This window comes from Brachyhypopomus gauderio, chromosome 17 (assembly GCF_052324685.1).
Source record: "Brachyhypopomus gauderio isolate BG-103 chromosome 17, BGAUD_0.2, whole genome shotgun sequence".
Classification (NCBI taxonomy): Eukaryota; Metazoa; Chordata; class Actinopteri; order Gymnotiformes; family Hypopomidae; genus Brachyhypopomus; species Brachyhypopomus gauderio.
Genome location: NC_135227.1, coordinates 17,831,594 through 17,949,422, shown reverse-complemented (window position 1 = coordinate 17,949,422; position 117,829 = coordinate 17,831,594). Strand labels below are relative to the sequence as shown.

At 44.4% G+C, this 117,829-nt stretch overlaps 8 protein-coding genes across 11 annotated transcripts; 2 read left to right on the top strand and 6 right to left on the bottom strand.

The window, feature by feature from the left end:
- Positions 1–18,796: 18,796 nt before the first annotated feature.
- On the bottom strand, positions 18,797–39,989 carry galnt16 (UDP-N-acetyl-alpha-D-galactosamine:polypeptide N-acetylgalactosaminyltransferase 16). Its single transcript, XM_076978467.1, has 15 exons — positions 39,594–39,989; positions 35,100–35,281; positions 34,762–34,860; positions 34,484–34,551; positions 31,243–31,308; positions 30,422–30,543; positions 27,926–28,013; positions 27,650–27,734; positions 27,339–27,442; positions 23,755–23,881; positions 23,486–23,578; positions 23,257–23,340; positions 22,978–23,101; positions 22,740–22,856; positions 18,797–20,903 (listed from the first exon to the last, which is right to left on the bottom strand). Exons 1-15 carry the CDS (start codon positions 39,798–39,800, stop codon positions 20,760–20,762), a joined length of 1,710 nt encoding a protein of 569 aa, XP_076834582.1. The 5' UTR covers positions 39,801–39,989; the 3' UTR covers positions 18,797–20,759.
- A 3,872-nt stretch (positions 39,990–43,861) lies between these two features.
- On the bottom strand, positions 43,862–58,816 carry vps39 (VPS39 subunit of HOPS complex). Its single transcript, XM_076977505.1, is given in 25 exon segments — positions 43,862–45,353; positions 45,526–45,617; positions 45,790–45,924; positions 46,843–46,992; positions 47,400–47,445; positions 47,570–47,672; positions 47,770–47,898; positions 48,219–48,435; positions 48,746–48,819; positions 49,273–49,324; positions 49,326–49,360; positions 50,458–50,599; positions 50,703–50,843; positions 50,968–51,110; positions 51,499–51,628; positions 52,479–52,599; positions 52,731–52,851; positions 56,181–56,364; positions 56,481–56,573; positions 56,666–56,764; positions 57,386–57,480; positions 57,626–57,668; positions 57,853–57,917; positions 58,016–58,081; positions 58,360–58,816. Coding segments are annotated over 25 exon segments (2,631 nt in total). The 5' UTR covers positions 58,433–58,816; the 3' UTR covers positions 43,862–45,271.
- A 169-nt stretch (positions 58,817–58,985) lies between these two features.
- Positions 58,986–70,508, bottom strand: LOC143480063 (transmembrane protein 87A-like). Its single transcript, XM_076977506.1, has 21 exons — positions 70,350–70,508; positions 68,373–68,430; positions 67,899–67,999; positions 67,109–67,225; positions 66,225–66,269; positions 66,019–66,072; positions 65,222–65,278; positions 64,856–65,003; positions 64,639–64,700; positions 64,299–64,482; positions 64,106–64,205; positions 62,210–62,303; positions 62,027–62,098; positions 61,425–61,533; positions 61,269–61,327; positions 61,058–61,161; positions 60,810–60,889; positions 60,472–60,536; positions 59,930–59,991; positions 59,760–59,790; positions 58,986–59,635 (listed from the first exon to the last, which is right to left on the bottom strand). Exons 1-21 carry the CDS (start codon positions 70,446–70,448, stop codon positions 59,594–59,596), a joined length of 1,743 nt encoding a protein of 580 aa, XP_076833621.1. The 5' UTR covers positions 70,449–70,508; the 3' UTR covers positions 58,986–59,593.
- A 614-nt stretch (positions 70,509–71,122) lies between these two features.
- On the top strand, positions 71,123–91,338 carry filip1a (filamin A interacting protein 1a). 2 transcript variants are annotated; one of them, XM_076978424.1, is made up of 7 exons: positions 71,123–71,292; positions 74,567–74,864; positions 81,237–81,567; positions 83,564–83,737; positions 83,937–84,115; positions 87,284–90,071; positions 90,575–91,338. In XM_076978424.1, exons 3-7 carry the CDS (start codon positions 81,244–81,246, stop codon positions 90,782–90,784), a joined length of 3,675 nt encoding a protein of 1,224 aa, XP_076834539.1. In that variant the 5' UTR covers positions 71,123–71,292; positions 74,567–74,864; positions 81,237–81,243; the 3' UTR covers positions 90,785–91,338. The 2 variants fall into 2 exon arrangements, with proteins under 2 accessions (XP_076834539.1, XP_076834538.1); XM_076978423.1 differs by lacking the exon at positions 71,123–71,292 and having other exon boundaries at positions 73,580–74,864.
- Positions 91,339–93,695: 2,357 nt separating this feature from the next.
- On the bottom strand, positions 93,696–97,788 carry LOC143481083 (putative G-protein coupled receptor 132). 2 transcript variants are annotated; one of them, XM_076979025.1, is made up of 2 exons: positions 97,724–97,788; positions 93,696–96,702 (listed from the first exon to the last, which is right to left on the bottom strand). In XM_076979025.1, exon 2 carries the CDS (start codon positions 96,695–96,697, stop codon positions 95,705–95,707), a length of 993 nt encoding a protein of 330 aa, XP_076835140.1. In that variant the 5' UTR covers positions 96,698–96,702; positions 97,724–97,788; the 3' UTR covers positions 93,696–95,704. The 2 variants fall into 2 exon arrangements, with proteins under 2 accessions (XP_076835140.1, XP_076835139.1); XM_076979024.1 differs by having other exon boundaries at positions 97,693–97,768.
- Positions 97,789–101,684: 3,896 nt separating this feature from the next.
- On the bottom strand, positions 101,685–106,742 carry amy2al1 (amylase alpha 2A-like 1). Of its 2 annotated transcripts, XM_076978462.1 has the most exons (12): positions 106,609–106,742; positions 106,423–106,475; positions 104,280–104,537; positions 103,941–104,087; positions 103,587–103,784; positions 103,261–103,491; positions 103,041–103,174; positions 102,833–102,955; positions 102,620–102,719; positions 102,296–102,417; positions 102,095–102,220; positions 101,685–101,996 (listed from the first exon to the last, which is right to left on the bottom strand). In XM_076978462.1, the coding sequence occupies exons 3-12, from the start codon at positions 104,445–104,447 to the stop codon at positions 101,807–101,809; spliced, it is 1,539 nt and encodes a 512-aa protein (XP_076834577.1). In that variant the 5' UTR covers positions 104,448–104,537; positions 106,423–106,475; positions 106,609–106,742; the 3' UTR covers positions 101,685–101,806. The 2 variants fall into 2 exon arrangements, with proteins under 2 accessions (XP_076834577.1, XP_076834578.1); XM_076978463.1 differs by lacking the exon at positions 106,609–106,742 and having other exon boundaries at positions 106,423–106,495.
- On the top strand, positions 106,718–110,692 carry ahsa1b (AHA1, activator of heat shock protein ATPase homolog 1b). Its single transcript, XM_076978464.1, has 9 exons — positions 106,718–106,857; positions 107,695–107,885; positions 108,519–108,601; positions 108,801–108,918; positions 109,128–109,216; positions 109,346–109,471; positions 109,571–109,672; positions 109,789–109,840; positions 109,959–110,692. Exons 1-9 carry the CDS (start codon positions 106,778–106,780, stop codon positions 110,129–110,131), a joined length of 1,014 nt encoding a protein of 337 aa, XP_076834579.1. The 5' UTR covers positions 106,718–106,777; the 3' UTR covers positions 110,132–110,692.
- Positions 110,693–111,121: 429 nt separating this feature from the next.
- On the bottom strand, positions 111,122–113,328 carry LOC143480675 (dr1-associated corepressor). Its single transcript, XM_076978465.1, has 7 exons — positions 113,151–113,328; positions 112,973–113,045; positions 112,761–112,854; positions 112,512–112,628; positions 112,259–112,358; positions 111,995–112,054; positions 111,122–111,836 (listed from the first exon to the last, which is right to left on the bottom strand). The coding sequence occupies exons 1-6, from the start codon at positions 113,190–113,192 to the stop codon at positions 112,010–112,012; spliced, it is 471 nt and encodes a 156-aa protein (XP_076834580.1). The 5' UTR covers positions 113,193–113,328; the 3' UTR covers positions 111,122–111,836; positions 111,995–112,009.
- Positions 113,329–117,829: the final 4,501 nt, after the last annotated feature.

Below are 117,829 nucleotides of genomic sequence, written 5' to 3'. Positions count from 1 at the left end.
ATCTCCTCTCAACAACAACAACGGAGGAGGAGGAAAAGAGAGAGATATCTCTCTCAACAACAACAACGGGAGGAGGAGGAAAAGAGAGAGATGGTGGGGTGTGTGTGATGGTGGGTGGGTGGGTGTGTGTGATGGTGGGGTGGGTGGGTGTGTGTGATGGTGGGTGGGTGGGTGTGTGTGATGGTGGGTGTGTGTGTGTGATGGTGGGTGTGTGTGTGTGTGTGATGGTGGGTGTGTGTGTGTGTGTGATGGTGGGTGTGTGTGTGTGTGTGTGATGGTGGGTGTGTGTGTGTGTGTGTGATGGTGGGTGTGTGTGTGTGTGTGTGATGGTGGGTGTGTGTGTGTGATGGTGGGTGTGATGGTGGGTGTGTGATGGTGGGTGTGATGGTGGGTGTGTGATGGTGGGTGTGATGGTGGGTGTGTGTGTGTGTGATGGTGGGTGTGTGTGTGTGTGATGGTGGGTGTGTGTGTGTGTGATGGTGGGTGTGTGTGTGTGTGATGGTGGGAGAGGGTTCTGGCTCTAGGAGTATTGAGGGTTCTGGCTCTAGGAGTATTTGGGACAGAGTTAACCGGGTCAAGCAGAATTTAGCACGGCGGGACCCTCTTCAATCCAGCCCTCCCGCCTCACAAAACACCCCGCTCTCACCCTCACTCCCTCTCTCCTGCCATCTCTCTTCTTCTCCCTCTCTCTCTCTCTCTCTCTCTTCCTCTCTGCACGGTCTGTCTCTGTCCAAACGGAGGCTGTTTAATACCTCCTTAGTCATTGGTCTCCTTCCCCTCCTCATTTATTTGTCCATCCACAGACTATTCATGAAGACTTATTCAAATGAAAGAGTGCGGACAGTACAATGAGAATGTAGAAGCAGGAACAGGCGAGCGCACGGGGCCAAGGGAGGAGTGTGAGGAGGAGGTGTAGGGGGCAGAGGGAGGAGTGTGAGGAGGGAGGACAGTGTGGAGGGGGCCGCACATGAGGGGGAGGAGTGTGTGGAGGGAGCCGCTCTGGGCTGCAGATATGAGGGGCAGCGTCTGAATGATCTCTGCAGGGATGGAAAACTGATTAATCCCTACAGAATGACCTGGAGAAGAGCACAAAACCCCTTTGAGGAGATGAGGGAGGAGACGGAGAAAAGATACAGGTCCGTTTTTTCTTCTCCAAAATGCCAGAATACAGGCCTTATTCTCTCTCTCTCTCTCTCACACACACACACACACACACACACACACACACACACACACACGGTGATGGCTTCTTTCTGCGTGACACACTGCCAAGATTGAAAAGGGGGGGGGGGGGGGGGGGGGGGGGACACACGCTGCTAAGTGTAGCAATCCAGTATTTCGTGCCGGTGTAAATCGAAATGGAAGAACTCAAATGGCACGTAATGTAGAGCGAGGGCTCTCTGCCCCCAGCTCCAATCAGGCAGGCCTTCTCAGCAGGCCAACAGCCAATCACGGAGCCTTAATGCAGCGGATCGGTCTCGTTTCCAGCCCCATCTCGGATAGCCGATAAAACCGGGAGGTCCGCTTAGCCCGGTCCACGCAGCTAATCGGTAGGTGGACAATTTATCATCACAATAATTTAAAGCCAGTTCAGACGATGACCTCTGACCTTCAGGTCACAGTGTGCATGGAGACATCAGAGCAGGTGGAGCTGGGTTTGAGACGTCCGCATTTCTCCTCACAGCGCTGTGCTACGGAACAGGAAACGTTCCCCCCACTCCCGCCGCACCATCGCTCGTATCAAGCTTTACGAATGTCTAGTCATCCAGGGCAAAGGAGCGTCCCAACCTACAAGACACCGACGCTACTGCAACTGTCAGAGTGGCTGCAGTGTTCTGCACGTCAAGATGCAAACCTCTATAAGCATGTGGCTCAGGACCATCACAGTAGAGGTGAAGACCACCACAGAAACACCAGGATCCATCTGTAGAGAAGACAGCAGAGCGAGTTGGGGTTATGAACACCAGACTGGCCAGCCAGTCGCCTTGGCAAGAGACGTTCACCCAGTATGGCCATTCAGAACCGACACCATAATGGATCTGGACAGGGCTGCAAGAACTGGTCCATCTTATTGCTACATAACTTTAAATGAATGTATATCAGTATGTGTAAGTGGAGAGGAGGAATAATAGATAATACTGGATAACACTGCATGAACATAACAGCTAGAGGATTAAAAACTTAATCGTTTATGATAAAGACTTAATGGCACTAGAAATCGTCAACGGATGGGTTGTCAAAAGTGTTGGTTCTAGAAGTTTAGAAGTTCTTGCCACTTCAAGGGCACTTCCTGTTCAGGTAAGGTTCTCCCTCCCTCTAGAGGAGCACCGCCGCGTGTGAGAGGAAGAGAGGGACACAGCGAGAGAGTCGCTCCCTGGTGCTTTCACGGCGAGAACACTCAGCGTGAGCAGAGAGCTTTTATTGCGAGGAACTGTTCCTGACAGCCATAAGCATTAAATTCAGGACACAGCAACAAGGAAGTCTGAAAAGGTGAGCAAACAGGTGGAACTTTGTAATATATATATTACACAATCATCATTATCTTATCCATGCATTTTGGTGGTCAACTGAGAGTACACCGTTTTGCTTGTTTCAATGTTTTTTGTGTTTGATAGTGATTATTTAGCCCTAGTCATCAAAGTTTGATGACCACGCTGAGTCCTCCCAATATGTTTATTCATACGCGTTTGTCTGCGTCTGCGTGCACTCGTCAGTGTGGTCCGTTTCACCTGTGTCCCATCTCGTTAATGTCGTCCGACTCTGTCCTGTAGCTCTGTTCCATATTCTCTTTGTTAAACGTTTTTAGAAAAATGTGCTCAGAACATCTACATCACAAAACAAATTGTGATACCTGAATTGAAATGAAATAGAATCTAAACAAGATCAAATTAAATCAGTAACATTCATAACAGAATTGCAGGAGGTGTGTGTGTGTGTGTGTGTGTGTGTGTCCCTCAATGATGGATCTTCAGCAGATCTTCTCCTCTACCTCACATCCTTCATTGCTCCACCCATTGTGGACAACAGGGAGACGCCAAATCCATGGCTTCCCTTCTTGTCCACGATGGTGTTGACGGGTTCTGGTCAGCGTGGCCGGTGTCCACAGAGAGAGGGGCCGGTGTCCACAGAGAGAAGGGCCGGTGTCCACAGAGAGAAGGGCCGGTGTCCACAGAGAGAAGGGCCGGTGTCCACAGAGAGAAGGGCCGGTGTCCACAGAGAGAAGGGCCGGTGTCCACAGAGAGAAGGGCCGGTGTCCACAGAGAGAAGGGCCGGTGTCCACAGAGAGAAGGGCCGGTGTCCACAGAGAGAAGGGCCGGTGTCCACAGAGAGAGGGGGCCGGTGTCCACAGAGAGAGGGGGCCGGTGTCCACAGAGAGAGGGGGCCGGTGTCCACAGAGAGAGGGGGCCGGTGTCCACAGAGAGAAGGGCCGGTGTCCACAGAGAGAAGGGCCGGTGTCCACAGAGAGAAGGGCCAGGGGCCCAGGGACAGAAGCAGAAGTCTGGTATGGAAGCATTTAAAAAACACCTGCCTGTTCTCAAAAGCCACGGTGAACCACTGCACCTGCCGTTTGATTGCTTACTGGTGTTTGCACAACTAGGCACGAAGCCGAACACGAGGACCAGAGTTTGGAACACGCTCCACACTAGGGCCTATTAAAACGGCCTCATACGGCTCGCCATTACGACCACACAGAGCTATCGTCAGGCCTAACTGCTCCCACTGGATTGCTGCCGGTATCATTATGGAATGACCCTCATGCTTAATAGCTGGCAACGGATACGGCTGAAAGCATCTGTTAACTTCCTCCAAAGCCCAACATGCACGGCTGTAGGAATGTGACTGACCAGGTTCCTGTCGTAAACGTGAGATAGCATACCAGCACCTCGGCCATGACCTTAACGCAGCGTGAACTCGCTTTGTTTACATTCTTGGCTGTCACTTGGTCACATATAAAGGCTGCATTTGATTACCAGCCTTCAACGGATGGACACCATCTATCGATGGAAGAGAAGAAGTGTGCGAGCTGCCAGGTATACTGGGATCTGCCCCTCCCCCTTCTGTTAAAGCTCCACCCCATCTGCTCAGCACACGGGGAGGTCCAACCTCCCCTCTGCAGTGCTCACCAGGGCGGGACGTTACTGCAGCAGGAGAGTGGACCAGGACGCCACGTCCCCAGTTAGCGAGCTGGGTGAAATACGCCCCTCGGCAACCTCACTGTGAGCCAGCGTGATCTAGACAGTTGAAGCAGACAAGCTAGTAGTCAAATCAAGATCATATTACATGATTCAAGTACATTTCAAACTATTTGGTTACTTAGTCATTATTATTAAATACTGCTTGATGTCTCAATACACACAATATCTATCCAATTAAATGCATCTTTAAGCTTATGAATGCGGCTGGAGGTTTTCTTGCAGTGCAGTGTAACTGGATAGTGGTTACTGTTGGAGTCTGGAGAGCTCACCACACTCCACTTCACGTGAGCATGAGATGCTGATTCACACGTGCACTGTTGCCATGCAGGGAAGGACCTGGGAAGGACCTGCACTTCAGTTTCTTCAGGTTCATTGCAAGTTTAAGGTGTCACACACACACACACACACACACACACACACACACGATAATGGGAGGACATGTGCAAAGGATGTGGAAACTACGAATGCTTTGACACCCAGGTACAACATGAGCTATGATGACAGGTCAGAGGGGAGATGATACTCTTCATCATCATCATCCTCTTCCTCCCCAGACCACAACATTGGGAACCAAGACCCACTGAAGCCATGTACTAAGCTCAGCACCAGAGCTGCTGGCCCGAGACACAACAATGCCAAGCAACCTCCCTGAACAGGATCCAGTAACCATCACGCTAGCAGACAAGAAAGCATCTCTGGTATGAAGAGATGGACAACTTCAGGCCCTGAAATGGTCCACACCTAGAGCTGCAGACCCCGACACGGTCCACACTTACTGACTGCAGAAGTAAACTGAAGACCAGACAGTTCTGATTCTGGAGGACCACTGGAACAGTAGCAGCTCCATCCAGCTACCGGCCCGAAAGCACGTCTATGCACCACATGTAAGCTCGTCAGGCATCGCTAGGACGAAGATAAGCAGGCATGACGCAAAACATGAGCGGGGCCCCCACAAAGACACTAACAAGAACACAAGAGGAGCCAAGAACCAGCCACTGCGCACTGCTTGGATTGACTACAAGGAAGAGCGTGATTCAACACACACGTGGATCCGGGAACGCTTGAGGCTGCAGAACATCAAAAGGACTCCAAGCACCTTCATCAAGGTGCATGTAAAAAAAAACGAAAGAGACACCGATTCACCAATTCATCTCCCCAGGATCTACAGCAACCACACTGGAATGTCACTCAGACAGATTACAAACAGAGATTCAGAGTAGACAAAGATGTGGCCAAGCCTACCATAAACAGAAGAATATACCAGAAAATCAGAGCGAGTAACCACAAAGAAACCACTGGAAAACCAAAAAAAAAAAAACCTACTGGGTGAACACTGGGCGAATTAGACGAGCGTTAACTAGTACCAGATTGATGGAATTTTTAATATGCTTGTGGTTATTCTTTTATTTTATACACAACTTGCCAGGGCCCACATGCCAAAAACGGTCAAATTACGTTACAGTACATGTTATTATCCAGCTGTTAGTGGACAAAGTGAAGTAAATAAGTGTAAATAAGCACGCATGTTTTATAGTGACTGTGGTGAAGACGTCTGATCTCTGATACATGTTCCGTATGAAGTGCAAAACTGTCAACATTAAGGGTAAAAAGCTATTTGGGGAAAAACACTGATCATTATTAGATCTCAAGTAGAGGCTCCGCTTGTTTTGTTGTTGCCCCTGCAGACATACAAAGATGTTTCAGACAGGAAGCGAGAGGAACCATTACAGCGCTAATAGAGAGCTATTAATTAAAGGCTGAATGTGCGGTCTGTGCTCTGATGGCTACTTTGTCCCTGCCCTGACATTCATCCAAACACGTGTGTTACACAGTGGTCCTGAAGACCATTTCTTCAGGTTCCCCCGTTTCCAGGGGGAGATGCTCGTAATGCTCGACAACACTGGGATTAACCGCTTGGATCTCTGAACAGCAGTCTAAATAATAAAATAATTTTTTTAATGATTTTAAAAAGGCAGATGCTATTTGCACCCGGGTATATGCAGCAGTATGTGTTATTTGCACCCGAGTATATGCAGCAGTGTGTGCTATTTGCACCCGGGTGTACATAGCAGTGTGTGCTATTTGCACCCGGGTATATGCAGCAGTGTGTGCTATTTGCACCCGGGTGTACATAGCAGTGTGTGCTATTTGCACCCGGGTATATGCAGCAGTGTGTGCTATTTGCACCCGGCTATACGTAGCAGTGTGTACTATTTGCACCCAACATTTTGATTTATCAAAGATTAGTACTATTCTTTTGTGTTCCATTTTACTTACAAATTATTTTACAAGAAGTGAAGATACTTTTATTTGGGGTTATGGGGTAGACCTGTTTGAATTTTGTTTTTCACTTGTGAGTCTTTTTCTTTACCATGCTTAGAATTTAAATAGCAATTTAATTATCCTAAGTCGCTTACCGCTAATGGCAGTAATCACATGGTAAATACTACATGTAATATACACTGCCAGTGATAAATAATGTTAAAACAAAATGTAACACAAGTTAATATCTGTCTGTAGCACCCTGATATGTACAGCACATTGTATGTGTCACGTTATGGTCCCCGACCCCTCCCTTTGGGCGTGTGTTTACGTCGTCTGCGTCAGTGGATCTCCGTGGGTGCGGTTGCGTCCTGTGATAATTCGTTTTACCTGTGGCTCGTCTCGTCATCATGTGGGGTTTATGTAGTTTGTCTATTTAATGTGCGTTCACGCAGTGTCTTGTGCTCGTCGTTGTTTGAGTCTACGTGTCTCTATATGAGTGTTAAACGTGCGCTGTCTGCGCTATATGTGTAAAGACAAATAAAGTAACGTCTGTAGCGAACAGGATTCTGTGTCTCGTCCTTCACCCAGTCGCCAGCGTTACAGTATGATGTATACAAATATTCTTCCTGCCAGTACATTATCAGCCTCTTTAATTTTATTTAATTTCACAGAATGCAGAAGACAGATTCTATGACTAATTCATTTTTTCTGGATGGTTTGTACATTTTTTAAAGAAATAAATTGGGGTTTTTATTATTTACATCATGTTTAAATAAATTTTAATTTTGTGCATTGGATGGTAGCCCTCTTCACTCCATAATCTCAGTGCTCTCTGGAATTCCTCACAACTGTCGAAGGAGTATCCTTCACAAATGTTCTTTAGCTTTTCTTCCTTCTTGGGAGAAAACACAAATATTAGCTTATATAAAATAGTCATTACATTATAAGTCTGGCATATTGACTCTGTCATGCAAAAACCTTAATTCAAAAGGACTGTACATCTTTTGTTATACACATTCATGTCCTTTGTGTGTACTGAAACAACACAAAAATAGAGAACAAAAAGACAAAGTTATATAATTTTACACAAAACTCAAAAAATAGACTGGACAAAATTGTTTTTGTAAGATAGCAATGCGACTGTCACGTAGGGCTACACCCCCCTCTCTGTCACTTCGGGTTCCTGTCCTTGTGTCTGTGTTGTTCCCTGCGTGTCTGTCTCCATGGTTTCCCCTCGTCTGACACGCCCGTGTCATCAGTGTCTTCACCTGTGTGTCTAGTTTAGTTCTGTGTATTTATAGTCCCAGTGTTTCACTTATCGGTTATTGGTTGTTTTGTTCTATTTGGTTAGTTTGTGCTCTTGTTATTCATGCTCTTTGGTCGTGTTGTGCTCTTGTTATTCATGCTCTTTGGTCGTGTTGTGCTCTTGTTATTCATGCTCTTTGGTCGTGTTGTGCTCTTGTTATTCATGCTCTTTGGTCGTGTTGTGCTCTTGTTATTCATGCTCTTTGTTCAGTGTTCTACGCTTCCTGGTCTGTGAGTTCTACTCATTTCGTTGCTCAGTCGTCTGTGTTTTCTGTAGCCTGATTTTCTAGTTTGTATGCGTTTACCCCGTGTTTGGTTTAAGTGTTCGTTCGGTGTCTTAGTTTAATTCTTAGTATCGTCATGCCTGTTTATTTGTCAAACCTGGATGGCTCGCCCGTTATGACCCCTGCCTGTTTGAACGACTTTGATCATGATCATTCCTCTTAATAAATCTCGCTCTCCTCAGCGTTTGTGTCTGCCTCCAAGCTCTGTAGCGCCAGTTAAGCCTGCTTTATACCTCCGGACACGGACGAATTTCGTCCGTCCGTACCAAACGTAGCCTCCGTAGGGGGCCACTATACCTCTTTCCGTTTCCAACGTTGTTATGATTTTTTTTAATACATCCTCTAGAGGGCAGTATAGTCAAATTTCCGGCACCAGCGCACCAGCAATCTCCTCCCAGCTGTTTTTGCATCGCTGTTTATCGCGATGACCTGGCACCGTAGCAGAATGTAGCCTCTAACCAACTCGCAAAGTTTCTCTTCTAACTCGAGCGTCATTTTTTAAAGTCCAGTACTCTTCTTCATTGATTTTCCCGAATTGGTGTACGCCCGATGCTTCTGACTCTCTACTGCCCCCTGATTTGCGGTTTATATTGCTCCGTTACTACGGATTCGTAAGCGCTCTGGCAACGGACCCACTGACGGATGAAACGACCTCCGGAACCGGACGAAAGGGTCCGTATCCGTAATTACCGTAGGGTGTGAATGTGTTGCCACCTGTCCCGGTTTTCACGTCGCTGTCCCGGTTTGTCCCGGTTTTCCTTCTTTTTAATATTCGGTCCCGGCAAAAAATAAAAATCATTTAATGTCCCGGTTTTCACTAGGTTAGTTCAAACGACTATTTAGACTGTTTCTGCACACTTGAAATCTGTCTTTTTTTTCTCGCTGTGTCCATTTTACACCCCCCACCCGGTAACACTTTACGTTCGCCACTATTATGCTCCTATTAGCTCAAAAATATATCAGTGTTCGTTGGATAATAATTCTCACACTATTTCTTAAATATATATCTTAAAATGTAAAGTTAAATTGAGTGATGGACCTTTTATACATAACTATTAACCAAATTCTGCTTACCGTTTCCTACTGTCTCCGTTTCGGTTCCTTTGAATTTGCGCCTTTTCGCTCCCGCGCATTCATTGGTAGACATGCGCAGATGGGTTCGCTTTTTTTTTTTTTTAATTAAGGGGTGAAAATAGCCTCGCTGTGTGGCAAATGCTACTTGTACCCGGGTGCAAATAGACACTCCGTTTTAAAAAAAGGAAGCCTTACCTCTCAATCTATCAAACAGAATCCAGATTTCTAAAATGGAAACTTATGAAATGTATTCTTTATTTAGGCTACTTTTTTAATGTTTGTAGAAATACATGCAATAGATATCCTAGTCATGGGCGTAGCGTTTAAGGCCAAGCCGTAATGCAAATGTTATAGGTATAGGAATTCCTGGGTCATGCTAAGTGAAAGAGTGAAAGTATGTCATAGGTAACTCACTGTTGTCTTACAAGGCTTTCAGCAATACCGTTAATATGTGATTTATTAACAGGTTCGAAGGTCACTTAAACTGTCTTACCTCGACTGAAACCTGTAAAACATGATTGAGAATATGTTAAATACTGAAAGGAAAAGTGAAGGAATGGGGAGGGGGAGATCGAGGGGGGGCTGTTTGTAAAACATGTCTGGAGTATCCTTCCCCAAGGGCAGGCTGACTGACTCCGCTGTCTTCCATTACAGCAGATGAGACACGCATGCTCATCCTCCGCGTTTCATCTCTCTCTGCTTACCAGTGCACAACACTTATATGCCCCACTACACACTCATTGGGCTGTATTAAAAAAATCTAATATTACAAAATATTACTTTACAAGTAATGTCTAAAATATTACAGATTATGTAATACACAGCAATTCAGTACACCACAACACATTTTTAAATGTTCAGTGCATATTCCATGTAGTGCTCAACAACGATTTCTCTGTGTGCAGAAGTGTGGTACAGCCAACCCTACAATGTTACTGCGCAAAGAGGCGCTTAAACATTTAGCTGCAGTACATTTGGACGATGATGTAAATATAGACAGATGATTGTCTCCAGAACAAGAGTAATTAAAGCGTCATCACGGTGCTCGTGCTGTTCTGAGGTGCCTTGCGTGGCGAGTTAGCAGACCGCCACCGTTTGCGGGTCACGTGTGCCAGAGCGCGGGGGTCATGTGCTTGAACCCCAGCATTCTTTGCCAAATCTGTTAGAATCTTATCAAGTGGCGTGTTGAAAAAAATGCGTATGGGTGGTGGAGACATGCTAATATATATTCACTGGACATTCACTGGAAAAGGGACTAAACAGAGACACATTAAACGCATTAAAATACATTTAAAAAGCTGAAGGAAAAAAAAACAGATGCTCAGAAATCAGTAGAGCTTTGAAACAAAAAGAACAACAGAGAAGAAGAATAAAAGTTAGTTAGACACTTCAGTGTCATTTAACAGGACTGCATGTATAAGGATGTGCAAAGACTGAGATTTAAAACATACTGGCTTTTTTCATGACCCTGCAAAATTCTGTTTTAGCAGCATGACATCTTGCACAATTCTCACAGCGCGAGCATGAAAGTCTCCGAACAACAGAGTAAGATCTCCGTGTCAACACGGTAGCCCCAATGCGAGGTGTCTTCTGCAGGTTTAAAATGCTGCAGTAAGAACTCCGAAGACCAAAAGGTTCAGGGCAACATCTAAACTTGGCACATTCCAATTTACTTGGAATGCCAGCAGTGCAATCTGCTGTCACTGAGCACCATAACAGAGCGTATTATTGGGAAATAGGCGGGAGAACTGGGTCAAGAGCTGCGACAGGGAGGGGTGGGAAAGAATGTCACTCCTCCACCTGTCAAGAGTCAGCAAGTGTAGCTCATACTTCCTGCCGCACACCAGACCTTAAGGAGGACACTCCAGGTCCAGGTGTCCTCTGTGCAGTACTATAACAGTGCCACATGGCCTTCTGCGCCACCAAGACACGCTCGTGTCCTGCAGTGTCTCCGCCCCCCGCTGCAAAGCCTTCCTGGCGTGCCTTGCAGGAATCCACCTCCCCGTTTCGCCATGACGCTCAGCGCAGCTGTTTCGGTGCACGAGACCAGGGGATATGAATTCATCACCACGCCCTCGTGAACACGCTCGACTTCACCGCAAGCTTCCTGCACATGGTTTGGAAGGATGCGCCAGCGTGTGGGGAAAAAGGGCGTTCGCCTCTTGGAATACACGCCGGTGTTCAAGCAACGGAGCGGTGATTAGCAGCAGCTCCTGGAGAAGAAGGCCGAGCTGGATGAAGTATTAGGTGGAAGGACTGAGCAATGACTCAGAGGGACAAAGAGAAGCAACACAACAACCCACGTGCTGTGTTCAAATATGACTGGTGAAAGGAGTGAAAAGTAGATTTGCATATTAACATGAGTGTAATCATTTGAAATTATGGGCACACAAAAGTAAGAAAAAAAAGTCATCAAAACTGTACTTATGTAAATGTATGTGACCGAGATGCAGCCAGTAATCATCATCGGTCTCTGGCTGTGAGTAAATTCGTCCCTGTTGGTAACTGCCTAAGCTGCAGTGCGGCACAAAACAATCTTCTTGTGCAAAAGAGAAACTTCCAATTTCACACTCCTTATTTCTTCAGCACACACACTTCCATGGAAATCTGCACAACATTAATCAAAGCTTGCATACTCCGCATGCCAAACCAACTTAGTCACTGTCTGACACACTCAGAAGAAATGAATATTAGAGGTGTGTGTGGGTGTGTGGGTGTGTGTGGACAACAGCATACTTTTTTAAGGCACAGAGCATTTGTTGATTATTACTACATCCACTTTCTCATGTTCTTATAAAATGCATTTTACACCATCCCCCAGGTTTGCCATCTGACCAAAATCATTATTTTCTTCAACACATACACGTATAACTCACGACTCCTCTCTCAGAAGAAATACTCTGTAGTACACCAGGAAGGCAAAAGTGTACACGAAGTGAATTAGCATCAGTCAGCTCAAGGCCCCCCAGCACACGGCCAATCAGTGTTTCAGCCTCTTTCCTAGCGCAATACTGCAAAGTCTCAGGCCCTTCACCCTTAATGGCTCAGACACTGTTTAACCTCGGCAAGAGGAAAACATACCCAAACATCACGATCAAATACTGAAACCGATACTCGCACACACAACTAGCCTATAGCTGAGGCAAACACCACGCAATAACGTTGTTCTTACGAATTTGCTTGTGATGTCTATTGGCAGCGTTTATTCTATGCTGGGGTCGGAGTGCACGTGAAACAGGAGACTGCTAGAACGGCTGGGCTGAGCTCATGTTTTATTCAGAAACTGCCGGTCACTGCATTCAACAGGACACACGGACCAAAAGACTAGATGTGTGCTCACAATATGAGGGCAATTTAAACAAATTAAAATTGTATATATAGACAAAGGGGGTTTTCAAATTTGGCTGGCTGGATGTTAGGCGATACATATGATCAGACCTTTATACTAACAAAAACACTATCGTATAGTGAGGCAAACATCCTGAGGTAAAATCTGTCATTAAGGGGCTGGTAAAACAGAGAGCTAATGCTAACTAAAACCACAGAGGCATCACCTATCCACACTTCCTGAAACCAGCCACCAGCTAGTAACCGACTCTGATCCATTTACAGAACAATGACTCCTTGTCGAGATAAGAATGCCTATTTTCTCCTCATTAAACTTAAGGGAGATATTCTTAGAAATGGCATTGAGACATTAAGTATTAACAGTGAACAGGTACTAATCTAGTGCTAGCCAAAGCAGCTATTAAATCTAAGTTTAGCCACATGTACCAGAAAGGCTCACTTGCTGTGTGCAGCGTAGGACTAAAGTAATATTTCAACCTTCCTGTTAACCAATGACTGGGTCTGATCTGTATCCGAGCCAATATTTGAAATTTATAATGTATTCAAGCTCCCCCAGCAGAAACTCCAGAATAAAGCGGTAACATTGATATTATAATCACTTCCCCATGAAAGAGGATAGGAGTTAACAGGTAATAAGAGCCCATATAACTCAAGCAGATTTCATCACACCCCATCAGACCAGACCAGTCTTACCACTCGAGGAGGCCCAACAAGGTCTGTGGCATTCAGCACTCAGGTGATTCTCCTGTGACTGACCTACACGCAAAGAACCAATCTATCCATCTTTCACATCCACCCTCAATCATACCTCAATTCAACCGTGCTAGCTGTGTGAAATCACTGTATGCCTCACAAGACAATGAATCTGCTACAGCTCGGTGAGTCAGAGGTAGCACTCCAAACACGAGTGTCTCCAGAGGAGCAAGACGAGGAAAATAATGCCAAATTACCCCAGACCACAAAGTGCAGCCCTTCAACTGGGTGCACGAAACTCTTAATTATACCAGGCTAAGTGGTAGCCCCTTGGCCCAGGGAGCAGGAACCCCGGGGCTGGGGGCGGGGCAAGAGGCCCTGTGGACCATAATGCTGTCGGGTCTGATGGCTGGTTCTACGTTGCCTGATCAACACTTGGCACAGGCGAGGGATCGCTGGGTCAGCACAGCTAGCGTATTGTTTCCCGCTGTTGACTCAGCAGAACAGCGCAGTCACGAGGCCCGTGCCAGTCGCACTGGATCTACAGAGCCAGCGAACCTTCAACTGAAGCAATATGCACAGATCCAGACTGCGTGACACACACACACACACACACACACGCTCACCTCACCGGCTACAACTCTGACAAAAGACTGAATGACTGGAGGCAGCCCTGACAGGCTCCTGACGCAATCCACAGGAAATGCACACCTCACTCGACTACAGCTGCCTCTTCAGTAACAAAAAGAACGGCACACTCATCCTCACAGCGCTGACATCTGAGGGAGGGCCCACTACAAAGGCATGTGTGGAAGTCTCCTCGTTTGGTCTGCAGTGACATCATTTGTACAGATAAGGACAAAAATCTGGATAAATCTGGACAATGTGCGTTCCATAATGAGAAATCTTCATGACACTGGATTATGTGCTGAAATAATGTGTGGTTTTCACTCTGTATACAGTAAGCACCATAACAGGACAAACAACATTTCATGAGTGTAACTTCGTATGACCATATTTCCTTTTTCAGTTTTTTATTTTTACCTTCAGGAATCCACATGGCAAACATTTATCTAAACTCACAGCTGTAGTCTTTTATTCAAAACATATTTTTCCATAATGAAGCCTCAAAATAGAAGCTAATCTTTTATTGGGACTCAACCCAATAAGATGTCTTTTAAAACGATATTGTCTAAGGAGAGGTGATAAAAAAAAAAAAACAAAGAAAAATCGGATGCATTACACTTTACCCAGAATGCTATTTAACCATAATAGTGCCCATTAAAAGTAATGAGGAATTTTGCAAGAATCTCTCTTACGAAGACAACAGACACACCTTTTCCACTTCTGAAACATGAGGTTCCGTTTGTGACACTAAAATTGCCGCAATTTTCTGACAGCACAACGGCACACGGTAGCAAAAGCGGAACACAACCACAGAAATCTGTGCAGCCCGTCCCTCCGTTACACAACATGGTGTGTTGTTCCGAGCCAACATGCCAGGATGAAGGTCCATGCAAAGCATGACTCAGCATAAAGAACAGATTTCATGACAGCGAGGGGTAGAGGAATGGGCCTTCTGTTTGGCTTCTCTACTTATCCCAAAACAAACCTGCTGACAGACGACGAGCCAAGCCGAAGACGGCGTGTTAGCGTGAACTTCCAGAGAACTAAGCGGTCAGAGAAAAGATTTGCGTCTCCCCTGGGAGCCCTGCTGAGACACACGAGACTCTCCCTTATATTCAGCTACGCCTGGTGATGGCTGGGAACCAGGAGGAGGTCAGCGTGCACACGTGTGTGCTGCAGGCCGGGGCTTTGCAGTGGTACATACAGGCAACCCTTTAACTCACCATGTGACTGACTGCTTATCGTTTCTGTCCTTCAGCAGAAAAATGGCAACAACTTTGGAGCATTGATCAAATGCTGTCAGGGGACACTCTCAGATTCCTTTATAGGACAGCACAAACAGAAATAACTTGAAATGCCTGTAACCTATGAGACGTTGTAATATGCAACCAGATTACCCCAGTGCTCAACTTCCACAATTACCTCCTGCTACTGGAAAACCTTGGTTAAAGACTAAAAAGCGGTTGGAGATTTTAAAAAGGGTGCAGACTTGCTTGATTAACAGTTAACAGAGAGACAAACATATATATAGAGAGAGAGAGAGAGATAATGTGTGTGGTGGGAGGGGCCATACAGACAAACAGACACTGCAATCAGAGTAGTAGGCCTAACTGCATGTGTAGAAATGCCTGTGGTTAGATGAACTCTTAAGAATGAAGAGTCCACCAGAGATTAAAGTACTGGCGGCTGTGATCAAATGATAATCACAAACAATAAACTTGACAAACAAGCAACAGATTCTAGGTGTCCATGTAGTGGCATACTATTAACTGTTTAGTTCACATAACAGGATTTTGTTTATAAAAGCACTGGAGTTTATGCTTAATGTTGTAATCAAGTTTAGATAAATTGGTTTCACTGCTGCTGGTCATTCATGTCCAAGAGCTTTACAGGGCATCACAGTGTAACGGGCTTCATCACGTCACGCCCGCTGGATGGCTAATTGTTTCTATTGCAACATAAGCTCCTCGTGAGTGTTGGAGCATGTGCTGATATTAGGGGAGTGTTTGTCTCTGCCACTATGTTTAACTAGACAAGTCTCAACACTGCTCTGGTCAAGAGCTCTTGGCATCGTCAAAGCTCACATCCAGAAGAAACAAAGTTGCCCAAGTGCTGCAGAGTGCACATGCTTGCACAACCTCTGACATATATGTCTCTATTAACATATGCACTAACGATACTTCCTAATTATGGAACACTATTCTGCAAAAAGTGCAAAAAAAGCCCCCTACAAAGTCTCTTGTGATACCTTCTCTTCTCCAAAGGGAGAGTGGAGTCTCACCATCAATTCTATTGACCAAGCTAAAATACTCACCACCAGGAATTTGTCAATGCCAATGGCAAATGTCTGGCCAGACTTAAAGGTGCTAAATGTTTAACTATACAAGATATACACTGAAAACTGGCAGAGACTGAAATAATCTTCTGCAACATTAAGCAAAAGAGGACCAAAAAAAAAAAAAAGTCTTAAACAACATTTCAAAGTACCCATCACATCCACATTTCATGACATGAATGCACAGTCATTGTGCACCAGAGTTAGAATGACTCCCAGTGCTGGAGAGCAGCCAGACAGGGTCCTTGAGGCTGGCGTGGTGGGCACTGGGATGGCCTTAGCGCCTCCCGGTCTCCTTCACAGCCTTACCACAGCCTACATGGCTCTTCTGCACTCTGGGGCCTTTCAAGCAATTCTTGGGACTGGACATTCGTGTTTCTGCTGACAATTATGTATCATTGAGAGGGGTACACTAAAAAATTCGTACTTGGCAAAGATAACAAGGACGATGCCGATTCTTTTTGAACATGCAGCCTAATAATAAAAGAGGCAAAGACAGACTAAACCACCATGAAGAGATAGGCCGACATGAAGCTACCACCCTGAGGTCCCTGCCACGGAAACAGTTACACGGTTATATCGGTATTAGCCATGTTCAGCAACACGTGAACTCTTCCTCACGATGATTATGTTTCTAGTGCATATAACCGTGTATATGTGTAGACCTTAGTGCATTATCAGTGGTATTTTACCGAAGTATCCCATGGGGCCATTCATTAGGTAGCTGGCCATTTCAGTGATCCGAAAATAGTAGTTAATGAAATAATTGAGCTTGTTGCATACATGCTATGATTCATGACTCAAATCAACATTATTATAGCAGCTCTTTTGCCAGCAACATGACAGTATAAGTAACGCAGTGTGGATGTGTGTGGGGTTCAAACTAGCTGGTGAGGGGGCACCTACACACGCACCAGGTGGGCCAAGTTCATCCAGCTGGCCGGCTGCCTCGAGAACACCGTGGACTCGAGCCGCACAACACACTTAACGCTTATTAACTTAAGCGGGTTAGTTTGGACTAGTTAGTCATCTTCCTTCTGAGTTGGAAAAACAAGAACCCCACAAATGTACCTGGTTTAAAGGAAGACCAGGTAGCTGGCCAGATAATTACACGACCTACATAGACTGACAGCCGCGGTTATACCGGCCAACTATAGTTAGACACCCAAGTACGTTAATAGTTACCGCACTTCACATACAAATTGATTTATTTCCCCCTTTTTCCGACATACAGTAGGATTATAGCCAACAAATTTAGTCACAGTTCAACTTTAGGCGACAGCTAGACTCTTAGCCCGCCGGCTAACAGCTATGGCGTAATTCACGGCGCACGTTAGCTCGTCGGCTAGTTAGTTAGCCCACACGGCTACGGCGTTATCCGGCTCGCCAAACCGCCGCGGTCGCTTCAACCGAGCTGTCACCGACGGACGTAAGTCCGCCAAACTAGCCGGAGTCGGTGTTACAGGCGAGACACGTTAGCCCCGGCCGCCCAGCCCGGCTGAGCGGCGTCGACCCGTCCCCCGTCAGGCGGCTAGCTGGCCAGCGCTAGCCGACAACAAGCGGCTTCGAAGTTAACGGCGGAACTCTGGCGGTTACCTTGGAAATGCGCGAGCTAGCCCGGGGTTGGCTCGCGCGCGTAGCCCCCCGCTCGCTCGCGCCGTCGATTCGATGTAGGTGGCGAGTTTAAAAACAAAAAACAAGTCTTAAATGAGTCACCTTTACCTGTTCCGACTTTTAAAAAAGCAGAGGGTTCCGGCGTATCCGAATGCGCGGCCAGAAGGGGGTCGACGCGGGTTCGGGGTCCAAGTGTGCGAGAAATGTTCAAACTAGAACCGTAACGTTGCCTCGAAGTACAGCAGCCCGGACTACAGCAGCCGCCTCACCTGCCTCTCTCGGTGCACTAGCGCGGCTCGACCAAACCTCGCCCTTCCTTAGCGACGGACCGCCCTACATACTGGGCGGCGTCTACCGCTCCCACGGTGAATGCCGCTTTTGAATAATCCGCAAATAAAAAATAAAAAATACGTGACAGTCTGGAAAATCATGCATTTGGGTTTTTTCTTCCCCAGTCGTGCATGCTACAGTCTCTCGGCTCGTGCGTTTATGGATCCTGCTGCGGACCGTGCGTCGTCCAACCGTCTATCAACGTCACTGGATTATTTGACTCGTTAAGCAAAATGCATCTGGAGCAACGCAGGGGGCGTGCGAATGCGGACGAGTCGTGAAATACGAGGCGACTCGGATACGTTTGTTGTTAATTAAAACTGGGGGAAACAGGGGTCGCTCCGTTCGTCCGGGCTGCTGACTGCAGCGGCGGGGGCTGCGGAACGTAGTGGCACGCGCCGCATGCCAATGGGACGTGAATGGAGCGGGGCGCGTGCACTCGCACGCGCTGCCGGGCCTGTTGCGTGCGAATAATTTTTTGACGCGCATCCGTCGCTGTAATCCAGGCGTCCGATCCACATGGCGCCGTTTGCCTTTCGTCTGATGTTGCTAAAGTGTTGTTATTACTGGGAGTTCATTTAACTTTTTTTAGGCTACAGGAAGCGCTCGTAAGAAAAACCCGTAATAGCCCGTGTGGAAAATAAAACACGTTTAATTCAATGTTAAGGTGACCATGAAAGCAAAATGATTTTATTAAATATGTGTAGTGTTTCTGGTCTATGAAGTTATACGTACTCGTACAGACAGCTGGTCTTTGCCCACGTCCATTGGAACTAAAGGTCCCAGTGAGCTCAGAGTTCAACTGTAATTATCAAAGCATCGGCACTCCGACTAATAGCTGTGTGACGAGTTCTGGAACAGATGTTTACTGAAAATATTATCAAAATAACAGAGGAAGGTACAGCGGAGACCTGGGGCAGAGTTAAAAATGTCAGAATTGGCAACTTCTGATTTTAAAATGTACAGGTTTGTTAAATGTTCCATCTCCATTTAAAAATTATTTAACACAAAGTAAATTGTGGAAATCCTTTATGAAATTTGCTATGAAGTACAACAACCGTTTGCAAAGCTCTAGAGATTACAAATGATTTTATATGCTCGAAATTACATATTAAAAGACAAATGTTTCGCATCTAGTTGTAAACGTCTCAACATGAAATTCGAATCTGTTGATTTTCGTATCGGCCTTCCAATTTTTACAATATGTTTCCACCCAGTGGCCACACTCGGAACTGCAACCAGGACATGGTTTAATTGTAAACTGGGTAACTGCATAAAAATCGATTATGATTTAAAATGTTTTTTTTGTGTTTTGCCTTAAGAATTAAGCGCCTGAACATCGGCATCACTGCTTCCTTCTCTGTTTTACCAGTTTATGCATTGTAGATTATATCTGAGGAATTAGTAATTTAATTTCTTACACCGTTATTGATATTTTAACATGTTATCACATGCTGTGCCAGTGTTTGCGTCATAAGGATTCTTTTACTGGGCTCGAGACTCTTTATTTTTCACATGAATGCTCCTTTTGGTCATGATCAAAACATTTTGTTCAAGTATTTACAAAATTTAAGTTTGTCAACAAACAAAAACAAGAAAAACAGTCTTTGGACGTGACATGTCACAAAAAGCCTTTTTGTGGTGTTTCACAGTAACATGCAAAAAAAACATCAGGAGCCCATAAAAGTGCATCCGCTTCATCCAACAATAGAGAATAAAGATGTCAGCCCACATATGCACGTTTCATTTCTTATCAAATTCCACTTCGCTGTCTTCTCCATCTCACAACCTTGGAAAAAGTTACAGCTCAGCTGAGCTTCTTTGTTACTTTATGCTCCCCAAAGTGGTTCCATGATCAGGTATCAAAACCCTTCAACATGAGAACAGTGTTTACACCGATTGTGTTTCAGAGGTTGGAGGGAATGACGTCTCGGCTCCCAAGCCCGGCCAACCTTCGTGTCTGGCAAGCCCTCCGCAGTTCAGCTTTAAGAATTGTTGCAAGGGTAGATCTCAAATGAAAGCCTGTCTGGCACATTGAAAACACAGCGTGACTTTTTATAGTATGTACACATTAATCATCCCGCCAGTGATCTGCTCCCCGATGGGAATGGTTGAACATTTAATAAGAGCGAGCAAAGAGAAACACTGGCTCAGGTAAGAGATTGATGAAGACAGCTGCTTAATTTATGCCCAGCAACATTTGCAGGAATGATAGTGTAAAGGTGCGTGCACTGTGACTTCTCAAAGGTAGTAAAGGCATAAATATACATAACTAGTCTCTTCCTTTGAGTCACTAACCAATACAACAAAAAAATGTAAAATAAAATAAAATAAACAAATTAAAAATGCCACCACAGTCTCCAGCTACCTGCCGTTACACTGTAAACTTTGACCATGTCCAAATGTCTGACTGAATTAAACTAGCCGGAACAGAGGAAACTCTCAGCTCAACCTGCCTGCTATTTCTCCCTGTCCTGCTATTTGTGATCAGTCATGAGAGTACGAAGGAGAGGCTAGAGGTGCAGAAGACAGAGGTGGTTTTGGACATGGCCATGGTCTACTCTTCCGGAAGCAGCACCTTAATTAAAACTGTGCAGATGCATTCCTCTGGGCCTTAAAGGACCACAAGTGTCTGCAACCCTTCAAAACCCCTCCCCTCGCTCCCTCTTTCATCACACCCCCTCAAAGTCAGGTGACCAGCTGAGGCTCCCAGGATTGGCTGGCCATCTGTGGGCGGCACTGCATAGTAATTGGCGGGCCTGCTGGGGGTTGGCTGTCCAGACACAGACCACTGATCATATGCTGAAGTGCAGGTCCTCTGGGCTTCCATTTCTGTTGGACAGGAAGAAAAGCACCAGGAGAAATGAGTCAGTGCTGCTGCACAAACCCAACGCTTGGCAAACACCACTGGAACATGTGCAGAGGGCATACTATGAAATACTGTTGTACGCTCACAGAAGACACCACATTACAAGCTCTTATGTGGGTTAATGCAATAAAACCAACTATACACTGCATGATGTAAACAGCCAAAAGCTTTAGCAGAGGCAGAGTAGGGGACGGTTTGGTGAGTTTGACCCGAGCTGCCGCTAGAATTGCTGTAGTGTTCTGGTGCTTACGGGAGGTTGGGAGTGTAAGCAAATCTCTTGGCTCAGTGGTGATACAGGTGGTGGTTCAGGGTGAGAATCAAACTTTGTACACAGTAACTCTAATCAGATGGCAAATGGGATGGGTGTTTGGAGTGTTTTGGAAAATCATTGCAAGCCAAGAAAAATTATAAACACCCTTATTTATCATTTGCAGCTATTGTTCAGCTGGTTCGGGTCAAATGCTTCATCTTGATTTCTGATGTTAATATTCAGGTTAAACATATTTATAGAACCAAGTGGATCTAACAAAGATCTGAACTTTGTTAAAGAACTTGGAAAAAAACATTAAGCCAAATGTTAGTAAGTGGAACCAGATGCACTTGGTTTAGAAGAAGTGTGTGTGTGTTATACGCTTGTGTGTGTGTGTGTGTGTGTGTGCCATATAGAAGTACACATTTCCAGAGAAACAGGACAGATGACCTTCACTAGCTATGCAACCAAAGTGCTTCACCTGCACAGCTGGTGAAGGAAATCTGTGCAAAATGTCCCGTTTCTCCTGTTTCAGTGGAAACTTTGTGCACTTTGAATATCAATATCTCTACGTATCTTACTACACTTTATGTATATATATGAATAATTATGTACATATACAAATAATTATAAGTATGCATTGTAGGTAAATACGAAAGTAAAATGATAGCTCTGTCACATCAACATAGTGAATATATGTTCACGGTGAACTGAAAGTAATATTACTGTGAGCGTTATAATATTAAAAAAATATCTGGTGGTAAACCACAAAGCCAAGATCCCAAAAGCAGCTATATGGCACCACAGCAGACTTCTAGGACACGCACAGTCCACCGGCATGTCAGGACGGTGATAGCGCTCATGAACTCAGACTAGTGCTCACACAGGTCTGTACACACATCCACACACTTGGAGACACATGGTCTCTGTTTAGCTCCGGCCTCCAGGTCGTAAATCAGGCTTGGGTGAGCTTCAGGCCCAGCTGAAGAGTGAGTGTGTTCCCCCGTGATCGATGGGGGGGGGAGATACGGAGGATTGCTGAGGCTTTACTTGAAGGTTTGGACCTTGAGACCAAGTTCTATGATAACATGCCTTCCATACCTCAGTGTTCACATTTTTTTTACATCAGCAGACACTCTGGGAGGACAAAAACAACCAAACCAAAAAAACATGCTTTAATCTTGAAGCTGAGCATTCTGGGAGTGCCGTAGTGAACGTGAGAAGGTCAGATGGCCAGTGTACACCAATACTAAAGAGAGATGGGAGCACTTGTATGACGTCTGGCCAGTTTCACAAGTTCAAGCGGATTTCCAAATGAAAAGCGAAGAATGGAAAAAGCAGAACTGCTGCTCACAAAACGTTTGCAGTAATCGAAATGTCGTCCAACAAAAAGAGGAGGTTGTTATGAGTACCCTCCAAGCTGTGAGAAGATTTCTCCTCTTTCGTTTAGGATATGATGGGGTTATTTGGTCAGCCGCCATGCCTGCGTGATGCCTGCGTGAAGCCTGCGTGAAGCCTGCCTGACCCAGACTGACGCCAGTGTGCTCACCTGTCTGGACTCTTTAGGGCTGCATGGCTCCAGCCTGACCTTTGACCCCGAGGAAAAGGCTGTGATGGCCAAACACAGGTCCTGCTGGCGGATCTGTGGCTCGATCAGAGTCCATTTCTGCGCAGAAATGAGATGATGAGACAGAGACGTTGAGCCCCACTGTAAAAACGGTTTATAGTAAATGCTGATTCAAAGAAAACGCAAACACACGGCGACCTGAGGAACACACACTTCTCACCTGTGAGGCAGGTATGGTTGAGCCACTCTTACACTCCGCCAGTCTCAGGCTGTCCGTGTTGTAGCTCTCCAAACAGAGGTTGCTCTGCTTCAACAGGCTGTACGTGGCCTTCTGCTCCGGGATCCTGCCAGAGACACCAGGACCCACTAAGGGCATGTGCACGCTCTCTACTCATCCAGTGGTGATCACACATCTCCTGGCCTGGGTTACACGTGCAGAAGGACCTGCAGGATGTGCAGGTCCTCCCTCTCCACAGCAGCTCCGGAGAGGCGGACTCACCTGAGCTCGGGGTAGATGTTCTCCAGATACCAGTGGAAGGAGTTACAGTTCAGCTTTCTCCTCAGTGCCAACCGATCAGCGATACTGCGGAGAGACGGGACGGGTGATGAAATGTTGGAATGGATGTAGTAAAAAGTTAAAAAGTGTGTGCAATCACGACGACACCAAGGGGCCTTGAGAAAGACAGAACGTTGCTTTGTGCGAAACAGGAAGAGAAAAGATGGCCGACCTTCCGTAGGACTTGCCCTGTGCAGAGGGTCTCGCAGCATAGTAGTACTGTTTATACTCATCCATCCACACTTCTGCAGCTCGCCGTGTGTTCCTAACACACACACACACACACACACACACACACACACACACACACACACACACACACATTACCACACAGAACCAATACCATACAATCATGGATGTTTAATAACTAAATATGGACCCAGAGCCCATAACAGGATCGCTGCATTGTGCTTTGTAATTTGAAGTTATCACACCACTCACTTGATGTAAGTGAGAGCATTGCCTTCTGGGAAGTCATACGGGTGGCGTTTCCGGAAAACGTGGCCCACACGACTACAGGGCAGAATCTCCAAACTGCCTCCACACATCCACACTCGAAATGACAGTTCTACACACAAGCCAAGGGACAAGAGAGAGCAACATAAATAATGAGAATTTAGGGTGTTTATTATAAATGTTTATGTATGAAGATACACTATATGGACAGAAATATGAGGACACCTACAGGAGCTTTTATGTCATTACACCATGACGTCCATTAGTGTGGAGTTAGTCCCCCCCATCCAGCTGTAAAACCCTCAGTCTTCTGGGCCCGTTAATTCACCACAGCATTCGTGAGGTCAGACACTGGTGATTGATGAGAGAACCTGGCTCACAATCTCCGCTCTAGAGACTGTAGTCTCATTACAGTGTTAGTTTAATCTCTGGTTTTTCATTACATATCTAGTTTGTTTTCATTTGAGCTCTAGTTTAATCTCTTTTATAGTTTTGTTTTGTTTGATTGTATCTATGTATGTAGTCTTGATAGCTTTTTATGATAGAGGAGGACTAGAAAAGAAAGAAATTCATTGCAGTGTTTTCTGATCATACGACAAAAACTCTTAAATCTTGAGTCTTATACGGGGTTGTGGGCCAGTTACGTTTTTCCACACCAAACTGACCCAACCATGCCTTTATGGACCTTGCTTTGGGAACTGGGACACAGTCATACTGCAACCAAACTGGTGACACAAACAATTGTCCAAAATGTCTTGGGATGACGACACTTCACTGGACACGAGCGCTCTAGGCCCCGCCCCTAGCGACCAAGTCCACAGTGTCATACCACCTCAACCAAACATGCTCTCTCAGCATTCGCCAGACCCAGACTCATCCATCACACTGCCAGATGGAGAAATGTGATTGGTCACCCCACAGGACATGTTCCCACAGCTCCAGAATGCAGTGGTGGTGTGTTCTACACCACCTACATCACCCAACGCTCTCCACTGTGCTGGGTGAGATAAATCTTACATGCAGCCATGCTGCCATGGAAACCAGAAGGTAAGATATTTGTTGCAGTTGTGGCATCCTATTACAGCACTAGATCCAGTGAGCTCTTCAGAGTGACCCATTCAAATCCAGTGAGCTCTTCAGAATGACCCATTCAAATCCAGTGAGCTCTTCAGAATGACCCATTCAGATCCAGTGAGCTCTTCAGAATGACTCATTCTTTCATAAATGTTTGTAGAGTACATAGTTAGTGCATGATTTTATATACCTGTGACAATGTAACTGAATTTAATGTTTAAGAGGTGTGTCCCAATACTTTTGTCTATATAGTGTACTTACCAGCTGGTCATTCCTGTTAGCCAATGTAATGTGCTCATTGTGTAGAATTACACTCTACACTTACGGTAATTCTGTTGAACACTCTACACCTTTAAGTCATCTTCCTGCATAGTGAGGATTGTAAAGTGTGAATTAAATTTTCAACCAGAAGAGGGCTCTATGCTCACACAAACACACACATGCACATACACACGTGAATAGCTGCACCATGTGTAAACACACAGAATCTAGCTTTAATCATGTTTACTCCACTCACACAGCTGCAGTTTTAGAAGACTAAGCATCAGCACTGGAGATTTAGTTCTTTCTGAAGTTCTAGGAAGTTTTAAACTGGGCAGATGGCAGATGGATTAAGATTAAATATCGTATCACTTTTGGGCAGTTGTTCATCCAAGCTGAAAGATTTAGTGCCACTCAACCAACATTTGGTCTTGCCAAAGGAATAAAAAACACACTTGAAAAAAAACTCCAAAAAAAAAAAAAAAAACAGCAAAAACTAGATTGAGCTGTTAAATTCCTCTAATAACAGTCACAGACCGATTTGTTACTATGTTCAAGTCACCACTATCACTTTATCATATTGCTACCATTATAAAGGGAATATGATTAATCAATTATTATTATATAGGTTATAAACACTGTAAAAGTAATTAATATGCCATTACAACACACAAAATAAAAGGATAACAGTGACCTGCTGCTTGCCAAATAGTGGACCCACATTTACCTCCACTATCTTAGGTCTGGTTATTCAACGCTCCTCCGTGACACACAGACCGACCCGGAAACACTGCCCACTCAGACACACTAATTCTGTTAGTTTGTTAATTATGTAATTAATAATCATTAATAAATTAATGCAACTAAATAAGCAACTAATAATAAAGTAATTTAAACAAAACCTTAAATAAGGGTAGTCTTAGAGCAACGTCGTACCCATTCCTTATAGGCTAGGCAACAAGTAGCAACCTGCTTTAAGGATATCACTGTTGGTGTTATATAACAGCACATCAACCACTAGTAAAGGAAACGTGGAAAACATGCAAAAAAAATGCAGTTTGAGAAGTAAACAACAGCAGTGAGTAGGTAGATAGTGGAGGACATGTCTGAAACTGCATCACACTTCACTGTCAGACAGAAAAAACAAAACGGCCCTAATCACTGTAGGGCACGCTCGAACGCCAGCCCAGCTCATACAAGTTCATTACATCCACCACAGATTTCCATTCTGCATTTAAGATTCAAAGATGTATTTGGAAACATCTCCCCACACGGATTGGCCCCGCCCGGCTGTCAATCACGCCCCCGTTTCATCCTCCACTCACGTTCCTCCCCTGTGTGCTCTGTCTACCTTTTGATCTCCGCCCCTGTTCAGCCCCCCCCCCCCCCCCCCCATCTCTAGTCATATTTATCACCTGCGTCTTGTTCGAGTCCTCGTTTGTCTGTATATTTAAACCCCTCATTTCACTCACGTCTTTGTCTGTCTTTGTTTTTGATGCTCCTGTGTTTTCTAAGTGCTTATGTATTCCCGAGAACCTGTTTTCAGTGTATGCAACTTGCAATGTGTCTCACTCCGAAGTTCTCTGGTGTTGCGGTATCGCGTTACTCGTGTTTGCCTAGGTTGTGCTGTCATGTGTTTAGGTTTTCGTTGTTTGAACCTCGTTTCAGGTTGGTTGTTTTCCCGTTTAAATCTAGCTTTGCTCGTATGTGTTTAAATCTATTTTTCTTTCTCGGTACGCCGTTTAGCTCTTGTTGTTTCTCATCCCCGGTGTATGTCGACGCTCTTCAACCTGCCTTCTGTTGGCTGTGTGTCTGTTTTGCTTCCCACTGCTCCGAGCCCTTGTGTCATATGTAAGATACACCGTGTGTATGCCGTTATGCCCCGTCGTTGGCGTAAACGCGTCTGGAGTCTACAGACTGGTTGTTTGTCTCTTTTCTCCTTTCCTGAGAAGATGGCCCTCTGAATGTTTAAATGAAACCCTGTTCTCACTTCATTTGTGTGTGCCCACGAGGCCCGACTGCTAGAAGTTATACTCATTAGCTGGTTAACTGGTGCTGTTCAATGTCCACATAGTGGCGATGTTTTTAGTGTTCTGTTTCATGGCAGCTTTGCTATTGGCTGTTATTTATTCTTCTCATACATTTTTTTTCCAGATAAAATACTGTTTTTATTTCGGCACTCAGAGTAGATGGATGTGTTATCTGGAGCAAAGGGACACGTGCGGTCAACTCACCAAAGTTCTCCCCTCCCCAGATATCCATCTGAGTATCGTACTGGCCCAGATGGTTGAACCAACTCTTGTCCATAACAAAGATCCCACCAGCAATTACTGGTGTCCTGAAGGAACATACGAGAGTGAGAGAGAGAGAGAGAGAGAGAGAGGGGGGGGGATAAGGGGAGGGGAAAAGAGAGCAGAGAACCAACAGAGAAATTAAGACACATGAGGTTATGATTTAGTTCTTAGTGAAGGACGGGTATGGAAAGGACAGGAAGTGGGAGTGCGTGGGGGAGACGGAGATCTGGGGAGACGCTGCATGTCTTCACCTGATTGGCTGAGTTGGGTCATTTCTGGCCATTTTCTGCTCTACAGGAATTTGCTCCCATTTAAAATGCAAGCTCCAGTCAAATCCTGCAGACGAAGAGGAAGAGAACGGACTGGGTTGATCTGGAGGTCACTCTTCCATCATGAAGAAATGTCCAATTAGAGGTCAAAGGTTCATGTGTTTGCTACTCTCCTCCATACTGCTGAGGTACCGACACTGAACGTCTTCCTTAATCCCATGTGTTTACACGTTTCGAGACTACAGATTAGGACCTTACCTCCTCTGAGGTCAGCGGATGCTGCCAGGTAGGCAAAGTTATCCAAGCTGATGACATCAATGATGGGGCTGACCACCCGAGTGTGGTCCTGCAGGGAAACACATAGAGAGGTGAGCGGGTCAGTCCTACCCGCAGGCATTACCTGACATCATGATCACTAACATGGAGTGGCCCATGTTCCAGCCATTTACCAGTGACCTTAAATTGGCTTCTTTACAAAACGGGCTCAGTCTGGAGCTTATTGGTGGGTTCAGGGTATAAATGACCCAGCAGGCACTGAACCTTCAGACTAATGAGAACGACACTGCAACCTATATTTGATTTGTACATTTACTTCTGAGATTGTGCATGTTTGCTGTAGAAAATAAGGTTTCACTCTGTAACATGTTTTACTCTTCCGATATCTTTGTTCAGTTCAGTTTCTCACAACATCCTGACACAATTCAATACTGACTTTGCTTTGATTTGGAAAAATCACTGTGGTTAATAGGAGAATCGTCCCTCACATTTGACATGCTGCCACCATACGTACTCATAACAGACTTCCTAGTGAGTGAGCTAGTGTCGACCTTAGTGAGCACTGACTATGAAAATGAATAATTAAAGAGAAGAGTTTAAATTAGAATGAGAATTAAATTAGACGAGTAAGAGAAACATTGTACTGGCAAATAAACACCTGCCCAGAGCCAGAGCATGACGCAGCTGAGTTCCGGTGCTCCTGGTGAGGGGCCATGAGCAAGCCCAACCCCCGAGGCCTCACACCACCGAAGCCTCACACCACTCAACCCCTCACACCACTGAAACCTCACACCACTGAACCCCTCACACCACTGAACCCCTCACACCACTGAAACCTCACACCACACAGCCCTCACTCCACTGAACCCCTCACACCACACAGCCCTCACACCACTCAAACCCTCACACCACTCAAACCCTCACCACTGAACCCTCACACCAGTCTTGGTCTCTGTGGCAGTTCACTGTGACCTTGTGTCAGCCCGTTCATTTATCTTCATTATGGAATTATGCTTTTCTCCCTCCTCACTTCTCTGGTTCTCTCTCTCCTTTTCTCTATCCCTCAACCCTCTCTCTCCTTCACTATTACTCCTCTTTCCTTTTCTCACTCCCTCTCTCCTTCACTATCTCCTTCACTATCTCTCTCTCTCTCTCCTTCTCTCTCTGTTTTGTATGTGCATCTCTCTCTACTTCAGTTTCAACACCATCCTGGGTTATTGAAAGGCTACAGAACACTCGTCACGTTGCCCCCTCAGAGTGTAAACGTGGAACACCCACGTGACTAATCATCGTTTGTCTCACGGCCTCTCTGTTTGTTTTTCACATCAACTCCTTTTCATCCGATTGTAATCAGCATCTCAGCTGGCCTACTCTGGGCCAGTGTGTATATGTATGTGGGAGGGGGTGTGTGCGCATATGAATGTGTGTATGTGTGTGTGCTTATGTGTGTGTGTCTACAGTATGTGTGTGTGGGAGTCAGGCAGAGGGCATGTCTTTCAGCATGGATCATTAACTTGCTTGTGGCCCAGGCCCCGTGACTAATTCCTGCTCCAGGACCGGCTTGGGGCGCATCTGCAGGCTCATAGTGATGGGATTAATGAGGACGAACAGGCAGACACACACACACACACACACACACACACACACACACACACACACACACACACACACACACACACATAGGTAAGATGTGATTGTGTCCTGTATCATATGCGTGTATTGGGAAGAGTCCCGTGTCTGTTCAGTGAGAGGCTGGTGCTTCACTCCCATGTCTATCATCCCGATGCCTTTGGAAACAGTCTCAGTGAAGTCTAGAGGTCTATAGTTGGTAAACGTGGGTCCAGGGTTAGGGCATGAGGCAAAGCCGAACGCCCCCCCCCTGGACACCCTCAGCTGCACAGCTGCACAGAGAGGATATTAGATGATAGATCAAACAAATGAAATTACTGCTGGCGTATACTGACAAAAAGAGATATACTGTTTTGGATTGCTCTCTTGGGGAACAAACATGTCTCTTGGCAAGTTAACTTCATCAATAGAGGGGAAAGGCAGAAGAGCAGCTTCCTCTCTCTCTCTCTTTACCTCTCCCTCCTTCCCTCTCTCTCTCCCTCCCCCTCTCTCCCTTACTCACTCTCTCCCTCCCTTCCTCTATCTCTCCCTCCCTATCTCTCTCCCTCTGTCTTTCTCACTTTCTTGCTTTCTCACAGGAAATACAGCTGAAAGCCATGCTGTACCGAGGCCAATACTGAGTTATAAATTATTCCCAACACACAAAATCTGCGTGCTATCATCTGTGACAGGGTTACACAAGTATGTGTGTGTGTGTTTGTTTATCAGCTAACACACACAACGCGATCTCAACCACAGCCCCGCACTTTCGGCAGTGTGGAGTGCGTGCGTGTGTGCGTGCGTGCGTGCGTGCGTGCGTGCGAGCGTGCGAGTGTGTGTGTGTGTGTGTAGTTGCAGCAGGCGACTGACCTCTTTGACCCGCTGGATCATGGGCTGCAGCCAGTCAGCGTTGACCTCACAGTGGCTGTCCAGGAAGGTCAGGATGGAGGCGGACGCCGCCCCAGCGCCCCTCACCCGGGACCGGATCAGCCCTACCCACAAACACAGGCATACCGCGTTGGCAACCGTTGCCACGCAGTCAGGTGTAACGTGGGTCGTGCGCACTTCATGCGCGGTGAGAACAACGGTTTCGACGGATCTCACACTGTTTGGGTTTTTTACGTTCCTCAACCAGACCTGCTTCAGGCGTACGGTGGAGAGACGTCAGCTTGGCAGACAGAACGATCCGGTTACATCGTTTCTGCTGATAATCGGGTAACAAAAGCACTATGGTCTAAATGAACACAGTTCTGGGGATGTGACGCGTGTAAGAGCGGATTTCATCTGCAGAGCGGATTTCACCGCTTCTCTGATAAAACACTCTGAAAGGTTTTGCTTTTCAGAGCTGCAGTGCAGGTGAGACAGAATGCTAGCTGTGGAAAACCAGACTCTACCTCCCCTTCCTGTTTTTATCAGCAACCAGTCTTATAAATTACTACTTCATTTTTAATATGTGATACAAATGCTGGCAAAGTGTGTAACATCTGACCTACTCTATCTGAAAGAACCCAACCCCCCCCCCCCCTGTGCAGAAAGCAGGCCAGTGTTACAGACTTACATCTGGAGGCAGAAAAACTCACTCTCTCTCCATGAATACTATTTTCCCCCAGCCCCGCCCACACACACCCCAGCCCCGCCCACATCAACGCCCCTCCCCCAGCCCAAGGCAGCTCCACCAGCGCACGACTCACCCTCCCGGCGATCATTCCTCAGACAGTGCACCTTCGGGATCAGAGAGAGCAGCTGGCAGTCCTCGGCTAATGAGAAAGGGGACATCGGATTACACGGAGAATCTGACACACACACACACACACACACATGCAGAAGCAACAGGCCAAACACACACACACACACACACACCCCGCAGCTGAGATGCAGGGCGTCTGCAATGTGTGTGGAAAAGGAAGAACAGGAAGAGAGAGTAGAACAGATACGGATATCCACGATATTTTCAGTGAATCCTATTCCGCAGATATTCTGTAAACGATCCTTGACAAAGCTGTGTTTACGTTTGGCCTGTGTTTTGAGCTGTGCTACGTGTTAGTTTCCAAACAGCTCAAACTGTAGGAGTCAGTTGTGGAATTACAAGTGGTTTTGGTTCTGTATCGACTGAGAGCGTTTTTACACCAGTAAACTTTGAAATTCCTTTATTTAGAATGAGGATGTAGAACGACTTAAATGAATGTATTTACTTTTATTTTACTAAAGCCTGCCTTTCTTTATGGCTGGCTACTTTAAAATAGGGGCAAAACAGCACAGAGTCATGCTGACATACAGAAAGTCATGTTTGAATTCTTATCATCCTATGATTTTTTTCCAGACAAACTTGACAATATTCTAGACAATACTTTACATTTCCCTTGAAATAGTAGCCAAGCATAACATGCATATGCACGTACGCACGCACGCACGCACGCACGCACACACTGAACCAGACACTCACAGTTAAATGACTGATAGCTATGGCAGGCCTTACAGAGTTACAGATTAATGGCTCCACAGATCAGGCAAATCAAGTCCCTGGAAAAGCCCTACGGAGAACTGAAACCACCATCACTGTCCTGTCTGGTCTCTCCCTCCCAGTCCACGTGTTTTCACATCAGTGTATGTATGTATATACGAGAGACAGACAGTTAGAGACAGACAGACTGCTGAAGCGGAGAGGAACACAGGTGGTAAGTGGACAGTACAAACTACAGGACCACAAGGGCAAAGCATTAAGACACCTGACGGGAGAGACAATATATGGAGTCCAGATTTCATACTGCATGCTTGTCTTTGTCTATGGCTAGTTGAGTCATATTTTCATGTTGGATACAAACAGAGTTGTATGTTACTGATGGAGAGAGAGATGGAGACAGAGAGCATGACAGAAACAGCCAATCATGTGCAAGAACCAGAACAACATAAAAGAGATGGAGACAGAGAGGGAGACAGGTCAAGAGATGGAGACAGAGAGGGAGACAGGTCAAGAGATGGAGACAGAGAGGGAGACAGGTCAAGAGATGGAGACAGAGAGGGAGACAGGTCAAGAGATGGAAACAGAGATGGAGACAGGCCAAGAGAGGGAGACAGGTCAAGAGAGGGAGACAGAGAGGGAGACAGGTCAAGAGAGAGAATCAGAAAGGGACCCAGAGGGAAAGTGAAAGTCAGCAGGTGTGTGTGTCTGAGCACATTTCTAGGTCCAGTGAGACATGACAGGGCCGAGACAGAGTTGTGTTCCACCTCCCTGTGTGTGCACAGCGCATGCTGCCTAATTAATACTGACGTCAGCAGGATGTCCGGGGGGCGTAGAACCCCTGGGCTCCCACTGGTGCACCCCACCTACCCCACACCAGTACGTACACCCCACCTACCCCACACCAGTATGTACACCCCACCTACCCCACACCAGTACGTACACCCCACCTACCCCACACCAGTATGTAGGCTCCACCTACCCTACACCAGTATGTATGCTCTACCTACCCCACACCAGTATGTACACCCCACCTACCCCACACCAGTACATACACCCCACCTACCCCACACCAGTATGTAGGCTCCACCTACCCCACACCAGTACGTACACCCCACCTACCCCACACCAGTAAGTACGCTCTACCTACCCCACACCAGTATGTACACCCCACCTACCCCACACCAGTATGTACACCCCACCTACCCCACACCAGTACGTGCACCCCACCTACCCCACACCAGTACATACACCCCACCTACCCCACACCAGTATGTATGCTCTACCTACCCCACACCAGTACATACACCCCACCTACCCCAAACCAGTATGTACACCCCACCTACCCCACACCAGTATGTATGCTCTACCTACCCCACACCAGTACATACACCCCACCTACCCCACACCAGTATGTATGCGCTACCTACCCCACACCAGTACATACACCCCACCTACCCCACACCAGTATGTAGGCTCCACCTACCCCACACCAGTACGTACACCCCACCTACCCCACACTAGTACGTATAATCCACCTACCCCACACCAGTATGTACGCTCTACCTACCCCACACCAGTACGTACACCCCACCTACCCCACACCAGTACGTACACCCCACCTACCCCACACTAGTACGTATAATCCACCTACCCCACACCAGTACATACACCCACCTACCCCACACCAGTAAGTACACTCCACCTACCCCACACCAGTATGTACACCCCAACTACCCCACACCAGTACGTATGCCCCACCTACCCCACACCAATACGTATCCTCCACCTACCCCACACCAGTAGGCACAACCCACCTACCCCACACCGGCTGACATAACTGCTGACTGAACAGTGACCACACGGTGGACAGTAACGGCAGATTTCTGGCGAATTTGCAAGCAGTAATGTAAAAGACCTGCACTGTTTCACACACACACACACACACACACACACACACACACACACACACACACACACACACACACACACACACACACACACACACACACACACACACACACATATGCACAAGCAAGTGTTTGCAATCAAAAACCATACAACCTTGCTATGGGCCAATGCTAAAATACTGTGTGTGTGTGTGTGTGTGTGTGTGTGTGTGTGTGTTAGTTACATGTGGTGGTAATTAGAGTGCTGAAAGTATTTTACTTTTTACTGTGCGAGGTCACTGTAGTCATTTCACTATAAGAGCAGGAGGTTGATTGCCAATCCCAAAATATCTCTACATTGTTAAGAGATGTTTCAATTCAAATTGCAAAGCTTACAGAGTTCTTCATGACTGTAGACTCCTACACACAAAGCTGTTTTGTGTGTGTGTGTGTGTGTGTGTGTGTGTGTGTGTGTGTGTGTGTGTGTGTGTGTGTGTGTGTGTGTGTGTGTGCGTGCGTGCGTGTGTGCGTGTGTGTCTTAATGACATGACCACAGGTGAATACGTGTACACAAGAGCTACTCACGGTCCGAGCTGAAGTCGTCCACCAGTATAATCTCTTGGATCAAATGGGGTGGGCTTCTGACCAGCACACTGAGACACAACGTCACACAGGGAGTGTCAGCGTGTCACCACACACTCTCTGGGATTGTAGCTGACGTAATGCCTGTCTAAGGAGTTGGTCTGCTCTGATACAATATTAATGGACCACTGACTGCAAGGACACCTGGTGTCACGTTACTGAAGCCTGACTGTAGCTACGGGACACAGTGAGCATGATGGTGACGGAGGCGGGACCGGTACCTCTTAATGGTGCGCAGGAGGGTGGAGCGAGCTTCGTTGTGGAAGGTGATGATGATGCTGGTAGGGGGCAGGTCGGGGTCAAAGGTCACCGAGGCACACCTGTAAAGCGGCAGATATAAGACGGGAAACGTGTTATTCTCTGTGGATGTAGTGCATGGGGGACTCGCCGTGCAAAGAGTAAAAGAAAGCTAAAAAGTTTCTCGTAGTCGTCTGGACTACGAGGCCCCATGGCAGCTCAAACTCATTTTATATCGGACTATTGCACCGGGGTGACGTGATATGTCATTGCGTGTGCAACGCTGGGCGTTCTAGCATGTAGGCGAGTGCACGTGTGTCACCTGTAGTGCCGTGTGTCACGGATGACCCTCTCGCTGCCTAGACGATCGCTCTCCTGCAGGTTGAAGGCGTGATCTCTGTAGGGGTCGTCCCCTGGTCGCAGCTGTTTACCAACTAAATAGGCTTTCTCGTCGAATGTCCCCAACAACTGATCCTGCAGGTCCCCTCGTGGTGGGTGAGTCACCTGAGAGAGAGAGAGAGAGAGAGAGAGAGAGAGAGAGAGAGAGAGAGAGAGAGAGAGAGAGAGAGTGTCAGAGAGAGGGATAGAGAGAGGAGGAGACAGAAAGTAAATATGAGAATACAGATTCTCGTGTCTCTTGCTAAAATTAGGAGAAAATGGCTACTGTGATACTGTTAATGAGTTTTAGAAGCTCTAACACCCCACTACAAGATGTAAAATGTAGCTCCCTTTTGAAAACCCACATTTGGCTTTTCTCTCACATGCATTTCTGGATCATTAGTGTTGAGGCGGATGAGGCTACAGTAGGGGCTCATTAGCTGTTCCAGTGGCAGCTGTAGCCCAACACTGTGTGACTAATCACAGTGTCACAAACTGTCTGGTGTCATGAAACTTCAAAATCTCACACTTTTTTTTTTTTTTGCCCCCTGCAAACTTTCTTGTACTTGTCTAATCCAAAGTGTGTGTGGTGCGAAGGAAAACACAACATGGCTACAAAAGAAACCAGAAACCAATTTTAAGTCACTAAATAATATTGAGTTCATGAGTGAGTTTTCACACACCATTTCACTTCAGCGTGTTAATCTTTACTGCACTGCGTTTGTGTTCCATGCCTCATACTTAGATAAACTCCACATTAGACAGCTGGGAGATGTTGCTAATAAAGAGTAAAGGGTTCTTGATCAATTGTGAACGGGGCATTCTGCGGCTTCACCAGCACTAACCACGTAAGCATGAACCACAGGGCACATCACTCCCCATGTTTACATAAGCATGCTGTGTACACACTAGAACCATCAGTGTCCTTGGCTCTGGATGAACGTGAAAACGAATGTTGGATCATCACCAGGACACGGCTACACGCTCAGATGATATAATGGTGTACAGGGTTAGATGAGCAGACAGGAATTCAAGGAAGAATGCCCCAAAAGATATAGAAAATACAAAGACAAGCTATCAGACAAGCAGACAGACAGATAGAGACAGACAGACAAGTAGACAGGCAGATGTTAAAGCCGCATGAAAGCACGTAAAAGTCAAAGGTGGAGAAAGAAAATTGGGTGGGGGCATTCTTCCCCATTCTTCACCTCCGTGCTATTAACAAGCTTTCAGGAAAAGCTGAACTCACAGTTGCAGACGCTGTGACCTCACTTTCCATTACAGGGCTGAAACGAGACTTTGGGAGGAACACGTGTTGCAGTGATGATGCCAGCGTGCACCGGGGCGTCCTGAGGGACCGCAGGTGTCCCGCGGGTTACTGCGCCACACACGTGAACGCCAAGGCCGGGGTGCCACCTGCTCTCATCAACATTTCCAGCCTGTCATTGCGTCTAAATTATTGAAAGCAAAGTCATTTCCTGTGTCCTGAATCTGCCAGGAACTCTCTAGAGGAAGGTTGCAGATAGACTATTCTTTATACAGTGTACATCGTTAGTATACGCACCACTGTATACCACGCACTGGTTCGTTATTTGGATCAATCAGTGATGTTCTAAAGGTAGACTTTCCCTTTTTTAACCCGTGCAAGTCCAAAAATCCATGTTGATTATACAGGTAACGGGTTAAGTGTTACCTCAGCCCGGTGAGGCCAGCCAGCCGAGCGTGATGATCGATGTTCAGATCTCAAGCACAGATCTCATGCACTGAACATTTTCACTTGCGTTAATTAAGTTTAACTCAGGAACATCTGGTCCAGTGAGCGCCTGGGGTCAAATGCATTGTGAAAGCTCAAAATACTTTGGATTTCATGTTGCTTGTAATGTGTGTGCCTGGACAGAGTATGAAGCCAAGCCATGTAGAGATGAAACTGTGTTCGACATAACAACACGAACGCCTAAAGTTCCGTTCCTGAGGAGAGAAGAACAGCAACTGACCAGATATGAAAATATGAGAAAAACTCTGTGAAGAAATGATTCAGGAAAAAATGTCATTACAAAAAAAAATGTTTCTCAAATACATAGTAATAACTAGTGGTGTTATCCATAGAATTTTTAATTAGTGAAAATCAGCATCTAATTCTGTGCACACACATAAAAAATGTATACTATTATAACCACATTTCTGTGTTATACTGTTATCAACACATTTGTGTGTGTTATCCTGTTACTGTCTATAAGTGAAGAGCTGTTTCTTCCTCCCCAACATGAGAAGAATGCAAAGATGCAATTCCTGATTAAACTCAGAAATTAGAGAAACTGTAATCAATCAAATTAGGGTCCAGTGAAGTAGATAAGAGTGACCTCTGTGAGAACAAAGATTAGACTGATATGTTTGGCAGACTTAAAGAAAATAATTGAAGCATGAAGCTTTTGCACATGAACAAAAACCCTGATTCCCAGCACACCGTGTTGCAAGGCAGGACATCAAACCCTCGGCAGTCCGTAAAACTGAGTATCTCTCCTAGAATTAAGTGCAGGTAAGAGAGACTACGCAAAGCCACTTTAATCTCATTTTAAAAGCAGCAGGCAGGGCCAGAGCTAAAAAGGCAGATCGGATATCAAAGCAGCATGTGAGAGGGTTGCAGGGCGTGTTGGAGGTGCTGCTTGGCGTTTGTGAACACATCTCTTATTAAACCAGGAACCTTGCTAATCTGGATTACTGCACAGTCCATATGCACAGTAAAACGCAGCACGCTATCATCAATAAGCTGCTATACTAGGATAATCCACAGGCCATTACAAACCTATTTAATGAACCTGGCAGCTGAACCAGAAGCTTAAAGTGTTTTTTTTTTACTTATTCTGCACAAAGCACACAGGGACAAGCGGGTTGGAGAGAAAACCCGACCGTCTAGACATGGCAAGGAGGCTCTTCTCGTGGTGCAGTACATATTTCCACGCTGAAGACACATGTTGTCCAAGGTACACACGCAGAAGCATATGTGTCACTAATATATTTTTGTCATGCTGCGTTGTAATTATTCATCATAATAACAAGTGGTTGGGAGAGTGCTGTTCTGTTGCTAGGGAGCACTAGTGTGACCTCTCTCCCTCTCTCTCTCTCTCTCCCTCCCTCTCTCTCTCACTCCAGTAACTGATAAATCCAGATCGGATATCAGCTCAGGTCTCATTATTGATGTGTGACATTATTTGAACTACGAGGTCAGACATGACATCAGATTTATTACGTTTTTTGCGTAATCCCCAACAGACAGAGATTATTTAGTGATACATATTTTTGTAATTTGAGCTAATTTATGGAAACTAAGAGGGAAAACTGACTGAGGATTAGCCGAGTGACGTTGCTTGCAGTACCAATATTATGACCAGATTTAGGTACTCAAATAACTATTCACGCATAATAATAACAATAGCATAATTGCATTATTGTGTATAGTGGTGAAATGTCTTCTGTCGCTACACCAGTGAACCGTGAACCCTGCGGACTCAAAGGCGGTCCAGGTGGTGACTACTAGCATTCAGCACTTTGATGAAAACAAACAAGAAAACAATAAAATGTATACAGCACTCTGTTTACCCGTGACGCCAGACCAATTCTGGATACAATGTAAACTTTTTGAAAACTATTTACTCTTGCGAACCCGATGAATTTGACATCCGACTGTCAACAGAACAGCGATCAGGTCCGCGCGCAGCTGACACGCGCTGCTGACACGCGCAGCTGAGCGCGTGAACTCCCCCCACACAGACAACGGGTTCGACTACATTTGATTTCATTCAGCACTGTTTTATGACTCGATCTCGCCATTATAAGTCCGTGGGAAACTGTCCAAACATGTGATGTAATCATACGATCAATAAACAAATAGTTGAACTGTTTTGTAGGGGTACGTTTTCATCATCGTGAGCGATAAATGATAAGATTTAAGCATAGGAGTGGGCTAATGATGCTCGTGCACCGCAGAACTTGTCTACAAATGTTGTGTGTACTTGATCACAGCTGCACCGGAGAGTGCGCCAAAACGTCACGTCAAAATGTTGCCAATTTCGCAGATTAATTTTCTTAAAAAAAAAACAAGAAATCACGCGCGCGCACTTCAGCACGTGCACCTGCATCGATTTGACGAAGCTTGATACAGGGGACACAATATCGCCATCGGAAGATACAACATCAAGTTGCAGCTGCACGAAGGAATCGACAGCGTATCGCCCCAGAACGCCCGAAACGGACAAGTCACGCATGCCCGTGTGGATAAATCACCTTAGAGCGACGTCTCACGAGCGGCGGTGGTGCGAGAATACGCGTGCCGACCTGTGCACCACTAAACCCATTATCAACATGCAAAACACACCTCTCTGCAGCTCGCAGCTTTACAGCACCGCAGTTCGTCTTAATGTAAGCCCCTGCCCCTACTTACTATAAGTGGAATAGTCCTGTCCTCACGATGTATCTCGAGCCTCCCCGAGGCGGATTTCGGCCCATGGCTTTTCACGCCAGTGGCCCGCGGTTGAGACGCAGAAGAGGGAGACGTGCGGGGCTTGTTGTCCTGCCACAGGTAATAGAAGGTGCCCAGGATCCAAGCGACAGTTAGGATCGCAATGGCGTTGGCCCTAATCCTGCGCATGGTGTGTCCATAGGGAGGGCTTCAGAGCTGTGCCCAGAACGTGTGCGGCTCGCGCCAGCTCTGATCTCGAGGACGCTTTTATTTCTGGGGTGCAGCGCGAAGACGCCTCGCGCGGAGGTTAACAAGTCTCTCGTGCTGCAAGCTATTCCGACTGAGCGGACATCCCTATAGAATTTGCTGCGCACACTGGACCACGGTCCTAGCGCCGAAGATTTCTTTCGCAGCATGCGCGTCCCTAGTCTTGTATGCTACAGTACTACACAGAGGTTGTAGCCTACGGAAAGTCCACGAATCATGAAACATGCTGAGCTAGATTGTTATTTAATGCAATATAGCAGTAATTGTTATAGAGCTATTATTGTTTATTTTGAATTAAAACGGATTTATTATACATAGTGTGCAATATACTGTTTGTTGCTCAGGAAGCTCTATCTGGGGCCACTGTTTGTAAGGATACCTGATTGAGCTGCTGTGTAAACAAAACGATCTATCCTACTTTCACATTTATACTTTCCCCTGTTATTGATGCAAATGGTTTTTGTACTTTTCATCATACCACTGTTTTACTCAACCTGATGGAGGTAATAATTTTTTCTAATGACACAGTTGTATATATGAGATTATTTGAATACTGATGTATCTGCGACCTGAATGTAACCCAACGCAACAGACATTAACGTACACACAGTGAATTATATTCAAATAAGTAAATTCGTAAACAGTGACAATGAATGCTGCATGTACATTTTATCAATCAGTGCCGCTACTGATATGTTTCTTTTCTCTCTTTTTTTTCTCCTTTAAAAATTCAGAAACATTCTGCTGGCCTGGACTTCACAACAATCACGTCATGTTTCCTGGACATGCAGAGCCATGGGCTGTGTTGGAAATAGCCTACTACATACTGGGTACTGCATACTGCACTCCGTATATACTGGATACTGCATACTGGTCCTCGTAGTAGTATGTAGTACAGTTTCCAGTATGAGACAAAAGCAAAACATACTACGGGGTCACATGAGCGTAGCAATGCATGATGGGATGCAGTACACCACGAAGGTTGCTCTGTTCACATACTGGATACTGGATACTGATTTGGGGCCCAAGCAGTACGCCAGTAGTATGTAGTAGGCTGTTTCGAACACAGCCATGGTAGGCAGGAGGGGAGAGCGTGTCTGAGACAGAAGGTGGTCATTCTCCAATCTGACCAATCACTAACCACCCCAACATGATGAGGCGGGACTTATACCGCCTCTTTCTGCACAGCAGTTGGTCGTGCAAGCTCTTCACAAGTCCGCCTTTTAATTAATCCAGGACAAAACTCACAGCTTGTTGAGATTTGTGTTAGGAAAACATGTACGGCCTGGGACGTAGCCAGTATATTCACCAACGTTTAAGCACGGACCCTTAAAGATTAAATATGATGCATCATGGTAATGCAAATGGGCATTTCCTTATTTAAGGTTTTCACCATATGAGATCATTCTGACTCCAGCTACAAAGCGAAGGCTGTGTAATAAACCACATCATTCACACGTATGACGGGTTTTTAAAGATATTTAAAATCGTGACCATTGGTTGAAAAAGATAACAAAAATGAAAGGAAAAAAGTGTTAAAAATCTGTTTTTAGAGGTCTTTTATGACAAGGTGTTCTTGTCATAATTGGCTTTCTTTGCACATTAAGCCATTCACATAAAACCTGAAATCCCATCATCTAAAGAAGACTCTGACCTTCAACATAGAACACTTAAAAAAATATATTGTCTACAATAAAAGATGCTTTTTGTTGCCATGTAAGAGACTAAATATTGTAACAATTATTTTACTGTTTTTTCCTGATGGATATATTTGCTAAGCCTTAAACATTCAGTTTGCCTGGCAACTTTAGATTACAACCATATTGCCTATATATATATATATATATATATATATATATATATATATATATATATATATATATATATATATACACACACACATTTATATTCTCCCCTTTAATGAAGCCATGACTTCATGAAAACGAAAATGTCTGCTGGCTTTTTATGCAAATTTCATGTTTTATTCCTGATTCAAGTATGCATGCTTGATGTAAATGTTAACTAATGAGGGTCAATGACCATCCTAAATCATACAATTTCAGACAAAGCAGTGTGCTGTCGGCACAGCCTCCAGGTGCTACTGGGGATACGTGTATTCATTGTACGTTTAGGGAGATCCAATTCAAAAACCCAACGGTTACAAAAGATATCAGCGGAGCATTTTGGCACGCAAGGTTCTGTCTGAACCTCAGAAGACACACTGCAGAAGGTCAATGTGCTTCATTAATGCCTCACTGAGTCAGTCCTGGCATTTCAGACTCCACGTCCAAAACCTTTATTTCCCAGACAGTACTGAGGCAAACACTGTAGATCTACACCCCTCTTGTTCATGCTTTGACAGTATTCCACTACATCAACAGTGGAAACACCCAAACTCCCAGGCAGTGGACAGTGAATGTTTTCATTGCTGGAAGAGCTAGAGACCAGAAGAAACGTCTTGAACCTCACAAATGGCTCAAACGAAGATAATTTGTCCACTGATCTGAAATGTAACAAAATGACTGCTGACGGAGTTGCTTGTTTGATAATAAAAGTCAGAGCCTTGATTCAAACGGTTCACGCCACGTTTCTGCACAGCCCACCTTCACTGTGTGAAGCCAGTTCTTCTGGTGAATGTTTTCGTGGATGTGTCATGCTCTTTTTTTGTAGGAGCTGCAGTCTCCCGTGGTCAGAGGAAACCAAAGTGAAGCATGTCAGAGCAGAAAAGTTATTGTGAAGGCGGTGGTGTTACAAAGATCCTCCTTGGGATTTTGGTTAGTTAGGGCTGAATCAGGCAGCTGACAGGATCTAAGGCCGACACTGAAGGGCATAATTAGCATGAGAACAACCACTGCAGCTAACAGTCCAACAACACGACTGATGGATCTGCTTATGAAGCGTGTTTCATGCAACATCCTTGCTCATGGTTTTTGTTCAGTTTGGCCACAACGCTAAAATCTAAGACCTGAACAGACAGATCTAAGGTGACAAGCCTGAATAATACTAATTTTTTCATAGGTTATATTGTTTTAGCAGCTGATTAAAAAAAAAAAAAAAATTCTACCCAATGTGGATTAAGATCATAATATTTACTATCCCAGCATCTGCAGACAGCCTAAAAACCTAGATGGGGGACGGCAGAGGTCAAAGATAAAATAAGACATGAATTAAGAATAAATGCAGACAAAGGCACATCAAGAGAAGAGCTTTTAAAAGCCTCCAGTGCAGCACTGCAGAGTCACACCACAGCTTCCAGAGTTCTGTGCTGAAGAGAATACTTAAAGCTCCTGGATCTCAAATTCAGCAGAGAACAAAAACAGTTCTGTACCTGCAGCATACCCAGCTGTGGGCTACGGGCAGAGGTTGCAGTACTGCCCTGCTCAAAGGACATTCCTCAACACAAAGGTCTCCAAGCACAATACACAATTACAGGCAAAAAATATACAACCATATATCATCTGCCTCCTGAACGGAACAATCAAAAACCCGTTTTGCACACCGCAGCGTGAAGCTAGCCGGCTTCACGGCTGACGGAGCCACCTTTGACCCGAGGGTGTTCTGGGAGGAGACGCCATCATGTAGGCAGGGTAATGGAGTTCAGGCCTCCCTCTCAGCTCCGGTTCACGGCCAGATGTAAACAGAGAGGCGTGGAGCTGACCGGCAGGGCTGCCTCGGGACAAGAGGCTGGGAGAAGCCAGACTCCAGCTCTGGACGGGAAGAGAGACCCAGACCGACTCCAGCTTGAGACGATGCCCACTGTTCCGTGTGCCTAGCGTTGGTGCTGCGGTCCACTGGGAAGGTGCGGACTTCTCCCGCACGACCCCGCATGCCATCGGTGGGGAGAAAGCAGGGAGGTCGTGTCAGCAGACTGGGAAAAACGCTAAAGCTGAGACTCGAGGACAGGCGAGGTGGTGGGAGGGCAATGCGCTTACGGACAGTGCAACAGTCACCCACCCCAGAATTATTACCCATGAGACCCCACGGCACATAAGATGCACGTTTATTTGCATTAACATATCTCCCAAGTCATTGTTAAAATATGATTTATACATTAACATTCTTTAAACCCACACACATCTCACTGGTTACAAAACGTAAGCAACCATCACACATCTCTGCTTCCAAAACAGTCCAGGTCATCATCGAACACCATTACACGAGAAACAGGGTTGACCGAATAGACAGATAATTGATGAAGTTAGTCTGACAGCCAGGCTGCAGTGTAATTACCCAACGATAAGCCAGAGTGCTGGTGCCCCCTAAGGGCAGCTCCCCATCTGTGCAATTATTAAACACCCATGTGGTCAACAGTATTTAGTTCCTTTATTTTCACACAGCAGGATTTTCTGCAAAGAATAAATTAATTTAGAAGCCAAAAAGGTGCCATGCTACAGTAATCAGTGACCAGTTGCTAAGATTAATAAGCATCCAAAAAAATAGGATTAAAAAAACCAACAACTGAAATGTAAGGGCTGGTTTTGTGTGGAGGGAAAAGAAAAAAAAGTTAAGAATTCATTCTGGCAGTTAAGTATACACTTGCTACATGTCTCAGACCAAAGAAAAAGGAGAGAGAGAGAGAGAGAGAGAGAGAGAGAGAGAGAGGAGAGAGAGAGAGAGAGAGAGAGAGAGAGAGAGAGAGAGAGATAGAGAGAGAGAGAGAGAGAGAGAGAGAGAGAGAGAGAGAGAGAGAGAGAGAGCAACCAAAGAAGTGAGGGTAAGAGAAAGGAAGAGAAGTATAAAATAGAGACTTTTCCCACCACCTCATTTGTGCAGGCCGCCCAAGGCAGTGCAGCCCTCAGAGGTGGTGTGTGTGTGTGTGTGTGTGTGTGTGTGGTCCCCTCCCCCACCCCGCCCCCTCCCACGAGCTCCTAAAGCTAATCCTCTAGAGCGGCTGGCCCACTCCAGACAGGACTCTGCCCAACAGTCTCTATGCCTTTGAGAACAGAAAACCAAAGGCTGGCGATGAAACACGAGCCTTTACATTTACACACCAGGCAAACGAGCGGCGGACAAGACGTACCGAAGAAGTCGAGGAGAAAGAAAGAAACTCGGGACGGAGAGACGTAACGATTTTCCTACAGTACATGTTGTGCGTTGGCAATTGCCTTCAAATAATGTAACAGCAACTTTGTTTGCACCGTTACACAGTAGAGTCTCCGTCCACAGCCGATTACAGGGGAGAGAAGTAATCGGGCCCATGGTTTGGCGTTTTTGTCCCTCGACAGACACGGCTCTCTCCTTCCAAATGGGCTGTAGAGTTTAAGACCCAGGCGGGCGTCTCCTCCAGCAGTGCAGAACAGTCATTCCTTCAGAAAATGCCCTCACAGCGAGACAGACATGCATCTTGGCAGCAGTTGGCGATCTGCGTTGTGTGTGTGTCCAGACGGGTTCTCTCACTGTTCGCTGGGGCACACACTGCGGTCCTTACAGCAAAAGTAATGGACCACAACACCGTTTGGATACCTGGCAAAGGCACTGGGAACATTGCAGACAGACAAACACCATTAAGCACCACAGATAAGTCCAATGTAAAGACATTTATAAGCAACCTCTTCGCATTAATTGCTGACCTTGTTCCTTAAAAATAAACAAACAAACAAACCATAAGCACCCTAACAAAACAGTCCTAACCCTAACGCACACGTACCTGTTCCCGATTTTCTTCTTACACACACGGCAGGTCTTCTCCTCGGTAATTACACACTTGACCTGCTGATGAAAGATCCGCTCTTCCTGGACCTACGCACACACGCACAGATGCACGCGCGGACAGAAGAGACAGAAAGTGAGAATATGACATTACACAACACAACACCCATGGCTTCCCTAATTGGCATCAAACATTTCTGAAGCCGTGTATCTCCACACAAGTGTTGTGTGCTGGGTCCCCTCCCTCCCTGGAGTAACGCACCCGCAGAAACTCGGCCTGCAGCAGGCTCTTCAGGACCTGCTCACGACGCTTCCTCCGCGCCTTCTCCTCCAGGACGCTCTCCAGGAAGACGCGGATCTCCCAGACCTGAGTGTTCGCCGGGAGGAGATCGATCGCCTGGTTCGGGGGGGAAAAGACGGGCCACACGTCAACCAGCAAGCACAGTGAGCACGACGAACTTACATGGCGCTCAAGGCATCGAGGACTTTTCAGAGTAAAAAACGAAAAACTCAGCTGACCACTAAAGAACTTAAAACATAGTTATGCAGCATTTCTATAAGCCTGTGCTTATATTGGCTTCTCATCAGCTCATACAACCTAACGGACTTGTAGTCATGAAGGAGATTGAAAGCATAAAGCAGCATACTAAAAGAAACATTATTCAAGCGGTCATGTCTGTTCCAAATGGCTGTAAACCTCGGAAAGACTTCAATGACTATCAGCATGCATTACATCAGCTGTCTGGAGCTCAATCACACATTGCACATGGCTGGATGCTTCGATTTAGAAGTGCCCCCCCAACCGCCTTCAGATGTGGTCTCTCCTCTGCATGTAGTCGTGATGAGACAGACCTTGGGCCATCAGCCAAGGGAAATGAAAGTAACATCACATAAAAATAAATGAGCAAGTGTGTGTGTTTGGGTGGGATGGGGGGGGGGGGGGGGGGGGGGGGGAATTAGGGAAGTTTTTATGGGACACAATCTGCATGTTCAATCTACAGGTCAGATACTCATACTCCCTAATACACCCCCACCCCAACACCTGAAAATGTAAAGAACAGTGTGCAGTAGAGTAACAAGTGTTGAGCGGGTGCTCTGAAAGGGCCTGAACAGGCTTTCCGGAGAATTCTTTAAGGCCAATTGGTTCCCAGGTGTGCAGCTTCAACGTGAGACGAGACCGGACCGGGCCGCCACGGGCCTCGGATGCTGGCCGAGTGATCCGTTTTAGTGACAGGCAGACTCCAGATTCCCAAACCACTGGGCCGGACAGAAATAAGGCTCTCTACGACATGTGTCTAGCCGACAGCCCCCTCACCTTGGTGGTGTTGAGCTTGCTGTGGTGCAGCTCCAACACCTGCAGTGCAGCGTGAAGGTTGGCCTGGGGCTTCGACACCTCCATCTTAATGGGACCCAGGCAGTGGACGTCTGGTGGAGACAGGTACATGCGGAGCAGAGAAAGGTACACCTGCACACACAGCACAGCCACAACTGAGCACCATATGGCCCGAGTTTGACAGAGAGAGATTAAGCCCTCAGACGATCATCATCATACAAGTGTTACGTCCTGAATTTAGACATTCAAAATTAAAGCTTGTACAAGAGGCAGATATTTTAGAGCTCGGTGAACGATCCCCCGGATTAAAACGTGGGGTAACACAGCTAGACAGAATTAAACGCAGAAAGCCTGACATAATAGGATGACACGCAGCCGTAGGCACGAGAAGGCGAGCTGTGGAAACGACGTTAAAACATGCTAGCAGGTGATGTCATTTGTTTAACGTGACACTAATCCAGACTAACTCCATAACGGCAACGGCAGGAAACACACAACCGGCGAAAGCGCGCGTGCCGTCTTTAAGGCAGCCTACTTACGTCTTTGCTCCTGTCTGCCGATTGGTCGTAGTGCCGGCGACAGTACCTAAAAGGGGAAAGGTGTACGTGCCAGTCAGAGTCACGCGAGCACCAAGGAGAACGTATGCAGGCGGTAGAGGCTGCTGATTGGTGCAGAGGCCGGGGTGGGGGGAGGGGTCTGGTGTACTCACTCCTCCGCCATGCACGTGTCCTTCAGGATGTGTACGTAGATGAAGAGCGCCTGCTCGTGCTTGCCCATGCGTCCCAGGAGGAGGGCGCGCTCCTCCAACAGACCTGAGGGGAGGAAAGGCCACGTCTCAGGACGTCAGGACGCCACAGACACGCACAGCACCGACCCCGTCCGCCCCAGAGCGGCCCGTAGACGACTCACCGTCAAACGGGAAGTTGCTGATTAGCGTCTCCGGCTCGTAGCAGGTGGAGTCGTTCAGAAAGCGCAGCAGTTTGTTCCGCAACTCCCCGAGTTCTCCATCCTCTTTCCCCGCAGCGACAGCCGGGACACCTACGCACGAGAACACGGCAGTTAGGGGACTCGCCGAGGGAGACGGACAAAGAAATAACGCTAGACACTGCGAACAGATCCTTTTGTAGTTTCAGCTCCTTTTATATGCCTCGTAAAAAAACCCAATTAAAATAAAGAATAGAAAAGCTCTGTATTATGTTTCTCAAAGAGCTGAAATGCTTTCATATGATATTCTCTGCTTCTTCATGCACAAGAGTAGATGCAGTCAGGGCAGTGTTCCCAACGCTTCCAGTAAACCGTGTCTGGCATCTGGTCGGAGCTGCCCGGCAGGGAGCCAGCGTGGGTGGACTGGTTCTCACCCTCAGGCAGTGAGTGGAGGTACTCCTTCATCAGGGCCTGCACCCTCTCCAGGTAGAGCCGGATCAGCACGTTGTGAAACTCCGGGCCCTTCTCCTCCCACACGGAGATGATGTGCTCCAGATATGGCATGGCCAGCTCCTTGAAGCCCTCCTTTAGGAAGTCCAGTACTCTGTCTCTGGGGAGCAGCTCAACCTCTGGCAGGTCCTCAATGAAAATCTATTACCAGCACAGGGTGGATACACCAAGCGTTAAACAAAGAGTCGAGCAATTTCATGATTTTGTGCATTTTGGGCATTATTTTGGGCAGCTCATAATACCGTTTTTAAAAGTCATATCCTACTTACTAAAGCTGAAACGGATACATCGGCAAAAGAAAAACTGCTCAAAAAAGATGCTTGTATTGAGTTTATATGAATAAAAACGAACTCGAACAACGAACTCCGGACGCATAATACCACGCGTGAATAATTAACGAGCAGGCGTGATGATCCCGTAGGTAGCAGCACGGCGGTCTCGGCCCTCTCACCTTCAGCCCGTCCTCGGGACACATCTTCAGGACCCAGGGGGAGAACTCACAGATGATGCCCATGTTCTCTGTGCCTGTGGGGAGACAGCGCACAAGTCCAGCGCACTGTGAGCATCCATGCATGAACAGGACGGAGGAAAAAAACCGTAGGAAACAGGACACACTGTTTACTTGGGCAGGATGTTAATTAACACTGTGTTGAGCTCCTGTTTCAGTTCAGCCTTAGTGAAATGACGGATGAACCCGAGTCAGTCTGGAGTGCTGGAGACTGAAACGCCCCAGCGAACTGGAGAAAGCACTTAAGGAAGCATGAATTCAAACCCTTAAACCTCAGGCTGCCTTGGGAAACGGCCTTTCGCAAACAACCCCCCCCCCCCCCCCCCCCCCCCAAAAAAAAAGCTTTGTTAGCATCTAATGAGGATAAAGTGGTTCTACTTCCCAAGCAGGTGTGAGTGTGATGAGGCGTAAATGCAGCAAGGGACAGTGTGTATGGACGTGGGCGGGGACACACATACACACTCACTCACCCAGTCTCTGGAGATACTGCACAGTCCTCTCATGACCCTTCAGAGGGGAGTTGGGCTTTGGTGGACTGATCCAGCAGGACCTGCAGGGCTACACATCAGCGCTGGCGTTATGCTGCTGCTAAACAGCTCCGCCCAACAGACCCTCAACACCATTTCATGCACATCTCTGACATGACGCTTTTATGACAGATGTGTTCCTATGGAAAATTGTCTTGGCAGCAACACAACTGTAAGAGGCAGAATGCTGTGGTTGGCTTAAGGAAACGGAGGGGGGGGGAGAGGGAGCGAGAGAGAGAGAGAGAGAGAGAGAGAGAGAGAGAGAGAAGGCAAGCGTGTGAGAGCGTCATCAGCCCTTGGCTTGTCTGTAATGCATTACGTCACTAGAACAGCTCGCTGCAGCCGTCTGATTAAAACCACGCGGAGGAGACCTGGGGAAGATCTGAACGCTCACCAAACACAATTAACATTTAAAGGAGTTTCAAATGCTTTGGCCTTTAGGAGAAGTGAACAAACGCCCAAAGTCACCATGAAGCACTCCGGAAATAACATACGGGAGTGATCAACGAGAGCAAGGCACAAATAATTAAAAATTATATAATAAAAAATTATGAAAACAATACCCAATACTACGATATCCAATGCAATCCAATCTTTCTACAAAGACTAGGAAAGACTAAATATAAATGAGCATAGATCACTCAGAAACCTCTTTTTTATGAAACATGCAATGTGTTCAAGAGGTAATGGCAAAACTTGCAATACACTCAGAAAAACAGACAATGATGAAATTTAACTCAATACCTATAACATATCCTTCCTCTTACACCAGTACCCCACGTCAGAGTGGTGCAATTTCCACATCTGATCTGTGCTTTACTTTCTTATCCTGTCCAAGTCTAGAATGTGTTTAAGGAATGTGCGTTAGGGTCACAGCCCCTAGTCGAGCACTAGACGACCCTGAGAACGCAGCTGGAGTTGTAGCACGTCTCTAAAGTGCAGGACATCACGGACTCGCACGGCTCACGTGGCTCGTCACAGCGCTCAGGGATGATGTGAGGAGTAGCTGTGCTATTCCAAGCTTAAAAAACAGTGGAATTCGGTAGAAACACGTGTCCCTCGTGCCACGTCTCTCGTGCCATGTGTCAACTCGTGTGCTGTAAGGAGGGCGTGAGACGGAGGGCGTACCTTTCTGGTGCAAGCCCTTCTTCTCGTAGAGGATGATGAGCTCGCTGTACTTGTGGGCCTTCTTCAGCACGTACTCGCTCTCCTCCACGTGGCAGTGGTTGTTCTCCAGACGGAGGAGGGGCGACACCAAAGCCACGTTGGTCTGCACACGTCACGGGAGGAAACCAAACGGGTTTAGGAGAACGAACCCTCACCACACCTGCTTCCAACCCAGGAACGTGCGAGGAACACGGGGGAGGCCTTACGTGGAGGTAGCATTTCAGCAGAGTGGTGTCTATGATCTGGAGGAGTTTCTTGCGGCTTTTGATGGTGGGCGTGCCCTCCATCAGGGGGGAGGGGGTGGAGGGGTCAGAGTCATTCAGCTGCTTCACCAAATGGCTGCGTTTCTACGTTAAAAAAAAAACAAAAGCATGTTAGTACATTCAAAGAAGCAATGTAAAATAAATCTCAACTGAAGACCAGACATTTGGAAACAGAAGGACTCTTATTTTGTCGCCCGCACGCGTGTACCTGCGTTAGGTAGTCAATGAGGGCCAGGTGGGCCTTCTCTAGCTCCGCCCCAGACAGAGTGGGAAGAGGGTTGGGGTAGTGTAGCTGTTTACGGTAGTCACAGGGCAGCAGGTCTGGGTACAGTCCAATCACATGAGTGGGATCTGGGAGGGGAGACGGAAGCTGCATCATTAGCATCACTAATGTGTTTAACATGGCAGAGACAGCTGGAGGAAACCACGACTGGTCAAACACATCTCACGGTCACTATGCGTCCCTGTAAATAGTCAAACCCCTAATTTAACTATATTTTTCCTGTTGTGCAGTGGCTATCACTGCCTCTTTTTAAATTAAGCAGCATGAGAAAGCAGCAATGACGAACTTGGCTTACCAACGGCCACAGTATACAAGACACATCACAATAATCTTGTCGTGATTCTTAACTAATGACATTCACTCCAACCTTTAATATATATACTCTAAAACGGGTGTTTTCACTGCAAACCTACACAGGACTATGAGGCTTTGCTACTGACCAGGCAACGTCCTCACCTGTGCCAAGCTTAGCAAACACCTGCATGGAGTCATCGAAGCGCTTCTGACAGAAGAGATTAAAGGCAAAGAGATTCTGGATATGGTGGATCTGCTGCCTTTTATCACCATCAGAGTCATCCTTCATCTTCTGGACGGTGAGAGAAGAAAACAAGCATGAGAAGAGGTGGAAGATGATGTGGGTTTTGAATGCAGTCCTACATTAGCTTTGATCCTACCATCTGAAATCTCCAAACTATAAAACACTGGATCCCTGCAGGACGTAAACCAGCAATGACCAAGGTTACCAACAGCTGTCACTAATTTTAGCACTCTGCTCATTTGATAAGAAGCATCAGAATCACTACCAGAATCAAACCTTAAGTAACAAAAGGGAAGGCTACCATCAGTACCGTGTCCATAACACGCCACACGTGAAAGTGTCCATTTCGAAGAATTCTAACAGATATCAAAACGGTTAAGCGGTCGCTCTGTAAGCCGGGGCCGTCCTAACGTAAGCCGGGGCCGTCCTAACGTAAGCCGGGGCCGTCCTAACGTAAGCCGGGGCCGTCCTAACGTAAGCCGGGGTCGTCCTAACGTAAGCCGGGGCCGTCCTAACGTAAGCCGGGGCCGTCCTAACGTAAGCCGGGGCCGTCCTAACGTAAGCCGGGGCCGTCCTAACGTAAGCCGGGGCCGTCCTAACGTAAGCCGGGGCCGTCCTAACGTAAGCCGGGGCCGTCTTAACGTAAGCCGGGGCCGTCTTAACGTAAGCCGGGGCCGTCCTAACGTAAGCGGGGCCGTCCTAACGTAAGCCGGGGCCGTCCTAACGTAACCCGGGGATCGTCCTAACGTAAGCCGGGGTCGTCCTAACGTAAGTGGGGCCGTCCTAACGTAAGCGGGGCCGTCCTAACGTAAGCGGGGCCGTCCTAACGTGCATGGCCGTGCCGTAGCCACGTAGCTGCGGTGAGATCTCCAGCTGAGGTGATTAGTGCCAAACTCACCGCCAGCTGCAGCGCCAGCTCAAACTGCTTGTCCTGCAGCAGCTGCCGGATCTGACTGGCTATGGAGACGGGCACCAGGCGCCAGACAAAGTGGTTGCTGGCGACGTACACTATATTGGGGCTGAGAGAGAGAGAGAGAAGCAGGATGAGGGGGGGGGTGGGGGGGGGGGTGCGTTTGCGCACGTCGGGGCAAACGCCGGGAGCGTGAAGCCCGTCTGCGCTGGGCGGAGAGTCGTGCGAGACGTGCCTCACCCGGCCGAGGTGATGAAGTGGGGCCGCTGTAGCTCCACGCTCTGCACCAGCAGCCTGGGCTCGAAGGTGCGGATCTCCACGTAGCGCGGCAGGACCGCTATTATGTAGGGAGGCTGGTGCTCTGGGGGTGGAGAGGAGAATGAGGAAGGAGAGACAGACTGGCTGGCAGGCAGGCAGGCAGACACACACACACACACACACACGGTGCCCAGAAAACCCTTGGCTGCCTTTGGCAGACCGACAGCACACTCTGGATCCCAGAATAGTTGACAAATATTATTTACTGCCTCATTTACATTTAGCCTAGATTACCCAATTATCCACAGACGGCCAGCAGGGGCCGGTTAAGATGACCTACATGAGGAGGCATAGTTTTAAAAAAATGAATAAAAAATAAAAAGTTTCAGACGTCTGACAAACACGTTGCAGAGAAGAAACAACACGCTAAACTGATCCTAAAAAGCAGACAATATAATGTTGCTGGAAACGTAGTTAATACACTGAATGATTTACTAAAGCTCTGAGGTGACCTGCTACCACAATCCATAGAGGATTGAAGTTGCCAGTAATCAAATAATTTTCTGGATCTGCCTTAATGAATGTGCAACTTGGGGCATTTTTACACAAGATGGAGTAAAAGCCAATAAGGCCTATTTAGCACCTACACAAGGTACATTAGTGCCACCAATCCTGAAAGTATTTTTGACAACGGAGATTGTAGGTTTTGCAAACGTTCTGAAAGGAAAACTATTAGAAAGAAGAACACGCAGACGTTGGGGGTGGATCATTTAAAATCATGTCAAAAGGGCAAAGATGGTATTTCAACTTCCTCAGCTGGTATTTACCAACAATGTTGCCATTATTACTGTTTAACTTCAATACTTCATTTCAAGCCCTCAAATACATTTCTGTGTGCTCAGTCCTCTAATTCTGCCAGCTTAACTTTTGGTTCATGTTTCCTGTAAATCTCTTTGAGATCCAAACTCACCATGGCTACCAAGAACATTTACCACAAACAGCCTTGTTTAAAAATTGTATCTGCACATGATGTCATATATGCACTTTATCATCACCACATGCAATGTACTGACCTTCCCACACAAACTAACACTCTTTATTTGGCATCTCAGTAAACCAGAGCCGGAGAGTTTCTGAACCGAGTCTGACTCTGATGGTAAAATGCAGCTCATCAGAGAATCCAAAATCCCGCCGGCCCAGGCAGGAAATCCAGACTGAGCCAGTGAGCAAACATGGGCAGGGTTCCCACCACAGCCAGAGGCAGACTGAACAGAGGACCAAACCCCTTCAGACTGAACAGAGGACCAAACCCCTTCAGACTGAACAGATGACCAAACCCCTTCAGACTGAACAGATGACCAAACCCCTTCAGATTGAACAGATGACCAAACCCCTTCAGACTGAACAGATGACCAAACCCCTTCAGACTGAACAGAGGACCAAACCCCTTCAGACTGAACAGAGGACCAAACCCCTTCAGACTGAACAGAGGACCAAACCCCTTCAGACTGAACAGAGGACCAAACCCCTTCAGACTGAACAGAGGACCAAACCCCTTCAGACTGAACAGAGGACCAAACCCCTTCAGACTGAACAGATGACCAAACCCCTTCAGACTGAACAGATGACCAAACCCCTTCAGACTGAACAGATGACCAAACCCCTTCAGACTGAACAGAGGTCCAAACCCCTTCAGACTGAACAGAGGTCCAAACCCCTTCAGACTGAACAGAGGTCCAAACCTCTTCAGACTGAACAGAGCACCAAACCCTTTCAACACTTTCCTTATATACAGGCATATAGAACAGACACTGAGGCCATGATACTCCCCAGTCCACCCAAACCAATGATGTCCATGTCAGTAAAGAACTGTGGGAAATGCAGTTTCAGCTTTATGAAGCCATTTCCCCTGCCATATCAAGCCTTTTTTAAGCTGGGACAAACAGAAAATAAATGCCTCTTTACTGTAAGCAGAGAAAGAGAGTTTCGTCTTACATCTACATGTATTATGTGTTCTGTAATACAACCAATTAATGATCAATACTGGGGAGATGAACACAAAGGACAGCTGGTGCTTTGAGAAAACTAAACCATGCGCTTGTTGCCCACATCCTCACTTAAACGTAGCAATCATCTGCCCCTAGTGGAGGTTGAATGAACTGCAATGTGCAGTGTTTACTTTCAAGTAATACTCTATTTACTTTAACAGAAACCCGATCATTTAATTTGTAAATCTGACTTTGAAGGTCTATAGTGTGTGTGTGTGTGTGTGTGTGTGTGTGTGTGTGTGTGTGTGTGTGTGTATTTCTGAGAGTCACAAAATGTAACTCCTTTTAGAAACAAGGCCTGCTTACTTTGACCCTGAAAATCAGCTGTTAACCACTGGACATTCTTATGATATTCACAAGAGGAAAAAAACAGAAGTACAGCTGACTAACAGGGAGCAGCACAAAGAGGAACATTGACCTTAGACAGCAGTACGTCTCTGAGGTCCTACACATTGACCCTAGACTGCAGTACGTCTCTGAGGTCCTACACATTGACCCTAGACTGCAGTACGTCTCTGAGGTCCCACACATTGACCTTAGACTGCAGTACGTCTCTGAGGTCCTACACATTGACCTTAGACTGCAGTACGTCTCTGAGGTCCTACACATTGACCTTAGACTGCAGTACGTCTCTGAGGTCCTACACATTGACCCTAGACTGCAGTACGTCTCTGAGGTCCTACACATTGACCCTAGACTGCAGTACGTCTCTGAGGTCCTACACATTGACCTTAGACTGCAGTACGTCTCTGAGGTCCTACACATTGACCCTAGACCGCAGTACGTCTCTGAGGTCATACACATTGACCTTAGACTGCAGTACGTCTCTGAAGTCCTACACATTGACCTTAGACTGCAGTACGTCTCTGAGGTCCTACACATTGACCCTAGACCGCAGTACGTCTCTGAGGTCCTACACATTGACCCTAGACTGCAGTACGTCTCTGAAGTCCTACACATTGACGCTAGACTGCAGTACGTCTCTGAGGTCCTACACATTGACCCTAGACTGCAGTACGTCTCTGAGGTCCTACACATTGACGCTAGACCGCAGTACGTCTCTGAAGTCCTACACATTGACGCTAGACTGCAGTACGTCTCTGAGGTCCTACACATTGACCCTAGACTGCAGTACGTCTCTGAAGTCCTACACATTGACGCTAGACTGCAGTACGTCTCTGAGGTCCTACACATTGACCCTAGACTGCAGTACGTCTCTGAGGTCCTACACATTGACCCTAGACCGCAGTACGTCTCTGAAGTCCTACACATTGACGCTAGACCGCAGTACGTCTCTGAAGTCCTACACATTGACGCTAGACTGCAGTACGTCTCTGAGGTCCTACACATTGACCCTAGACCGCAGTACGTCTCCAAGTCCTACCCATTGCGACAGGGATGTCCGTCCAGTTGAGGGCACATTTCTGGGTGCACACTCCTTCCTCGTTCAAGACCACCGTGAGGTCATCCTGACCCACCGCCACTTTCCCATCAGCCAGTGGGGCTACAAGCGGCTCCAGCTGCTTCCCTGTTGGGAACAGCTCTTTGATCGAGCCACGCCCATCCATCTGCAAATATGTAATTTATGTAAATATTCCTGTAGGCGGAGGCAAAAATCTGCATGCTAGGTTATATTTTTAGATTAATCAAATATGTTTATTTGTTTTGTTTTAAATATACCTACCCGGATCAGATAGTAATCACGCTTAAAACCCACACATATGGAATTCTCACACCAAGCCATGGATTTAGGAATATCTGGAGCTGCAAAATCTCCCTATGAAAGAAAATAAATGTAGTTGTTCTTCACACAAAGTCAGCCAAATGAACAGTGTTTTGATCTTAAACAGGTTCCTGCAAAAAACAAACCTGTAATTCATGAAACTCTCTGTCTTTCCAGTAATAGAGCTGTAGTTTTTTCCTGACAGCAACACACATCCGCAAGTTTGCTTCACCTGAACTGGATTGCTAAAACAAAGGAAAAAAGGAACTCAGGTTTAAGAAAATTAAGAGGTCTTTAGCAGACAGCAGTGATGGCTCATTCACTAGGAAAGAGATGCTATGAGGTTAGATAATAATACAAGTATTACTAGTAATGGTACAATTATTGGTTCACTACAGAATAAATGAATCATGATGAAAGCTTATTTACAATCTAATCTACAATCATGTCAGTAATGAAAGCTCGTCATAGGCTACTTCAAATCAGTAAACTGCAAGTGCACCCTGGGTAGGGAGAATTATTCAGGAAAAGAAACGCATGGCTGGTTTTGACCAATCACGTGCCTGCGCCGATACAAGAGCAACGAGACCGATGATGAAGGAATTGAACAGCATGTGGACTCAATGTAATGCATTATGTTTACAAATAAACTACTATAAGGTATGAATAAAGACTAGAATGCTATTATATAATAAGCACAAATACTTTCCATCATGCTAAAACTGATAGGTTAAAGTGATAAGACGTGCAGGAGAGAGGAGCCCTTGGTATTGGTATAAACAGTGTGTGACTGCGATTGGTTATTAAATGATCAAATCTCAAGACACACACAAATACTGAGCACTAGAGATCCTTACAGTACACACCTGCAGGTCACAGGCAAAGAGTGTTGCTCCTCTTGCCTTCGACACCACAGTGATTTGCTGGAATGTGAGCAGGTCATGGACGTGGATGTTATTCTCTGAAATACAAGTGAATAACAGTGAACATACACTAAAAAAACCGCACAGTAAGTCAATCCACTGCAAGCCATACACGCAACAAATGGACTAAAGGAAATGGGCTAAATCTGCTTGAGCAAGAAAAAATAAAACACAAAGCCTTACCCAACAAACTGACCAATATCTTGTACTGGGCTACAACGAACAGCTGATGGCAAAAAAGAAAATGATCAAAGAAAGTAATGTCATTGTACACATCCGACACAGGCACTGATGAAATAATGACACTCAGCTAAAAAGAATGACTAACCTATACCCCACATATCTAATCTCTTAGGAGAACCTCAAAGTGTTTTTGTAGCCGATCTCTCTCTACACAGAGAGAAGAATACCTGTTGGATCTTCTTTGAGAAGTTCTTGTTGGATTTCTCCAGTGTTACCTCAAACCTATTTGTACCTAACAAAGTTGAGAATCATAAAAAAAGAAAATGATATTAGAAATCAGAGATAAAGCACATAGCTTCAGTGTTTTAATACAGGGGAAAAAAATCACACCTGCATCCTTCTTGATTCTGTAAAGGAGAAGGTGTCCTGGTTTAGTCCCAACCAGTAGCCAATCCTCTACAATAACAGAACAGCATCAAGTATTATGATGATATGTTGTTGTGATACAGTGGGAAACAATATTTGCTCCACAGGAAACTTGCAGCTATAGAGTTTATAAAATCTGTAAGTCATTAAAATGCCTGCACACTCCGTGCAACCTCAAATAAGGAAGTCGCTGCTTGAAACATTTGACGCGTAGCAAGTTATTCACGTTATGACTAAACTAAAGACCGTATTTCACGACCACAGAGGGGAAAAACACGTTGGATGTGTCTAACCAAAACAACTCTCACCCCAGGCCGCCAGACAGTCGATCTGAAGGGGCAGTTTCTCCAGAATAGGGACGGGCTCGTACGCGTCGTGCATGGCGGCGGTGTGGACGGTTCTGCTGAAGGTCTCAACACGAACTCTGTACGTGAGATTCACTTTCACACGAACATGTAACACGGAAGCTGATGGATCGAGAACAGATAGCTGGCTAGCCTACCTGGCTAAGGGCACCAGAGCTTAGCTTGCTAGCTAACTAGCTCGATAAAACCCACAAAACAAACTAGTTCATCCCATTTTAATTTTTGACACGAAGTTGTACGTGTTGATTTTGGATTGTACGTGTCTCCAGACCACCAAAAAAATAAATAAATAAAGAGACTCCACGAAAACAATCTCCAGGGTTTGGCAGTTTGTTAGCCAGCTAGCTCGCTCGCGCGCTCAGCTTCCCGAATGGTTCTATGACAGGCACGTGATCAACGTCAACAGTCACGCGCGCCGCAGTACGCAGCGCGTGTTCACGGTGTCGCTACAGCTGTGACACGCCAGCTGTTCTACCGAGGAGACGTGCCAGCCTAAACACATGATCTGTATGTAATATAGCTATTAAATAACACAAAACACGTTAGGTTAAAAGACAAAAATATCTTTTAATAACATTCAGCTGTATCTCCAAGTCATAAATCAAAACCCCCACAGAAACTGCAAAAGCAATAAAATACAAAAAAAAAAAAACGTAATACACAAAAATACTTTTACCCAAAACAAAACTCTTTTGTAATAATTAATATCCTTAAAATAGAAATCATATGCAAAACTGATAAACATACACTCTTATTCATACAACCTGTATCTCAAAAAGAAACGCAAGCTCTGACTAAGTTGTACAATTTTGGCAAAAACAAAATAAGTTACCCTGGCCAGTATTGTAATGTACATTACCAGCATATCTGCACAGGCTGAAGAGTCCTCATCTGAGGAAAGGCAGCCATTCCTTGGCTAGACTAGTGTGCCACACATCTAGAATTCAAACATTTCCCAGAATACCTGAAAGGCCTATTAAACCTCAGAAAATGAAAGAAAAAGAAAACCTTTATTTTGACACCCACAACCAAGAATCATTTCTGCAGTTTGCTGCAGGCCAAAAACGCAAACATAAATAAAAATATTTGCTTTCAGACATGAGTCTTAATGGAATGACATTAGACAATTTCACAAGTGCTCGGCTGTACTGGTGAAATAACAATCGTGCCTCTTTGCCTAATCCATTTTGGACCTTTCCATCTTGGCTTTGAGAATCTCCTGGCAGGAAGAGAAGGGGACAGATAAGTCCACCAACAAGTTCTGTCATGACACTGCATGTAATTGTCATATGTTTATCAAACATATGGTCCTGAGACACAGGACAAAGAATGAGCCACGTTACCTCCTCGTCATCCAAGACCACGGGCAAAGCTCTGCGAGAAAGCAAAGTGGTACATTAGATGCATAGTAATAAAAGGATGCACTTCCATAAATGAGCAAAACCATACTGCAGAGCAGAAGCTACACACACACACACGCTTCCCAGAGGCCTGGTGGTGGACTCATACTCACACGTCCACTACACTCGTGGGGATGTTCTCCTCCAACCACTTTAGGTCTTCATCCTGAGAGCTCTGTGGAACACACAGAAGGGTTTAAGAGCAGTAACAGAGTCCCTTTAACACACAGAAGGGTTTAAGGGCAGTAACGGAGTCCCTTTAACACACAGAAGGGTTTAAGGGCAGTAACGGAGTCTCTAACACACAGAAGGGTTTAAGGGCAGTAACGGAGTCTCTAACGCACAGAAGGGTTTAAGAGCAGTAAAAGAGTCCCTTTAACCCATCACTGTGTCCAGGCTTGCACATAAGAACATTTGTAACATGTTACAAATGCTGGGATTACTGAAAAATAATATTTTGAGCTAAATTATGCATTTTTAGCTATTTGGAGGGATCCTATTATGAGTAAGATTCAATATATTCACCCCAAACAATTTCTAATCACTTGTGCACACAAACACAAGCACTGTTGACACTGTTGCGGTAGGATACACAGACGATTAAAGAGCTACACAAATCTGCATGCAACGCGGGAGTCAAAGCAGTCGTTCTCACTTCTTTGCTGATGAGCTTCTGGCTGGCGTTTGTCTCAGACTTCACTCCTCTTATCTTCATGCCCTCTGAAGACAGACGAGGTGGAGTTACAGCGATCCAGCCCCATTACCCCAGTGCATTTCTTTATTTGAAACCACTCTGTACTGCTTTTTAAAAAATGACATACCAGCCAAATCAACAGGTCAAACACTTTTACATATTAAATGGTTGTGTTTTTCAAATAATTTTAGCTGTAACATTTTGTGTACAAAGAATCTAAAAGCTTGAATTATATCCTCAGAATAACATTTTGTTCCTATTGGCAGATAAACATGTGTATAATACGACATCCATTTTACCAAAAGCTTCATTAAGCATAGGCTCCTTTGCATCTTCCTCCTCATCATCATCCTCATCGATGAGTGGTGAATGTGAAAACCTATAAATAAATAAAAAAATCCTTTATTTCAACTTTTCTATACGTTCATCTGAACACACTCATAAACAGGAACAGAACTTCTTTTTGAATACACGTTACCATAACAGGTGTGTCATTATTGTTTGAAAACATCCTCACTAGATGATGCGTCTCCAAAGCGACTCTAACCTTTGATCATTGACAGAAGGTCGTAGCAGAACCATGATGACCAGCAGGATGGTGGAGAAGAGGAGCCTCCAGAAAGCGTCGTCCATCCACAGGTCTCTCCAGCCCTGATGAACCAAGAACGCCACCCGTGACCCCTGAGCCAGAGAACCTCCCAGCAAGACACCTACACTGTACCTGCCCACTGGGCCACTCTAAAGAAGGTTCTACTCACTGACTGGCAGTCTGCCAGCTTAAACTGCCTTGTTGTCCATACGATGAAGATGATGGAAGCTGAGTGGTTGAACACGCAGAGCAGAACATTAGTGTGCGGTCCTGACTTCCACACGTGTTTACAAGGCTCTTTCTCTGAGATAGCGCATGGCCTTACCCAGCACAGAGAAGATGAGCGTGTTGGTGAAGTGCTGGTATAGAGAGAGCTTCACCACGTTCCGACGAAGCTTGAGGAGCCGAGTTGTCTGAGACAGACTGATGAAGACGTGAAGACCACTGGTTAAGGAGCAGGACACTCTGGGTTCACTCTCGCACAGGGGGGATAACATACGGAGCAAGACCACACAATGGGGGCCATATTCAAAACTAAAACTTAGAAATCACATTGCCATACATTATTTCATTGTCATACTACTATCAAATTTTTTAAACATCGTTTGCCGACATAAATGCTAAATAAAAGAAACTGCCTTGAATAAACACAAAGTTCAGTTTTAAACCCCATGTACTCTTTAGATAGACAGTTTGTGGACTTCCACCCACATTGTTGGATTCCAACTAGTTATTTGATATTATGCTTGAATTAAAAACAAACATACTCCAAGAACATCTAAAATGCATCTGAAGACAAAACATATTGCCCATTCTTGGTATGCATGTCTACATATTGCTACAAATACATACACAGAAGCATACCCCATTGTTTTCCAGAAAGCAAATATTAGCATACTCTGTGACTGTGTCTGCTCAAAAGGATATCCACCACATGACACAGGAATCAATAAGAGACAGACTCAGATTAGCAAGAAGAGCCACTGTGCCATAGAAACCCTGCAAAAATAAAAATAAAAATAAAAAACACACAAGAGTCAGTGTTCGAGTTCTATAACAAACTAACATTTAATTTAGGGGTGGGGTGACTTCAGTCCTGAATGTTCTCACCCCTGTGACCCTGAGGACACCTTCCACGGAGGAGAAGAGTAGATAGAGTATACCTACAGCCACCAGGCGGGGAACTGTAGTGCCTAGCCTGGGCCTGTCAGTGACACAGAGAAACATACAGAACAACCTTAAAACAAGCACACCTCACACTCCCACTCATATACTCACACAAATGTACAACCACTGCTTTTAGGAGTCCTTAAAGTCTATCAGTCGTACTGGAAAATGATATATTACTGTAACAAAGGGGTTGTGATGCTTCATGTGACAGTGAGGACTGAACTGGGGTGGGTTTCCCGAAACGTTCGTAACTCTAAGTACTTCGTAACCTCGTACTTACAAATATTCTTAAATTTACGAGTGTTTCCCAAAACTCTTCGTAACTTAAAAATCTCCGGACCCATTCGCAACTCACTAAGTTCTTCACTTCTTAATTCGAAGCTCACGTGCAGTTCTACCTCAAAAAGGATAGAGGCGCTAATTTCACTAGCGCTGGTTTTAATCACGGCATTACAACATTTGCGTTTATGTGTATAATTAGCCTAGTAGCCTATTTTCTTTTGAAGTAATTACATCGCATATACCACACTGTGTCAACAAAAATCAAATGTACTACTTTGAATTATTTAGAATTAGTTGATATGTTCCGAATATTTAATTAAATATCTCCGTTCATCATCGTGCAGTTAATAGCGTTTAAGACTTTCACAATTCATGTATTCTTTGCAAAGAAATTTTTTTGCTGCATTTCCTAGGACTTCGCTATACATTTCTTAGGACTAGGGATGCATTAAACCAAAATTGGTTTTCATGCAATTGTAAACATTCGTGGAGTTGTTGGTGCAGTGGACGTCACTCTGATTCCCATATACACTCCCAGCCTACATCTACATCTGCTGTAAAGGCTTCTCTGCTTTGAATATACAAGTAATATACAACCACTAAGACCTCTTTACAGACATTGTGGCCAAGTGGCCTGGGAGTACTCATGACTCCTTCATCTGGGCCAATTCTGGAGTGTGTCAGATGGCTAGGGACGGTGCATTTGATGGTGGACATGTACTAGGTGACAGTGGTTATCCACTCTGAAGCTATATACTCCTTTATCAAATCACCTGGTATTCCTTCAGTAGCTGTGGGGCCCAGTATCTCCAGTGCCTTCTCCTCCTCAACAGTAAGGGCACTTGTGGACATTTGACCTCCACCAGTCTTAACCCTTTTCCTTTCTTAGTTCTGTCCCCTTATTTTTGACTTGACTACAGTTTTTTGTTTTGTTTCTTTTTCTGAATTTGAGGAACTTCCTCGAGCTATTGAAAACCGTAGGCTATTCTTTTGTTTTTGGCTCAATTCACTCGACAGAAAGTTTCATTTTCTCTACTTGTTTGCCATGGTTTTAAATAACGTGTGAAAGGTTAATTGTGTGCCCTATTTCTAGCCTTGATAAAAGCCTACGATCAGTCAGAATTGCAAAGGTAATAATTTATGATCTACTCATTTTTTTCTTGTACTTGAAATTTCAACACTTATAGTTGTTAGTTTTTATGATTGTCATTTTGCCAATGATACCTTTGCGGCGTAATAATGAAAAAATGTATGTATATCGGTGGTTCGGTTTTCGACTAGCGGAGCTTTTCCAGTGCAAATGCAGAGGCGGAGTCAACTAAGAACTACTTAGAACTCATTCGTAAATTTGGAGACTACGAAGGCTTTTGGGAAACACTCGTAAATTTGGCGTTCTTAAAGTTACGTCGTTCTTAAAGTTGTTCGTAACTTTCTAAGATCGTTCGTTATCGGGAAACCCACCCCTGAACAGTGTTTGGCATGGCATCACCACCACACGAGGTCATGTGATCACTTCCGCAGCTCAAGGGGCGGGGAACGAGGGGGAGTACTCACTTGACAATGCCATAGCCTAGACTGACTATGATCACCAGCACTCGTGCTAAGGATCTCTTCAGTGCAGACAGCAGCTCAGCGAAAATAACAGCACCTTGGTCTGAAAACAAGACCGTCTTTTACTTCACGTTCGCTGCAATCTAATTACCGCCATTACCCCAAAAGGCTGAATGAGGCCAGTCAGGCGACTAACTGTATTCTCCGTGGTATCTGATGCTCTGGTACTCGGAGTAGAACACCGCCTTCTCCAACATGCCCAGGATGATCACGGCACCGATCCAGAACTGGATCCTGAGCAGGTCACGCCAGTACAAGGCCATCCAGAGGAGCCACAGAGCTCCAAACAGCACGTACACGATGCACATGACCATGAAGAACTGTGGGGAAACAGCCTGACTTCATCACTGTTGCCAGGGTAGCTTGTTGCTAAGGCACCTATTAAACCACTGGAATTTCCAACATCATAACACTGAGGTCCTAGCAACTTTCAGGTCGTCTCAACACATTCGTGTTTTGAGACAAACGGCACCCACCATCATAAGAGGCCAGTCTGCAGGCGAGGAGTATTCACGAGAGCCCTTCATCTCCACCGTCACTGCAAACACGCACAGACAGACATGCACAAAGACATCTCAGTAAAGAGGTAAATGTACTAACTATGGTAAGTAAGCTAAGAGAAGGCACTGTGGAAACCTAAAAAAAAAACTAAATAAAAGCAAAAGGATGCATGAAAGTCAAAAAGTGTCCTACTCGTAAATGAAAAATGATCCTGTGAATCAGGAGATCCTTCCTGTGTCGCTTGGTCCCCCGTTTTGGGATCTGAACGTTTCTTCTGCTGGACCTTCACAATGAACATGTAAGGACTGTCCAACCATGACTTGGCAACTGCATAATCTTCCTGAAAGGTAAAGAACACAAAAACATAGTCCAGCACTGATTTAACACACTTCAACCTTCATATTAGTATAAATAAAGTGTCTGGGCCTGATCAAAGCCTGCCGATTACTGAAAAGCACATTGGCTACGCCTTTATAAATGTTTATAAATGTTCTTAATGTTTTTAATGTACAGATTAACAAAATCTGAACTATATAAATTATATTAAAACCTTCTCACCGGAGTGTCCTTTAGAAAATGTTCGGTAAATTTTTGGTTTGCAACACTTTCTCCCTGCTAACAGACAGATGAATGTGGTTAGGACAGTGGATTATATATTAGGGAGCTGTGGATCACACGTGCCCAGAGAGGTGGGCAGCCCTAGCCCGGCGCCCGGGGAGCAGTTGGGGTTAGGTGCCTTGCTCAAGGGCACCTCAGTCATGGCCTCAGGTCTGGGAATCGAACCCACGACCCTCCGGTCACAAGACCAGTTCCCTACCACCAGGCCATGACTGCCCATTATATTAGTATAAATAATCAAGTGTCTGGGCCTGATCAAAGCCTGCTGATGACTGAAAAACTTCTTCAACCAGCACGTTGGCTACGGCCTTATAAAGCACGTGATTTCTTAATGCTTTTAATGTACAGCAGGGCTATTCAACTGGTGGCCCGCGGGCCAGAACTGGCCCTTTAATGAATTTGTACCGGCCCGCAGCCCAACTCCCCATAAGTAATAATAAATATTTGATAAACCGCCGTAAAAATAAATAAAATTTTATTTGCAACATTTTACGTTTGAATTTATGTTCGCAAATTTACGTTAGCCGCCAGCATCCCCCCTCAACAATTTACGTTCTAATACCCCCCCCCCCCCCCCCCCGTCAACAAACTACGTTCACCGCCACTCACCCCGGGTCTGAAAAGGAAAAGGTCAGAGCTCTCTGCCAAATCTGGCCCACAGAAAAATATAGTTGAATAGCCCTGATGTACAGGTTAACAAAATCTGAACTGTATAAATTATATTAAAACCTTCTCACCAGAGTGTCCTTTAATGAATGATTGGTAAATGTTTGGGTTGGAACCTTTTCCCCCTGTGAACAGACAGATGAATGTGGTTAGGACAGTGGATTATAGCTTGCTTTTCTCAGTACAAATGGCAAATCATAATAAAAAACAATCAATAAATATATATTGAAGGATTTTTGTTGAGTTCAATGTACAAATATATTGCTGATGAACGTACTTCATTTTTGAGGTATAGAACTGGCTGGAATTTGTTATAATAAACCTGCAAAACAAATCAAATAAAAAAATATTTACAACAGGCTTCCCAATACAGTGCCTGCCAGAATTATTGGCACACTTGTTAAATGACTATGGGGAAAATGTCTGTTATTTAAGAGCTTTACAGTAAAAAGAGAGACATAAATCTGGCTTTCGGTGAGGTACAATTATTCCAAATAAAAAATACAAATCTTGGAAAATGAAACATTTTTCCACAAATGTGCCAGAATTACTGGCAGCTATGCAAATATCCATATTAGTGCACCGTTACAACGCCAGAGGAGAAGATCTCACAGACCTGACTAGAGACGACCCTTTGTACATTGTGCCTGCACTGTATAATAACCATTTTAAATCTGTTACATAGCAGCGCTACTCTCTTTAAGGTAGACACCTCCTCCTCTCAGGATATTGTGCTTTACTATAGTCTACAAAGTGCACCATGCATCATTCTGACCACTACACAGTGACTGTACAAACATCCACCAAACATGAAGCATCCAGAAGTGAACAGATATCAACTCATGTTTTCCCAACACACTCCTCTGTTTAGCCGCAAGACTCTAAAAATCACCAAAATGAGAATCATCATTATTAGCCATCACAATTCTGATCAATTTTGTCTCCGAAAATGTATACTGGCACCTAATACTGACATCACTCTAATCTAATCATGCAATACGGGCAATACTGCTGATAATAGTAATATAAACGCATGATTGTCATTACTCTGCGGATGGCCTAAGGTGCTGTTTAAGATCAGAACATACATGGATCTAAGCTTTTTTTGCACATCACATTTCCAGGTTCAATACTTTTGATCCAAAAGTGTCCATTTGGTACCTTGGGTGTGAAGAGAGATGCGCAGTCCTCAAAGTTGATGACACCCTGGCTGTAGAAACCCGTCCAGTTCTGCCTCAGCGTGAGGTCCGATTTAAACATGACTAAAGTTTGATTGTCCTACACACAGAAGCATAGAGGTGTGTACACAATGGTGTACCAGTTAAAATCCTCCACCAGGAATTCGGGAGTGACATGCATTACTTAAAGATCTGGTTACCATGTACACTTCCTGGTTTCAGAATTTATAACAAACTAGTTTTTTTTTTTTTTTTTTACATTTACTGACTGTGTCTTTAAATGACTGATTTACCCCCGCCCCAAAGAGTAGTTTACCTACACACCCGATTCTCAAACATTAGTCTTTACTCAGTTTTCTTATTCTTCTCCGAGATGACTTCATAAATACCTACAGCCAAAGCAGCTACTACAGCCTTGTTCATTTTATTCATGAAATCAGAAAGAAATATTTTTATTGCCTATGAATCTGTGAAAACCTTTGGCGTGACCATTGTCAGCATGCTGTTCTCTAAAGTGAACTTTCTTCAACTCTTCAGTGAGAAATTAGGGTGTTTATACCTGTTGCTACATGTGAGTTAAAGGATCGATATCCCCATGGTTACCATGGCGCTGACAGGGGGGATTAACATCAACACACAACTCTGGTTTGTTGGGAAGCTCTACTGTCCTGCCATATGTGCCCATCACGCACCCAAGTCATGAAGGGTGTGGAGCTGTTCTACCTGCTCCAGGAGTCTAGAGGTGCAGGTGGAGAGGTGTGGCCAATACTCACAGGGGTGTTGAAGACTTCATTATAACAGATGGAGGAGCGGAGGTACCAGCTAACGTTAAAAACCAGATTATTTTTTTCACATGCTTTCTGGTCTCCATGAACTGTAGGCACAGGGAAAAGAAACATTACAATTATATGTACAGTTTTTAAGCACACAAAAATAGGTTTCAGTCAGAATAACAAACACAGAATGCCTAAAGAATTAACTTATTAGGTGGAGCAATCATTTGTAGGGTTAATATAGTTAATATATTAATATATAGGCTTTTATTTAAGACGGTAGACTGAGATAAAAATATCACCCTGAATATAACAGCTTCCAGATTCATTGCTACAAAACTGCTTTAATATTGTGCTTAGACTGAGTAAGTTAAAGTATATTGGTTTACACATAAATTAGATTAAAAAAAAACATCTGGATTATTTTACAATAAGAAAAACTACATTTCAGAGGTGATTAACAGTAGAACTCACATTTCATGTAGATTGTGGTGTCGGCATACAAGGTCTTGCGAAAAATGACATCTTTTTGCTGAAAACAGAAACATGTCAATTTTACCATTTTTTTATGGAATTGTTTATATTTATATACCACCATTATTACTTCTAATCCACTTTAATGACTAAATTTTACAACCTGAAAATGACGAACTGTTTAAAGTCCTTAAATAATATTACCTAATTATATTATAATAAGTAATATGGACCATGTGTTACTGAACCTTTTATTTTTTTTTATGACCACAACTCTTATGGCCTGTGCAAACTAGCTAATCTTCAAATAAAACATGGATGTGATGTGTAGATTACAAAAGTTGCCAGCATGCAAGCAGGATACATGAACATGCCACGCGAGAGGAAAAGAAGCCGTCTCTGTATCTGAGGAATTCCTAAATTAAACGAGAATGTCTAGCCAACAAAGTTGCATTGTATCCCACCCATAAACACCTCTGGATAGTCCCTGACTGCCTGGATCAGCCAGGCTGTCAAGTCATGCAGAAAGCTCAGATCTAGCACTGCTTCAACAATTCCCTTCTGGATTCAGTTTGGTCTAGTTAGTAAACTGCAGAGGTGTCAAGTAACAAAGTGCAAATACTTCATTACCTTACTTAAGTAGAAATTTTGGCTATCGATACTTTTCTGACGTAATTATTTTTCATCCGACGTTTTACTTCTACATTTTCGTGCAATTATCTGTACTTTCTACTCCTTATATTTTAGAAATAGCATCATTACTTCTGTTTCATATTGGCTTGTTCTCAATCTGGCTTGTCATCGTTAAAGAGAATGTCCAGTGGATTTGAGTGTGGTGTGATCAGAAGTATAAACATACTCCACTCCCACACCCTACTGCTTTGTGCGCGATCCATCGCACATGTCAAGTCACACTCCAGCGATGAGATAGCAGACATGAGTAGCTTAGTATGAAGATGCTCATGGCAGAGACTCGAAACCTCGAGCAAAATGTCCCAACTAAGCACCAGCGAAGAGGCTAGTATCCAGAAGGACCAGCTAAGCGCTCCGTTGTAGGTTTTTAAGTTATTTGTCTTGTAATCTGTGTATTTGATAATACACAGATCATGGTAAATGTTTTGTGGTGTGCACCACTCCCTCGCTGCTCCTGTCTCGCCACCATCACAATATGGATTTAATAAATTTGCATTGTACTAAAATGCATTCATTTTCAGTGGGCATATATGCGGCTGAAACAGGTAGCCTAGTGCATCCCTAATTTTTAACATTAACATTTAAAAATAATATTATAGTCATTATGGTTTGTAGAAAATTATTTTTGGGGGGAGGTAGTGTGTGACACGGCCTACGTTTTTGTCCTTAATGGTATTTCCCCCTTACATTACTTTTCCTTTTATACTTTAAGTAGTTTTGAAACTACTACTTTTACTTAAGTGAAAAGATTGAGTTGATACTTCAACTTCTACAGAAGTTCTACTTCTACCCAAGTAATGAATGTGAATACTTTTGACACCTTTGGTAAACTGATATGCTTAATATATTAATATGCCCTTGACACGTTGACTCGATTGTGTTTGAGCCCAGCAGGTAAAGTGCAGGGCTGAGCCCTCCCGGATTTACACCTCTCCTCACATGATGCATCTCCCTCCATCAGGTCACATTTATTCTGCCAACTTGGCTGTATAAACGAAACCTGCCAACAGATCAAGGAAAACACACGCAGCACAGCCACAATCGACGTACCAATAACTTCACACAGATGGAAGTCATTAAAAAATAATAATAAAACACTTTAAAAGTTTAGAAATAAGAGGTCAGTCGGAACCGGATCATCCAGGTGTTGCAGCAGGAAGACGCCGAACTATCAGCACACCGGGGCGCTAGCGGGTTAGCCGCCGAGCTAACTGTCAAACGCAGACCTTTCACATATCACACATCACGGTCCGTTCACGTCGCCAGTGTACCGTGACAACTCACCGAACCGAGGTCAATATTCCACAAAGAAACCTCTGCACCGAACGTGCTGTATATCCACGATAAGAACAACGACGACAGAAACACGGAAACTTGTGTCATCTTGACGCCGTGCAAGGGGGTGCGCGCTCGCGACCTCCCGCGCGTAACCGGCGCTGCGTCAGCTGTGTGCACGCCGCGTTCAGCCAATCAGCGATCAGCTCGCAGACCCCTTATTTTCTCTTGAGTCGCGTTCAAGACTTTGGAGGAAGGTGGGATAAAATGATGTATTAAATTTGTTTTTTATTTATTTATTTTTATTTATTATTATTTTTTTAAGTATATACCTTTTTTGTACACATGCAACTCAACTTGTTTAATTCGGATTCCTTGTATTACTATTGGTGCCTTGTTTTAAGCGAATATTGTAAATAAAGGGAAAAAAGTGGGATAAAATGTCACTCCGTGTTTTCACGTGTTCATACCGTATTACGTTTCTTTTTTACAGCACTGTGAAGTTTAGCTACTGATAAAATAAGGACATAGGAAACATATAATGTGTTTGTATGTATTGTCGACACAAGCGGTGGGTTAATCTATTAAATGGTTATGACGGATGGACAAGTGGAAAGTTTGACATTTCTAGAAGCTCTTGAATGTAACATTTCACCCCCACGCTCACCGTTTCGTCCACAAGTCCTACATCACTGTAATTTCCGGGAACTGCCAATATCATGTTTAACTTTTGTCGGTAGGGGGCAGCACTGAGGTAAGAGACTGTATGTGCTAGCGTCAAGTCGTGCAACGGCATGTTCTGTATTGCTGCAGTACAGTAGTCGCGGTGTTTTTTCTCTCATTTAGATTTCTCTCATTTAGGTTTCCTGATGTTATTATTAAATCATAACACAGACGTCTACATTCCTTTTTTACATACACTGCTTCGAAGTTCCGATAGAGAAGGCAGTTGGTAAGACCACAAAATTCATATTCATCTAGGCCTACTCAGAGATAGCACATCATTGCCCTCTCGCAAATGTTTTGATTTTAATGGGTTGTCATGGGATTTGTGCATGTAATCTGGAAAAATGTGAACTTGCTACGTTACGGAGTGAAAAAAAAAATGTATATATATATATATATATATATATATATATATATATATATATATATATATATATATATTACACACACACAAGAGATAATAGATAGTTACTGCATACTACAACTTTTCACTTTTCTACTCTCCTCGTCTCACTGTTGTGCTCCTAGTAATTATCACTGTTGTTATGACTGTGGCCCCTAGTAACAATCTTTTTATTCACTGATAATTCTTTAGTACTATTTCCTCATATCTCTGTTAGTGCAATAACACTGTTGCTGCTATAATCTCTGTGTCTTTTCAGGTCTCTCTTTGTTGTTTTACATTTATCTCATTATATGCATAGTGTTAATATATTGCCGTTTTGACTTATTATCTGTGGTTAATATCTCTTCTGTATCACCTATTGTATTTATTGTGATTAATGTATGTTCATACGTCATAGCACATACCTCATATTTGTACATAGATTCATGTATACGTAGCTCTTTGTAACACCTTCTGTATATATTTTGGTCATGCATGTGTGCAATGTGTGTAATTCTGTGACAGCACAATGTGCTTCAGGATCAGTAAAGTGTTCTCTTCTGAAAAACATCTTGTGCAAAGGCAGTAAAAATGAATAATCATTTTGGGGTTATTTGCACGGTCCACTGAAGTGACATCAGGTAAGATGTGTGTCACTTGAACATAATGCTTGAGGGAAATACAGCCCAAGCTGCCATTTTAGTAGCTGGTGTTGGGGGGGCTTCACAGAGCAATTCACACAGTAGTGATTATAACGTCTAGACTTTGGCAGCATTCTGAAGCCATATAGGAACGAACGCAGAGCAGATCAGGAAAATGTGTTAGCCCACCCTTACGAAACACTGTGGAAGTGTGTGGGGTAGATGAGTGTGGGATAGATGAGTGTGGGATAGATGAGTGTGGGATAGATGAGTGAGTGTAGATGAGTGTGGGGTAGATGAGTGAGTGTAGATGAGTGTGGGGTAGATGAGTGTGGGGTAGATGAGTGAGTGTAGATGAGTGAGGGTAGATGAGTGGGGTAGATGAGTGTGTGGTATATGAGTGTGGGGTAGATAAGTGTGGGGTAGATGAGTGTGTGGTAGATGAGTGTGGGGTAGATGAGTGCGTGTAGATGAGTGAGGGTAGATGAGTGGGGTATATGAGTGAGTGTAGATGAGTGTGTGGTAGATGAGTGGGGTATATGAGTGAGTGTAGATGAGTGTGGGGTAGATGAGTGAGTGTAGATGTGTGAGGGTAGATGAGTGTGGGGTAGATGAGTGGGGTATATGAGTGAGTGTAGATGAGTGTTGGGTAGATGAGTGAGGGTAGATGAGTGAGTGTAGATGAGTGAGGGTAGATGAGTGGGGTATATGAGTGAGTGTAGATGAGTGAGTGTAGATGAGTGTGTGGTAGATGAGTGGGGTATATGAGTGAGTGTAGATGAGTGTGTGGTTGATGAGTGGGGTATATGAGTGAGTGTAGATGAGTGTGGGGTAGATGAGTGAGTGTAGATGAGTGAGGGTAGATGAGTGTGTGGTAGATGAGTGGGGTATATGAGTGAGTGTAGATGAGTGTTGGGTAGATGAGTGAGGGTAGATGAGTGAGTGTAGATGAGTGAGGGTAGATGAGTGGGGTATATGAGTGAGTGTAGATGAGTGAGTGTAGATGAGTGTGTGGTAGATGAGTGGGGTATATGAGTGAGTGTAGATGAGTGTTGGGTAGATGAGTGTGGGGTAGATGAGTGTGAGGTAGATGAGTGAGGGTAGATGAGTGAGTGTAGATGAGTGTTGGGTAGATGAGTGAGGGGTATGAGTGGAAGTGTGTGGGGTAGATGAGTGTGGGGTAGATGAGTGTGTGGTATATGAGTGAGTGTAGATGAGTGAGGGTAGATGAGTGAGGGTGGATGAGTGTTGGGTAGATGAGTGAGGGGTATCAGTGGAAGTGTGTGGGGTAGATGAGAGAGGGGTTGATGAGTGTGGGGTAGATGAGTGAGGGGTATGAGTGGAAGTGTGTGGGGTAGATGAGTGTGGGGTAGATGAGTGAGGGGTATGAGTGGAAGTGTGTGGGGTAGATGAGTGTGGGGTAGATGAGTGTGTGGTAGATGAGTGTGTGGTAGATGAGTGTGGGGTAGATGAGTGTGTGGTAGATGAGTGTGTGGTAGATGAGTGTGGGATAGATGAGTGTGTGGTAGATGAGTGTGGGGTAGATGAGTGTGTGGTAGATGAGTGTGTGGTAGATGAGTGTGGGGTAGATGAGTGTGTGGTAGATGAGTGTGTGGTAGATGAGTGTGGGATAGATGAGTGTGTGGTAGATGAGTGTGTGGTAGATGAGTGTGGGGTATATGAGTGAGTGTAGATGAGTGTGGGGTAGATGAGTGTGTGGTAGATGAGTGTGGGGTAGATGAGTGTGTGGTAGATGAGTGTGGGGTAGATGAGTGTGTGGTAGATGAGTGATCTTATAGATGTGGTGAGGAAAGCAGCAGGGAGTGGACCCACTTTCAGCCTTCAGTCTGAGTGCAGTAACTGTTATATTTTCCAGCATGGCAGTTCTAAACACAGGGAGTCACTCTGCTGGGTGAAGGATCAACGTGATCCTTCTAGTGACCAATGACAGGCTTCGCGTTTTTGGATCGCACGGAATTTGGGATCCACTGGCTACAAAGCAATTGCCTGTAATTTATGGTGTCTTGTTTCTCTGTCCAGGAGTAGGCCCATCCTCTCGGGGCTTCAGGCACTGTATGAAACCAGAGGGGCAAAACTGGACACCCCCTCTTTTGAGAAAGGAAGGGTCAGCTGTTGGACTGGAGGGCCTGCCCCCTCACATGCAGAGAGCCGTGTGCGGGGGAGTAGTGATTAAATATAGCTCAGAGAGTCAAGGAGCCCGTGAGCCCTCAGTGGAACAATTGTGGAGTGGGCATGCACTGAGTTACACCCCTGACCTGCTGACAGAGCTGTATCTTTTAATAAGCTGAAAAATGTCGGTTATTGGTTAAAGAGTTATAGGTTTTTCGTGACAGACACACCTCTGTATTCTGTCCATTCTCTGTAGCCGGTGTCTCCCTCTGACTCTTGCTCTCTCACTCTCTCTCTCTCTCTCTCTCTCTCTCTCTCTCTCTCTCTCTCTCTCTCTTTTACAGTCTTTCTCACAGATAAAAGCTCTCCTTCTCCCATTCTGCTTTTTACTATGTCATGGCTAGAGAGCGAGTGAGACTGAGGGAAGGTTTAGACACCTGCCTCTCCGTGTAGAGTTACATTACCTTTGTGACCTGCCTCTGTGGACTTCAGAGTGTGGCTGAGTGCCTCAGTGCGTCTGCACCTTGATGTCGGCAGGCTGCTCTCATGGAATGCTAACGCGAAGAGAACTGCGACCCAGTTGCAAAGGACCATACCTCTATCTAAGGATTGTCCTCACTTGAGGCTCTGGGACCATTGTGGGTAAGTGTGTCCTAGCTTCTTCTGTATGTGTCCTCATATAAGTACCAGGAGGACATAGCTGTCAGCCTTCAGTGCGGTGCGTGACTATAGCATGTTGCATGCACTTCAGAGTTCAACATGTAGGACGGATCAGTGAAGGATGGAACGCCGATGTGTTTTTTCAGTCATGTTTTATTGTCAGTGTCACAAATATCTTTCAAAGTCTTTGTCATAGACTATGAGAGATGTGTGCTAAACGTACTCGGTACGTTTGTGTAAAGAAAGCATGCTTGTAGATCAAGTTTTTTTCTCCCCATTTAGATTTTTATATATACTTTAATACTAATGATTGAGATTCTACATCATCTCTATGTATCTTTACAGGACAAAGATAAAAGAATAGCTAGTTAGTATATCACTGCTTTGTTCTGGCCGATGGATATGATGCATTAAAACAGTACAGCCTTAGGGAATACCCAACCATTCACCTCCACAGAGAACTCTACTCTCCAAAAAAGAACAGACCATACAAACGTAGGGTGGATTACTTTAAATTCTGTCCGTGAAGTAATGGTTCATTTGCCCAGACCCTGGGTGCCAGCCACTTGCTGTTGGCCGTGGCACCAGTTGCTGGGTCTCACTGTCTTGATCTGTAGGCTGGACTGTAAAACCGTTACCCCTTTGATACTGTATCCATGGGAGGGGGAGGGGGAGGGTCCTCTGGGAAGTGGAGTGTCCTAAAGGGGCGCGGTGGAGCTGACACTCAACCCCAGCGTCCCTGTCCTACCAGACAGGCTACAATGCCCACTCCCTAAGGACCGAGCTTACCCAGCAACAGTTGTTGCGGACACACACGCTTTCATGTGAAAACTCCTTGCACTTTCAAGACGCCCGCAAAACTATTCTAACGTACGTTCTGTCTGACGCTAGCTGATGCGGCTTATATTGAGTCGTGGGTAGTGGGAAGGAGTTGCATGCAAGTTATTATGAAGGGCTGCACTGACTGTAGCCATCTGAACAGTATAAGCATGCTTAAATATCAGAAGCTTTGCTCTTCATATTTCCAGTGGGTTTCCTGTACAATATTCAGGCACTTACAGGTGACCTTTGTTCCCCATTGTCTGACAGGAAACAGAAAATGTTCCCTCTCTGCCAAGAAAACCACAGCATGTTGCTGTTGTAGTGTCTGTTAACGTCCTGAAGGGCAGCGTTGTGTCTTTTTGGCCTCCTTCCACTACATTCTAAGAGTGAACTGGCCATGGTGTCACCACGGGTGCAGACACAAGCAGACACTGATAGGTTTTGTGAGGAATGACGTTATTTAAAAGAGGTTTTGAAGTATTTAACCCCTCATGGCCCATCGTTTCATTCTTCTTCTCTCACGAGCACTCTTGTGTGGAACAGAGATCGTTGCAGTCAAACCATTTAGGAAACATGAAGTGTGTAACTGATTTGGGTTTGTTGTCACCGTAAAGTTCTGAATTCGGCTGTGTTCGCTGCTGCTCAGTACGAAACTCGGTGTTGGATATCCGCAAGCTGCTGTTGTGTGTCCAGATGTGTTCTACTGCACCATGTTTTCACTCAGTGGTTCAGCTTCAGAGTGTCTGCTTCAGCTGGTGCAGCTTCAGAGCATCTGCTTCAGCTGGTGCAGCTTCAGAGCGTCTGCTTCAGCTGGTTCAGCTTCAGTGTGTCTGCTTCAGCTGGTTCAGCTTTAGTTTGTCTGCTTCAGCTGGTTCAGCTTCAGAGCGTCTGCTTCAGCTGGTGCAGCTTCAGAGCGTCTGCTTCAGCTGCTTCAGCTTCAGAGTGTGTGCTTCAGCTTCAGCTGGTGCAGCTTCAGAGTGTCTGCTTCAGCTGCTTCAGCTTCAGCTGGTGCAGCTTCAGAGCGCCTGCTTCAGCTGCTTCAGCTTCAGCTGGTTCAGCTTTAGAGCGTGTGCTTCAGCTGCTTCAGCTTCAGCTGCAGAGCGTGTGCTTCAGCTGCTTCAGCTTCAGCTGGTGCAGCTTTAGAGCGTCTGCTTCAGCTGCTTCAGCTGCTTCAGCTTCAGAGCGTGTGCTTCAGCTGGTTTCTAAAGCTGCTTTCCCTACGTTTCCAGCACCATGCAAAAAGTCTACTGGTTTCTTTTAGTCCTGTAGAGAAGGATCTTTGATCAGATTCTGGACATTTTTTAACAAATCTGCGTATGTTTTGTAGTTTCTGGTGTCCTGCTGGTTTGGTGAGATTCTTCAGATCTAGAAAACCTTCAGCTGAACGTGTTTGAAGACGCTACCCTCTTTCTTTCACTCACCTTCACTCTTGTGTCATCTGCAGCTGCTATTAATATTACAACTTGAACTTTGCTTCTTTTTCGAACTCCACCTTTCCAAACGTTCCTTTTAAAGGGGCAATGATGTCACGTAACCAGAGACGCTTGAGTGGTTGGGTTTTGGTTTACCAGTGACATACCCCGTTCTGCTTTCTCAGGGGTTCAAGGAAGTTAAACTGTAAAGCTGTGCTGCTGGCTGAGTGTCCATCAATATCAGTTTCTTACTTGGCTCACAGCGTTGTGGAGGATTATATTACAACTAATGGAATATTAGGGCATGTAGATGATTGCATAGTAAATCTGCAAACTGACCTGAGGATTTTTAAAGTTTTATTTGACCTCTTATAGGTATAAAACCCGATTTTCATTAGCAGGTGACTGAAGGCACAGGCAGAGCAGGACTCGGATTGGACTGCTTTATGTGTAAGATGGACTGTGATGCTACCTTTGTGTCTATGTCAGAAGGCTATATTTACTATCTCTGAGGATGATGCTACAGTTTGAAACCCAGTATGAAAACTGTTATTCTGACTGCAGCAGACATAAGAGTCACAAGTGTTCGATAATTAGAAGCTCACACTGTATATAGTAATCCGAACTGTAGTTCCCAACCGGTCATACATGTTTGTTGTTGTTGTTGAATGTAGATGGATTCTAAAGAAGAGTGATAAAAATTAATCTTTATTGAGTTACGACATTTGAAGGTTATCAGCTGTCAGACATTAACAAAATTAGACCTTGAACCTTCTATTAATCCCCAAAATTTCCATAGCCTGGTAAATTGTCGTATTGTATGTTGTAATTTGTTCAAAACGCTGCCTCGTTTTGAAGGCGCTTCTCCCAATCAGAGAGAGTTGTCCTGAGGCATGGCCAGGCTATAAGAGCAACCTTACTTTAGTAACAGACATCACATCTCGCCACTTGCCAGAACCGTGCTGTTGCCACTTCACCGGGTCCTTATTTAGACACATTGAGGTCACCGTGTGACAAGCCCGCTAAAATCTTTCATTTCTTCAATGGCAGCAGTGCAATGTGCAATGTGGAATTCGGACAGCTGCTGAAACCAGCCGGCTCTTTTAGTTATCTTCAAGAGCTGACCTCACTGGCCAAATCTGGACTACAGAACACTGCCAGCTGTGTATTCATGCCGTATCCCCGCCACTGACTCTATTAGAGGGATCAGCGTTGTTTAGAAATGGCAAAAACAACCACAACCTGTGGTTGAAATCTACTAACAATTGTTTTTTTTTGGTTTAAGCTGTGTGTCATGTACATACATTAAAGGATCTGGGATTAAGGATCTATGGTGTATAATATCTGTACTGTGCATGTATTCACAGCTATACTGTATATTTGATGACATACAGTGTAGCTGGGAATACAGCTTTTGTATTACGGATGGAAAATCAGATTGTCATTTCTTTGTGTTTTCAATTTCACCCAGTAATCTTATTGGTCCCGCTAATCGGACCAATCCCACAATACACACATGCTTTTTTCCATTAACTGGTCTACAAATAATGGCACTGGCTAGGCCCACAGGAAACACATGCTGATCAGTAATAAAGTGATACTTCTATCTCATAACCACAGGTGTGGGGGACTTACTATAAATAACACAAGCTAACAGCTGGCACTTGAGTCCTCAAAGCAAGTTCTGCTCTTCAGACCGGCCTGGATGCTGCCTTGTTCACAGGTTCTCTAGCTCTTTGGAGAACTTTACGCTGACTGATCTCTCGACGGTGTTCACCCACGTTTTCACTGTGCCAAACGTGTCTGTTGCACGTTTTCCAGTCCGATGTTATAAACCTCTGCTGGCATTTTCATACTGTGAAGTCAGCTGACTAACTGTACCTGATAGTGTCTACGCGTATTGGAGACTTTCATAAGTGACCTGGTTTTGACTAAAGGTCAAAGGTATCATATGGGTGCTTCAAATTTCATTGTACTTGTAATTTAGTTGTACTTAGAAATATGACTTATGCAAACACTCCAGACATTACTTATGCTCTTTAAAAACACATCATTCTTGAATGAAGCCATTGGGATCATGGCAGAGGTCAAGAGAAGCTTCAGTCAGTGATCTAAATATGTAGAACTGACCGAAAAACAACTGGCTGGTTGTAGAAACAGGTGTGGAGTAAAGTGATCACTTAGTGTAATGTGGAGATGAAACAGTAAAGTTTCTGTAGGCACTGTGTGAATTCAACCCTTTTTTTTCTGCGTAAGAGACTGCAGTTGTCTGCATCTCTGATGTTTTATGTTCTTTAGCCATCTTGTTCTTCAGCAGTTGTTTGACTCGAAGACAGATCAGGATGCTGGGGGTGACTGGAAGCTGTGAAAAAAATACCATCAGATCTGGTTTTACGTATGAACACGAGAAGCTGTGAAAAAAATATTCCATTAGATCTGGTTTTGCTTATGAACCATATGAACATGAGAAGCTGTGCTTGCAGTGACCACTGACCACAGTAGGTCTGCACCAGAACATGCTGGTGCCCTTAAACATAGGTTTGCAACTCCACCCATTGCCTTAACCTTGGTGGTTAGTTCAGATTTTTAATACACCCACTTTGTATAAACACCACTGGTATTTTTGGGCTTGTCCGACCAGTTTCCCCTGGACAATAGACAAAAACATGTACCTCACACAAATTAGAGTGCACAAATTAGAGTGACGGCAGAGAATTACAACATCATTCCATCAGTCTCCCATGGGTCACTTAGCACCTCCTCCAATGTGGTATTTTTATGTGCAGTGTTTATTCAGCCCCCTATATTTGGTGGTTAAAACTCTGTGAACTAACAGAGATAGTTGACCCTTGAAACAGGGAGTTGAACTCTAGCCAAGCTAAGATAAACCTATATGCCAGACTGCTACCACATAGTCTACACTGAAGTGTACCGTATTCTGTTTTTTAAATAGAATATACGGCTTACTGCTTTGGCCACTGGCTGCATCTGTCTGGCCTGTACTGATTTTCAAGGATGTATAATGTGAAGACATCAACAGACATTATAATGCTCACATTTAGACACTTCTCTAATCCTTCTTGATTCTTCAACATTAATTGTCAGCACCTCTACACGAGATCGTCCTGGTACCGCCCTACAAAAGCAGTTTTCAAGATATAGTTCTCCTTTTCTGTTTTTGTTTTTTAAATCAGTGGAAGGGTTTCAGTGGTCTGCAACATGTCTCCTTCAGCAACCTTCAGAAGGGTCTGGTTCTTGTGCCTGCCAGCCAGCACCTGGAGCAGTTTCTGGAACCAGTAGAGATTAGAGATGATTGATAAACTGGCACTGAATTTCTCTTGGAACGGTCAAATATATGAGAGAGGGAGGGAGCCTTTTGTTCTTCAGATATGGGCTTATCTCTTAAGTTTGTTCGTGAGGTTAGATGCCAGAAACAGCCGCTCAGTTCCACATCTGACAGCAGTCTTCCTTCATTCATCTTCACCAGTTCATTCTGAGCAGTCAAAAGATGTGAGATGGTTGCCTTGATGGTTCTGGTAATGGTTCTGGTATAAATGACACTTGGTCAAAGTCATGTTCTTTTCGTTTTTTAATACATCAGTAGTGCACAGAGAGACTTGTAACCAGAGACTCCAGAGAGATTTGTAAACCCATCGGAGACCAGCACTGCACAGTTGATGATCATGGACTATGAGTCATAAGTACTTTATTGAAAGAAATGCAAGGATAATTTAATTTCTTTCCTGTGTAATGTGGTGGTATACATACCACACATTCTGGGTTGACATTCTGAACCCACCTTAGTTAGCTTCAGTTCTGGGTTTTAATCAGTGCATAACGTATAACAGTGTGTTGTTTTGGTATAAGTGTTAACATATGCAGTATTGGTTACCTTTCTCAATTGGGTATCTTTCATCAGGATCAATTATTCTTTTATAAATTGCCTAACTGCACTTGTGTTCTCTGTGCATAAGTAAAGGATAATTTTTTTCAGTAAGGTATCAGAGTGACTGAAATACTGTAAATGAAAATGTAAATGTAATATGCAAATCTTGAAATTCCTGCAGTCATGTGACACAAATTTGCCAATGAAGCCATTTCTGTCGTTGTTTAATCCTAGAGGCAGTATGAGGTCCAAAAGCAATGGAATGGACAGCCCAGCAGATGGGGTTCTCGTGGTTCCTCGTCCAGCAGATGGGGTTCTCGTGGTTCCCCATCCAGAAGATGGGGTTCTCGTGGTGCCTCATGCAATACACGAGCTCAGCAGACAAGGTGGGAGTGAGACGAAGCTGTTGACCACAGAGAAGACCAAAGTTCAACAAGAAGGAGAAAAGCAGATGTCAGGCACTGACAATAAATCCACCGAGAGAGATGACCAAAGGTTAGGGCTGAAGGATCTGTCCAAAGATGACCTTCTGAAGCTCCTAGGGATGATGGAGGGTGAGATACAGGTATGGTCGGTCAACATCTAAGATCTGTCTGGGATCTGAGTTCTGGGTGCAGAACTCTTCTAAATCCATGAAATGAATCAGCAGGGCCCATTCATCATATCTTCAGTGAAAGAGCACTGGTTTTGGGGGTTTTGATGACCGAACTAGTTGAGGAGTTACACTTACGCTCGGCTCATTTGCCACCATACTGACTTGCATGTAGGCTTGTACCATGAAATATCTAAACTTTCCCAGTGACCTTAATGGGCCACATTCCTATTTTCCTGACAGCTGATATGCTCACAAAGTTCCTTTAGATCAGGGGTACTCAACTGGCGGACCGCGGTCCGGATCCGGACCCGAACGCAGTCCTGTCCGGACCCAATCTCATTCCTGATTAACTGGATACGGACCAAAACAAAACCGTAGCATTCATTTCAGGGCTATTGAAAAAACACTCCGTCACGAGTGTTACGTTCGCCACCCCCAAAATTCGTGCACCTCTCGAATTTTGTAACTTCGCGCCGCGCTTCAGCGCAATGAACAAAGTCACGTTTTCAGGGTTCATACACCTTTATAAGGTGGAATTAAAGCACTTGTACGTTACTTTCAAGGTCCATTTCAATATTTCCCAACATGTTAAACATAATTAAGTTAAATATTTATACATATACTCGAAATAATTCGCTTTTTATCACATTATTTAATGGTTGTTTATTTAAAAAACGCCCAATCTTCACGTCTTCACGTTCTCTCATGTTTCGTCTTGGAATTACAAGAGGCTCGTATTTGTTAACCTAATACAAGAGAACTATTCAGTCAGACAGCTATTTGTTGTGAAACCAAGTAGTTACAATTTCAAGCATTTTAAAGTACTTTAACCTAATTTCCAGCACTTTTCAAACCTGAAACATATAGCAACATTAAAATTGGTCAGGTAAATGTTCATTCCCCTGTTTTGAGGGGTGTTTCTACCACATATCGTTTCGGACAAAACGCCTATCGTTTCGGAGAACACTGCAGTGACGCTCGCGAAAGTATAAACGCCTCCACCGTTCGCGCACCGTCCCACCCCCCCCCCCCCCCTTTCAACAACTTACGTTTGCCACCCCCGCCGCACCGGACCTCAGGTCACAGGTATCTGCCAAAATTGGACCGCGGACAAATTTAGTTGAGTACGCCTGCTTTAGATCACTGTAAGTCTCTCACTGTAATGGTTAATGGAGGGGGTAGAGTGTTTGTTATGTGAGCAGATGGCTGGAGTCCACACCTTGTCTGGCCAGACTCAAGAAAGTCAGTGGAGTGAACGCAGTCAACTTATCTGCGTTGTTGTTTAGCGACAGTTTAGCTCCATCTAGTGTCACTGTTATTGATTTTTTTTCTCCGTCTCGCTGGAATAAGCCGTAAAGCTTAAAGAATGTCTTTCATCTTAAGGCCAAATTGCTCTTGCCAAATTCTAATTTATTTATGCAGGCCTTTTACAACACAGCACTCGTTCTTACAAAGAAGCTTTACAAATGTTTTGAGTCCACGTCCCAAATGAGCCACCCAGAGGCAAGGGGGAAAAGTTCCTGGGCAGATTAAGGAAGAAACCTTGGGAGGACCAAGACTCCAGAGGGAACCCATTCTCCATGGGCAGCCCAACTTATTATCAGTCTGTGCTATTCAATATTATATATGGTCCGTTTTGCTAAGTGATGGACTCTTGAGTTTTACAGATCCTTCTCTAGAGCAGCACCCAGGAAACCTCAGTTCCTTGCAGGCATGAATTTAAGCAGGGAGGTGTGAGGTCCAGACTCAAAACTCACCTGTTCACAATAGCCTATTCCCTGTGATTCACTTTATTGTCTATTGTATGTTTGTGTCCTCTGGTGCATATTCTGTTCTCTTTTTAATTTGTTTTATTTATTTCCTGTAAAGTGTCCTTGAGTGTTATGAAAGGCGCTTATAAATAAAATGTATTATTATTATTATTATTATTATTATTATTATTATTATTATTATTCTCCTTCCCCAGGCTCGGGAGGACGTCATCCGGCTGCTGAGGGCTCGTCTCAGCTGTCCCGAGGCTCTGGAGTCCCAGTATGGCTCCGCGTCCCCCAGCAGGCCCCTGCAGGCACTGCAGAGAGACGGACATCTCATCAACGACCGCGCCCACAACGAAGACGTGTATGAAAAGCCAATGGCCGAGGTAATTCACATACGCCGGCACCTCTTGAGACCTGATGGGACTTTGTTTAATTGATCTCAGGAGTAGGAGCGATGACATTGTACCCAGCTGATAGCGTGCCTGAGCAGCAAAGTGCTTCATCACTGGTCGGATGGATGTAGTAATCGAGCATTTGAGGCCTGGCGTTGGCACTAACGTTCCCCGTGCTGCCGTCCCACAGTTGGACAGGCTCCAGTACAAGCACAGGGAGACGTACCGGCGTATGCTGGAGCAGCTGCTGCTGGCGGAGAGAAGCCACCGCCGCACCGTGCAGGAGCTGGACACGGAGAAGCGCAAACACGCCGACTACATGGACAAGAGTGACGACTTCACCAACCTGCTGGAACAGGAGAGAGAAAGGCAAGGCGCGAGGCTGCCCCCAGATGGCGCCGTAGCGCTCTCATACACGGGTACACACGGGCGAGCGCTGGTCCATCTCATCAAAGGACCCAAGGCAAGGCTACCTGGTATGCTAAGTACTGCAATTTAGCAGTGACTCAGCCAGAGGAAAGATGCTCTTATTGTGAAAGTGTCATCTGTTACAAAATACTTTATTTACAGTAAAGACAGTGTAGTTTACACTGCTGTGGAGGGCAATTAAATGATATGAGGGGTAGTTTACTATTCAGAGAATAGGCATCGAGGTGTCCTATGGCACTCCAGAGGTCAAAGGCTTCAGGGTGATTGCCATGGATACAGTGACCCCTAAGAGGCCAGCGTGGCATGGAGACACTGAGAGACGAGGGGTAAGTTTGGTCAGCCATGACCTTTTAGTTAAGAGTTATTGTTGAATTTCATCCGGGAAACCACAAAGCCCTACAGGAACATCATGACATACCTCACGTGTGGGATTTCAGTTCACTTCTGATACACAAGTTCAAAGCTGTAAAAAGAGATACTGTTGTTAAATGTTCAAGCAAAGTTTATTTTGTTTGTTCAACACCAACACAGAGTGAACATTTTTAGTGCAAAATTAATATTAGGCTGTTAATGGAATATTAGTAATTGACAATGAATTTTAGTAATAAGTTACAAAACTTACATTATTAATTTACAAAATAATTAATTGTTTATGTAAGTATTAGAATTTAGATTTGAGGAGCTTGACCTCCAACCTTGTTGTATGTCATATCATGTGCCACGTGATGGTCTTGTGTCCTCTGTGAACCATCATGAAATGCCTGATCCAGGATCAGCACCAGCTTAGCCAAATTTCAGTCTTGCCCCACCCCTCCCGCTCCAAGGCTGCTGTCAGTGCTGTGTCTCAGGATGCTGATGTTGGATACCCTGCCCTGTATCATATGGTCTTTCACACCACTACAGATGTGCATAGACCTGAACGTTCACACCGCCACGTGCACATGTGTGAGTGTGAGTTTGTGTGTGTGTGTGGTTGTGTGTGTGTGGTTGTTTGTGTGTGTGTGTGTGTGTGAGAGAGAGAGTGTGAGGGAGCATGAGAGCGTGAGAGCGTGAGTGTGTGTGAATGTGTGTGTGTGTGTGCACGCATGTGCGCTGATCACTCAGTACTCATCAGTCAACATGTGTGGGAGAAGAATATATTTTTGTCTCACACTCACATCTGGCTTTCATGTCTTGTGATAAAAGAGAAGACTGGAAAGATTAAAGAGGTGTGAAAACAAGTTTTTTTTTGCTTTAAAGAGTAGCAGCTCAGAACAAGCTTGCTGAGATAATTACTCTTTTCTTTTGTGTACCCAAGGTTAATTTAAAATCATAATCCCACAGTAACATGGCATTACTTAATAAATGTATATTGAAAGCCATCACTGAAATTCACTTTTTAACAAAGATTTGCAGAATTGCAGAAACTAACCCCATTTCTCCCTCCCTATCTCCCCAAAATATTACTTGCAAAAAATATCCCATAGTAATCAATCAGTAGTCTTAATTTTTGTTATTCACTACCTTAAAAATAACAAGGCTTTTTTTACAGTGGTGACCATCATCCCTATATATAGAGCCGGTCAGAGTATCAGTTCACTTGTTTTTCCTCAGCATTAGGTATAGAGTTGCAGAGTGAGTAGTAGTCCACTCTTAATCTCAGCGAGGTCTCTTCAGGTCTCGGGTCACTTTGCCGTTCATAGTAACCGCTGTTGTCCAGGGTGACGAGCACCAGTAATGAGTCTGAGTGGATACACATACACTTGTTCTCCTCCTTGCAAATGTGAAATCAAATTGCATGTGATGCAACTTTTATGGACAAAACTAATTTGGCAATAGACGAATTGCAAAACAAGGGACGGTGCTGTTGGAATGTTAATTGTAAATGTTGCTCTGGGGAATAAAAGAGGGAAAAGGAGAGAAGGAATGAACGAGGGAAGGAGGAAGGAGCAGTCCCACCCCACTGGAGTCCAGTGCAGAGCCCTGCAAATCTCTCTCATATATGGGCAGCATGTGTCATAAGCCAGACTGGTCAGATGGAGGTTTGAAAATACTTGTGATGGACAGAGAAGGCCAGTTCCCCACAGTGGAGAGCACCTGGGCATTGACCACACACAGAGGCATTACATTAAAGATCATGACAGTGGACATACCTTAAGAGCCCCCAAACTGGAGGGGACATTTTGTCTGCAGTTTGCTAGTATCAGTATCAGAAATGACATGCATATACTGTTACGTACGCGTTACATTATATGTACTGTTACATTTTATCGTACACTGCAAGAAACCGTGAATTTGTGAATCTGAGTGCCAGCCACGCATCCAGTTGACTGAGTGTGGTTGTGGTGTGATTGCAAAACCGTCCAGTGGGACAAGAACTCTTGAGAGGTTGAGATTTGTGTTAGAAATGTTCTGTTTTGCATTAGATGGCTGGACCCCCCCCCCCCCCCCCCTCCCCCTTCAAACTGTAAGACAGACGTTTGAGTCAGAGAGAGAGTATGCAGGAGATGTCAGGGGAAGTACAGACATGCTGAAGTGTCCTCGCAGAGCACAGACAGGGCGTTTGAAACCCGCACCACAGAGAGAAAAGAGCAACCGCAGGCATAGTCTGCCCCAAACTTCCGTTATTGCTTAACGCTATTTTGTGTGAAAAAAAGAATGTACAGATCCAACCCGATATTTGCTAGTCATTTTCACACATGCTGAAGCTCAGAAGGACCAGTCTAGTGCGGAGACAGGGTGAGACCCTGAGAACAGCAGGCTCTCAGCCAAACTTTGGCACTTAATCCAACATTCACGTTTTGGTTTTGGAAACATTTGCAGCAAGAAGGGTGGAAACGTTTCACGTGCTTCTGTTGGGCTCATAGAAGCACACGTGGCTTGTTAAACAAACACTGGAATTAGTTACGAACTGCGTGTGCTATTATTGTCTCACGTTTCAACGTCTACTCCAGAATCTTTGTTTGGCCTTTGTTTTAAACAACTGATAAGGATGTGTAAGAAGAAAGTTATTATTGAGAAATATGCTTTCTTTTACTAAAAAATACACAGAAACGTTGCTGCACTAAACACATATATTATGCAGAAATTTTTATTATTGTTAAAAATTGTTGTGTTGCTTTTCTTCAGATTAAAACTGTTGCTGAAGCAAGAAAAAGCCTATCAAGTTCGCAAAGAACAGGAACATTCGAGAAGACTGGAGAAGGTTCGTGGTGAGCTCATCAAGCTGAAGACATTTGCACTCATGCTGGTTGATGAACAGCAGCTCCACCTGGAGCAGATCGACCAGCAAAGCCAGAAGATCCAAGAACTTCTCCAGAAACTTCAGGAGAAGGAGCAGGAGCTGAGCGCAGCCGAGAGCCAATCAAAGGAGTGTAGCCAGAAGCTCTTGGGCCTTGAGGTTGAGTTAGAAGTTAGAACTTCCAAGTTTGCACGGCAGCATGATGAGATGACGGCTAAACTTGCCACCCAGGAGACTCAACATAGACAGCTGTCGCAGAAACAGGCAATGCTGTCGCAGAAGATTCAGGAGCTGGAGGGGACAAACGGTGTTTTGCAGAAATCTGCGGAAGAGCTTCAGGAGCTGAAGGACAAAATAAGCAAGGGAGAGTGTGGCCACTCAAACCTGATGGCAGAGCTGGAGAGCCTGCGTCAGAGGGTTTTGGAGATGGAGAGCAAGGATGAGGAGATCGCCAACGCTGAGAGTCAGTGCGCCGAGTTGAAGAAGAAGCTTCACACGGAGGGAATTCACAACAAGGAACTGAAGCTGCAGGTAGAAAAGCTGCAGAAAAGGATGATGGAGTTGGAGAAGCTGGAGGCAGCCTTCAGTATGGGCAGGACTGAATGTGCCCACTTACAGGATGCTCTGGAGAAAGAGCAAACCCTGACAAAGGAAATGTCCGATGAGCTGGTGATGGTTAAAATCCGCATGAAAGAGCTGGAATCATCCGAGTTGAAACTAGAGAAGGCAGAGTTGGTTTTGAAAGAGGAGCTAATGAAACTCAAGTCTGTCACGGTAATAATGGTTAATGAACACAAGAACATGGCGGAAAGGATAAGATCTGAGGAGAAGAAGAGAGAAGAACTGGATAAACTGTTTAAAAAAGAACAAGAGAAAGTTACGGAGGTCACCGAGAGGTTGATTGATGAGAGTAAAAGATTTCTAAAACTTAAATCAGAGATGGAAGCTAAAATAACTGCTTTGGTCAAAGAGAAGGGTGAGCTGCAGGCCACGTTTGCAGCTGAGGAGGAGAAATGTAAAGATTTCAGTTCCAAGGTTTGTGCGAGGAAACACATAAACGAGGAGATGAAGGACGGAAGAAATGAATCTACAAATAGGTCGTTATACAAAGAAGAGGAAAGACTTTCGAATTCAAGGCGAGTGGATGAAAAGATAGTAGTGGAACTGACTATGGAAATCGAAAGGTTGAGGAATCGGCTCAAGCAGCTTGAGGTGGTCGAGGGGGATCTAATTAAGACGGAGGATGAGTACGATGTGCTTGAGAAGAAGTTCCAGTGTGAGCAGGAAAAAGCCAGGTCCCTCACGAAGCAGGTTGAGGAAATGAGGAGGCAGATTGCGTTTAGTAAGGCGATAGAAAGAGGAGAGGCAGCAGGTCAGGAGACCGAGTTATGGTGGCGGTGCAGGTTAGAACAGGCCAAAAACAGGGACCTGCAGTCAGACGTTCAAGCTCTCAAGGAGAAGATCCATGAGTTCATGAACAAGGAGGACCTGCTCTCACAGCTGCAGGTGGACTTCTCCATCCTACAACAAAAGTTCCTTGAGGAGGAGGACCAGAAAAAAAGCATGAGCAGCGAGGTTCTCAGTCTTACCAAAGAGCTCGAGATGACCAAACGGTACAGCCGGGCCCTCAGGCCCAGTGTCAATGGGAGGAGGATGAGGGACGCTCCGGTGATGTCGACGGGAGTCCAGACTGACGCTGCCGAAAATAAGGCGGCCGATGATGACGACACGCCTGCTGTGTTCATCAAAAAGTCCGTGCAAGAGGAGAACCACATCATGTGCAGCCTTCGGCAGAGAAGTGTGAAAAAGCCCGCCGAAAGGCCGACGGTACGCGAACTCTACCCTCCGCCAGCAGCTGGCGACCTTACTATGAAGAAATCCTGGATTCCCTGGATACGGAGGAAGGACGGCCATGTCCAGAGTGCTCCGGACAAGGCTGCAAATACAAACGGGGAGACTGTACATTCAGAGATTAAAATGACTCAGAAGCAAGGTCACCCGTTACACATTAGAGTGACTCCCGACCACCAGAATAGCAAAACCACCCTACAAATCAGCAGCTCTCCTGTAGAGAACGTCTTCAGTAACCCCGTCGCAGCCCCTTCACAGAGGCCACAGATTACAGTCATTCCTTCCACCGCCGTTTCTCCAAATGAGAGAGCCAGAGAGCCAAGGAGTCCGGAGAGAGCCAGATCTCCAATGACCATCACGACCATCTCAAGGGCCAAGTCCCCAGAGAGTGTTAAGACCCCTCCCGCGGACAGACCTACGTCCCCACCCGTATCGTTTACGTCCGTTAGCACCTCCACACTTTCAGACACCTCTAGCTCCCCAGAGCCTCAGGAGTTGATCACGGGCAGGGCTGTGTTTAAAGTGACTCCTGAGAAACGAGTGGTACCCACACCCATTAAGAAGTGTAACTCCAATGCTAATATCATCACCACCGATGACAACAAAATTCACATTCACTTAGGCTCACAATTCAAGAAGCCCTGTGAGAACAGCAGCGCGGTGGTGATGGTCAGACCTGTAGCCGCTGAGAGCAGGGAGCTCTCCATGGGTACTGTGCTACGCTCACCACGTCAAGGCACAATCAGTAAAACGTCAAGCAAAGTAACCAGCAGCATCACCATCACACAGGTCAACACAGCACCAGCCCGCCCAACACTCCCTGTGGTACGTTCTGTGCGTCACTGAAACAGGTACCAGAGGTACAAGGCAAACGTTTTAAACATTAAGTGTTTAACATGTTTAAACATGTTTAAACATTAAATAGTTGCTAAAATGATCATATTACTATCCTAAATAATAATATTAATGAATAAAATTAATTAAATAAAATAATAAAAATTGATAAATATTAATAAATATTTGTATAGCACCTTTCATACATACATTCAACTCAAAGTGCTTTACAGAATAAATAAAACATTTAAAGGAAGCAAAGATAAAAAGGAAACAAAAATAATAAAATAAGGTAATGAAATACAATGTTACTAGGTGGCTGAACTTAGATTTTTGTAGAAACAAACAGAAAATAGTTATTGTCTCTAAGCTTTTACAAATTTACTTTGGTTCCCATTACATGAGTTATGGGGGCCCCGGCCTGCAAAATATTGCTCTAACTCAAAAGAAACTGACGTTTTCTCAAAAACTTTCTCTTCTTTTCCTGTTTACAGCAGCCTGTTACGGAGACCCAGTCGCCCCGGTGCGGGCTCACACGTATTCCCATGTCTCGGGGCATGAAGGCCGGGAAGGCCGTGGTGGGAGCTCTGGGCCTCTCCACCGGCGTGAGAATGGAATCCAAAGCAGAGAGCCAGTCCGTGCGCGTTGAGGTGAAGAAACCAACCATCAGCTGCCCCGGCCTTCAGAGCGGCAGCAAAGGCTAATGGAGAATAGAAGGGAAGCGATTAAGTATAGAGATATACACACACACACTCCAAGAAAAGTTTACGGTCTGCTCACGGTCAGAGCCCACAGGCTGACAGACGCCGTTGCACGAGACGATGGCCCTGTGTGCCTCTTTATGCAAATCAAAACAGACCGCTTCCTCCTGTACAGACACTGTACATAAAATGGTGCATATAATTGGTGCATAGTGTTATCTCTGTCAATCTTATTCTTTACAGGAGCTTACAGGGGAAATTAAAATGTTACACTCAAGAGTACCAATCGTGAGACTGGCTTTTCTCTGCAAATTCTCTGCATATGGCTGGTACAGTAGCTACACCTGCAATCTTCTGTAATGTACATGTTGAAAAGTAATGATGGCGGTTGGGCTTGCAGTGACACTGTAATGAACTGTGTAAGGCAGTTAATAAGCTTACATACTGTATGTGTTGTACATGTGTTAATGTTATTTTCGGAGCCCCAGCTTTGTCATGCGTATCTATTGTTTTTACTATTGTTTTTGACAGAAATAAAGTGTTTTCTTTTAAATGTTCATTTGAAATGACTGATTATTCATTCAGTTCGCAAGACTGGCCTGTGTTAGACCTTTCGTTACAAGCACTTATTGGGAAGAGATGTGCTACAACACAGCTTTGCTTCATTATGGATTTATATAGTGACTAATTCACTGTTTATTCTGCTAAGCGAAAAGCCAACATTGAGGAGGCAACAGTGTAAAGGCAGGGAGCCTATTGAATAGAAACAGTGACCTTTTCTGTTTCATTAGTTAGTACTTAAGTATGGCCTTTTTTAATTTTATTAATGGAAGTCTTGACTATACCGTCTTTAATCTGTCTGACTAAACTCTAGCTATCACGAAAATAGTTGAAGGATAAACTAGTTCACTGTCCAGTGTGACGGAAGATAGCAACAATGAGAAGATCAGCAGCTTCAGTATCAGGCTAACAAAATCTGACCAGGATATGGTGACTAAAAACATGATGAACAACCAGAAGACAATGAGGAAAGCGCAGAGACAAAATGAACTGTGGGAAGTAATAGGCAGACCTCACTGCCACCAGCACCACCATCAGCAGACCAGCACCACCAGCATCAAACCAGCACCACCAGCAGCAGCAGGTTGGATTCTCACTATAGAAGTAAATTAACTGCTCAAATTCATATAGATCACACCACTCATACTCAGCAGTGACCCCAAACACACAGAGTAAGCAGCCGCATCATTTATCAGGAGCAGCGAGTCAGTGCTCTCAGTCGGCCATGTGAGTCAACCTAGGTGGAAGCCAGTGTGTGTACTAGCAAGGCCATAAGGAAAAGGGCAGTCTTACAGGCCTGTTGGGTGTAACGACTGACCCCGCACCCACCTGTCTGCCAGGTCTTTCTTTTCCTACTCCATCTGCTCAGCATTGTCATTTCAGTTTTCACACCTGTTCATCTACAACTCCGCCCCTCCGTAGTGTTAACACCTGTGTATGCTTTAGTTCCCTCTTCATCTCGTGTATTGACACTCTGTTTTGTCGTGTGCTTTGCCCTTCATTGTTAATGCCAACGTTTATGTGGATTTTTAATGCTTATACTGATTGTCTGTTTTTTGTTTACCACGTCTTGCCCGGTCATTCGTGTTGGCCGTGTTTATTTATCTGATTCACTGGTAAACCAGCCCTGGACAGTCTACATTATTCTGAAGCAGGATTTAAATCTTGTTCTTCTAAGCACATGCGTCCGCCTCCTTATTGCTGAATCATCTAGTGGGTGATTGACAGGGAAGATGATCGGCCTCCCACGATGAATAACAGGTTTCAGTCAGACATGAACTGCACAGGATTTTAAACCATGTATTTCATTTTACTTTATTTTAAGACTTTAAGGCCATTTAAGATTTTAAGCCCAAGGTGGCCAGCACATAAAGAGTGCTTTGGTGTGTACACGGCAGAGCACATACGGACATTCATCATGACAAATTAAAGCTTACATTCTGCATTCAGTTTTTTTTTTTCTTCATGAGCCAAAACAAAAATCATCCCTGTCCAAACAGGAGTGCAGACTGTTCAGTATGTCCCAGACTTTATTCTGAGAAGGCTTGTCACAGGCCTGGCTTTTGGCTTCTGTGTTGGCTCACATTGTCTAAATGGCTAAATTGAGAGGCCATCATCATCTGTACAGACGCAATAAAAGTTCTATATAACACCAACCTAAAATTGTGCGTATTACATGGATGCGCGCATGTGTGCATGTGTGCAACCCCAAAACTTCACCTACACTTATAACACACGCTTTCATTCATTGTTTGTTCCAGTCATTGTTTTGGTAACAATGGTTCCCACACCAACTGTAATGTGAAAATGACTCTTAAGGCCCGTTGTTACTATAGAGCTACAGAGGTGCATACACAGAAACACTGACATATGTGCACACACCTGATCAGTGCTATTGCCGTGTGGCTAGAATCACAAGCTGTAAGGGACATGCTCTGAGAGAAGGAATATCCATAAGCCAATTAAATAGATTCACATATATCAAATTGGCACAAGCAACTTCAAGCTGTTTATTATGGATCGTCTGTGCATTTTGTTGTTGTTGTTATTTATGTGCAGCTTGTGATCCTGTAGGAGGCAGAGTGGATATATAGTTTCATGGACGTAATTTTGTAATAAAAAGTGGGGGGACATGTCCCCCCCCCCCCCCAAATTACGTCCGTGTATAGTTTACTAGAGAGATGAGTAAAAGTGGTGGGAAAAAGCTCACCAAGAGATGAATAACCTGGTTTGCATTTCCTGTTGACCTGACCTTTTCATTGCACTTTTGATCCTTCTCACACTTACATGCAGGCACATGTATAGACACACAGACACACCGACACAGAGCTTCAACCTGATGACGTTCTTCTCACATAGATAATATTTATTGGCTATGTCACAAAATGTCTCATATCTACATCAGCATTTAATATTAGGTAACAGTTCCTACTGTATAATGATGTTCTTGGAGAACAAGAACTATGAAATGTCTTTCCTCTGCAAATACTGTCAAATTAATGTCAGTTAATGAAACTCGTGAGAGGTGTCGTTGCACTTTTTTATACAGAATGTGAAATAGATATTTTTTATCAATACTACACATCTCTTAAGAACTACTTTCAGCTAAAACTATACAAAATGATAACTTTTTTATGACTGTATCACTGTATCACTACATACAACTACAAAAATACAAAATTATTCAACATTCAGTAATCACATAAAAAAAAAAATTGTTTAAAAAAAAACTTTTACAAAGTATAACCCTTAAAGCAATATATAGTAATAACATTTTTTCAATGTAAAAATTATGAATTGTCATTGTAGATGTCATATGTGTACACGTACATGTGTATGTTAATAACGGTTCATGTCAGTACATGTCAGAGTGTGTAACTTAATGTAGCACAAATGTGGACCGTCTTCCTCATGCCTTCCAAAGTCAGAAACCACAGGCAGCACTGGGCCGCTTGGACTCTTCTGTCCAGTTCATGCCAGGCAGATTCTAATGCTTCCCAACTATCATTCCAGACCATGAAGGAGCAACATGCATTGTAACAGCATAAATACAATGGCAACAAAAAAAAATACAAAAACCATCCACGGAACTGCATTGCATGACAAAGTGTCAGTATTGACCAGCTTATGAAGTTATTGAGACACAGATTTTTACAAGTTCTGCCTGTGGACTCCAGTTCAACCTCTAAGTCCATAGTGCCAGAGCTCCCACCTGCCAGTTTATCATGGATTTCCTCACAGATTGGAGTCAGCAATTGTGACCAGAAAAACACGACACCCGATCTTGCAGTACTGGAGTGCCACAAGGCTATGTGCTTTCACCTCTTCTGTTCTGTCTTCTGTACCAGTGATAGAATCATTGAAGAACACTCCAAAGAACACCTCTGAAGAACACCTCTGAAGAATAGTCTGTGAAAATGTTCGGGTTTACAGATGACATCGCTGTAGTTGCTCTCATAACTACTAATGTTGTTACTGCTACCATGTTCTGTTGAACACCCAGGAGAACGTAGAGATGGTGGAAGACTTGAAACGAGAGGCCCTCATGCCCCAACTCCACCATCGGTAGCACTATGGAGTCAGTCAGGTTCCTGACCTGCAAGATCAGTGCTGACCCCCCCTCACCATGAATATCACTCTTACAGTCCCTCCCCTCTTGTGGAAGACACATGGCCACTAAAACCAGCCCAGTCACACAATCACACAGCTCCTTCTCCAGGGATGTAGCACTTGGTAAAATAAAGTCATTTAGAATCAGATTCTGATAGTTTTCAAACGTTGTGCTCTCTCCAGCTCATGTGGAAATCCTAAATACAGAAGCAGAATCATGAAACAAGACATTTCATGTATGCCACATGCTATCAGGATGTGGGATATTGTTCTGTGTTCACACTGTGTTCGTGTGTGAGAGCACACCTGCACAAAGCTCTCCACTTATCAGCATTTTTCAAAACCTAACCATTTCCTCTTCAAATCTTGACAGCAGATCTTTAGAATATACACACACCTCAGACAAACGACAAACCCAAGAAGAACACGGGCTGCTGCTATGTGTGGACTGCATAGGTCAAATCAATGTCTTTTTCAATGTCTAATATAACACCTCTATCTAAATTCTTAAAATAAAAAAGTCATCAAATACTGTACTACTGTGCTAACAGGGTACAGTAAAAGGAGGAAGTAGCAGGAAAGTCATATTGTAAAAGAGCTTTAGGTATGTAAAACAACGGAAATGGTTGACCACTTGTTAATTGTTGAGAAGTGCTAATCAAGATCATGGCTTGATTGACGCTGATACTCAACCACTTCCTGACAGAAGTGAGACACTGTGAGTCAGGGCACATGGTCTAACTTTCACACGTTTCAAAGGCTGCGGTTCCTTTGCTGTTGAGCATCTGATTGTCTAAATCCAAAGAAGCTGCTACTTCGCATGCTGCTCAAGCTTTGGCGGACCTCCCTACGGATGTTGTCACTGCCCAACACGTAGAGAATGGGGTTCATGGCACTGTTGATGGTGGACAGGCCCAGGGAGATGGTGTACGGGGTGTACAGCATCTTCTCAAAGTCACAATCGTAACGTAGGACGTGGAAACTGACGGCCCGCAGCAGAAGGATAACGTGGTAGGGGGTGAAGCAGATGAGGAAGAGGAGGATGACGGCCACAACAAGGTGCCGCACCTTGTCCTTCTTCTCCGACCTCAGGCCCTCGCTGGCACGCACGTTGGCGAGGATGGCGCGGTTGGTGGCCAGCAGGACGCACAGCGGGCCGGCGAAGCCCACGAAGAAGCGAGCGTAGTTGAAGCCCGTCACGGTGGGCGAGTTCGGGGCGGGCTCGAAGCAGCTCCTTCCCTGGTCCTCCGGATTCCCCTCTTTCATGGTGAACACCGGCGTGTGGGACAGCGCCACCACCGCCACCACCACCATGGTGACCAACACGGCACCCTTCCTCTGTCTCAGACCCCGAGATTTCAAGGGGTACACCACCGCCATGTAACGGTCCACCGACACGCAGCACAGGAGGAAGATGCTGACGTACATGTTGTTGAAGAAGATATAGCCGGTGATCTTGCAGGCCAGAGGGCCCAGCTCCCACTGATGCCCATTGTTTATGTAAATAGTCCACAGGGGCAGCGTGCAGAGATACATCAGGTCACACAGAGACAAGCTCAGCAGGTAGATTCCCAGTACGTTCTTGCGACATATCTGCAGGGAAGTGAAGTAGATGGTGGCCACGTTGGTAGGTAGGCCAACAATGAGGACGGCGCTGTAGAGAACCGTGAGAGGAAGTCGGCCCTTGTCATATGGAAGACTACAGTTGCCCACTTGCAAGCTCTGGGTTCCATTAGTCTCACTCATGGTCACTAAACATGAAGTAAAATTTCACAGAGACAGTTAAAGACTAAATCAAACCGGCCATCTTTAAACACAAGACACATTTTTCTCTTCAAAAACATCATAACTCTGTGTATGTTCATGAGACATGTTGCTGGTTACTTTAAGCACTTAATGACCAGTTGCCACACACTTGGTTAACTTGTTCATCATACATAGGCTTTGGAACACGGGGGAACTGGGTATAAAATAACAGAGGCTCTTACACTTCTTCTTTGTCTAACCATCAGTATCAGTGAGAATATAAAGGGCCATCATTTCCCTACTTTCTCACGCTCTGTCTCAAACAGCACCGGTACATAAACTGCCTCATGCTGACTGGCAAAAAAAAAAAGGTTCACGAAAGGAGAGGCGAGCGAAGCAGTGCACAACAGAATCCGTGTACAATGAACAAAGAAGAAAAGCACTGTGAGGTTCAGCGTGATGTTGCTGAATTTTAAAAGAAATGGTTCATTTTGGCAGACATTTTTATGAAGGCAACAAGTTGCACTTTATGCAAAAAAAGTATATAACATGTCTCTGTGTAATAGTAGACAATAGAAGACTCTTATTTTAAAGGCTATTAAATATGAACTGTAAATAAATAAATACATGATTAATGTAATTAATTTATGGAAGAATGTTGAGATTCATTTTTGGGAACGTAGACGTGAGTTTTACATCATTTCATTATATTACTTTTTGTGTTTTTCAGTACTACGGCTATAGGCCTAAGCACAGACTAACATTAAATCGTTAAATAACCAGAATTTAATGATATTCTATCTGGTCATATTCATCAGATCCCTTGAATGCATAATCTAGAAATTCTACAATACAGATATTCTCTATGTTCATACGTCCAAATAGCACTAATACATTTGTACAATGCACTTCTCAAATACAAATACTTCAAAACACTCAAAATGGTTGCCAAAACCACAATGAAGTATTAAAACTTATTTTAATATTTAAATTACCTTTGAGTTTAAAATTAAATGCAATGCTTACGTTGATAAAACAAGCACAGCTATTTAACATCCATGTGTTTTGGCGGCTGTCTGCTCAAATCTGACAAACCAGGAAGTCCAACATGGTTTTGAACCTGAACCTGAACATCAACTGAAGAGACCACAATGCTCTGTTCGAAATAACCTACTGCATACTGCATACTGCACTCAGTATATACTGGATACTGCATACTGGTCCTTGTAGTAGAGTGTCCAGTATGTGACAAAATCAAAGCATGTTACGGGGTCATGTGAACGTGTAGCCACCAGAGATTAGTGCTTGCTTTGAAGTCTCAAAATGTCTGACTATTTATTGTTTTTTAGAAGATGAGAGAAGGCGGAGAAGATTTTAAGAACAGCTACCATTATAGCTTTCAATTTGGAGGAGTTTAACATTTAACTCAGGCAGCTATGAATAGTCAACCACTCTGTTATCACTGCTGGTATACATAGGGCTAAATAGCAGTAGCCTACAGTATTTTACTATCAACTTGATCTTGTCCAGAGGTGTCAATTCCAGGTTCAGAAAATAAAAGTCCTCACCAGGATTTTGCTCAAGCTTGCTAGATTTTCTCATTAGTGCAATCCAAGCCTGAGCAAAATCCTGGTGAGGACTTTTACTTTCTGAACCTGGAATTGACACCTCTAATCTTGTCCAATACTGAAATTAAACATTACTGTAATTTGCTACACATACTGTATGTAAATCTACTAACCTTTCAAAACGTATGAATAAAATAAAGCTCGGAGCAATATTGAATCTTGGATTTTAGTTGTCTTTATTGATTTTGCAACATAAAATACCCCCCCCCCCCAAAAAAATAATAATAAATAAATAAAAGTGAAATTTAATTCATATATGGGTAATATGATGCATATATTCTTTTAATTAAGCAAAAATAATAATGAAAGACAATCATGAAAGACACTAATTTATTGAGGATTCTCAGTGAACATATTCTAAACATATTACCAATTGCTATTGTTTAACCTCTTCATTCAAGTTGACAGGGGCTGTCATTACTGTCATCTTCATCTCAGTACTCCTGTCCTTTGTCTGTACTTCAGTGATGCAGAACTGTCATGAGCTGCTGTCAACACCCTTGTCTATGCTCTCGAGGGGGAACACCATCACCGCTGGGGAAAGTCCCTGCAGGTGGGGATTATTCTTTACTGGCTCGCCAGTGCCACATCTTACCACGTGTTTTCTGCTTTTTGATGTTCCCCGAAACTATCCACCGCACTGATGAAGGGATTATGGCCATTTTCAAAAGAGTGGTCCACTTTCATTCTCCTGCTGAACTGGAGGACATCGGTGCAGGCTTCTGCCATCTTGCTGGGTCACCCGCTTTCTCTCATGTGGTTATACCTGTCTGGCTTCACCCATCCGCCTCATGGCTCCATTTAGAGAGCCAGTACAGAATGCAGTGCAGGACAGGCAGTGATGTCAGTAACGCGTTACTCTAATCTTACCACTTTTTTCGGTAACGAGTAATATAACGCGCTATTATTTCCAGTCCAGTAATCAGATTAAAGTTACTTATCCAAATAACTGTGCGTTACTGTGGGGGGGGGGTTGCGTTATCAATAAAGTTTCCCTCCTCGGGATTTTTGGATTAAGCAGTTTCTGCCTCGGTTACCGAACCTGCTTCAATACATTGTTACTGTTAAAAGTGCACTTCCAATAAAGTGAGTATTGGAAAATTTTATTTTGCTGCTGAATGTAACTACTAAAGTAACTTGTAATCTAACGTAGTTACTTTTAAAATCAAGTAATATGTAACGTAACTAAGTTACTTTTAAAAGGAGTAATCAGTAATCGGATTACTTTCTCAAGGAAACTTAGCCATCACTGAGGACAGGTACAACTGACACCTGTCCAAGGCCAGGTCTATGGTGGAGAGGACATTTGGGATGATGAAGACCCGATGGTGATCAATCTTTTTAAAGGGTCTTGAAGTGAAAGAGGGATTATAAAAAGGTCTTTTACATAAATCAAGCACTAAAAACTACAAAATATTGTCTGTCAGTAATGTAATATAAATCATACCTTGTAACTAATTACAAGGTTTTAATTAGTCTTGCCTTAATCTTATGCTAACCCCTGTCTTTGGGGCCTTCAACTCCTACATGTAACAATAATCCAAAATAAAATATAAACGAACGAACAGAGTCAGGACTAGACATGGGAGATATAGGAAAATGAATGATGAACAGCTAAGGGACTAGACACGACAGGCTGAAACTAAAAGCAAGGGCTAAGGTTATACAGCAAGAGCATACAGATTAACAGATAGCATATTTCTGGACTACTGGCACATTGCTCAGACACGGTACAACAACACAATGGACCAAACACAGGGTTTGCACACAAGACACTGACAAGGAACTAAACGAGGAACACAAGAGACATAACAATAGGCGGGGTTACAAATCAGAAGGTGGGACAAACAGGCATGGAAAATTACTAACACATGGGAGAGGACAACAGAGACTTGACAGCTAGTGGGGGGGGGGCATCTTGCTACTGACTTAATTCAAAAGAGACTAAATAACAGAAATCATCTAACCATTTAGATTGATGGTGCACAAAGTAATTAAAATCAATCAACTTATCTGCAATGAAAGGCCATTTTTACCACTGTGTGGCATCCCCCCTTCTTCTTACAACACTCAACATACGTCTGGGGACAGAGGAGACCAGTTTCTCAAGTTTAGAAATAGGAATGCTCTCCCTGTCTAATACAGGCCTCTAACTGTTCAATCGTCTTGGGCCTTCTTTGTCGCACCTTCCTCTTTATGATGCACCAAATGTTCTCTATAGGTGAAAGATCTGGACTGCAGGCTGGCCATTTCAGTACACGGATCCTTCTCCTATGTAGCCATGATGTTGTGATTGCTGCAGAATGTGGTCTGGCATTATTTGTTGAAAAATGCAGGGTCTTCCCTGAAAGAGATGATGTCTAGATGGGAGCATATGTTGTTCTAGAAACTGAACATAGTTCTCTGCATTAATGGTGCCTTTCCAGACATGCAAGCTGCCCATGCCACAAGTACTCATACAACCCCATACCATCAGTGATGCAGGCTTCAGAACGGAGTGTTGATAACTTGGATTATCCTTGTCCTCTCTGGTCCAGATGACATGGCGTCCCAGTGTTCCATAAAGAACTTCAAATCGTGACTCATCTGACCACAGAACAGTCTTCCATTTTGCCACACTCCATTTTAAATGACCCCTGGCCCAGTGTAAAGGTCTGAGCTTGTGGAGCTTGCTTAGAAATGGCTTCCTCTTTGCATTGTAGAGTTTCAGCTGGCAACGGCGGATGACACGGTGGATTGTGTTCACTGACGATGCTTTCTGGATGTATTCTTGAGCACATTCTGTTATTTCTTTGACAGTGGCATTCTTGTTTGAGGTGCAGTGACAGTTAAGGGCCCGAAGATCACAAGCATCCAGTAGAGTTTTATGGCCTTGACCCTTACACACAGCGATTGTTCCAGATTCTCTGAATCTTTTGATTATGTTATGCATGGTTGGTGATGATGACTTAAAAGTCTTTGCTATTTTACGCTGGGTAACACCATTCTGGTATTGCACAACAATGGTGGAATTGGTGATCCTTTTACTATCTTGGCTTCAGAGAGACACTGACACTCTTTTTATACCCAATCATGTTGTCAATTGACCTAATTAGTGTTAATTGGTCTTCCAGCTCTTTGTTATATGCTCAATTTCCTCTTTCCAGCCACTTATTGCTACTTGTCCCAACTTTTTTGGGATTTGTTGACACTGTGAAAATTTGAATCAACATATTTTTCCATTAAAATATTACATTTACTCTATTACATTAAACTTTTTATCTGTCATCTATGTTCTATTACAAATAAAATTTTGACATTTGCCATCTCCACATCATTGCATTCAGTTTTTATTCACAATTTGTTTAGTGTCCCAACTTTTTTGGAATCTGGTTTGTACATGCAAAGAGCCTGCTTACTTTCTTCGAGAGAAAGAAATACATTGTTTTTTGCAGTGCCAGTGTGTCTGGGTTCTGCAGCTTTATTAGTTTCTGAAGTAAATTTACAGTTTAGAGTCAATGTGAACAGCAATGAACGGGTCCTCGTCCGTGTTGCTGATGTGGAACTGGGCTCGCCTGTCTCCGCCCACTTTAAGCTGCTTCCCTGAGCATTGGCCATTAAGCTTATCCCCAGAGATGACATCACAATAGATGCCGGCAGGAAGGCCGGTGTTGAGAGTTTCATTCAGATCCCTGGTACAGAGAAACGGTTGGAAAAACGTGCCGTGCAAGTACACTCCATCGGCTTAATTCATGTCTGGTATTTCGGTTAATGTTTAGCCTGTCCTCACCAGTCATCGTTGTTGATGACAATGAAGCCCCGATCGCCACGACCAAAGGCGATCTGATTATTACCGTTGTCCCACCAGTTGCTGTAAGGCTGTCCGTTGACTACGTTACGAAATTTCACCATATTCCTGAACAGCGAGAATAGAACATTACTTTGGAACAGATAAGTGATGAACAGCACTGGAGCTCCAGAGTGCACCCACCTGATCTGACGCCATCGGTGTTCACATACCCAGCCGTCCCCACATGTGGTGTCTGGGTTAATGGGCACAGATTTGGTCGATCCATTGCTATGGCTTGGAGGGCCCATCCAGTCATTCAGGTCCTCAAATGTAAGGCATTGAAAGCAATATTCAGTGCCTAACATTACTTGTGCTAATCTGTGTTTTTCTGCAGAGCAGCAACAGATAAATTACATTTGCTCCATTTCGAAGTGAAGAAACTCCAAATAAAACCTCCAAATATTGCCTGAAGTACAATGTGCTTTTGGCTTTTGTCCTTTTTTGAGATCTTATGTAAGTGTTTACCTTTCCATTCTGAAAAAGCCGATCCCAGCGGTAGCTGGACATCACTCTGGTCACACCATATGGATGAGCTAGCATGAATCCCATCGCCATCTTATAAAGCCTGCAGAGAACAGTTACACACGGCTGTTGGTCAGAAAGAGAGGAAAACCCTCTAAACGCACTTGAAGGTCTTCGGAGGGTGGGGCCAGGGTGAGGAGGGATGAACGGGAATACCTGGCATCCCAGAACGTCAGAACAGAAGCTCCTCCGGCTCCGTGGCCCCTCTGGTTGTCATGGTTGTCTACAAACACCAAAGCCTTATCAGAGGGCATGAAGGCCCAGCCTTCTCCCCAGTTCCTGAAAACAAGCAGAAGCGAGCTCTCAGACTCGACGGCATCACTTAAGATCATGTGGTCAGATGTAAGACGTGGGCGTGCTCTACTTCAGATAGCTCATCTTCTCCTTCTCCCATCTGCGCACGACGGTGCCTAGTTTGGCACTGTATTTGAACTCTGTCACTCTCCCCATATCGTAGTACTCCTTTACCTGGATGGCTTCCCCACCTAAGTCAATAACCTGAAGGGAAATCGATGATCGTGAAACATTTTTTTTTTCAACATCTTGCGAGCCGCCGTCAGGTCTGGAAGGTTCATGCCAGCTACCTCTTGGTAAATGAAGGGCCTGGAATCAGACGGGAACCATTTGCTGCTGAGGTTATGCAGTTTGTCATAAACCGCCGAAAGGTCAGCTGGCCACATGTGCTTGCAGGCATCCATTCTGAACCCGGCCACACCTATATCGATCAGCTTGTTCATGTATTGTGCCACTTTTCCTCTCACGTAGTCCTTCTCCAGGGCAAGGTCCAGAAGACTAACCAACCTACAATCCCTGATCTGTTTGAAATGAGAGGAAAATATGATAACAATTTTGAAATGTAGGTCATGATTCACAATAAACACACAACAAATGTGTGATTTGACAGGTATACCTGAAAAATATCTTGGTAACTTTCAATATCGCCACTGCTCGTCTTACATTTGCCCTCATTGAAGTCCCAGTATGAGTATGGCACAGAGGGGAAGTCTTTGTTTTCGGCGTTAAAGTAGCTGCCACAGCTGGAGTGGTGGCCCTTACCTCCACTCGCTCCACACATATGATTAATAACTGCATCCACGTAAACGTTCACCTAGCAAAACAAGACCACAGAAGCCAAGACTGTACTTCTCATATTAACATACAGACAAGGGTGCGATAGTGATACTGATGTTACATCCAAAACCAAGAATTTTGTTTTTATATATTGCTTTGGTTTGGAATGCATAGTGACACTGCTTGGTTTTACCCCAACATCGTTGCAGCGAGTAATCATATCTGACAGCTCCTCTTCAGTTCCTGATCTAGAGCAGAGGTTGTAGCTAATTGGCTGGTATCTCTGCCACCAAGGTTGCCATGGGTTGGTCAACACAATGTTCTCACAAGGGGGAGATATCTACAAAGAATCCAACTAACCATTAGTATATAAATAAATCAATAAAATTATTAAAATAAAAAAAAATTATTAAAATTATTAAATTTATTTATTTATTTAACCATTAGTATATGCAAACGATGACATCCCGATGTATTGTACTTATCTGTCTTGCTAAACCCAATCTGTATGTAATCTGTACCCAATCTGTACCTGAACTCCGCCGAAGCCATTTGGCGCCAGATACCTCTCACACTCCACAGCGATGTCTGCCCAGCGCCACTCAAACAGGTGAACAATGGAGGTTCTGCCATGCTTCATGTGGGGATCATGCTGAGCAAAGCTTAGTGCAAACAGTGCTACCAATCCCAGGAGCTTCATTCCGCCGTCCCTCCCTCTCTGTTTCAATGGCCACAAGTAAAGTCTAAGAGTGGGAGCTGCAGTCTACCACACATCGCACTGTGGCACCACCTGAGTCGTGACATTAAAAAAAACCAAAACAAATATACCGTTATCTCCCGTCCAAGGTACAGCACAAATGAAAGGTTGTGCTGCTCTTGCATGAATTTCCAAACATACTGTAGTCTGTAAGCACTGTACAGTGTTGCCGTTGTAACCATTTAAATTAACCATAGAAGTATTATAGCCCCTTTTGTAGGTTGCACCCATTTCATGGCAACACAAATAACTGGACAGATGAACAACCATCTTAATTAAGACCGCCAGGTTTAATGCTTGGTTGCACATTCTCTGCAGGTCATGCCGGCCTGAAGCCTGTGACCCATACAGAGCTCTATCAGACCCATACAGAGCTCTACCAGACCCATGCAGGATCTAGATGTGAATCTTGCCTGGGGAGGTTCTGCTAAACCTGTTAATCAACCACTCTCATTGAAATTTTATTTCAGTGTTGTCTCCAGGAATTGTATTGCGTACTGAATGGGATTCCTGTGACTGTGGGGAGCATAGCTTGTATCTGCACTTTCCTATTTCCCACACTAGTCTTAATCTCATCTGTCTATAGGATTTTGCATCAGAGGTTTTAGGGAGTGTTTAGGGAGCCTGTTCTTGAGGCTTACCAGTGCTTTAAATATAAAGATCCCTCTAAGGTTATGCAGATGTATTCTTCTCTTTATGGAAGTCTTAGACGATGACTCTGATACATATGGAGAATATTCAAGAGCTCTATTATTTCATGATTAAGAGTATTCTGTTCTACTATGACAGTACTTGCTTGCTTTTAAAAGACAAAAAGTAATAAATAAATAATTAAATAAATTAAATGAACAGCAAAAATAAATCCACAAACAACCTAAACAATGCAGTTTCACAGTTATAATTATGGGTTATTTTGCTTTTACTTAATTATTCCATTAAACAAAATATAATTTTACTTTTGTATGATTTAATAACAATAATTAATATTACGCAATCCGTAGGTGTATCTAGGTGTATCCGTGTGTGGTATGTAGCCTAATACAATACTGCTTTGGTTATTCGACGCGCATGAGTTAACCATGGCGCTTCAGTTCCATCTAGTGTTGGGATCGTCAGTCTGCTGATAACAGCCTATGCTATGTTTGCTAACTCTCACGCAAACCGTACAATGTCTGAAAAACTCAACTTTATGATGATTATTAGCATACTCTACTGTTGCATTCATTTATTTTAACATGTCTAGCATGTTAAAATCGGAGTTTGATGTGATTTTATTTAACAGAAATTCAAAATAAAATAACATGCACATAATAATGCATATAAACCAATAGAAAACTAAAAGAAAAACATTACTTTCTTTAACAACATATCGGCCATTGATTTTTTTCTGAATTTTGAAACGTAGGTTTATTAATTCTCATAATTACATGAAACTGACTACCCAATCCTGCAAGATGCAACTGTAGAGTACATTAACTTGCTCTTAAACTGTTTACCTACAGTATCATGCACTATTTAACATAACAGTTTTACACATTTTACTGTAAGGACACAAACAATAATTCATAGATAATTAAATTCCACGTGCTATCATCAGAATATGAAATTCCACCATCATAATGAATTATTTAAACACCACTCAGTGTTTTCATGTGTTGTCATCGCCTCACATTCATTTGCACAACAGTGTTTATGTCTGGGTGCAGCACACAGGCGTCAGAAATCACAACACCTTAAAACATTTTGATTAGTATTGAACACATTTATTGTCCGTGCGGTTACATATTCTGATACCAACCCATATGCTGCTCTACAGTCACAGAAATCGGGGGTCACAGATTTCGGTTTAACGCCTTTTTTATTAGAGAGTACATAACATATGTAAAGGTCAGATTTCTTAAGAAAACTGAAAGCTCACCATTTGCTCATAGATTTTCAGAATTTCCTTTCAGTTTGCTGAATTGAATATACCTAAAGAAAAACAAGAAACGTAATTAGTACGTCGTACTATGTTTAATTTTCGATTTTAAGTACACCGCCGTAAAACACAGACACGGCATTAAAAACACACGGAAAGGTGTGGATGTGGCCCGGTGCGCCTTACGGATGTATTTCAGTGTGACACTCAATTCCGTTTCCAGTAATTTCTACGGGCAGCAAAAAGCGGAGGTGCGCGTGAGGAGTGTTCCAGAAGTCGCGTGAAGCCGCCGAGTCCGCGCGTGCACGGTTCCTGTGAGCGCTGCTAACGTTTTAGCTAGTCATCCTGAATAAACATGGCCAAGTGGGGAGAAGGTGACCCTCGATGGATTGTGGAAGAAAGAGCGGATGCTACAAATGTCAACAATTGGCATTGGTGAGATTAAAAAAAAACGACAAAAAAACCCTCGACCGTCAGCCGGTGTGTTAGCCATCTTAAAGGCTCGCGAGCCGGCTGTAGCGTCATTAGCTCGCGAGCGTGGTTGTTATTAGAAACGGCAGCCGCGCGCGGTGGTCAAGCAGCAGAGATCCAGCCGGCGACGTCGAGCTCACGTTTTAACCCGTGATGCTTCGTGTTCGCACCGGCGTGGGTTTTTTTTTGTTTTATCGCAGTGCTGCCTAAGCCTACAGACTCGATGCTAGCTAGGTGATCTGGCCACGGTTAGTCGTGGAGCTGAGGTTTTATTTCAGACTCGACGTGTGTGAGGTGGTCGGCTGGGTTGTGACTGCCTACACGGTCGTTACACGTTATTTACTGATGTGTTGCTGGTTGGGACAGGATCAGGACTTTGGGGCTCCCACCTGTCTTTGGCTGTTCCGGTCCCTTCGTTGTTTCATTCCTGACTGTAATGCATTTTCAGAATTCCGCTTATACACTTTATAACTACGTTGAAAATTGGACTGTATCACACACACACACAAAGGCCCCTCTACCCATATTTGTGACCTGTTTTTATGATAGTTACTTTATTTATAATCTTTGGCCAAGTGGTTTTTGAACCACTGGTCTGTGAATGTGAAGCTGATTCTTCCTGTGGCAAATGATTGTTGGTAGTAAAACTGGCTGCACCTTTGTGCTGTTAAGTCGTAGTCAGCCCAGTCTGTACTGGTGGTTTGGTTTAGTTAACCCCCCCCCCCCCCCCCCAAGAATCACTGCCTGGAACACCAAATATCACTGTTCGTAACGCCAAGCGTCACCTGCTGTCTTGGGCAGGACGGAGAGGGATGCCACAAACTGGTCCTCGGAGAAGTTGAAGGAGCTTCTGGAGGGGCTGTGCGTGGAGAACAACGAGGGCAAGTGTGAGATCACGGAGGTCAGCAAGGTGGAAGGAGAGGCGTCCATCAACAACCGCAAGGGGAAACTCATCTTCTTCTACGAGTGGAATCTGAAGGCCAAGTGGAAAGGTGCGAGTGAAGGAGGAGAGAGAGAGTCGTGGAGAGAGCGGCCATTATTTTAGGCAGGGGTGCTCAACTCTGATCCTTAGTCCCAATCATATGTGATGCTGATATCCAGATGCTCCCGGGGCCATGCTTGACTGGCTGAGGTGTGTTGCATTGTGGGGTAGTACTGTTTCAGGTCCAGAGTTGAGCACCTCTGATTTAGGGCCCCTCTGATATTATGCTGTTAATGGGTTGTGCAAACCAGTGATTAATCACTATATATTGAGAGTTGCTTGGCATTTTTAGACATAAAGTGCCTCAGGGTACTGGTTAGCAAGCAGCAAATTCTCCACTGGATGGGTTACTGGGGAAAAATACAACAGAGGTATTATTTCATAGTGGTGCTACACATCAAGGATATGTGTACTTTTAATAAAAATGCTATGTAGTTGGTTTTTTTTTTGTGTTTGTGTAAAACATCTTTGTGTTTACTGCTATCACAAATGTTAAGACATGTGGTGATTTTCTGGTTATGAAACCTGATTATTAATACACTGATTCTTTGGTGTCATTTTCAGTCTCCTACATACACATTCCTCTCTGGATATTTTCAGTTGCTTGTTGTGTTGAAATGTAATACATGTTCTTTTTCTACAGGGACATCAACATCCGGGATAAAATACAAAGGAAACCTTGAAGTTCCAAACCTTTCAGATGAAAATGACATGGATGATCTTGATGTAAGTTTGTTGAGCCCCAAAAAAAATCCAGTAGGGCTCGTCCACTTCAATTTCAATGTATTTTTTTATATATATGTGGGCCTGGTTGTTTTTATTTCACTAGTTACTAGCCGTAAGTGTTGTGTATGCGTGTTGGGATTTTCCTTACGTGATCCCACCTTTGAATTGCTGTATTGTTCTTCCATGGGCGGGGCCACAGGTAGTCGTGAGCCTTTGTAAAGATGAGCCTGAAACGCCACTCTATGATCTGATGCGTAAGGATGGTGCACACAAAGTCCGAGAAGCACTGGACAGCTATGTGGGGCTTCTCAAAACAGGTCAGACCATTGCCCTCACATTCTCACGTTCCTTGCTCACTCCACTGATTATAGGACTGGGTGGAAACTGGGTAATGGGTCAGAGCGTTGGTGGAGAGACAGTATACCATTTGAATGTTACATTAGTGAAGGATTTAGAAGTAGCTAGCAGGAGAAGCAAAACCTCTGAGTTTTGATTGTATTTTGATGACCTGTCTGTTCTTTTGCAGAGTTCACACAGGGTATGATCTTGCCTACAGCCAATGGTGTAACCAAACAGCAGATGTCCCAGTCAAAAGTCAAAATGGACAAGACGCAGGTGGGCACACACTGGTCTTTTGAACCCAACATAAACGAATCAATGAATCAGGAAAAAGACTGTGAAGTGTGAAAACGTGTTGGATGTATTCAGTTTGGGTAAAGGGGCTTGCGTGGTTCTGCTGTACAGATTGGCTCCAGTACCACAGCTCCTCCCCCAAACACAGGGGTGAAAATCCCCACCTGCAAGTTCTCGCTGAGGGACACCTTCCTCACCTCGCCGGACGACCTGTACAGAGTCTTCCTCAAGCAGGAGGTGCGTCTCTTCTTTGTGTTCACGTTTGACTCTCGCACAAATTTAGTAGATTTCTGTGTTCAAAAAACCACAATAACTCTGTCATTGTGTGTTGTGTAGCTGGTGCAGGCGTTCACACACTCCGCTGCTGTGGTGGAACCAGAGAAGGGCGGAAAGTTCCGCCTGTTTGAGGGGAACGTCGTTGGAGAATTCCAGGAGCTGGTGAGATCTCTCGTGATTTCTGTTAGAAACCCCAATGACACAAATGTTCTCACATTCATATTGCCTAATGATAAATAAGTATGAGTGTATTGACTCGGCACTCTGGTGTTTTACAGGTTCCTGAGGAAAAGATAGTCATGAAGTGGCGGTATAACACATGGCCATGCGGTAAGAGCCAAACCCTTAAAACGCTGCGTTCAACATTTCTAGACGTGGTGCTGCGTTCTTGTTCGTCTCACCCTTTGCCTTCCATTTCCGATGTCTGGCGTTTGTCGTGCGTCTGCAGAGCACTATGCGACCGTGACCCTGACCTTCACGGACAAGGGCAGCGAGACGGAGTTGAGCGTGGAGTGTCGGGCGGTGCCCGACAGTGACGAGGATCGAACGCGAGAGGGCTGGCAGAGGTATTACTGCCAGGCCATCAAACAGACATTTGGCTACGGTGCTCGACTCTGCTGAGCTCCCCAAACACAACACCCCATTGGCCCTAATTTTTTTATTATAATTGTTTTTTGCCCATCTCCCCCCCCCCCCCCCCCCCCCCCCTTTTTTTGGGTCCATATGTACAAATAAGAGCAGTGGGCCAAGTGTCCACTGAACAGCTGACTTTTGCGTTGCTCCATCTTCTGTATATGTTCTTTCTGATTTTGTGGTTTAAAAAAAAGTCCAACTGTCTGGAAAGAAAGGGAAGGGAGCATATGAAGTCACTGGAGCGCAGGGGCCGATGGGAGACCTCAGTCTCTTACTCATGTATTACCTGCACGTGTGTGTGATGAATTCACATTTTTATTGTAGCAGGGTAAGTTTTCCATGTGGCACTAATGAGGCCTGGAAATGTGCAGAGGGCAGTGCTGCTGCCTCTGAACCAAGAGGGCTTTTTTGTTTTTTATTTTAATATTCATAGGATATGGCTTTTTTTCTCTTCAAATTTATCTATGCCTAAAACCTAAAGAATGGTGTGGAAGATTGAAGCAGAATAAAGAGACTGTCAAACCAATAAATTAATAAGTTTCTTTCTGATCGTAGGAGATGATGAAAGATTTTAAGGGGGAATCATTTCTCTAAATGTGTCAATATCATAATATATGTTTAGCATAATAAGTGTTATTGTTGATGCTACTTTTATTCTTTTAAAAGAACAAATGCTTGAACAGCTTGGGTGCTTTTTGCTGGAGAAAAGATACTAAATGTGTTGTCAGAAAGCACAGATGGGCATTCCTTCATATGGCTGCTCTCCTATTGATCTAAGGCTTCAAGTACTGTATTCATTTCTCCAGGAAATTTTGTCACTGTTATTTAAAATTAATTTTCCCAAATTATGGAAGACCAGCTGTAAGTGTAATTCAAAAATAACATCCTTTGTGCATTGTCATGAGACAAGTACAAAGAGAAATAGGGAGTTGGTCCTTGCGCGAGAAGCGGTTTGTGGTTTTAAACAAGGACTTGCTCTGGGTTTATAGAAATCTGATTTTATTTATTTTACCTTCACATCAGCACCACAGTTTGTAAACAGGTGAAACTTTCATTTGCTTTCTTTAAATAAAATTGTCACCTTCAGACATTCTATGTGTTCGTTTTGCAGTGCTCACTGGTGGATCCCAGAGATTTGAACATCCTTCTTCGGATGTGATGTGATTGGTTCAGTTAAGGGTACATCCCATAATACTGTAGGTATTAAAACATTTGTTGTATGCATCCAATGCACAGCTTAGACATTTTTGAGAACACCTTAAGAAACTTCAACCAATATGGCAGTTACAGGTTCAACAACAATTATGAATCCAACAGAAAGAAATGAAAAAGACAAAGTAGTGCTCAACGTAAAAAAAAAATTTATCTCCCTCTTGTAGAATAAACAAAGGTTTTTTTTATATACTATAGGGATTTAAAACCTACAAAAGTCATTAACATTAAGGGTTTTTTTTTACCATTGGTACTTTCTCAATAAATCTGCTACACACTTTTTGGTTCATCAACCTATTCCAACCAACAAGGTTTTTTGGGGGTGGTATTTTAGTTTTCTGCACATTTTAATTCTGCCTAAATAGCAAAAACATTTTTCAAATTAAAATGGAGAAATATTAAAAGAAAAAAAGGTTTTGTTGGTCTTCATGAATATTGCTGCAGAATTCCGTGAGAAGAAGAATAGGAACTACTGAGACTTCTACAAGAAGAAAGGAATAAAAACTTTATCTGGCATGAAATCTTTCATTCAGAACATTTACCTGTCAAGCTACCATGTGCTGTTTGAAAAGTATGCAAGGCAACCAAAGGATTAGCACATGGAGAAGAATGAACAAATGATCAGAGACTGAGACTCACCATTTCAGCCAGTCGCTACGATGGTGACTCTGTCTCCACGCAGATGACGAGCTCAGACTCCTGATTAACAGTAAAGGAATTGCATCAAACCAATGGATCAGTTTTCCCACTCGCAGATTAGATGCTGAATTAAAACCCAATGGAAAGTGCCAAGGGGCAGTGCTGGAGAATCCAAAAGTTCTTGTGTGTGTGTGGCTGGAAAACTAGGCCACGAGTAATGTCACAGAACAAGAAAGGAGCAGAGTTAGTCAAAGGCTGCCCTACACTAGAGGAGTCACTGTTGACGTCCGGCTGGATGGGCCTCTTGGGTGTCTCCTCCTTCCCAGACGTCTTGGCTTTGATGGGTATACTGTGCCATGTTTTCCTGGAATGGAAGCATTTCAGAAACATTCATAAAGGTCTATGAGAGTTCTACTTCCCTTTGTGTTTTCTGGGAGAGTTTTGGAACATGGCACCTGCACCATCAATGTAGAGGGACTAGCCAGCCAGTGGTTGGCACTGCGGTGGGTTTGCATACCTGTGTCCTGAACCCTTCCCCTTGGATTTACCCTCTTTAGGTGTTGATGTGCCAGAAGCTTGTTCTGCAAGCTCCCTCAAGAAGTCAAAAAGCTTCTCTGACATGATGCACTGTTTCCTACAGAAACCAGTCAAGAAAGAATATGAACGCCCTTAATGAGAGCAGAGAGGAACAGATTAATCATTTTGAACATTCACACGCAAGGATGCATACACTGAGGATTGAACGGTCTGGTTTTCATCCACTCACATGTGGTTAATGGACATGACTCTGCTGTTCGCTGACTGGGTGATCAAGCTGGTCTTGGAGAGAAATGATATCATGAACATTTCCAAAGCTTTAGCTTAGTTGAAAGTAATGGAACACAACTAAACACAATTTTAGTTACGCCTTCTGGTTACTCTTTAATCATCGCTCCTCCTCGTGGCAGACCGACACCAAATAATACTAATAAAGGATACAAATGATAACAGGAACAGCGGTGGCCATTCGTCCAACCTCCGTATCTTTCTGCATTATCTTCTTAATGCGACCCTGCTTGAGAGGCGAACACAGGTCGGGCTTTCGCGAAGAGGATACGCGGCATACACAATGTTCAATAAAACTTCGGAATGAGAAGAAAACGAGCGCGTTACTCACAGGTGGGAACCGTACGTTGTATTTTCTTTTCTGCCCTGGCATTTCGGTCCGTTAAATGCCCCTTGGCGGTTACATGTTGAGGGTTTTGACAGGTTGGCGTTTGGTGTTCCATTTGTTTATCTTTCACAGGAAGTCCAGACTCTGAGTAGATGAGACGACCTGGCCAAAGGTGACGCCCTGAGCCCACGTAAAATACGTCATGAATTACAAACTTTTTTCTTTAACTACTTTAGCTACTATACGTTATTATTTTATTGTCATTCGGGTTATGAGGGGGAGTGTGTAGATGTATTAGTTACCTGCAAGGAAGGAAGAAATAGAACTTGACTTCATATTTAGGCCTATAAATATTATAATATTAACTTCGCGACATCAGATGCAAGAATAGCGTGTGCCAATGTTGTTTCACACATCAACTCTAGATGGCAGACTTGGCTACAGTTACCGTTCTGTTACCGTTCAGAAAGCGGAAGGCCACAGTTAGAGAAGGTGTAATCTCTGCAGTGGTAGTGGTGTATTATAGTTGTGGCAGTGTTGCTGATGGATTCGTAGCTAGCATTTGTTAGTATTTTCCCAGTGAAGTCAGCAAACCTCAAAGGGTTCCTTTCTGCTTATTAGAACTATTTGACTGATATTTTGTTATGTATATAAAGCACAAAATTTACAATAAAGCAAATGACAAAAGTCGAGCCATTGTGGGCATTTGTATGCAGTCTAAACAACTTGAACTTCCAGCTTCTACATAGAAAAAAGTTTCATAAAAGTGTTCAAAACATATACCACCAGATGGCACAATAACTTTAGTTTACAATGAACAAGGCAGGGAATAGTTTGAAATGACGCAATTGTCAGAGTGTCAAAGGCTTTGCGACACCTAGCGTAAACGAATTGAAAGACAACAGCCTATCTATCTATCTATCTATCTATCTATCTATCTATCTATCTATCTATCTATCTATCTATCTATCTATCTATCTATCTATCTATCTATCCATCCATCCATCCATCCATCCATCCATCCATCCATCCAAAATCGAGGGGTTCTATTAGGGGTTTTAAGGTCTGAAAGAGACTTCACCTCCTCATCTTGTATAGAATTTGGTTCCAAACATCACACCACATTAAGCAGCACACTGCACAAGCTCACTGATAATCAGACTTAGTCAGTGCTCCTCGTGAGTTTGTGAAGGTAATCGACTAGTGCCGAGTCATCCTTGAAAGCTTCCCAAAGCTTACTGTAAAGTACCTTCACAGTGACAGTTAAGCTACTGTTTCATTCACAGCAGACTAAAACTGAGATGTCTAGCAAATGTTGCCTTGTGGTTAGGTTCTGCTGAGCAAGTGTTGGTGGTGAGTCAATGAGTCTCACATTTTCTAGATGTGATTTTACAGCACTGACAGTGAAGTACGAGATAGGAATGACTGTACCCAACTTTAAAATATGATTACGTCAATAGCAGGGCTCACTGTATTATGTTAATTTACAAAGACTTTTCTGACTTTCTCTTTCGGCAATATTATGCATTTCCAATGCAGAGCCTTAATGTGTCATTTGCAATTCAGTCCAAAATGTGCTGTAGCTTCTCGGATATTTAACACACGTTCTCATATGAATTAACCTTCTTCTTCAGAAAAAAGTCATGGCTGTGTCATGTAATGTGGTGAAAAGATGCTGTTTTGCTCACTTCAGTGCTTGTTTTGTGTAGGCTGAGCGGTCGTTCACCATTATAAAACAATTAAGTGTTGCTTCCATACAGTACGTCTACTCATTGTGAGACTCTCTGTTGCTTGTAAAACACACTACACTCCCTGGATATGGAATAAGAACAGCCTATACCTTCTCAGTGTGTAGACTATGTGTACAAACTGATTCAATGGTTTCTTGCAGAGCGGTTTTCTTATGCAGTAAGTTCAAGGCATTTTTAAACAAAATGGGACAATGAAGTGAAGCTTCATCTTAATGTTAAACTGTTCAGCAATGATACAGAGGGAAGAACTCACATGGTATATATGGAGGTGCTTTTACCCCTCTCAGCGCCCCCTAAAGGTAAGATATAATTAATTCTCATTACAGCTCTGTCTAATTATATTGGGCTCATTACTGTTTGAGCTTCTGTGCCTATCAAGACATGGGGCAAGGCTTACATCAGATTTATATAAAACTTGAAAGCACAAATAACCTTTGTATTAAATACTTATTATAGCCTTCCACTTTATTTCTTTTTTTTTGTATAATAACAGGCTACTGAAGACCCAATAAATGCAGTGAGGAAAGAGTTAATTGTGCAAATATTAAATCTGTCATGATCCAGTCCTCTAAAGTAGACAGTTCTAAATTAAAGCATTTTAAAATATTTTTAGGGTTTTTTTGTTCTTGACTTTTATCAATCAGTAAATTCAGTACAGTTCATACATTTAGAACTGTATTTTAGACGAGGGACTACTTTTCTTCTGTCTGTAGTAATGGAGTAAAGGAGACTCCCATTGCGAGTGAACTCTGTCTGGCGGACGGACAAGTCCTGCCCGTTGCGCTCTGCTAGTCCTGTGTCTGTGTGCTTTATAGGAAGGGCGGATGAATACCGCGCGCGAGCGTGCGTGCGTGCGTGTATATGTGTGTGTGTGTGTGTGTGCTTCAGTGAGTAAGTAAGAGACACACAGATAGAGACTGAGCGAGTGAGTGAGTGAGTGAGTGAGAGAGAGAGAGAGGGAGAGAGAGGGAGCCATAATGACTGTTACTACTCTCAGTGTAAATCAGTTTCACGGCGCACACAGCGATCTACCTCTGTTCGCAAGAAGACGTGAGCAGGGACTTTAAAACCCCCGGTATTCAGTCACAGAAAATTCTATATTTGCTATTTTATCAGTCCGATTATTTTTTTTAAATAATGATCGTACGGTAGTCCGCGCTCCCTGGAAGTTTCTTTTTCCGCGGACACATCTCGCACTTTTGCGGTGCTATGGCGGTGGCAGCGCGCGCGGAGCTGGTGGGCAGGCGATTCCTGTGCGCGAGCGGCGGAGAGTCGCTCGAGCTCGGCGGAGTCTCGCGCTGGGGCTGGAGAGCTGGGGTCATTCGCGCTGTCACAACACGCGACAGTCCTGCCGTGTCGGTAAGGTTTCTCATCGGTGTCTTTCGCCTTTATTTGGCCCAAAGTTTATTATTTTTTTGTCGTATGGGTGTTCATTTTTTACTTTTAGGTCTGACGGAACTTGCTTGTAAATGTTTTATTTGTCAGCAGAGTGGATTGTTTATTGGCACTCTCTACAAAAGTTTAATGTGCGAACACAACGCTTGTGTTATCGTGATGTTTGTATAGTCAACAAACATTCAAGCAACTATTACTACGAACCGAGGGCTGGGCGTGTTACTATGACTGTGAAAAAAAAACCAACTGTTTGCGTGCCTGTGCGGGTGTGTGTATGCGCGCGCGCGTGTGCGTGTGTGTGTGTGTGTGTAAGCGTGTAGGTGGCCACGGCTCGCGGGACAACTCTGCACTAATCAGCTGTTTTGAGGCAGTTGACTGCACCGCTGCTGTAGTGCGTAACGATATCTCCTTACGTTGGACAACCGATTCAAATCGCCTGTCGGTGAAAGTGTGATCTCTGTAGGAAAGTCGGTTTTATTAAGTCACTGGTGTAATCATATCTCCAAACATCACCGTGTGGTATAGTGTAAGTGAATACAGATAATGTAAATGTTGACAATCCACTTGTAAGCTTTATGATATGTGTTTATGAAGCGTAGATTTGTACACTATGCATAGACTCTACAGACATACCTGCAATTTTCGAACTTTAAAGCTAATCAGCGCGAGTCACATATGCACACTGCTTGCTACTGGGATCAAAGCTCTTATCTCAAACAGCGTGTGAAATGATCGCCAGCGACGTGTGTGTGGGGAGGGTTGTAGAGGGGTGCGTATGTACCCGCATTAATCATCTTTTTGTGTAAATGGCACCCTCTCTCCTCCTCCCATCTTTGCTCCTCACTGATTTATCCTGTAATGACATTTAAATCAACACCAGGAGTGTGTGTGTGTGTGTGTGTGTGTGTGTGTGTGTGTGTGTGTGTGTGTGTGTGTGTGTGTGTCTGCATACACGTTTGCATGCATTTCTGATTTCTAGCTTGTTATATTATTTATATTATTATATTATTTTGTAGACATTTTTTATTATTGTGTTGTTGGAATATCTTATTTGATCTGGTCAATGCTTTTAAAAATTTATTTTTATTATAATTTATTTAGCTTGTTTGTTTTCCTCTTTAAGCCCAATTATAACTGCTTAGTACTGCAAGAAGAAGTGTAGGATGAGTGAATGGACACTGTGTGTGTGTGTGTGTGTGTGTGTGTGTGTGTGTGTGTGTGTGTGTGTGTGTGTGTGGTGTGTGTGGACGTGTGGACATATGTCTGCGTGTGCATGTATCTTCCTGTGTCTCAGTGCTTGTTGTGTGTTGTCTGAGACATCTGTGTTTTAGTTCATGTGGCCATAGCAAATTCTCTTGGTCTATCAGTGCATAGATGTAGTAGCTCCCTCTTAATACCTGTGTGTAGGTGTGTTTCTAAGTAAGGTAGAGGATTAGAGTATATTTGTGAAACTGTATATACATGTCGGGGTCTGTGTGTGTGTGTGTGTGTGTGTGATTATGTTTGTACATGCTTGTTTGTCTTTGGGGACTCAGG

Bases quoted from the DNA above. Each gene is read 5' to 3' on its own strand.
- amy2al1 (XM_076978462.1), bottom strand. From the start codon at position 104,447: ATGAAGCTCCTGGGATTGGTAGCACTGTTTGCACTAAGCTTTGCTCAG. The intron at 102,956-103,040 runs GTAGAGCACGCC...GCTTGTTTTCAG, and splicing joins GAGAAGATGAGCTATCTGAA to GAACTGGGGAGAAGGCTGGG. The intron at 101,997-102,094 runs GTGAGGACAGGC...TCTCTGTACCAG, and splicing joins GTCATCAACAACGATGACTG to GGATCTGAATGAAACTCTCA.
- LOC143481083 (XM_076979024.1), bottom strand. From the start codon at position 97,753: ATGTTAAATAGCTGTGCTTGTTTTATCAACGTAAGCATTGCATTTAAT. The intron at 96,703-97,692 runs GTAATTTAAATA...CTTCATGTTTAG, and splicing joins ATTTAATTTTAAACTCAAAG to TGACCATGAGTGAGACTAAT.
- LOC143480063 (XM_076977506.1), bottom strand. From the start codon at position 70,448: ATGACACAAGTTTCCGTGTTTCTGTCGTCGTTGTTCTTATCGTGGATA. The intron at 68,431-70,349 runs GTGAGTTGTCAC...TTCTGTTTTCAG, and splicing joins GGAATATTGACCTCGGTTCG to CAAAAAGATGTCATTTTTCG. The intron at 66,073-66,224 runs GTACGTTCATCA...GTCTGTTCACAG, and splicing joins TTCTATACCTCAAAAATGAA to GGGGAAAAGGTTCCAACCCA.
- filip1a (XM_076978424.1), top strand. From the start codon at position 81,244: ATGAGGTCCAAAAGCAATGGAATGGACAGCCCAGCAGATGGGGTTCTC. The intron at 84,116-87,283 runs GCAAGGCGCGAG...GCTTTTCTTCAG, and splicing joins CTGGAACAGGAGAGAGAAAG to ATTAAAACTGTTGCTGAAGC. The intron at 90,072-90,574 runs GTACGTTCTGTG...TCCTGTTTACAG, and splicing joins CCCGCCCAACACTCCCTGTG to CAGCCTGTTACGGAGACCCA.
- LOC143480675 (XM_076978465.1), bottom strand. From the start codon at position 113,192: ATGCCAGGGCAGAAAAGAAAATACAACGTACGGTTCCCACCT. The intron at 113,046-113,150 runs GTGAGTAACGCG...CCTCTCAAGCAG, and splicing joins ACAACGTACGGTTCCCACCT to GGTCGCATTAAGAAGATAAT. The intron at 112,359-112,511 runs GTATGCAAACCC...CTTCCATTCCAG, and splicing joins GGGAAGGGTTCAGGACACAG to GAAAACATGGCACAGTATAC.
- galnt16 (XM_076978467.1), bottom strand. From the start codon at position 39,800: ATGCGCAGGATTAGGGCCAACGCCATTGCGATCCTAACTGTCGCTTGG. The intron at 23,579-23,754 runs GTGAGTGGTGTG...TGTGTGTGTTAG, and splicing joins AATGCTCTCACTTACATCAA to GAACACACGGCGAGCTGCAG. The intron at 23,102-23,256 runs GTGAGTCCGCCT...TGTCTCTGGCAG, and splicing joins AACATCTACCCCGAGCTCAG to GATCCCGGAGCAGAAGGCCA.
- ahsa1b (XM_076978464.1), top strand. From the start codon at position 106,778: ATGGCCAAGTGGGGAGAAGGTGACCCTCGATGGATTGTGGAAGAAAGA. The intron at 109,217-109,345 runs GTGGGCACACAC...TCTGCTGTACAG, and splicing joins TCAAAATGGACAAGACGCAG to ATTGGCTCCAGTACCACAGC. The intron at 109,472-109,570 runs GTGCGTCTCTTC...TGTGTTGTGTAG, and splicing joins GAGTCTTCCTCAAGCAGGAG to CTGGTGCAGGCGTTCACACA.